The 139,266-nt window shown below is 39.8% G+C and overlaps 4 protein-coding genes and 1 long non-coding RNA gene across 13 annotated transcripts; 4 read left to right on the top strand and 1 right to left on the bottom strand.

Annotated features, from left to right (window-relative positions):
* The first annotated feature begins 19,106 nt into the window (after positions 1–19,106).
* htr1b (5-hydroxytryptamine (serotonin) receptor 1B) lies at positions 19,107–21,661 on the top strand. Its single transcript, XM_088303779.1, has one exon. The coding sequence runs from the start codon at positions 19,374–19,376 to the stop codon at positions 20,520–20,522; it is 1,149 nt and encodes a 382-aa protein (XP_088159905.1). The 5' UTR covers positions 19,107–19,373; the 3' UTR covers positions 20,523–21,661.
* An 18,382-nt stretch (positions 21,662–40,043) lies between these two features.
* Positions 40,044–68,557, top strand: impg1b (interphotoreceptor matrix proteoglycan 1b). 7 transcript variants are annotated; one of them, XM_088316378.1, is made up of 19 exons: positions 40,044–40,610; positions 47,649–47,867; positions 49,760–49,926; positions 50,463–50,491; positions 51,154–51,206; positions 51,292–51,338; positions 51,414–51,563; positions 52,663–52,721; positions 52,950–53,134; positions 53,213–53,344; positions 53,426–53,593; positions 53,661–54,976; positions 55,860–55,949; positions 60,683–60,902; positions 63,052–63,262; positions 64,736–64,921; positions 65,006–65,189; positions 67,151–67,234; positions 68,066–68,557. In XM_088316378.1, exons 1-19 carry the CDS (start codon positions 40,541–40,543, stop codon positions 68,147–68,149), a joined length of 3,654 nt encoding a protein of 1,217 aa, XP_088172504.1. In that variant the 5' UTR covers positions 40,044–40,540; the 3' UTR covers positions 68,150–68,557. The 7 variants fall into 7 exon arrangements, with proteins under 7 accessions (XP_088172504.1, XP_088172495.1, XP_088172478.1 ...); XM_088316369.1 differs by having other exon boundaries at positions 51,157–51,191; positions 53,213–53,593; XM_088316352.1 differs by having other exon boundaries at positions 51,157–51,206; positions 53,213–53,593.
* A 1,467-nt stretch (positions 68,558–70,024) lies between these two features.
* LOC148343162 (unconventional myosin-VI-like) lies at positions 70,025–112,876 on the bottom strand. Of its 2 annotated transcripts, XM_088316320.1 has the most exons (33): positions 112,643–112,876; positions 108,701–108,847; positions 106,405–106,474; positions 106,257–106,330; positions 105,452–105,581; positions 104,837–104,942; positions 104,652–104,707; positions 104,472–104,569; positions 104,224–104,388; positions 101,989–102,069; positions 100,422–100,602; positions 99,034–99,178; positions 97,668–97,825; positions 96,832–96,923; positions 96,464–96,536; positions 95,120–95,247; positions 93,735–93,830; positions 93,180–93,350; positions 91,522–91,560; positions 91,341–91,434; positions 90,577–90,707; positions 90,408–90,485; positions 90,193–90,322; positions 89,573–89,663; positions 88,330–88,480; positions 85,504–85,712; positions 85,338–85,416; positions 81,469–81,629; positions 81,274–81,324; positions 76,708–76,811; positions 74,924–75,058; positions 72,689–72,907; positions 70,025–70,644 (listed from the first exon to the last, which is right to left on the bottom strand). In XM_088316320.1, exons 2-33 carry the CDS (start codon positions 108,815–108,817, stop codon positions 70,445–70,447), a joined length of 3,813 nt encoding a protein of 1,270 aa, XP_088172446.1. In that variant the 5' UTR covers positions 108,818–108,847; positions 112,643–112,876; the 3' UTR covers positions 70,025–70,444. The 2 variants fall into 2 exon arrangements, with proteins under 2 accessions (XP_088172446.1, XP_088172456.1); XM_088316330.1 differs by lacking the exon at positions 81,274–81,324.
* Positions 112,877–115,014: 2,138 nt separating this feature from the next.
* colec11 (collectin sub-family member 11) lies at positions 115,015–118,842 on the top strand. 2 transcript variants are annotated; one of them, XM_088305678.1, is made up of 7 exons: positions 115,015–115,129; positions 115,657–115,810; positions 115,876–115,947; positions 116,637–116,708; positions 117,548–117,601; positions 117,688–117,783; positions 117,964–118,842. In XM_088305678.1, exons 2-7 carry the CDS (start codon positions 115,678–115,680, stop codon positions 118,353–118,355), a joined length of 819 nt encoding a protein of 272 aa, XP_088161804.1. In that variant the 5' UTR covers positions 115,015–115,129; positions 115,657–115,677; the 3' UTR covers positions 118,356–118,842. The 2 variants fall into 2 exon arrangements, with proteins under 2 accessions (XP_088161804.1, XP_088161803.1); XM_088305677.1 differs by having other exon boundaries at positions 117,946–118,842.
* A 13,387-nt stretch (positions 118,843–132,229) lies between these two features.
* Positions 132,230–139,110, top strand: LOC148343160 (uncharacterized). The gene is made up of 3 exons (XR_015844700.1): positions 132,230–132,320; positions 136,180–136,235; positions 138,991–139,110. It is a non-coding gene; the product is annotated as an uncharacterized LOC148343160 (long non-coding RNA).
* The last annotated feature ends 156 nt before the right edge of the window (positions 139,111–139,266 follow it).

The following is a 139,266-nucleotide window of genomic DNA, read 5'->3' as shown; positions in this document are numbered from 1 at the left end:
AATCCATATCCATCTGCCTTCAGACTTTGCAGCTACGAGATGACACTGTGCGGTCACAAATGAATTGTGTGATATTAAGCCAACAAACAACGTTAGCGACGGGAAGAACACAAACGGCAAGAGCGGGAGCTCAGCTGTCAGGGAGCGAAATGAAAAGCAATAAAAGTTGACAATATAATACTGCACACAGGAGGTGCGGAACAACGATAAGTGACAAGTGAAAACACTTGTGTGCAATCAAGTTGGCATGCATCGCTGCACCGAGAGCCTGTGCTTCAATTCTCCAACTAATCTCATTGGTAGTGAAAGACAAGAGTGATAAACTGAAGCACGTTTCCATATTTACATAGAAGAAAATGTGCTTGTCCTCAAGTCCCTCACTGCAGTTTTGTTTGTGCAATCACTTTCGATGCACCCTCTTGAGAATGTCAAATGCACGTCATTTAATATGTCATACACTCATTTTGTGATTTAAGTTAAACAAATTTGATGTGGTTAAATTGGCAGATAAAATCAGGTTCGCGTACTCGGTGTCCAGCGCCTCAGTCAAGACTCTGAAAATTAGTTAGAAATAGTCAGCAGGTTCAGGGGCGTAGCCAGAATTTTTTTTTTTTAGTGTGGTGGCCTGGGTGACGCAACATCTCCGTGCATGTGTGCGTGCGAGTGTGAAACATTATTTATTTGTCTAACTTTCATGAGATAAAATGCACATATAGCCAGAATAATGCTCATCACACTCAAAATCAAGCAGGAACAAGTTTAAGTAAAAATCAACGTGCTGCTGAGCTTAATTTACTAGGTCATGCCATTTTTTTTGCCTTTGCTTTATTTATTTATTTATTTTTTTACATAGTCTACTTAAATATGAAAGTTCCATTGTCACCAACGGCTAACACCATGCAGAAATCAACGGCTCATTCATTCAAATTTAAAAAGCACAATGACACCAAAAAAAAAAAATCTTAATTCATCACAAATGGAAACGTTGCTATTTTTTCTTAGGATTGTTAGGATTGCTGTACGTGAGCATTTTATTTAGAGTTTGCATTCAAATCAATTGTGTATTTATTTATTTAAAAATGAAGTTAATGTAATGAAATTCTGGCAGAGTATCAGTGGCCAAAGAATAGCGCATCCATGTGAAAATCGCAGAAGTATCACAGATATCAAAATGATCTCCTGGGTGTGGGGTGGCTAGAGAGTGACAAGGTTACCCTGTAGCTCCGCCCCTAAGCAGGTTCCAATTCTAAAAAAATTAATTTGGAAAATACACAAATTCATCTTTGAGCAACACAGTTTTATACACAAAATATGATGTCACTAAGAATAATATATTTTTTTTCTGATTGGTCAGTCCTACAGTGGTTTATTCCATGTTTGGCTTTGTTATAGGACAAATTAAGTAATTTGTTTCGCTGAGTGTTTACAATTTCTTTGCAACTCATCCGGCACCTGCATTTGTATTATGTTGACGACTGCACTTCCTTTGCTTTCTCACCTGCACTCCTTAAAATATTTTTATCCCCCCTAAGGTTTCAACCATGTGTGTCGCACCTGGTCCTGGTCTCTTTCTGCAATGTGATCTAATCTGATGCAATTCCACGCTTCTTAGATTGACATCACACAACCTTGAAGCTCGACTGCCATGTCTGATAACAATGTAATCCCAGCAGTTTGGGATATATTTTCTTTTCTATCTTGAAAATACAAAGATCAAAGAGTATTAGGGAGGCAGGCTAACTGTTAGCTTATCTTACTGATACTCAAAGGGTATCACGGGACACAAAAAAAATCACTGAGTACAGTTGAGTTTTAAGTTGACTACATTTTAGTTTAATCATTGTGTAAGAGCAGTTCTCTCTATATTAAAGTGTGGTGTTAATAATGATGTAATAACACATCTGTCTTATTTTCTTTTTAAAGAAAACTTTATCCTACTTTGCTACTGTATTTTTTCAACATTATTACTTTTAAAAGCGAGTATTTATAACGTATTTGGCAAAAAGAATAATGTCGGGCTCATCTGTTAACTAAATTGCGTTTGCAAACACGTGTCCTTGTCATGTACTGTATATTGTGGTGAACAGATTTGGCAAAAACATTTACATTCTTTAGGATTGTGTTACAAAAAAAACAGGGTTGGAAACGTTACCAAAGTAAAAGTAAAAAAGTACAAACTGAGGAATTGCAGAAGGATAAAGGAAAAAATATTTTTTACTGTCAGTTCCAAATAATACCTGTTTTGATAACTTGAAAACGTCCCTGCGCACAAAAAAGTTTCCTTCTTTTATTATCTTATATTGTGTCAGTGCTCGTACTCGAGCTCTCCTGAGACTTACATAGACGTCCTTGCCGCATGCATTATCCTTGCTGAGGAGACTTCCCAGATAACTACTTGACATAATCAAGAGGGTTGCTACCCACAGTGATTGGTGCGTGTGGTGTTGAATTTATGCACATCACGTCGCTTCTGGAGATGCTATGTTCAAAGCAATCTGTTTGGCAAATCTGTCATTCCATGCCATCTTCTCTTGCGAGTGGTTGTGATTTGTGAAAAGGACAGCAAAGTTCCAAGCGTCGTGAAATTTTCGAGCTGGGAGATGCCTCCGGGCTTGTCTGTCTGTGTGTCTTATGCGGGATCCACTCAATAACAGTTAGGAAGAGTACGAGGGAGATAATCCATCCCTGTCTTTCACCAAATTCCACAGGGCACTATGTACTGAGGTTGCCCTTCAAAATGATACTTCACTTATACCGATGTCAAAACGTTATTATGAAGATAGTTATCTTTGGAGGAACTCTAGAGCAGGGGTCTCAAACTCGCGGCCCGCGGGCCATTTGCGTCCCGCGGGATGATAGTTTGCGGCCCCCGCCTTTTTATGAAAGTTTAATGTTCGTGCGGCCCGCGAATTTGATATGACTGGCACTTTACAGTGTAGTCTGTAGTTATAAAGCTTTAATTACAGTGTAATTAAAGCTTTATAACTACAGAAGTAGGCCTACTCATCCCAGAACTATGGTTTATGCTTAGGATCTCTGCTATTTGACAAGATTTTGATTTGATTGACAGGAGACACATGCGCGAACAGGATGTGCAGTCTGACGGAGCTTTGCATCAGCACTAGCACAGACGGGACTAATTATAAAATGTAGGATTACCTGGTCACAGTGGATAAAATTGAACTGCGGATTATTGTTGGGCACATCTTCAGCTTTAAAACGAGGGTAGGATTGTAATTTCTTTTCGATGTTTTAGTAGGGGTTTTATTGATGAATGTTCCACTCATGTTCAGGACAATTCATGTTCAGAAGAAGATTAAAGAACTGTTAATACAGACATTTGACTCATTATTATTATTATTATTATTATTTATTACTGATTAATTTTCTTATTAATTCCTTATTTATTTTTAAATCTTATTTTGTGTTAAAAAATAAAAATAAAGACATTTGATAAGATTAGATTTTTTTTTTTTTTTCTTGCGGAAAACCTGATGCGGCCCAGCCTCACCCAGAGTCTGCCTCTAGTGGCCCCCAGGTAAATTTAGTTTGAGACCCCTGACTTAGAGGTCTGCATAATCTTTCACAGGGTGTCAAAAGCTTTCTGGGAGTCCAAGTTAGGTTGTAATGAGTTGTTCCACTCCAATCATGGGTCAAAATTGCTCCTCTTCCCTAAAGCTGATCTGTTCCTGTCTCTTTGGCGACAGTCATTCTGCTTAGGGAGAATCTACAGAAATCCTTGTATGGTATGTGATGACTCGCCATTCGTTTCACTTGAGTAGATTTACTTTCGGCAATCAGACCTTTGGCCCAGCCATCAAGTTTTCTGTTATTGTTTGCTTGCCTGGCACTTTTGACTTCTGTTGGCGTTGGTCTTGATGATGAGTATGTTATCGGCAGGTTAGAGTTTCGCAGGATGTTCAGGTTTGAGGCAGTGGAGAGTTTGACAAATGTGTGCTGTATCTATCTTAGTGCCTCCTCACTCTCTCTTAAGAGGTTGTTCCTATATCCTTGCTTTTACGGGAGCAGATAGGCTGCTCGTGCCATAGAAATGTCTGGTGATTTTGTATGCAGCACTCATATCGCCTCTCGCAGCCACCCCATTCGGTTTCTCAAGCTAGCATCTCAACAAAGGCCCTCTTGTCATCCGTTGCACTTTTTTTGACCGCCTTGGTCTTATTGGTTTCTTGGGTCTGTTTCTGGAGCTTCTGTGACTTGATGTTCAACATCGTGGCCATTTAGTTTTCTTTGTTCTATTTTCTGCTATTATTGGCTGAAACGTTGACATACTTGACTTTAATCATCAACATATCGCCTATTTTCATAGACAGAGGCATCTTCATTTTTGATACTCAAAATAGTATATTGGCACCATCTTGTTGCATTCTGCAATGGAACTACTATTAGAAATTTTATTCAGACAAAAATAGTGCTTTGAAGACAATCATAAACCTTTTGGGGTACGCCAATTATTGGTCCCTCGCCACAGTGAAATCACAACGTGTAAATTGCACTTTTAAACATTTGACTAATTGAACTTTCAATTCTCTTCAATTGCATATTTTGAATTCGATTGCATAGTTATTTACATTGAATAAGCTCCAATGAAAAGCTATTAAAAAAAGAAAAAAAGAGCTTTTACAAACAGAATGATGATCAGTTTTCTACGTCTATCATCGTGGCCGCAGATACCGAGAGTTGATTGTTTACCTTATCATAAGAGGTGCACAATATGAGAAACCTCTTGATATGATGCCCTGTTATTCTTCACCATGGCAACCACGTTAACAAGTCTTCTATTTTCAGTGAGTACCCTTCTGACAGTGTCACATATGCAATTCAATGCATAAGAAATGACCAGAGCAAAGGCAAGCTCGCTCACATATGGACGGCGATCCATGGGTGTTGTCAGAAGATGATGCACAGAGCACAGAGCCTCCTTTTACCCAGTAGGCAAGCTGTAGACACACATGGCAGCTTTGTCACCATGGAGACCTGCAGGCTTTAGTAACTCGTGGGTAAGGAGCCAAAGCCTATTGAGTGGGAGCCGTGCCACTGTGAAATACTGAGTGCACTAAAAAAAAAAAGTTGTCGTCCACTTCCTTCCTGCGCTAATACATCTTGACAAGCTTTGGACGCCTCCATCCATCCCTCTGAAAACACTTAGTGGAGATCAGTGCGTACGTGTGTGAGAGAGAGGCGCATTTACAGCGTCATTGAACACTAATGGCTACAAAATGCTGTAAAGGTCATCACGATGGAATGTGCATTTACAGATGCCGCTTAATGCATTTGAATATTGTAGAAAAGCTATTTTATTGCAGGCGTTCATTTAAAAATGTGAAACTTGCTCATACAGATTCATTGAACTCAAAGAAATAGTTTTTGGAAAGTTAATTGTTGACTTTTTGTGTGTGTGTGTGTGTTTTTTTTTTTTCATCAAAATTGTTAAGAAGGGAATCATTGCAGTTTTTCTCTAATAACAAGTGAATTTCTCAAAAGTACTTTTCACATTAACGTGTCACTTGTGCTCATCAAAAAGTAGTTTTCTCACTTTGTGGACCAATTTGCAAATGCTTTGGCACATCCATGCAAATGATTATGTGCAATCCTCGGCTGTTTCTGACATTAACAATTGCTCATGTCATGGTAATCAAAATGTATTATTGTCTCACATCCTGCAACATTTTGGCATTAATTCATCATACGGCTTTCCTAATTGCATGAAATAATGTATTCCAGGGTCAAATTGATGCCAAGTTTACGCTGTTTATGAGTTCTTGCAGATGCAACGTAACCAGAAATTGTGCCGAGGTTGGAGCATGCCATAGTCCATCATTAATCTTACAAATGTGAAAAAAAAGGATTCATAGTAAATCATAAAGCAAAAAAAAAAAATCAGGGCCCAACTTAATTTTTTTCCATTTCATTTTACAACGTATTTAAAATTGCTTGTGCCGCAAATTAGACCTGCTTCGATCTGCTCGAAGGCCTATTCAGCTTTCTGTCACCAAATTATCAGGTGTGCCGGGGGGGGGGGTGTAAAAAAACCCTCTGTAAATTTCCAAACAAGGGAAACTAGACTTGCCTGAGCACGAAAATTAAGATACGTCAGTTTTTCCCACGAGCATTGTGTACGAGAAAAGAGCTCTCACTGTCAACATCAATGCAAAATGACGCATATGTCAGTAATTCAGAAGTGATTCATATTCCAGATGCACCTCGTATATTTCATTTTTTACGTTATTGAATGCCACGCGAGTGTTAAAAAAAAGTAACCCCGAGGAAGTCATTAAAAATAATTAATGTTCTGCACATGCCCGAAGAAAGAAATATGAAACCAGACAACAGTGATGATGAAATTTTGTTCTGTCTAGTCTAGTTCTAAATCAGGGGTGGGCCAACTTTTTGATTGGTGGGCCACAATGACTTCTAAAATTTGAGAGAGGGGCCGGACCAGGCGCAAACGGATGGAGTGTTATGGTAACCTCACCTCATCGGAGAAAAAAAAAATACAATTTGACATGAAAATGAACAAAAGCGTTCCAACACACCAGAGTATTTAGAAAATAAAATATGAACGAGGTTTATTCATTTAATTTTTGGCGGGCCGGATTAAAACGTGTAACGGGCCGCATGTGGCCCCTGGGCCGTAGTTTGCCCACACCTGTTCTAAATCTATCTGTCTAGTTTCTGTTGTGTTTGCTGTTTTAAATGTCAATATACACTGAAAACCAAGTTAAAAACAATCTGCCACAATTGAAATAATCTAATCAAAAACCTTTTGTATATTTGCATCAATTTTCTAAAAAGGTCTCACAATGTTATAGGTATCTCGGTTTAATAATTCTTGTGTTACTCTGTGATTCCTTCCCCATACTTTGGAATGTGCATCTTCTTCCCTTCATCACTTTATCTTCTCAGTAAAAGTCACAAAAAGTGACCTTTGTTGACCTGTTTCTTCACATTTGGTGCTAAAGAGGCTGACACTTCATTTGCTGAATATTCAATTCAAAGCAAAGTGGTGAAGGTCAGGATTCTTGTCCCTTGGAGTTTGACCGTGTCTGAATTATTTTTAACTTGCTTTCCGCCAGAAAGCAATCGTCATGCAGAAATAAATGGAAAGACAGGCAGGAAATTCCAGTTTTAGTGACCCAAAATAGGCGCCACACTTATGGTGACTCATGGGGAGGCGGTCGTAAAGCGATGTTTACACTATATTCCTTGCTGCCACCGCAGCATGTTTTGCCAAAACGTAGTGCGCTGGAGCATTTGGCAATTTTTCAGCCGTCTGTATCCAAGTCTTGATTAGTTTTCTCACAATCTATCAATAAGTTGTGGGTCTTCTGTGTCCTAGAGACTCAAAGGCACATACGGTACAGCACCCGGCCTGCCATGGATGCCAGTACCAGTTCCCTCCCGGCCCGTCACGTCGTGAAGGAGTCACTCACATTTATCACATTCTGTCAAGGCTTCCTACTGATGAAAAATGGACCCCAGGCTGCTCCGGAGCATGTTTGTCGCCCCGTCAAACTCCAGCGAAGCTTCCCTGGAGGACCCGGTTCCAAAGTTGGTGTCATCATTTTGTCACATACTGTTGCTCATAAATGAATGTGAGTTTTAGTTTTCTGTCAACTCACTATTCACATACAGAAAAAGAAAATAAAAGCTCTCTCTCACACACACCCTCTCTCTCTCTCTCTTTCTCTCAGCGGGCATTTTGAGGTGAATTAAACACATGGCTTAGGTTTAGAAGAGCTGTCGGCACTTTCCTACATATGTAGCAGACCCTCCCAGACTGCGGCATGAACAAATGCGACAAAAAGTCAACTATCAGTGGTGTGAATATCAACGGTGTGAATATCAACCCTGCGCCGGGGACCAGGCAGCGTTAGGGGCTCGTGAAGGGGGGAAAAAAAACAGCAGTCCATAATTCCCCGCAGACCCCTAATTTTCTAACTATAATTGCTGGTGGCGGCTCAGTCACAGTGAGTGGCAGGGATGGGCGGAGGAAATTATCATTTGTCCAATCACCTGTCGGGCACGAGGAGTCTCGATGATTTGACGTAAAGCATGCAAAAAAAAGAAAGGCGTCGCGCTAGAATCGAGCGGCCCCTCGTCTGCTCAGGACTCTACAATTTGTCTCCTGATGCCACGACAAAAGTAATAGAAACGCATGACTCGTGTACTGCGGACCATTCCTCAGAGACAAAAGACAAGGAAAAAGACTTGTAAATTACTTTTCTGAGTATATGCCTGGAAGATGATCTACTGAAGTTTGAGTGCAGCTTCTTTTTGTTACGAAGGGGAATAAGTGGGATTTCAATCTATGGCAAAGTATGAGGTTGTAAAAAAAAAAGAATAGAAAGTATTGGAAATGTTTTGTGATATTGTTCATGTTTAAGATACAATATTAAAATTGGACAGCCTGCACAAATACATGGTGACAAAAGGCAATTCTCTCAAGTGGCTGTGCGTGTGTCAGCTTGCATGTGTGCATGGGCTTGTATTTTGGCAGGGGTCTGGGCACAAAAAAAAAATAAAAATTGCACCGGGGCCTATCACCATGATGTTGCGCCTCTGGCTACCATACGGCTTGCCAAGAGAACAGTGGCAAATCAGGACAAAACGCATACTAAATGCGGGAGAATGTAAAACAACATGAGAGGACAGTGAGATGCTGGGGAGAACATACTGAACGCGTCCTTTCCCCGCTGTGGACCACCTCCATGTTTTGATTACCCCGTTACATAGTCAGGATTAGTTGTGATCACCTCATTTGATGCGGTCAACAAGATTTGTCATCCGTGCCCTGGCACTTTAAACATCTCTCAGGGCATCCACGGCAATCACCGCCTGACATGTTTACCCATCACATCCCCCCCACGCTGTCTCACAACCACCCAGTTTTGTCCATGGTGGGCTAAAATGGGCCCGCCAGAAACAAAATGTAACCGCAACCTAAGTAGCAGCTGGCTGCTGCATTGAGGCTTGTAAACAATTAATCATCTGCTCCAGACGTCTGCACACAATTTTTCAAATGAAGCTTATGTGACATTAATCGCTAACATAAATGTATCTTACTTTACTTTCTCCCATGAGCAAGGCTGGGGACAATTTTCCCATTCCCGTCCATCGCCCACCGCCTGAAAGTCTCTTTAACTTGTTGCATCATTAAAAAAAAAAAGATAAATAAATAAATAAATAAAGACAGACTTGTTTTTCAAAGTCTTCTTTTTTTTTTAATCCCATTGCATCTGTGTATTTCAGGTGCACGATTGATGAAATAGATTATGTTAAATAAACCACGAAAAATCATTTTGTGAAACGACAGGATGAAGGAAGAAGACAACCACCGTCACGTCCGCCAATTCCTTTGTGCCACAAGAATAAATGGATGCAGGAACAGTGGCGGATAAAAGAAGATTTACCCCTCAGTAGATTATTTCGCAAATAATGAACGCAAATATCCATTTGACTGTGAAGCCGACAGTGTTTTACGCTCCAACATAAAATCAGCACCGCCACAGATTCAGTGCATGCTTAGTTTTTGGAAGCCAATTTCAAACTGCAATTCAACAGACTGTAAACTTTTTTTTCCCACTGTAATCACAATTTGATCATCTAACCCACGGGTGGGCAAACTTTTTCAATGGCGGGCCGCAATGGGTTCTAATTTAACAAAGTGGACAGACCAGGAGCAGATGGCTGGAGTATTTTAGTAAAAAAAAAACAAAAAAAACATTTAATTTGAATTAAAACTGAACAAAAGCATTACAACAATATAAATGTCTTTGAAAAAAAAGACAGTATGTAGAAAATAAAACATTAACAAGGTTTATTCATTTAATTTTTTTCAAATTTGGCGGGCCGGATTAAAACGTTTAACGGGCCGCATGTGGCCCCCGGGCCATAGTTTGCCCACGCCTGATTCAACCATCCATTTTCTCTCTTCCACTTATCTCAGCTCACTATGGACGAGATGCTGCCAAACCCCGGACTGCTCACGAATCAATCATGGGGCACATAGACAAACATTCCCATTCACATTCCAATTCTTGGCTTCAAAAGTTTGAGATGTGCTGACCAACGACCTCACATGTCAGGTGTAAATGTTAACCTTATTCTCACTTTCTTCCCCAGAACTGACGTGTGTTTCGCGCACGCCTGCAAATCCTGCGTCAGTGCCCTCGTGTGTGCCATCACACGAGGGCACACGTATGTCATCGGACGGAGACGTGCGAAATGTGACAGGCTATTCCTGCGGGAGGCTGTGAATCAAAGCGCTTCTCCCGTCGCTCGAATAATTGCGTCTAATTTCGCTCGTACCTCATAGCGACGTGTCATTTGCAATGTTTGGAGCCTGTGCCGCTGGGTAATCTCCTATTAATTGCTAAAAGGAAGCCATCTGTGATTCTGTGGTTGATTTCTGGGGATGTTCCGAGCCCAAAATGCATAATGCAACCAATTCTGGTTGATTGGCACAATGGTAACGGCGCGGCGTCACGGCCCCGGCTTTGACAAATCAATTTGCGTGCTTTTGCTTCTTTCTCTGCGAAGCGTGGCGAGCGTCCAGCTCATGGAAACAATCAGCAGTTGGTTTCCCATCTGACCATTCTGCTCCTAAATGGACTCCGACTTTTCCGCACGAGCCGTAACGGGCCCGACCGCAGTATCACGGCTCATTTCCAGTCTCGTATTCCCCAAAGGCGGATGAAGTTGTGCACCACGCTCGACTTTTGAGATGCATTGTGACCTTCCTATTATTGGATGGAAGCCACAAATAGTAACATAAGTGCAAAGGAACTGGTGACAGCCAGGCAGGGCCAGCAAGGCCTTCTCTGCCAGCCTAAACATACGACTTAAATTCTAATATTCGTTCCATGAAATGATCTGTACTGCTCATTTTGTATCCTTTTTCTTGGCTCCATCCTCTTAGTTCCATATTTCTGTGCTTAGGCTGAAGCCATGTCTAATATCTCACTATTGCTTTTGCATCTGTTGGCATCTTGATGCCACGCACTCATGTTGAAATGAGTATCGGAGCTTGATTAAGTTAGGTTGCTACCTACAGGCAACGACAAACCTTTTTGTGTGGGTGTCAATTACTTGAGTAATTTTTATATATGTTCGGTGAAACTCATGAATAGCAGGGCTTCGCCGTACTGTTGACCGATATAACTTAAACAATTTTAGCTTTGGGAGTGTTTCTTTAACCAAACAGATATCAAATTATAAATTAATTCTAAATTAGTCTCAAATAAAATGCATCACACACACACACACATATATATATATATGTATATATATATATATAAATTATGGTACTAATAGTTTCTATATTTGTGATGCAATAGTAATGTCTGCCAGGATGGCCGAGTGGTCTATGGCGCCGCGTTCAGGACCCAGTCTCCCCAGGAGGCCTGGGTTCGAATCTCGAATTTCCCCATTGTGGGACTAATAAAGGCAATATTATTATTATTATTATTATTATTATGTTATTACAATAGGAGGTGGATTGAGGCCCAGGTATTGAACACATATTGGGGCATCGTCTGAAAATTGGGGCAGGAGCGTTGCAAAAAGTGGCACACAGGCCCTTTTCGACTCCATGATCATCCCATCTGGAAAATTAGACCCCAACACTCCAAAAAAATTGTTCACTTCTAAAGCCGTTATCTTTCCTGTGACACACTTTACACAGGCAGATTGGCGGAGCGCAACGCGCCATATGCTACCGGACTGCACCGGGGCTGCACTGCACTGGGGCAGCTCCTGGAACTCAACACGTGGCCTACATTTAAGTCTGACATGGTTGCGATAATGCTTTATAGAGCGCTCACTCAAACACTTCTTAATATGGCAACCCAAGACGACTGTTAAACTCCAATAGTCAAAAGTCGACTCTTAATTGGTATTATGTGTGACTTATAATCAGTGGGCATCTGGACGAACAAGGGGGGGGGGGGGGGGGCAAAGGAGGGCCCGGGGGCCACATGGAGCCAACATCATTCTTTAATCCTGGCCATCAATTATTTTTAAGAATAATGTCATATTTGTTCCATTAATTTAGCTGTTTTCCTACACTTGTTTAAATAAAATGTATTTTTATCACATTTTTTAGCTCAAGTCATTCAGTAATTGTTGAATGGATTGATTGTATTCCAATTATATATAACATAAAATACAAAAACATTTTATTAATTTTGTTAAATCATTTGTGGATCAATACTAATTAAATGTGTATAAGTATATTCAAGTAAAAAAAACAAAAACATCAATATTATTTCAATAAAGTACTTTTCAAGCCAATTTTAACAAAACATTGTTTTACCAAATCTGCGAATGACCGAGCTCACAGGCGTCAAACTCTGGTCCTCGAGGACCGTTATCCTGCATGTTTTAAATGTTTCCCTCCTCCTACACACCTGATTCAAAAGATCAGGAGGGTTATCAGGCCCCTGTGGAGCTTGCTGATGAGGTGATCCTTTGAATCAGGTGTGCTGGCGGGGGGAAACATCTAAAACATACAAGATTCCCGCCCTCGAGGACCTGAGTTTGACACTTGTGACCACGCCCATTTGTGCATTTTAAACCGCAAATGCAGTCCTAAGGGACACAAACACTATGCTTTCTTTTCTCTTCAGTAATCACCACGGAAGTGTACCATGATGTCAAAGTTGCTCCATTAGATTGCAGAAGGCAAAATAAAACTGCGTATTCACCTGTTGTCGTTCATACACCAGAATAAGTCATGGCTTCCTGCAAGTAGATCAGCTTTTGTTTAGTCTTGTACTGTTAGTGACAAACTGCCTGCAACTTGCTGTGGCCCGCTGACAGCAACCACTTTTTTTTTTTTCTTCCCAGATCTTCCAAACCAAACACGGCTGACCTAGCAGCTCAGCGCGGTCACCTCCCCCGTGTCGTCTCATTATCGCTTGGACGAGGTGAAGATGTTTCCTGCGGGGGTGAGTTTTGGGGAGGTGGAGAGGGAGGCATGTGGCAACCAGGGGATCTGCCCTCATTTTGGATTTGCCCTATTTGGTACCCAGTCACTCGTGCTGTCCTTTGGCAACAAAATAGAAGATCACAAGACAATTCAAAGCTGCCCAATGAATTACTGAACATGTCAAATAAAGATTCAGACTCGATTAAGCTAAGACAATGAATACGATATATTTAAAAGGGACATATTAAAGAAATTGGATTTTCTAAACGAATTTCACTGTTGTGGCACCCCACTGGTGACATGTAAAATGAAACAACCAAGTCAGTCTTCTGGACTGCCTATTTCTGAAAATGTCTCCGAGTGAGTTGTTTTGAATTTGTAGAAAGCCGGTGTCAGTTTTCAAAGAAAAACTGACTGTAGTTTGTAGAGTAGGCTAATGTAGTGCAGAATGAGCGGCTCCTGTAAGGCGTTTGTGATAACGGGGCTGTGATGGGCCTCTATACTTGATTGCTCGGTGAAGGTGTTGACACAGTTGGGCGTTGGGTTGTTATTTGTGCCTGAATCTGCACACTAGTTTAAAAAAAAGTGTTGGAAATGTATTTGAAGTGGACGCCAAAATGCTTTTGTCCCCGACAGTCTGGTCTCCCCAAATGTAAGGAAAAGAGGCTTACCACATTCATCCACCTTGCATCGTCCCAGTCGTCAGGGAAACAAAAGCCATATTTGAGCTCGGCCCGGCAGTCGAGGTGACGAGGTGAGCAGACGCTCATTCGTTGTAGCCCTCTGAATCGTAATCAAATGGAATCGTGATGTGTCGAGATCTCCACCCTCTTGTGGAATCTCACTGAGTTTAAAAGCTATATTTATGACTCATTGTGATGTGAACCTGCAGAGAATCACAGTCTGACTGAATAAGCTCTTCATTTATTTTTGGTTCATCAAGTTCACTTTGTAGCAGACGCAATGTGCAGCTGCATAGAATGTGAACGATGCTCTAAAAACAGCCAGCTCAGGACTTCAAGAAAAAAAACATATGGACTAACCCATAAAAATATGCCGGGTGGCAGGAAAGGTCTCCCCAGACAATTTCTATCATGATACAATTTACACTGTGTTTGGCGGTTAATGGCTGATAGACGGGCATGGGAAAATCCATCAGGTAAGGCAGCACAATGCATCACCGTTGATTGACATTGTTCGAAAGACATCTTCTATCCATTTCCATTCATCCATCCAGCCATCCATTTTCTATATTGATTGTCCTGTTCAGGGTCGAGCTTTCGCTTTAGAATATCCCGGGTGACTTCAGGTGAAAAGCAGAATCCTCCCTGATCTGGTTGCCAGTCAATCTCAGGGAACAGATAAGCACAAATGACCATTTTCACTCACATTCACACCACGGCTGAATAAGAACTGAACCCATTCTGTTTCTTTATTATAGCTAAATAAATTCACTAAAATACCACATATTTTACACCAAATGTTGTCATTTTTAATAAGGCCCTGTGTTGCCGTTGAAGCACAACTTTGAATCTTTTACATGCTAATTGAGAAAATTCGTCCTCTGATTTCATCAACTTAGTTGCCAAGGCAAGCATCCACTCGAGCAGGACAGACAGTGTAACACTCACATTCACGCCACAAAATGTCGTATTATATCCCAGTGTTGTAGTTTTAGGTGAGAGTTTTTATCCAATCAGAATTCAGATAGCGTGTGTTGCCAGGCAGATTACATCGACCCAGTGGCACGGACAATTCGTCCGAGCCTTCAAAATCAACCGTGCAGGCGCCCGCTGTGCGAGTGAACGGGCTCTTTGAGTTGATAGACGGTTGCAATAGCCAATCAAATCACGAGTTGGTGACAGTGAGGCCTTTTCGCAGCCCTCACGTTGAATCAGAAGCTGACTGACGCATCTTGTTATTTGATACTCACTTGTCAGAGAGCAGTGCTATGCAGAATCAACAAATTCACACCAGACAGTCGATGGTTAGTAAATCGAAATAATCCTCTTGCTTTTTTTTTTTTTTTTTTTACCCACAATTTCCAAAGGAGGGAAAAGTGTGGATTTGATTGCAGATATACTTGCAAGGCCATTTTCATGATGGACCTTTCAGGAGAAGCTCGCTCTCGTGAGCCGTGGTCATCCAACACCTAGTAGTGCGTAAGTGTGTGTCTGTATATTATTTCTCCTGGCGTGATGTCATAAATGATGCGGGGTCGAACTAAATAGAACTTCACTGAAGGCCTTGGTGTGAAATGAACGGCACGCCACTGGTTAAGTACAGTGTGTGTGCGTGTGTGTGTATGAGTGTGTGCACATGTAAGAAGTCCTGTATGTTTCTCAACCTGGCTTCTTACCATCCCAGACGGTCAAAATGAGTCAAAACCACCATTTCAGCATTGTGACTAAATCATGGGACACTTTATCATTACAATGGGATACTTTCATCAATTGATCAAAAGTAAATTTTGTGGGAACAGCAAAATATTTGTCTGTTACAGCATGTCGAAAACAACGTCTTTAATAGCGTGATTGAATAACTTTGGTGTGGAAGAACTTGAACTCTGACAAGCCCGTTAAATGCTTTTAAGAGTTAGAACCAGTCCCGTCTTCGTCCAAGTAGCTGCAAATGGAAGACTGAATTTATTTCTTCCATTGTGTCTCAATACTTTTGTCCAGATGTCAAACTTGGAACGCTGGGAGAGAAGTCAGAGATCGGTGACCGTATGGTAATATTGCTCAGAAAAATCTCAAAGTGTTCTGGAGGTTTACAGGACTAAAAATAAGCTTTTCAGAGTCAGCGGGAGATAGGATAGATAGGATATGTAGTCTGCGACTGTGCTTTGCCCAAATGCGGCCAGAGATGAGGTAGAGATTACACACAGAGGCGTGTGGTGTCTGAGAAAATGTTGCTGCTGCAGCAGAATTGGGTCACACCCAAAGAATAACGACATAAAAAAATATATGATATGAGGACATCTTTGAATGCAAATGAAGTGTCATGCTAAGAGCTTTTGTGTAAATGTAGCATTTTATTTTAATCTGTATTTTTATGGGGAAAAAAAAGGCATGACACAGTGGGACATTGCATGTTTTTGCGTGTCGGAAGGTGTGAAAACCGAGAAAGTGGATGCCGTGATGGTGAGTGACTGCATTACGTGTCACATCCACGGCAGGTCGAGGACTACAATCATGAACTCACAGCGGGGTGCACCGACTGTTTCGCGACATAATACGGCACAAGGGAGCTCGCTCATAGGTGCTCAATGCAAATGATCTTTTGCAACCATGTCTTCAGCGTTCCCTGTTTTTGTCTGAGACTCTTATCATCTCATTGACATGCAAACCTAGCCCTCTTTCTTGTCATCGTTCTACACGAGCATCTATTTCCAACACACTTCCATTACCATATATTTCATTCTCAGCCATTCTGCCATCTGTCTGCTCATGGTAGCTCTGACTTTTCACCGTGTCTTTATAATGGCCTTCTGGAAGACAAAGAAGCATATATGGTAACTTGAAGCCTTCGCTAGAATCATATGATTCCCCCCCCAGCCAAGTAACAAAGGTTAACAGCGCTGATGATAACAACGAGAAAATAGGAAAAAGGAATCTAATCAATTGTATATCACACACTCCGATTGGGCTTATTTACAAAGTACATACTTTGTTAAATGGATTTGAGTCCACTTTTCAAAACTGTTGTCATCGTGCAACGACGAGTATTGCTGACGTCTATAGCTTGCGCACTTGACCTGCACAATACCGGATTGTGACGGGCCGTGCTTTTCACACGTAGGCCTTCAGTGAAGTCCTACTTAGTCGGACTTGAGTAAAAACCCCTCATATTAACATCATTTATGACACCACGGCTGAACAAATAATAGACAGACACACACTTATGCGCTACTGGGTGTCGGATGAACTCGCTTCTTTTGAACGGTCCGTACACGTTTACCTCCTTTGGCCATTGTGGTTTAAAAAAAGCAAGAATAGATTTTAGGATTTCGAACGCTTCCCAGGTACGAATTTCTGGTGTTTTGATTCCTTGTAGCGCTGCCCCCTCACTTTCAGCGTAAGGCCTTACTGTCATCAATTCGTGATTTGATTGGCCATCGCAAATGTCTAGAGCCCTTCACACACAGAACAGATGCCAGCACATCGTATCTGAAGGCCTCGGACGAATAGCGTGTGCTACTGGTGTTATGAAATCTGCCTGGCAACACAAGCTAGCTGAATTCTGATTGGATAAAAACTCTCACTTCAAAATACCACGCTAGGATATATGACCTTAATGTGAAGAATACTTCTCTCAGAAATATGATCATGATTCCTTGACTGCTTACTACTGTCAGATTGCTAATAAAATGAAAACAATGCAGATATGGATTGTTGTTTTTGTAAAGGACGACATATTTTGCATTGATTTTGGAATTGTACATACTCTATTAAGCAATGGCAATGTGATTATAATTTTATATCTGTTTGCGTAGAACCACATCTTCCCTTTTGCTGTGACCATGTATTTTTTGGCCTCGTTGACTATCCACTTGCGACGAAAAGAAAAACATTTTATTACCATTCTTTTTTTAATTAGCAGTTTGTTCCTATTATTTTTAGTCTTGAGCGTGAACCATCTTTGCGTAGTCTGTCTCCTATGTCGGTGTCCTGTTGCTGCCTTAAATAATTGTGGGTAATATCCATTCGTAATTTATAAAAGCGCAAAATAGGTGTTGCGCTGCTGTGGGAGCGAACAATAATTTCCCATTCAAAGATAATCACGCCAAACTAATATTTATTGAAAAAAAAAACTATGTGATTGAACCCCCCCCATATAAACTTCTTATATTAATGCAAGGCAAACCATAATAATAATAAACATTTAGGTGTCAATCAAAACTTTGACGACAGCCTTTTTAAAAAAGCTCCTGTGCAGGTATCCCCAATGTTTTGTCCACTCAGTATACACTACACATTGTCCTGTATGTGTGGACTATCTGAGTCAGTTGCCACATGGATGCTTTCCCTACAATCGGACAAACCATTGCCAGCCAGGCCCTCACATGGCAGCAGCAGCTTCACGCCGTGGTGTCGGTGAGCTATTACTAACATCAGCTCGAGCCGTTAAGGCACCAAAAGCCGCACAACTCAAATGCGTGAGCGAGCACCAGCTCCTAAATTCTCCGTGCATGTGAGGAAAAGGAAGAGCGAGCAGGGTGAGTCAAGGCTACAAGATGACAGCAGACATGCTTTATCATTGGATTTTACTCATAGCTTTATTATCATGGAGCAGATTTATATGATTATGTGTCGTGAGCAAGAATGAGTCTATTCGATAATTGCGCTGGTGGAGGTAATTAACACTACAAAAAATACAAAAGTGTCATTAAAAACATGTATTTCGGGAACCATTTTCACAATTCACAAATTGACGTTCTTGTTTTCTTGCAGCCCAATTTTAAGAGACGCTGGGAATTTTATTTTCTTGAAAACTGAGCTTCAGAGAGCTGCCATCCACACTTCCACGCATTCATTAACCAGACCCATTGACCAACTGGCTGACCAAACATTTATGCATATCCAAAACACATATTCAATCAAAACCCAGCCATCTTCCCACCCACCGGTCTACCCAAACGACCAACAGCAAAAAATCTGTCCAAGCAATCATGATTGCATCCATCCGTCCAAATATAAATCAAACACTCAGTTACTTAATCATGTCAACCCATCCATCCATCTGTCAGAGTAAGCAGTGAAGACTAGTTAAAATTTCAACAATGTCCCTTGAGCTCTGCTATCTGAGCATGAGCTCATTTAAAAACAAATATTTTTATCCACACCTCAGAGTTATTGTCTATCGCGGAAAAAAACAACAACACTGCAGACGATAAACCCAATTAAGCCATATCAACAGGTGGTATTCTTCCTCAATAATAAACATTTTAATGGTTCAAAATGATTCACAAGGCACTATAATGCTCCATTAAAGCATTTAGTAACGTGCATACCTTCCACGACATGTGAAGCATCCCAGGTGAGAAACGATCCAGGGGCACTATGACCCAGCAAACAGTCTGGCCCATCATGGAGACATCAGTTGATGTCACAGACTGTATAAAAAGCAGCACTTTGAGGCTCGCCTCGTCAGTCATCCTCTGCGGGGGTCCAAGGAGGCGCGTGTCTGGAGAACTTTTCACCTTCCATGCGGATTATGTCCCTGGCACGTTGGAGCGGCAGCACATCATCACTGTGCGTAGTCACGATGATGAGTGGTGAATTTATGTCCCCGCGGGGAGTGGATTACAAGTGAAAAGAAGAATTATTCGTGTCATGGCGTTAAGGAGGTTATTTTCTTTGAATTTCCCCCCCGAAGTGTGAGGCGGGGGACAGAATATGAGCCAAGAGTGACTCGAGAAGTGATGGAGGGTGCCGGTCAAGTGGAGCCCACCCAGCTGCCGGTGAACGCCTCCAACATTAGCGAGCCCGAAGATGCGTCTGAGGCGGGCTGGAGCGCGCACAGCCTCGCCTACCAGATCAGCCTGGCGTCGCTCCTTTCCACAATCACGTTGGCCACCAGCCTGTCCAACGCCTTCGTCATTGCCACCATTTCCCAGTCCAAGAAGCTCCAGACACCCGCCAATTTCCTCATCGCCTCATTGGCCGTCACCGACTTGCTGGTGTCAATCCTTGTCATGCCCGTGTGCGTCCTCTACACGGTCATCCACGAGTGGACGCTAGGCCAAGTGGTGTGCGACGTGTGGCTGTCGTCGGACATCACCTGCTGCACGGCGTCCATCCTCCACCTGTGCGTCATCGCCCTGGACCGCTACTGGGCCATCACGGACGCGGTGGAGTACTCCAAAAAGCGCACGCCGGGGCGCGCGGCCGGCATGGTGGCCACCGCCTGGGTTATCGCCATCTCCATCTCGCTGCCGCCGCTCTTTTGGAGGCAGGTGAAGGCGGACGAGTTGACCAGTTGCAGCGTCAACACGGACCACATCTTCTACACCATCTACTCCACCTTCGGCGCCTTTTACATCCCCACCCTGTTGCTCATCGTCCTTTACGGGCGCATCTACGTGGAGGCGCGCAAACGCATCCTCAAGCAGTCCCCCAAGAAGAAAAAGAAAGCGGCGGGCAAGAGGCTCACCTCGGCGTATTTGGCCACGGGTTCCCCCGGCTCCAACGCCTCCACCAGCCCCTTGCAGGGCGGCAGGCACGACGCGCCGTCCAGCGACACCAACTCGTCCACCAGCGACAACCAGGTGAAGGTGACTCTGTCGGACGCGGCTCTGGAGAAGAAGCGCATCTCGGCGGCGAGGGAAAGGAAGGCCACCAAGACGCTGGGCATCATTCTGGGCGCGTACATTGTGTGCTGGTTGCCCTTCTTCATCTACACGCTCGTGATGGCCACATGCGAAGCCTGCGTCATCCCCGAGCTTTTTGACTTCTTTACCTGGCTCGGCTACCTGAACTCGCTCATCAACCCCATCATATACACCATGTCCAACGAGGACTTCAAGAAAGCTTTCCACAAACTGGTTCGTTTCAGATGCTGCAGAGGGTGATCCTTTCGATGTTTTTTTTTCATTCTATCGAATGTGAATAAGCGGATGCCATAATTAACAGTTCAAAGCCATGGCGCGTGGATATGAGGAAAAAGAGATTTCTATAAGAGGAAATCCACGGATTACTTTATTGTGTTGGATATGACATAAATGGAGTAACGTACAGAGGAAACGTAGATTTAATAATAAATGATACAGAAAAAAAAGCGATGGACATGCAGGGTGGATGTTGTTGTCATGCATAAAAATAGACCAAAAAGGCCAAATTCATGAACAATCTAATAGATCTGAATAAAAAAATGTCTGCCTTACAAGAAGAGAATAATGCTCACTTTCATTAGTATTAAGTTAAAAAATATTTTATTTAATGTATTTTTTTCAAATATGTATATTTTTATTCGATTTTTTTAATTTATAAAATGCATTATTATTTATTGTAATGTTTTAATCCTTTATTGTTGAATTCTATTTCCACTTAATGTGTTGCTTTTATTTATTACTGAAGAAAGCAGTCCAAATATTAGAAACACATCAATGACCTCAATAATACACATTTTCGTAAAATAAAAAAAAAGGAGTTTTCTTATTATTTTTAAAAAGGCAGAATTTTTAATATCCATCTTCTATTGGATCCCATTAAATCAGGGGTGGGAAACCTAGGACTCGTGGGCCATTCGTTGCCCGCCAGATCACTCCATCCGATCTGCCATGTGATTCTACAAACAAATAAAGCCCGAAGAGAAACTGTCCATATGAATAACCTTGAAACATTTGACCCTCAAATGTTCAAGATACGTAATAATAAACATTTGGACAGATGTGTCAAACTACATAGTCATTGAATTGGTCCAATGGGAAGAAGGTTCTCCACCCCTGCATTCGATAGTGCGGTGTATCCTCATCGTAAACTTGTCTCAAGCTTTGCACAGTGAATCAAATATGTGTTCGTGCGTGTATTTTCAGATCACTTTTGATATCATGCTTCTTATATTTTCAAATGTCACAAAGATAAGCTGCTATAGGTGTGTGTCTCCAACGTGATGTTTGACCTCCACAAACACACTCACACACGCACACACATCCACACGCACACACAAGGATTAATCTCTTTCCTCTCAGAGATGCTGTGCAATAAAGACAAGTATTTCAAATATTTCTTTGGCATTCCATGAGTTGTTGTGGGGGCGCACATCATGTCCGAGTTAGCGCCACTGACTGAATTTTACTTTATATTGACGTTGTAATGCGTTGTGGTTAATGGGGCAAATTCCCATGTGATGTCCTCCTGGCACATTAAACTTTGCAGATCCACTCAGTAGCTTGTGGTTTTCACAACCTTGTACTCCAAGGTATAGTAGATGCAATGATAGCTTACATCACCCTGGTAGGAAAGGCTGTTCACGATGCCAACATACACACGCACGCAAACACCTATTTGACTGGAGGCCAGGCTTTGCTGCTTGAAACATTTCATTGCGTGTAAGTGGGTGGCGCTTGCGCAGCAAAATGTGTTAGTGAGTCTGAAAAAGGTGACATATAAGGACCTGTGCCGTGACGTAAGTAAAAGTGTGTGAAAAGTGTGTTAAAGTACAGAAGATGGCCACTAGGGTTCCAAATAAAAAGTGAGTCAAACGTTAAACACACTTAAACACAAAATTTCTGAAATTTGTGGTATTTTAGGACATGAAAGATTTTTGGATTGGGAGCATCCTGGGGATCTCTAGATTGCTGTAGATGGCGTAGAAAAATGAGGACTCGAAAAATGTCCCCATTTTTCTTCGAGTCCTCAGATTGAAGGTGTGTTATCATAAAAATGTCCTGATATATCAGCAAAACAAGAGCACATTCACAGAGGCACACACACACACACACACACACAGGGAGGCACACAGGCGAGACGCGTGGGACTGTTGTTGAATTTTTATAAGGTTCAACACGCATTAACGGTGCACGTGGACAATGAGCCGACAGATGTTCCTTAACACCATTTTATGGGATTTCCTTCGAGCTCACACATATGTGCACTCTATTACTGGATGGGATACACAAGAAACGTTTTAATGGTCAGATTATTAATTCATGCTCAGATAAAGCCATATGAGTAGCAAACAAACAAGTACAACCTAAATGTTCATCTCATTATTGTGGACATACAACCTTATGTCACACAAAAGGTTTTGTGTTTGAAATGTGAATTGAATATAAAAGTGAGTAGAGACATATTATGAATGGACTGTCTGACACCTGACAAGCACTATGTTTTCCATTATGTCAGCAATTAGAAAACAATTCCTGATGAAAATCGAAAAATACTTAAAGGTTAAAAAATTGGCCAGGCACCCGGTGGTACCCCGTTTCATAGGGAGGTTGTGGTGCCCCTGCGGCCCCCCTTCTAGTTCTGCCAGTGGTGATATCTGCAACGTGTATGCGAGCACCATGAAGACCGTAAAAGCATGGATTCTATTTTCACTCATGTAGTTTGGCTTTCCTATGGAGGATTGTGAAATACATACAAATATATAAATATTCCTTCATCATATTAATTAAAAAAATATATATTTACAGATGTAATATAGCATAAAACTATTATTTAATTTCTGTAAAGAAGGCATTTGGTGAGAATCAATGTTTGTAGCAGACTCTTGTGGACACAAAAGCAAATTTTTCAATGATTTACTTAGAAATTGCAGAATAAGTTATAGCTCACCTGCAACCTGAGTTCGAATATGTGGTACAGAAAACTGACGGACTGAAAAAAAGAAAAGCTGACTCTATACAATGTGTTGTCATCTGTATATTCTTTTTTAAATGTTTCTATTTCCGCCTGCGAGAACGTATCTTGAAACACACACAAGAGGGTGCTTGCGTTTGCTTACTGTAATCTAAAACTCAGCAGGTCAAACCCCGCACATGAATGCAAACTTCAGTTCGTCGGACCCGACTCAGCGAGTTCAAATGAGCAAGGTGAGGGTTGAAGATTGGGGTTGCATTGGTTGCTCATGTGTTGGGCTAAGACATTTCAGCGTTATCATTTATTGCATATGAAGATTGTACATCTGGATAATATTATAGCAAAAATCCCAAAAGGTGACGCTCAGTATTTGCTTTTGCGGCGGGCCAGATGTGTCCTCAGAGCCTTGACTTTGACACTTGTTCATGCTATACCCACAATGGCGCTAGGACACAAATGCCAAGGAGTTACCGAGACCCCTCATCTCGGACAAACTGCCAGGAGCCCAGAAACATGCCTCATCTGCCGAAGCCAAAGCGCTCATGCACACCCCAATGGGCAAGTCGGGCTTCAAGCCACGGCAACCCGATACTAGTGGGGAGACCCACCGCCCGTGTAATTAGTGTGCTTTCCATCCGGTCACACGTATCAAGTCCCAGATTGGCAGATATGACCTTCAGAAATCTTCCTGTGAGTACCCCATAAAAAGGTTTATGTGCATGACGAATGAAAGCATTAAAATTGGGGTAGTAGTCCCAGAGGGGATGTGCCTCATGAAGGCCCCTAGAAAGAGAAGAACAGGCTGAGGCGCTCCCCTTTTGCATCTTTGCACTGCAGTGCTGCACTTACCTTACTGCACTGCCTGCTGCCTCTATTTATTGATTTAGTTCGCGATTCAGCAACATTTTTATACAGACACTACTTTTACACCGTGGTTAGAAGTTTTGCGGTCCTGTTATGTTGTTTTGAAATGCTTTTCGATGTTATCCATTTGTCTCTTGATTGTTTTGTGTCAACAGGCTGATGAGAACTGAACAAAATTTCATTGTGCAATGTCCAATGACCATAGTCTTTCTTTTTCTCAATTTTTGCTCCTACACTACAACCTCAACAATCACTACCTCAAGCTCACCTAATAAACATCGAACAAAACCTAAAACTTAAAAAAAAAAATATTAGTTTTAAAATGACATTGTAGGTAGTGGGAAGGGTGTAAAAAACAGAAAAAGGCAGGTCGTTTGAGTTTCCAGGCAACAGTCATTCAAGTTGTATGAGACATCATATTGCTACTGCACACTCACGTCAACATAATACGCCCTAAAAAATACATTCAATCGCAATGATTAAGAATGAAACAGCTGCGTGACAGCTTTGCAAAACACATTTTTATAGGTGTAAAGCCATGAGCGATGCCATAAATAAAATAATGAGCCAACTAACTCTGTCTATTTAGTGGATATTAATATGAAATGGAGCCTTACCTCCGTGACACATGAGAGTCCTATGAATCGATTTGAAACAAACAAGCAAACTTAATCCAGCCAACCTTACTATTCCTATTCATTATTGTCTACAAAAAAAACTGCCAGACATTAAATAAAGGTGACAATTACACCACACAGCTTCTGCAAATGCTTAAAAAAAAATAAAAATAAAAAAATAAAATAAATAAGTACGTACATATATATATATATATATATATATATATATATATATATATATATATATATATATATATATAAACAGCTGAGCTGCTAATAACCATGGGAGAAGAAACTTTGTGTTATGGCGGTATTCTGTAACTTAGGTATTAATTCTTACCTTGCAATCAGGCAAATTACAAATCACACACATTTTTCAGAAATAGGCTCGATAAAGATTTACAATCTTTTTTAATTTCACTCTTGATGGGTGGGCATGCGCTCTATACCAAACTATACTAATACAATTCAAAAGTAAAATTTCCATCCTCCGTCCTATTTCAAATCCTTAATGTCATAGCAATGTTAGTGTGTATTTTGGGGTGGAAGTTATTCAATGGCTTCTATTTAACAAACACGTCAGATCTGATTTTGCATATCCAAAGAATTCCTCCTATGGCTTGTGCAATGTCATCTGCGTCCCCTGCAAACAAGCCCTCTGTTGACACGGCACGATTGCGTCTCTAGAGCAAATACATTAATTACAGTGCGTTCTCCCTATTAGCCCAACACGCTGCCTTGCTGCTTTGCATGGACTGAAGGACGCCGCTGATGCTAACGGCCAGTGAGGCACAACACGTGGATAATTGAGCCATAAACTATGTCCCAGCTCAATGCAGTTTTGGTTAACAGTTTTATCGTTTTACCCGATGGAAGCAGCGGAAAGGCCTGGTGGCATTCATCAGCAGAAATTGGAAACACGCGGGCCCATCTGCTATAAATAAATTACCCCATCAAGGTGAGAACAATTGACCTTGACATGCGGTGGAATAAGTCAGCAGGTTATCTATTAGGCGGAGCAAGGAGGTAAGAAGATTGAACCATTTAGAGTTGTCAAACTAACTTTATCTCGTCAATCTCATCATTTAACCGCACTGGATTCAATCCGTCCAAACTGTTGCACTTTTTCTCGTGATTGATCAACTCATTTGCTCACTTAGACTCATTTTGCTTGGGAAATGAATCATAATTAAAGGATAATTGAGATCAATATGTATTGTCAGCCGTCTCTTTGGCAGGAGCTAGCATGTAAGATGGATAACAGTCACAATGCACACTTTATCTTATTAATAATCATGTGTACGCTGTGCACGCATCAATGCACACGCATGCTCCAAGGTGCTTTTACGAGACCCTCACGTAAACACTACTTGTCGCCCAGGAAGCCGATATATGTTCCTCTGCCTGTTCGAATCACATGATTGGACACGCTGTATGTGGCTTTTTCTAAAGGATTGTGGTTGTAAAGCAAAAAAAAGAAAAAAAAAAAAAATTTCCAGTTTCATTGACCCACTTGACAGGCTGCTGCTCGTGTTTCCGTTCATGGAAGCGCCCATACCGCAGTTCAAGGAGCTCACAGCCGAAATGTATCACCGTTAATGGCTACTCACGCGCCTAAAGGCCCCATGCTGCAAAATTACTTACTTGGAGATGTGTGGCATAGTGGTGAGGAGCCATAATGGCCACCTTGAGAGGTTGGAGCAGCATTCTGCCAGGCTACATTGCTCACACACAACTCGGGTTGTAAGTTATAATATCCATTCATGTTTTTTGTTGCTAATAAAATCACAAAAACACATTTAATTTAATGTCATTCAAATCTGTTTTGTTGTATTTTGTTTTTTTAGAAAAAGGCTGTAACATACTTTATTTTGTGTTTTATTGTGAAGATACTACATAAGATTATTTTCTTTACAATCGATATAATGATCATTAATATTTCATTTGAATATTTCATTTTATTTATTACAAGTAATACAATATATGTGGCCAGACACTACTCACAAAAAGGTGAGGATTTTTGGCTTTGTGGTGAAAAATCAGGATGAACCTGGAATGTCTAAAATACAATCCTTGGGCTTGCTGCAAAGTGATGCAGCAAATTGAAATGAGAGAACGATCATGAAAAAAGTTACAGTTAGCGGCTCTTCAAATGCGTAAAAACAGCAAACAACAACAAAAGTGCCGACCTTTGTATCATGTTTTAATGCTTCACATAATGTGCACTTTATTGTTTATTTTTTTTTATGAACCAAAAAAACATGGCGTGATTGTCAAGAAAAAAGAGGATGTCCATCAAGAGAGGGAGTAGGTAATAGTAAAGGAGAGCGCGAGGATATTAAGAGAGGTTGTTGGTCATCATCGATTACGCCATTCACTGATTGTAAAGTACAAATATAGTTGAGTAATATTGTTTTCTTGACGGATATTTTAAAAAGCTCAGTTTCGTATGTGGTCTGTTTTTTATTCATTTTGTTATCTTGTGGGTTTAATATTAGCATAATGTGACTGAGGCAGTTAGCTTCAGCTAGCGTCAAGAGTCTGATGTAACGAAGAGAAGCCAATCATTTTCAGCCTTGAATAACAAACTGAAAGTACTGCAATTTTTTTTGGGTTGTCTTTCATCTGTGCGGCCAGTCGCAGCCCGGTCCAAAATGGTCCACGGACCAGTACCGGGCCGCGTCCTGTTGGTTGGGGACCCCTGTCCTGGAACATAAAGATTGAAGCCTTTCAGATTAATTGTCAGGTGTCGTCTTTGTTTCATGATGTCAAAATAAATGAACATCATTCAATTAATTTACAAGCGTACTTAAAATGTCATTTGTCTGTGTTTTGACTGACGTCATTTTCCTGCTGCGTCACTCTGTCCTTTCTCCGTTGGCTTTTGCCGCGAGTCGAAAATAAGCCCGCTGTTAGTTCAGCGGGACATTCAGGGAGCAGAAAAAATATATTAGAGACAAACTAAACAATGAGCTGTCTTGTTCTTTTCTGCCACTGAATGCAGCCCCACTTAAGGGTCAAGCTCACAGTTTCATTCCAAGCTGCTTTAAAATGCGGAGTGTGGACTCTCTACGCAACACAGAAGACAGCGCGTCGAGAACAAAGCTCCGGCTTGCCCTTTCTCACACAATGCAGAATAGATTTGGATTTAGATGCTGGAAGTTAAAGCGAGGTTAGAACAGTGTGGAAAACTTCTGAGTGGGTCAGCGTTGTCCGCATGTACCTGCCGCACATTCTTGCTATGCGCTACTTCCGAGTAGGTACTATTCGCGCTTGCGTTGGCGTCTTTGGGGAAAGATCAAAAGAAAACATCACACTTGGTGGAAAGTCTGAAGGAATATCAATGAGGACTTTCCCTGCACCTTGAGGCTCCATTTACATATTGTCTATTAACCTTTTGATATTAAGCATGAGAAGGTGCATTGAGACGGAAACTCGACGAGCGTGTTTGTAATTTCTCAATTTCACATTCAATAACAACACCAAATGTCACAGCGGCTATTAGCATGAAATTTGCCTGACGCGGGCCTAATTCGGCGCTCTCCTCATCGGCCTCCGAGCCTCCAGCTCGTTGTCGACGCGCATTTTCCGGGCCGCCCGCTGATGTCAGATGTTTTGACACGGGTTTGGTATTTGGAACAGCTTCAGGGGGCGTTTTACCTACGACGCACTCCATTTACCCTTCATCATCCGCGACGTCAAAATTGTTCAGCAACGTCAAGTGCTGTTTTCTTTGATCCAAAAACACATTGTTTCCTCCTCCTGGATTCTCAGGTCACATGTTTTCTTTGTACCTTCTATCATAGTTACTTTTTCAAGGTTCACTTCATGTCTGCTTTGCTTTTTAGAAACTGGTTGTCATGGTTACGTTGAAACACGCGCTCACGGTACGACAAAGCAATCAAGACTCGGCGAATAGGGGGGAGGAATTATTTGATAGATCCACGCAAGGCGGGTGAGTCCGAAAACGGCTGTTAATAGCATCAAAGAATGATCACGTTCTATTATGTGACAAAGTCATCACTGAAAGTTGGTTGCGGATCAGAAGTGACAGGTGAGCATGCACGACATGGACAAAAGTAGTGGGGCACGCTGCTTTCTACACGCAGACAAAGCACCAAGGTCAAATTCAACCTGTTCAAGTTGTTCTCCTTCAAAATAAATGTTCCTTTGGAAATACAGTAAAGTGGATTCATCCATTCCAGTGTTAATCAAAGTGAAAGAAACAACACTGACTTTGTTGAATAGTCAGACACTTTTCTATATTGCGTGATGTTATATTTACGCTTCTACGGTTATCATCACAGTCAAAATTAAGAAAACAAATCACACATGCTGTTGTATTGCGTTGAACCACGTTTTTTTTTTTTTTGGGGGGGTGGGGGGACTTTGGTTAATTTAATAGTTGTGATAAATCACGTACCATGTCCTTTTTTGTTAGTGGGAAATTATATGACATCTTGAGAACCTCCTGTTCTGCCTTCCTGCTTCCATGCACTTAGGTCCCAACCATGCAAAACCGTGACAAGCGTGTGTTCCAGTTAAGTTTTAGTCAACAGTGGGTGCTTGCTATTTGTTGAGAATAAGAACTGAGCAGAACGCGAATAACAAAAATCAGTGAATGAATCATGAATTTCGACAATGGAGTCTAGTGGTCTCCAACTATGGTCCATGGCCCAGTACAGGCCTGTGGGCCACTTGGTACCACTACACATACTAAATAAATAAATAAATCGATAAATTAAAAAAAATAATATACATATATATATATATATGTATTATTGTACGCTATCAATCTGGTAGTAAACATCGAGATAGACTTCAGCTGACCTCCCGTGACGCTGAAAAAGGATAATAGAAGTATAGAATATGGCTGAATAGACACAAGATACACAAACCCATAGGTAAGTTGTTAACGCAGTGTGGAATGTGGACAACAACCCTGGATTCTTCGCATGGCATGTTGTTATGTGCCGTTCTACGAAATTGTATTTGATTCTGTGAAATGGCATGTCTCAGTGGTGCCGATGCACATCTTCACTATGTAATCACGTTCACCTTTGATGCGCTGCCACTTACTTTGACCTCTTCCTCAGTTTCCCCAGCCATGCGTTCCCACTCCATTCTATTACATTCTACATCCTCTCCCCCGCGTTGATGTGTCTGCCTCCCTTTCACGACGTCCTGCTTCTCCACTTTTCACTCCTCTGTTCGCCCATTGTCCTTCACTTGTTTCTTATCGCCGCCGCACACATCAGCTTTGCTTTACTCCCTGATCCTGCTTGATGAAATGAACCCTGCCCGCTGGGGATATTACACACAGGATAGCACGATTCATGGCTCCATCTTCTCTCCACCTGCACACCTCCACCTCCTCCACCACCTGCTCTTTGGATAAAATGCTGAAATCCCTCCAGGGCCGGGACGTGAGCGTTTCATCCACCTGTGGTCTGTATTATAAGCAGCGCTGGATATGATTCCTCATGTGAGCCCCGTTTCAGACTCCCATGTGACGCCTTGGGCCACTTATTTCCTCATCATAACGCATCTCGTCACTGAAGCGTCTTAATCAGACCTTTTTCAGGAGGAATTTCCCCGGTGTCACAATTAATGTCATCTCCGCGATGACAGCTTCAATATTTAATCTTATCTTTCTGCTCATTGTGTCTCCCATCAGGTTATCTTGACGTGTGCTCGCATGTTGCTTTGCTCAATAAGGGTGACATAGATTAAATCGAACATCTATCAAGTTGATGCTGTTTTGATTCGATTTGGTTTTGGAGGCTCTGTGTTTTTTCAATGCAGCACACGCTCAAAGTACGTTGTGTTGACATCATTGTCCATCTGTCTTAATATTAGTTGCCAGGCAAACCAATTCCCCAGTAGTACATCCAAATGTATGCCAGCCACGCCAACTGACTGCGTCATTCCAAACTCGCCCCTTGTCAGAGGTCAACTTCTGTTAACACGGGGTGTACACATAACGATAATTAGGCCTAATTTGAATATTCTTTTGTCTCTTCCAAGTCAGCAAAGACACGACTGTCAGATGTCCAAAAACTGTGATGGATTTTAGTTTTTTTTTTTTTTGTGATGAATTTTAGCACAGTGGACGACTGGTTAGCACGATGGCCTCACAGTGCAGAGGTGTGTCACGTTCTGTTGTCAACTAGTGTCTGAAAATGTGACCAATCACCGCCAAAAATCATAAACACGTTCCTACCCCCATCCACTTTAATCTGTGAAAATAATAATAATAAAGAAAAACAATCAGCGTCAACTTTTGGGATTCTATTAACATTAATTATGAGCTTCTATAAGGAAAAAAAAATCACCTGAACAAAATAAAAAAAAATTTGTGTTGATCGTTTTCAATTTTTTCAGGTTGAATAATGAAATAAATGTTTGGCTGAACGAGGCAACTCAGATTTCTGACGAGGCTAAAGCACCCATTAGCCTCGGTGTAGCTCAGCTTTATGCTGCTGCTAACGCAACCAATAAGGACACACACACTCACACACACATGATCTGTTTTGCTAAAACTGGTGGCACTGAGTAACAATGCAATCACATAATAACATGCAGGCTCACAACAGAGAGCACCTCCTGTTAGGGAGGGGCTGCCAGCTGCGTTATTGACCGTTATCATCCTGATTTTACGCGCTACGGGGGGGACGATCCAGCGATGAATGTTTTTACTCAAGCATAGTTTTTGAATTTCTATTTGTTTGCATTAAATACTCAAAGGCAAATTCAGTGTATTGGAATTTCTTTTGGATACAACATGAAACATCACATGAATGGGGAATTCCGTCGTGGATACTTTATTTTCCTGATGAGGAAAAAAAGTTCCAGTCAAGCCTATGATATTCTGCCTAGCAACAAGCACAAATGTGTCACCGCGGAAAAACAATTTCATAAATTATTGATTTGGCCACATTGCTTGGTCTTCATGCTCACAGTGTGGAAAATGGATTGATGGATGTTTATGATATTTTTAATGACTCACTTAAAATATCTGTTGCTTATGCAATGAAAAGATGTGATCCCCCCCCACAGCAACAAAGAAATAATGTCTGTGGAGGATAATAGACAGCATCTAATATTGTCATGTGTGCTTATTTTCATCATTTCTAACCATAAACTCTGAATTATAAAAAAAATTGGGGGAAATGTCATCTCTGTCTAATATCAAATCTACTCCAATACAAGTGAAAGATACAATACAGAGCTACCACAAAACATTTCAGATTTGCATGTTTCCAAGTTTTTGTTTGACCAAAGGTTCAGAAAAAAAAAAAATCATAAGCAAATTTATGTGGATCCTTTTTTGGAAAGACGTCAGACTTCCACCCTCGGTACATCTGTCCCAAAAAAAAAAAAAAAAAAAAGGAGAACCTTAAGCAAGTCCCTCAATCCACTTTTGCTTTCTTGTGGCCTTCCAGGAGAGAAGCAGGCCAGCAGAAGCATTTAGACGTCATTTAATTGCCTCCCACTTCCTGATGGTTATCCATTGATACATGCTGCCACTTTTGATGCTTATCATCCACTTAACAGGCTGCCTTTCCGGCCCAGACCTTACCACTTGGGGTCCGATTAATCAAACAGCTACTACTCTTATGAGCAGATCTTCATCACAGATTACGGAGGATTAGTACAATCCTCACGTGAAAAGTAAAGCAGCAGAGGTGTTGATGTTAGCACTGTAATGCCGACTCTCATTGGTGCAGGCGCCACGGTGAATAGAGGAGCACGTCGACTATCGTGGCAATGTAAGAACGGAACCACTCTCACCTTCTGAAAATTGGACAGTCGTAACCTCACTGCAAAGCTATGATGCTTTCTTGTTACAAAGACAAACCGACATTTTGTAAACAATTATGTTTATGTTTGTTCCATCACTGCAGTATACGATTTTTATATCTTTTATAAGACTTCCAAAGGAAAAAAAACAAAACAATATAACATTTCAGGCAAATGTTGCAATCTAGAATAGTAGTAGGATCTTATCTTATTTGAGAAAAAGTGTTTTTATTAGAGATGAGTTGCGAAATGAAACAAAAAAAGTCAAAACATTTAGATTAGAATTATATTACTTATTTGTTTATTTTTCAGAGAACAAATTATATTGTCTTAAGATGTAAAAAAAAGTAGATCTTACAAAAGTGTATGATAAGAAAGAAGAAAATTCATATTTTGACTGAATAAGAGTGTTGTTTTATATTTGTATACATAAAAACTGATAAACTTACAGAAAAAGTTATTATAATATTCAGGTCCTGCAAAAATGGCATAATGTTTTTAGAAAACAAGTTTCTTTGTAGAGGAAAAAAAGCAATTTTGGAGTAAGAAGTTCTAATTTTAAAAAAATTATTGAAATTTTTCATTAAGAAAAAAAAAATAATAGAAAAACTGAGAGTGAAATAACTTAATTGTTTTTCTAGAAGAGGTGACTTCTTGACACATCTTCCAAGGGTAATGTAATATTAACAAGTGAATGTTAAAACAAAAACAACAATATTAATAATGAATAATATCATTAAAACGAAATAATAACATAACACACAAAATAAAATAACAAATGCCGGGGCAGAAGATTGCAGCGCCCAAGATGCTCCAGTGAAAGGTTGGGAACAATATGAAAATAGTCTCGAACTCTAAACTTCAGAATGATGAGGTAGGCGCCATTGTGCCACAAAGATAAATGAAATCAAATTGAATTAAATGAGTACTTCCAGTCCAACATTTCCACATTGTGACTACAACAACAAATAAATAAAAGGAGATCAATCACACAAACTACCCTCAAAGCGCCCAAAGGCGCGCCACCATTACTCTTCCCTGACTACCATGTGTCTCAATTGTTCTCAGAGTGGAGGAATGCTTGCAATAAGTATTGTACATTGCAGTCTAAAGACAAAGTTCTCCTTTGGGTTAAATAAAGTAAAACAAATGGAATAAAATCCCAATGCAAAGCTACAGATGAGGGATGTAAGCACTTGGAGGACAATAGCGCATGGAGGCATTTGCAGCAGTCAAATAAGTCCTCGTGACAGATGGCAAGTGCTCCTTTCCCCCCTGCTGCATAATTTAAAGTGACCTCTGTAATTGCTCTATGATTCAAGCTATCATCCGCATGAGAAGGTCAGGCTTGTCGCCATCAAATGGTGGTTGAGAGTCACACACGGACCCGTTGATGGTGGTTAGGCGTAATGAATGCGCTCCAACTGCGTTGTGTTATGCAAAGTTGACAATCACAAACCGCGACGCAGGTCGACTGTCACGTTTGCACGTGAAGTCCGCGGGGGAGTCGATATTGTTAATCCTCATCTTTGACTTGATCTTGACTCTGACCCTAATCCTTACAGATGAGAGTCACTTTCATGCACTTGATGCGCACGCTACACTAACAGGGCGACGCGTCGACGTCCGCGCGTGCACGTAACCGCGTTCATGACGCGCACAGTTTGCCTACACAGTGTCGTTAAAAATGTGCTGCAGTTTCACTCCAAGTCGCGGGGTGTCGCTATGGCTTATATTGGCTAAGACACCACCGGATAGTGTTTCCTCTACATTTTATGGCCAATTCCCGTAGCTGTATAACTTTGCGAAGCAAGGAACAAAGAGACAACAGGTTCAAAATGTCTCTTGAAGTCTTCATTCCTGATTTGATTTAAGATAATATTATGTTTAACAGAAGCGTGTTTTCACTTTTTTATAACTTCAAAAAATGTCCCTTGTTGTATGTTTTCGTTTTTTTTTTAGCCTATTTGTACCTGACGCTTGGTTGTAACCATATGTGGTGCTTTATTTGTTTGTATTTAAGATTTGTTGAACCATGGTAAATTAAAAACAATGGCGACATCATATAGATGCACATATTTGCACATCTCCACAGCCTCTCTTCAACTTGATCCAAATATATATATATATATATATATACCATGTGAATTTAATTTTTGTCCAGCACTTGAAATGGGCATTAATTCAACTTAAATAAATTTTTTATTGTCGTTGTTATACCTTATTAGGCGTCATCGCAGAATGTGAGATGACGGGCCAATCATGAGAGAGAATACGACCAGGGAGGAAACAAAGTTTAATGTGCAAGCATTTGGACATCAACACAATGGATTTGAAAAACAGAAATTAGAGACATCTTTGGTCGTAGATGTGTTTGCTCTCAGGGAAACAGTATGACATGTATGCAGGATATTTGTTTAGTGATTCTAAATCCATTTCCTTGGAATTCGTAAAAAAAATAATAAAAATAATCCAACACAGTAATTACTGGTATTAATTGTCGAAACAAATTGCCCCCAATACGCAGCCTGAATCCCCTGTCACAGGCTTTTATGAGATGGGCATTCTCAATGTCGTAGTATGGTAGTAAGGACCACTTTGAATTCATGCAGTCATTCATCGTGTATGTGAGGCATGTGGTGGGCACCGCGTGGCAGGTGTACCCAAATTGAAAAATGTTTTCCTTCAATATGTGTCTAGTTTGGGTCAGCGGGTGTAAACCGGGATCCGTCACCATGCCAACGATACACATCCAGAAGCAAATGCTTCATACAGCATGTTACTGGGTCACTGAGTTCATCGCCACTTTTGCTGACATTTTGCCAGGTGGAGGAGTGTAGATTGCACAAAAATGGCACGGTCTGACTTCACTGTTAAACAAAAAACGGCGAGTGAAAATCGACCATTCAAAGAAGAATGGACTGAAAAATTTGCATTCCTTCTCCCTCCAACCAGCAGATGATCAATGTGTTTGATATTCTGGGACACTAGAGCTGTGAAAATTTCCAATTTGGAACGGCATTACGAGCCGAAGCATAGCAATTTTGAAGACACAATTATTGCAAATTCAGAGGTAAGAAAGAGACTCAAACGATATTGCCCCACGTCAGGTTCGTATCTCATTTGTCACACGACAGCAAAAAGCAATAGCGTGCTCACTTGGAGCAGCATGGACTTTTCTCAGATGCTGATGCAATCAAACAACGCATGACTGATGTGACGTACACAATGGTTGAGGGCAAACCAAAAGAGAAAATGACAGCACTCCCACTCCCCAACTCTGATTCCACAGCAACCAGACACAGTGAAGTATTGACTGCTGATCTATTTAAGCAGCTGTGTGATGGAATAAAGAATGCAGAGTGCATTTCCCAAGCTTTGGATGAGTCCACGGACACCACTGATAATGCTCCGTTGATGGGGTTAGGGTTGAGGTTTTATCATGAGTCCAAAGATTCCAAATCATTATTGTGTGTGACGAATTGATGGTTGTTCCACTGAACAGTCGTTTCGGATTCCTTGATGCTGTGTTTAGTCCTTGTTTGAGAAAACGTTCCTGCCCCAAAGCAGCCACAGCAAAGAGTGGTGCCGTTATTTTGTCTGTCCACTTCCACTGACTTGTCACTCCATAATGTCAAGCGGCTGTTATTATATTTGCGATTGGATGACCGAGTGTGTGTTGGTAGAGATTCCGCCTCCTGCATTCTGATGCGGAAGTTTGGTTGAGCAAACAACGCTGTTTTTTTTTTTTTTTTTTAACGCAATTACCAACTAACAGTTGCCTCAAATAACGAAAATAATACATATCAAAGATACCACAGTATTTTGCCCTGAAAATAAATCATTAAAAAAAGACTTCTTTTTCACATTACAAAAACTGGCAAACAGAGAGGTTTTCCACGGTTCGATTCCAGAAATCCACAATTTGCAGGGGTCCACTGTACTGTGATTATTCCTCTAATACAAATGACAGCTAATTCTGCTTTAATAATTTGTTTCAACACAATGACAATATTTAGAATATATGAAGAATGTTGAACCGCTTCTCAACCGTAACATGTAACCTTGATATTTATTGTTCGGATTTTGTGTTTGCCAAATTTAAACTGCATTCTTAAAGTTGGCAAGGCTCCCTTAGCTTTTTAGCTTCTTCTTTGGTAAAGATTAATGTGAAAGGCTACCAGTTTTATACCATTGTTATTATTATTAGCGGTAATACATTTATTTCTGCAAAGAGACTGATCATGTTCATGATTTCAAATGATCTCCTCTACAACTTTCTTAGAAAGTCAAAATGTCCCATATTACCTGTTTGTTAAAACAGGCGTGACCCTTGGTGGTCTTAACTGCGTCTGTGGGCACCACATTGGTGACCACTGGCATAATTTAAAGAAAAAATATTGTTTTGCTGCAAAATGATGTGGAAAAAAATACGATTACAAATTAGAAACAGAAAATTTTTCAAATTAATTAGATACAATTAATTTGTTATGAAAGCAACTGAATCTGGTGAATAAGTTTTTTTCTGAGCAATTTTTTGCAAAAATGAAAATAAAATCAGCATGAGGGTCTGCAAAGTACAATGTATTAGTGTATTTTTTCTTCATACATTAGATAAATAATATAAATGATTTAGACATTTTGTACACATATAAAAGGTGCCCAAGATATAATAGCATGATGCAGATTAATAAGAACAATAATATCATGCTGTTTTTTTGTTTAATCGCCACATTATTAATAATCTGCATGAAAATAAAAATTAACAGATTTTAACATTAAAATATTTTAATATATTTTCATTGACTCAATGTTCGTCGTGAAAGCTAAAATAAAGCTGCAAAATTTGAAAAAGAGACATTCACAAAAGAGCAGGAGTAAATCATTTATACAGTTTTGTAAATTACTGCATTGAGTTTTTAGTTTTTGTCTTCCTTGTATTTTTAAGGCTACTCTATGGGTGAAGTAGTGGCAAGCACTTTTCTCTCACGTTCCAAATATTTTTTTTTCTGTTATATTCAAACTGAATAAGAAAAACACACACATTACGTTAATTAAATAATTAAATTATTCTAAATCTTTCTTACGTGTGAAAGTGAGTGTAGATGATTGTTTGTCTGTACGCGAGGCCCATGTGCTCTGTGATTGGCTGGTGAGCAAGTTTCCGCCTCACCTGCGACTTTATTGAGGACAAGCTCTATAGAAATTAAACATATCCAAATTTACGACTAACACAATAAAAGATGCCCATACACACACACACACACACATGCGGCATACCAACAATTAAATATTGCTTCTCAATATAATGTGTTGCGCCTCAGCACACGCTGCTTCCAAATTGAGATTAGTGTGTCAGAAAAGTGCCAGGAGGGATTAGGCTGCTCTTGAAGAGGTTTATTTACAGCAGCAATTTGTTAGCAACTAACATGAGCGGCTAATCCCCTTCACAGGAGGAGATGAGGGCGGAGACTCGCCACACGGAGACTTCCCGCCCTGATACGCCCCGACGACAGGCGAGGCCGCGTGCCAACACGTTTGTGTCACGCTGCCAAAGCGATGACGACTACACAATGTTGTTGGTTGTTTTGCTTGAGACATACCAAAAACCTAAACATGGTAACTTGTCCTGATGTACGAAAGATTTTATTTCTCTATTTATTTGTTTGAACTGAAAAGTGATATAAACGTGTAGATTGGGGAGTCCCACTGAGTTGGAATTTATCTGGAATGCTTCATTGTAAAACACGGTGATTGGGAGGAGGCAGTCACAGAGCGAGTCAACGACCCTGGCTAAAATGTGTTTGTCGTTTTAGAGGGCATGGACAGAAGGAAGTAAAAGGACAGCTAAAAAGAAATCGCAAAAGAAAAGACACGAACAACTTCCTGCAGAAAATAAAACAAAACACACACAGTAAAAAACCACAATAGAAATTACCTGCGAACATATTATTTGAAAGTTAACAGACAAAAAGCATTTAAAGGAACGAGTAACGCCGTGAATATTCGGCACAGGGCCTATATGTTTACTTAATTAAATAGTGTCAATTTCACACAAAACTCGAAAAATTAAGCAAAATAAAACAAATGGGATGGAACGAGCCCAGGAGTGAAATTTGCAGTCATGATTTCAATAATTTTGACTTGGAAGATAAAGTATTTTCATTGGTGTTTGGAAGAAAATGGATTACACGAACAACAAACCATGGCCACCTTGCTCCAGAACCGCAGTCGTTGTGCTGCTGAACCGTTCCTCAGGCTTGACGATTGTTGGAAACCTCCTTGCACGGAACCATTGTCTTGGTACCAGGGCTTTGGATCGTTGGCAGTCTGGTAGCAGTTAGCGTCTAGACCAGGCGTGGGCAAACTACGGCTCGGGGGCCACTAGCGGCCCGTTAAACGTTTTAATCCGGCCCGCCGAACTTGAAAAAAATTAAATAAACCTTGTTAATGTTTTATTTTCTTAATACTGTGTTTTTTCAAAGCCATATATATTGTTGTAATGCTTTTGTTAATTTTCATTTAAATGTATTTTTTTTCTCCGAAGAGGTGAGTTTACCAAAACACTCCATCCATCTGCTCCTGGTCCAGCCCCTCTGTCAAATTTTAGAACCATTTACTAATTTAGCGTTTAGTCTCTTTTAGTGAGCACTTAAGAAGAGGCTGATGGTTGTGAGATTTTCTAATGTTGAAATACGCACAACTAGAGATGTCCATATTAAATTTAATTTCTGATTGAGCGCCGTTTTTGGAAATTATAAGTGACAAATGTCCAGTGATTTCGATTGTGTCCCATTCCTCCGCTGATGTCACATCAAAATAAGTCCATATTGCAGACGAAACAGAGGCTTTTCAGGCGTAGTTTCCTAATTTCTCCAAAACAAAAAGATTAAATCTAAATTGCTTGCTCGTTTCATTGTACCAATCAACTATACAGCGTTTGTAAAAGGAAAAATAATCACTTGAGATAAACAATGATCCCAAAACTATTATGGGTAACAACAACTGGCAGTTGTTTTATGGGCATGAGATAGAGAGAAGAGGACGGCACAAAGCAATGACAAAACAGTAATAACAACCACAACACCTGCTAGGCAAACACAGACAAAGGAGACAATTTATAGCAATTAAAGAAGCAAACAATAGCTACCTTACCTGCTATGAATTTAAATTTAGAGGAGAGATACCTAAATAAAAGAGACCATGCACAGAAAGCATCACCACCGCTAGAAGCCTGCTTGGTTTGAGAGGGGATAGAAAAGAGACAGCAAAAAGCAGGAATAGGCAACAACAGAAATGAAGAAATGTCTCACGGCGAGTCACTGGAATGATTTGTTTACATCTGCTTGAAATTGACATCAACCTGCAGAAGTTGCAGCATGCATTACCTCCTTGCTCACACGGCCTCCCAAGCCACACGTTTGGTTGTGCAAGGATTGACACGAAAGCTCATTGTGTGCGTGCATAAATAAGAGGCCTTCTGTCCCACTTCACTCCTCATTTTGTCTCAGCAGGACCAGGGGAACAGGCCGGGCCGGGCCGGGCCAGAGCGCAGTGGGCGGCACCATCGCGCAGGTTCTTTGAAAGTGGCCTAAACGTGTGCTCAGCTGACAGGGTTCGTTCGTGTCCAGAAGGCGGCTAACAGGATGAGGCCGGGCGGCCACGTGGCGGATTACGAGCCGCGAGAAGAAGGTAAAGAGATTAGACCCTAAACAGAATCTGCTGTCTTAACCTCATCACTGTTGCCACTCTGACGGGAAGTGGCCCGAGCTCGAGCTGGGATTCCGAGCGTGTCCCACCCGGTCGCTCCTCGTCCCCACCCCCCCCCTTCGCTCCCTCTGATCGTCCATCCATGCAGCCGCCTCTCCCGTCCACTGGGATCCCACCGAGGCACCCGGGAACTTAGACAACAACTTCAACGGCACTGATGAGGACACTTGAACACACGCTACAAGCGAAGACATCCTGGACATCCTATAGCCCACCTTGGAAATTAACCCACCATGCTTTTTAAATTGGGACTATTCTTCTTCATTTGGTGTCCGATGGGCCTCCAAGCAAGTCAAGTTGAAGGTAGGACAGCGCCAGAGAGGACGTTTGCTTGTTTTTGGCAGGAGGGCGACCACATTAAGTACCGACCGTATATCAAAACGTTCAGACTTTTAGCTTGTGAAAGGTAGGAATACATCTTCAGAAGTTTCACATTTGGGATCCACTGCATGACTGGTAATTTATCATCCTGATTTTCCAGCAAAGACCACTTTAAATTGAGCAGTTTTATTGCCGTTGGTAACTTCAAATTGAGCGTGAGGTGGCACAAGCAGTAAATCAGCGAAGAAAGCTCATGGAGATTTGAAGATAAGAATGAAAGATAAAAAGGAGACATAAAATGTTATGAAAGAAAATTACTTTATAGTAGTAATAAGGAAATAAGGAAAATTATCCTGTAATACATTATGATTAAAAAAAAAAAAGATTTCTTTCTTACTATGCAATGCAATCTGGTTCTTATTGCAGCTGCAGCAATGTAGAACTTTAACGCGTCGAACTGAGAGCTGTTTTTCTTCTATAGTACCGAGTCAATACCATTATGAAGTGCCTCTGGTGTCCTCATCAGACTCACTCAGTCATCCTGAAAATGTAGCGGAATAATGAAACTCCATAAGCGGCCAAACATTGCCGCACATTACAGTACAATGATAAGAATTTGAAATGTTTTTCCTTCATTTTACAACCTTTTTGTCTTTGGATGTACATTTTGCTGGCATGTTCCTCACACAGTTCTGCTAAATTATTATTAGATACTAATTTTAAGTTTTATTAGATTTTTTTCCCCCTAATTGTATTGAGCATTTTGTATTGTATGTAAGTCTCCACCCTGTCATTATGTAATAACTGCCAATTTAACACACATTGTCATGTTTTTAGTGGCATTAGGACCAGCATTTTGTCTTTCTTCAACTGAGGCTGAAACAGTGGAGGCTAGCAGAATCATGTTTTGAAATTGTCATCACATTTAGTATGTCGTTGGCTGTTATCCATGTCCATTCTGTCAAAATTAAATATCAATCGAGTTAAAAAAAAGATAATAATAAAAAAAAAATTCAAAATCTAACTGTAAATTTGTAAACATCACACCGTCAACTTGTATAAGGAAACACGTTGCTCATAAAACGCTAACATCGGCCCAACATATCCACAATCAGCAAGTTAGCAAGCTCACATTGTTTGCTGTTTGCATGTACATTGTCTGCTTGGGGTGAGTTCACAGAAAAAGTTTGACCAATATGCATTTGTAACATGTTAGAAAATCTAAACTTTTTAGGGAGTTGAAATGGAAACGTGTTAAAGGCACTTTATGGTTCTGTTATTACATAATTACCTGAATATGTTTTTACAATTATTATCATTAGTAGCAGTAATGATAGCAATGGAACTTAATCAAATATTTTCTCATTTTAGCTTTGAAGTAACATTTTTAACAATTTTAAAAGTACCGTACTTCTTATTTTTCTTAAATAACAAAAGTAATAAAATAAAATTAAAAATGTCGGTTAAATCACTCACATACACTTACCAGCACATGGTAAAAAAAAAGAACTGATGAAATACAGACAAAAATAATAAATTATTCAAAAGAACAGGCATATATAAAAAAGATTTCTTCTACGGTTTATTTGTATGAATTACAGAAGTGCATATTATATAATAAATGTCTTACTATATTAATCTACTAAACAGTGCCAATCAAAACGGAGCAGAGCAGAAGGCAGAACCTCAGATACTGAAAGTGAGCAGGTGTACCTAATGTTGTGGTCAGTGGTACTTTCAAGCACGCTGAAAGGCCCACACCACGGAACCAAATGAGGAACTTTTTATTAGATGCACAAAAGATAGTAGAAGCGCACACGTGTTCTCCATGAACAAAACAGGTGGCTGTGTGTGCGTGGAAAATATAATGTGAGAACGTCTGCTGTCTTGATCGGTGTGATGTGCCCGCTTGAGCTCATTACGCCGAAGGAAACAAAAGCCATTCTGTTCACGGCGTCACAGGACGCTAATCTTTTCTGGCTCGTAACTCTGGCGGGGCGGCCTCCTGCGCCTGCGTCGGCCATTAGGGCCTCTCGTCCCGCCTCCCTTCTCTCATCCCCGTGCCAGTGCATGTGCACAATAAAACAACCCCCCCCCCAAAAAAAATACCCTCATACGAAGGAAGTTTTATCAAAAATCATGCGGGGCCACCTGTAAGGCTTGGAAGCCTCATCAGGTTGCCTGAGAGCCAAAAAACAGGGAATATCTTTTTGGAAGATTTAATCTATATATTATTTTCATTACATTTTTTAATGCTCTGGAGAACCTATGGAGATTCGAACCCCAATCCCTTCAAATCAGTGAGGCAGACTTGCAAACCACTAGCTCACCATGCTGCTCATTCGAAAGAAAAATACTTCAATAAACGTGCAATTCAGGTTTAACATTTGTGACAAATGAATACAAGCCAGACAACGGAGGGATGTTTCAACAAAGATTTGCACCCCTGATATGACATTGGGACCAACGTACAAACCACAACCACGCTGTGCTGCCTGTTAAAAAATGGTTCAAATCTGAAATTGGATACAATTTGAAGAAAAAAAAACCGTCATTAATAATAGGTTATAATATTGAAAGGGGGAATGTCTACAACAATAAATGTTTGATTTCAATTACTCCCCCTTCCTTCAAGCACAAAAATATGACTGACCTCTTGCCCTCCCCCTGACATTGATTAGTTGCATATTCTCAGTTGGAAGGCATTTTATATTTGGATTTGTGAGAGTGTATTTTTGCAAGGCCAAGTAATCATATTTCTCCATTCCCCTTTCACATATGATGTCAAGGGTATCTCGCGATACAAGACATTGTGGGCATGCACAGCAAAGACATGAACAAAAGAAAAGTTGAAAGAAGAGGCATAATAGGCGTCACAAAAGTTTTGTTCATTTGCGGTTCATTCCCTCACACGGCGTGTCAGAGGTGCTCTATTCACTCTCTCAACCCGCGCCGCTGCTCTTTAACGCGGAAGCCTGAATGACGTGCTTTGGAGTGTCAATCCTCAAGGCTGACGTAGGAGGTAAACAACAAACATCCTTTCTCTCAAAGTCACATTCTGAACATTTAACATTTTTATCTCTTTATCAGATTCCCTTTTCACTGTTGAATTAGCAGTGTGTGGCGTGAAAAACACTGTGACCTTGTGTCCATCATCACCTCACGTCATTTCAGCAATGCTGTGAATGTTCACACAATGAGCATGCAGTAAAAAATAAATATCGTTTGAATGCAACCAGAAAGCAAAGAAAAACAAACAAATACAAAAACATCACACATTGAAATTTCTGCTGACTTCTTTATATATTTCCAAGAATGTGCAGGAAAAACTGAAGTAGTGCCTCTGATAAATGCACACAATGAAGACCAATAGAGGGTGTTTTCACCTCTCACCCAAAGTCAGTTGGTCTAGGCAACCCAAATAAGGATAAGCCCTATAGGAAGTGCAAGGATGACTTAAATCACTGGGCAACACACACACAAAAAAAATAACGCGAAATCACATTTTCATGCCCGCAGACTAACTGTGGGCTTGGGTAGCGTTTTTTTTTTTCCTAGACGGATGCCGATAGAAGCGGGCTTTTACGCCGTTGTGGGAGAGGACGCAGCTGGCTTGTATGCCATCCAATGGAAGCGGCTCTGCTCATTCTTTGTAAATTCAGCGCAGAAAGAGGTGCGCGGTCTACTTACTGATCATCAAGTACATTTAAAAGGAATTGCCACTGTTTTCATATATATGAATGAAATATGATTCCATTCACCACACACGTCCTTAGAGGTCAGAATTGCTCAAATCCACCAAAATCGCGTGGCACCACCTTCTTTTAGCTGGTCTAAATTCTAGTTTATTTTCTGTCACCAAATTTTCAGGAGCGCCGGCACAAGGAATGAAAAACGCCTCGGCCCACCAGAACGCTCAGAGCGGCACAATACTGTCTGCCAAATTCGCAAACACGGTAAACTAGACTAGCCCCGGACTAAAATGAAGATTCGCCTGCTTTTACGCCGAGCGCGTGTGGCCTTAATGATGCACCATCTCATGCGCGTCATTTTGACATCCTCAGCAGTTAATTAACCAGGTTAAAATTGAAAAATAAGCAAATTTTAAATAATTGATTGGAGGATCAAAATGTTGCTGTATGTATGAGGGCATAGGGAAAGCGTTTTGTTACAGCTCCCGGTGTTGTGAAATGCGCTATATAAATAAAATTGTCATGTAATGTAATCATAACTAAAAAAAAAACAAATCTCCACAGGATTTTGTGATTCTAATCGCTACTGCCACCTGTGGCCGAAAAAGGAAATTGCACACTCTTTGTTTCACACATCTGTGTCATGGGTTTCTTCATTTTTTTTTTTTGCCTTGCTCTGAGAAACTGTGGTTGTCTTGGGTGTGCGGGAAGCTCTTCTGAGCAGATGTAGAACACATTCCAGGGAAATAAATACAATACAATACAATTGTATTTACTTCATAGCACATTTCACAACAGGTGGAGCTGTGACAAAGCGCTTTCCATATGCCGTCATATAAATTAGCAGGTGATGAGAACACAAATTAAAACACATAAACACAATTACAATAGATACCAGAATATTAGCAGAACAGCGACAGCTAAGGAATAAACATGCGTCTCCAAACGGGTTTTAAAAATGGATAAATGTAAATGAAATAAAAAATAAATAAAAGCTATGAGACAATGACGAGAATGTGCATGACGTCGCATTCGTAGAATGAGCGTGGGAAATTCGAACTTGATTCCAGTCTGAAAATTATTTTCCAGAGGTTTACGAGAATACCCATTGTGAACAGCTGAAGTGTTAATCTGCTATTTATGAGAAGTGTGTTAGATGTGTGTAAATGGTCAAATGGAAAGGCTCTATTGTAAAGACATTTTGGGGCAAAATCCTGCAGAGTGCAAATTTAATTAACAGCAGGCCTAGTTATCTAATTTGAGTGACATGAGTAAAAATGTAACATTATTTTTCTGTCTCTCAAAAACACATACCACCGCATACTGTATGTTGAAACACAAAAACAAACAAACAATCACATAAGCATAAAACATTTTCATACTGTTAATAGTAAGACATTAAAAGAATCAATCTGAACTTTAAATACAAGTGACTAGTGGTATTTGTTCAACCACATATCGGGTTATTCCTCCGAGGTGTGTACAATATAATTTCAAAGCGAGTTTTGTGAAGAAGGCCATTAAAACAACAAAGCAACTGTTTATCTCAGATGTTTGCACAAACAACACAACCTGAGTGCTCGTTGCTGCACGCTGTTTGTTCACCGTCTGCACGAATCCATCTCCCTTGCCAGAATCGAAAGAGGATCACGTTGCGGAATTGATCTCTCGTTTTGTTTTTCTCCCCAAAAACAACAAAAGAACAACAACGGGAAAAAATGTGGAGTTTTCTTTAAGATTGATAGATAATCCAGAGGAGGTCCGTTTGTTATTTGGGTCTGATGACTTCCCGTCTGTGTTTGGGGGCTCATAAATCCTGGCTTATTGTCTTAAGGAGCCCTCTGAGGGTTGCCACCTGGCATCACAATGCTGGCTTTTCTTCTCAAACAGCTCTGATGCAATACCGACGACTGGCGCACTGGCTTGCATAACAGCGTCGAATTAGCTTCTGCTCGTACTCGCCGTCCGAGATGAGGTCTCCTGCACGTGGGCAGCGCGTCGCACCTCGTCCGTGCCCACGTGGCCGCTCGTGTTGGAGTTATGTCATATTTGTTGATTTTCCTCATCTTATTTTGGGCTCTTGTGATGTAATCTGTATGCAGTCGACAGGGCACTCCAGTGACATTTGACATTCAATATCATGATGGACATGTAAACTGGCCAGTTAGGAATGGATGAGTTAACCCAGACGTGGGCAAACTATGGCCCGGGGGCCGCCGAACTTGAAAAAAATTAAACGAATAAACCTTGTTAATGTTTTCTTTTCTAAATACCGAGGTGTGTCAAAGGCAGATATTTCGTAATGATTTTGTTCACTTTCATTTAAAATTAAATGTATTTTGTTTTCCTCCGATGAGGTGAGGTTACCAAATTGGAATCCGAATCCGAATCAGTTTCTTCGCCATTTGTGTAATTGAAAATTAGAAATGACTCGTAACATTGAAACAAAATACAGTGCACAGCAATAAAATTTAGCTGGAGAAAACAAGCCCGCTTTGTGGAGAAGACAGAAAATCACAGCATAAAAGGATACATTCTCGCACAGAATAAAACACCCAACACCCTACAAAGAAAAGGAGAAATGGTCCAAGATACAGTGCCAGACAATGGGCACATTATTTTCATGTCATTTCATTTCATTTTCAGTTATTCAGGCTGGACACAGCACAGTGGAAGACACTCCGCAACAGGAGATGTGGAACATTTCATAGAATGGAAACGTTTGCCTGAAGGCAAAAGAACAAATACCCAAAAAAGGCTGCCGACAGGATGACCTGCAGGCTAAATTACAATAGTTACTTTACAAAAGGGACACTGATGTGTCGGTGTTCTGATTCTTTACAGTTAAGATAGCAAACCACACAAGGATTGGACAGGATGCTGTCAGTAACACATCAATTTATGAATTTTTTGGTTACCTCACCTCATCTGAGAAAAAAATAAATAAATAAAAGTGAACAAAATCATTACAATAAAATCTTTGACACACCACAGTGTTTAGAAAATAAAACATGAACAAGGTTTATTCATTTCATTTTTTTCAAGTTCGGCGGGCCAGATCAAAACGTTTAACGAGCCGCATGTGGCCCCCGGGCCGTAGTTTGCCCACACCTGGCGTAATGCGACCAAGACAATTAGAATCTTCACATGCATCAACTGCAAGTTATTATGAATTGCAGGGTGGGGGATTATGTTGAAAAATAATAAAAGATCAGAATTCTATCTGCCTCTTGTCTTGTTTAGGCTGGAGTCCTCTCTGTGAAAAGTGCTATACAGGTGTCAAGAAAATATATGATATAGAGTGACTATAAATGAGTTCTGCTTGCAGACATCCAACATCACGGTATCTCCGGACTCCGGGATGTGAGGTACCGGCACTTTTTTGAAGCTTCCAGAATGACGAAATATAACAGTAATAAAGCGAGAGCTGGCGAGGATGGACATCGGAGGAAGAGGTCGACCATTCTCACCACTGGTGTCAAAGTATGTCCCCATGAGACCATGAAAGCTGTCATCGGCAGCCATCGAGCGTACTACAAGCTCCGAGGTAAATGTGCTTATGCTTGCTTTTTTTTCTTTTTTTTTTAACTTGAAGGGCATCTCACTCACATGCTCAAATGCATTTTTTTGTTTTAAATATAATAATAAACTATATGTTTATATTTTGAAAATGATGTTGTTTATCTTTGTCATGGAAATGTGTATTTTCCGCTTTTGGTCAGTGACAGCTTTCATTGGTGGCACTTTGAGCCACCAATCATCTTGCAGATTGCCCTCCTCAGATGTGTCCCTGCCCTTTTGTGATCTCGTTTAGTTTCAAGAAAGGCCCTTCCATAAGTCTGCCTTGTCTTTTAGTGCAATCCTTGTCGACTAAATGTGCTTGCACCTTTCACAGAACAATTGAAAAAAACGTTCTTTTATTTCAGAAGAATACGCATTGTCAGCTGCACCGTTGCGCCTGTCAGATCTGTTTGTTCCCTCCATCACGATTCCAATACAAATACCTGCTCGATTTGCTTTAGTGGACTAAAGAAAGTAGGGAGGACGGGTGGGAGAGGAATATGACAAATAATTGATCTGTCACTAATCATATGAGCAAAAGTATATATCTTTTTGCGCAAAGACACAAACAAAGTCTTGATATTCGGCATTTGTATGCAAATGGTGTCAGTCCGAAAAATAGATTTGGTTTGGTTCAAGCAGCCACCTTGGCTGTTACAATACATCAGTTAATAATTTGCATGACTCAAATGAGTCTTTTAAAAAAAAGAAGCAAGATGACTTTGGTGTCGCGGACGTAATCGCAGCGTGCAGAAATTAATTTGCCAGAGAATAAAGATGATGTTGGACACTTTGGACCTTGCAGGGACAAGAAGATTCCGTTGTGTTTGGGATATTTATATTCATAAAGATATGCAAATGTGGCCGATTAAAAAACCTGAACAAGTTGACCTTTATTGAATTGGACCAACTACACTTTGTATTTTATTTATTTCCATTATCGTACTATATTTGGAATTGTTCTCTAACGCTATTAGAAGGCGATCTAATCTGCACTGTGGATTAACATAATTACATTGATGAATATATGAATAATTATCAGAATGGAATAATTAATTTAAAGTAATTAATTCCACCTTACCTCAAATAATGTATGTGTTCTTGCACATCATTTTTCTGCGCTCCAATTTCCATGTAAAGAAACCTGTAAGAATCTATGACAGCATTTCATAAGTACACATTTACAGATAATATTAAATGTCAATAAAGGGTAGAAAAAAGACCTGAGCAATTACAAAGCCCAACTTTGATGAAGTTGGGACTTTGTGTACAATGATTTGCAAATCCCTTTTACGTTATATTCAATTGAATACATTGCAAAGACATGATATTTAGGACTCTATATTTGTGCCCAGCGCAAGTTTAAGGCAAAACACAGTCTAATTGTGCACTTGGGTGAGGTTATGTATCTTTTGGTATTTTCAATTAGTAATACGTGCAGTTAAAAATGGGCGGTTTGCGCCATTGTGGGTGTGACAAAATGTTCCAAAAAGCAAAGGCAAAAAAATAAAATAAAATAACTGGGAAATCACTGCTCATGTGATGTGCACAAGCTGAGCCGTGATTGGTCATCACCTGACCCCTGAGTACATGTGATGTCATTTTCAGTCGACATCAAGTGGCAAAATACGTTTTAAAGGTGTTCATTGTGCAAGGAAAAAATAATGATGTCATAAAATTCATTAAAGACAAAATATTAGCTTTTTACTACTGAAAATTGTAAAGTATTCTTTTAAAATGAAACACCTGTTTGGAACATGTTACAAGAAACAGATGGATGTCATTTTTGGGCGAGGTTCACCACTTTGTGTTTGCTTTTTCCACCAACTGCATTTGGCAATGAAATAACACAAAATTGCATCTTTTTTTCCCCATAAGTTTGTCAGGAAGCCATTTGGGAGGCCTTTCGCATTTTCCTGGACAGGGTGCCAAACACAGAGGAGTACCAATTGTGGGTTTATACCTGCCAACATGATAACCTCTGTATGGACGACCTGGCTCGCAACTTCAGTAGTTCTCAGGAGCATCTGGACATGGTGGCCCAAGTGAGTGCTGCTTTGCTTGCATTTAAGTCTTCTCCTGGTAGTAAATTGACAAAAGGATAATACTATTCAGTCAAATTTCACAATTTTCCATTAACTCATACAATCCCAGCCGTTTTCATGAGAGCAAACAACTCAATCATAGCGTTTTCTTCTGGATTTAGACTGATTTTGAAGGCATACAGGATATTGTTCTAAAGATAAAAACATGGGGCAAAAAAATAAAAATGCAAAGACGTATAAATACGTCTTCGGGAGTCAGGGACTACAGTTTTGAAAATGTATATATACGTCTTATGGAGTGAATGAGTTAAAAAAAACATTACAACAAAATGCAATTATGAAACAAACAAACAAAAACAATTCTTAAAGATTAAATGCAAATGTATTAAACTTCAAAGTTAAATACAACTGAATTGTAGTTGTGGGGGATTTTTCTTGCATATCATTACAGGGGGCCTGCGTACAATTTGTGCTACACACACTACACTTTTAGAATCACAGATCAAATGATGATATATATATTTTTTTACTTTCAGAGAGTGGCTGAACAGGCTGAACTTGAAGGGTAGGTGCAAACTCATCTTTTGCGTGTATTTCTTTGTGACATTTCCTTTCACGTTACTTTTGTATTTCAGTATGTACATTGCCCAAGTTAGATCCAGATTTGCATTTTTAGTTCAGTTTCACTGATGTTATAGGAATGTTGTTGTTTATATTTCGACTGATTCATTTATAGCAGACAATTTCGTTTTAGGTTAATTTTTTTACCTGACATGTTTCGGCGAGACTTTCGCCTTCGCCAGAGTGTCCAAAGGCGAAAGTCTCGCCGAAACATGTCAGGTAAAAAAATTAACCTGAAACGAAATTGTCTGCTATAAATGAATCAGTCGAAATATAAATAATAATAATAAGACAAAAGGAACTCAATACAAATACTAAAATAATGTTGTTGGTTGTGTCACTAAATGCTTTGTCCCTTAACCCATAAATTGCAATACTTCATTTATTACAGCCCAATATACATTTTATAATGAAAGGGAAAATGTGGTGTTCATTTTGACTGAGGTTTAATATATATATATATATATATATATATATATATATATATATATATATATATATATATATATATGTGTATTTATATATATAGATTTTTTTTAATATAGGACTCCTTTTATGAAACTAAAGAGTAGCAAGTCATGTTCTAATGGTTGATGTTTCATTTAGCAGCGTTGTAATGGAAACACCGGAACCGGGAGTGGAATGTGAGTTAAAAACAAGTGAGCTCATGACCTTCCAATACAATATGTGTTTAACAGTGAATGACTAACTGTATGCTAACTTGCATATTTACTTTGGTCTCAGGCACCTGGACACCCCCGGTCATTCTCATTCCAACAGAAGATGACGTGGTATTGAATAAAACACAGTTGCAGCTTCTTTTGAATTAACATGTTTACTGTGGCTAACCATTCTGTCTATGCCAGATAAAAGAAGAGCCAAATATGATAAAAGAGAGCTATGCGGAGTACATTGTGGAGTTCAATGCGACCATTGTGGAGCCATCGTACATCGAGCTGCTGCATGACCCCCAGGCGGCTGACGCTGATGACATCACTGGAGAAATAACGGACAAGGTAGGATGAGTTGCATTCTTCAAATACACAGAATTGTCCCAACAATGAAGCCGTTGCAGTCTGACCTATAGGAATATAAAATCTTCAAGGCTGTATTGGCCTTGCTTTGTAGACTTGCAGCAACTTTATGACCTGGACTGAATCCAAGTGGCTCTTTTCCCTCACAGCCACGTTGGCTTGGCGGAGTGTGTCCACTTTACTTTTGGCCCAAACGAAGTCATGAATCAATGTCCACCGGGGGTCCTATAGCTTACAAGCCAGAAGGTTAGGTGTCGAGCTAATTAGGTGTATAAGTACTCCAGTGTCACCTCATACTCTCCATGGTTCGGGAAGGGTACCATCTTTGACATGATTTATTCCCCTATCAACTCAAATTTTCAGCCTTTGGCAGTGCAGCAACTTCTAGTGGACTGGAAACTCATTGCTGTATTTGGGCCACACATTTCTTGGCAAGCTCGGCTTTGCTATGGAAATGGAAGTAATCAAGTAGAGGCACTGACGCGGGAGTGATAGTTCCATGCTGGGAGTTTAGATTTGGGAAGGCAGTAGTGGAGTCAGATTATTGATATTTTTGAAGAGATGTGTTTTTTAGGGTTGGGTTATTTAGAGTTGCAGGTGTTTTCTGGGTTGTAAAAGTGGAGGAAGTCTGAGTTTTTGGGAAGCAAAATTGGGATTTTACGGAAGTACAATCCAATAAGTACTTTAGTTCTCACAGGGAGAGCAACATTCCTTGTTTGTATTTAACTGCTCCCTGAGGATAAATTGGCAGAATCAATATCCTATAGAAATGCTCTAAAATTGGGTTGAAGCGGCGTCTAAAATGTAATTGAAACAGGTGAAGCTGCAGGTTTTACTACTGGGACCGGGTGACCACCAATTCTGAGTGAGAAGGTATCAGGAGTGGTTTAGCATATAGTCGAAGATCCGAAGAGGACCAAGAACCAAAGCTTAAAAAATACTTTGCGTAACTTGGGTTCAGATGTGCAGTCATGGAAATGAAGTTAATGCCGTGTAAGAGATTAATTTAAAGTCAGATTAAACATGATATTTTATGTTTAAGGGATTGTATTTGAGTCCATGCTTCTTCTTCTTTCGTTAGATGCTTCATGCTCTTAAAAAAATTCCAGGATTCAAAGAAATTCGCATGTTGGGATTCAGGTAAGTTTACTGTGTGTGTGTGTTTAAGTAAGTTAAATAGTATGATAATTACATTGTAATAACCAATGGTGAGTAAAACATCTCAATACATAGAACACAATTGTTGCACACAATATTTGTTCCCTGAATAACATTTCTGAGGTGAATTTGTTGTCAGTGTAGCTCCTAGTGCATAAACAGACGGTCTCATTCATGCAGCTTCGTGACTTGACTTGTTGTTTACATCAGCTCAGAGGATGCGATTCTGAATTATGCTGTGGTCTTTGATGGAGACATTGAACTCAGTGATGACCCAGAGCCTCCAGATGGCCAGACAAATGTGGATGATCCTAAACTGCGGCACATGATTGTGAAAGCCTTACAAAAGGAGCCATCGCTACCACTGGACATCCAGAATCTGATCTTTGAAGCTGGTGAGCACAATTTTCACGCTATTCAAGCAGAGCTGCTGAAGAGAAAGTAGAATTGATTTTTCGTGTGTCTCTTCTCAGTAACCACAGCTTACCCAGATGCAGCACTCAGCATGTACACCACTGGGAGCGGGGATGTCATCAAGGTCATTGAAGAGGACACCACCCCAAAGTTGTTCCCCACTCTGGCAGCGACAGAAAACACATTTGAAAGTACTGAAATTCATCGTCAAACACACACCTCCGTGCCATCCATACTGACCACCCTCCCAGAGTCCACCTCTGCACCCACAGCCGCAGATGAGGTGCCAGTGGCAGCAGCAGTGGAGGATGCATCCGGAGGTGATCCTTCGGGAGAGATGAGTGACGTCATCACTCCCGCTACAACAACAGAGGCCATCCTAGAACAGGGACAAGAGGCGGAGGTCACGGAAACAAGTCCAATGAATGCTAACGGTGGAGGTGAGGCTATAAATGTATAATTTCTCGAACGGTAAATATGATCTGAAGGTTATTTTTCTTTTGCAAGAACCTGAAGGAGAAGACACAGAAGAGAATGATTACGTAACCTCGTTACCACCAGATTCCAATCCTGAAATAGTGATCATCGATGAAGCTCACCTTTCCGGCACAGAATCTGCAGTGTTCATTCACGAGGATGCGATCATAGGCATGGAAGCACAGCCAGACATGCCACCTGTACCGTCAACTGCAGACAAAGCTGATGCCATTGAGGTCACCAATGAAGTAACAAGAGTTGTCGCCACCAAAGCCCCTATCGACGTTGCTAGTATAGCCAACAGCGACTCTTCCAATGAAGTCTCCCTCGAAATACTCAGCAAAATCTTTAATGAATCTCCCAGTGAGGCCTCCAGCAAAATTTCCAATGAAGTCTCAAGTGAAATTCCCAGCGAGGTCCCTACCAAGTTCTTCCATAAAGACCCTAGTGATGCTCCTAGTGATGCCCCCAGCGAGCCCCCAATGGAAGTCCACAGTGATGTGCCCAACCAGGTTTCTAGTGAAGCTTCCAGTGACCTCACCACCAATGTCCCCACTGAAGTCTCTAGTGAGGCCTCCAGGGAAGTTCACAACTCAGTCTCTGTTGAAGTAACCCGTGATACTCCCAACGACGTCACCTACAATGTGCCCAGTGAAGCCGCCAGTAAAGTCCCCAGTACAGTCTCGAGTGAATCATACAGCAAAGTCCCCATTGAGGCCCTTGGGAGGCCCCAAGTCGAAGTCTCCAACGATGTCTCAACTGAAGCTGGCAGCAAAATCTTCAGTGAGCCCCCAAGTGAAGCTGCCCACCCAGTGCCCAGTGAAGAGCCCAGCATTGTCCCCACTGAAGCCCCCAATGAAGTCGCCAGTGACGGTTCCGTCGAGGCCCCCAGCGAAGTCCCAAGTCCAGTCCCCACGGAAGCCCTCAGCATTGTCTCCAGTGAACTATCCAGTGAGACCCCTGGCGAATCCCCCAGCGAACCCCCTGAAAGAGATGGAGTTGATTCAAGTGGAGAACACAGCGGAGTGATTCCAGCCTCGGTGGACCTCCCTTCAGAAAACTCCAACATCCAGGATGATGTGGAGTCCAAACAGGGCGGGTTGGAAGTGACCGAGGCTCTGGAAGAGGACAGCAGTAGTGTTCGATACCCTTCAGAAGCTGATGAGCGGTCCACAGCTGCCCCAGCCTCAAGACAAGCCAGCACTCCCGTGATGGCCGCGGTGCAGCAGAGCAGAGAGTTAGTGGTTTTCTTTAGCTTGAGGGTGACAAACATGATGTTTTCTGACGACCTGTTCAACAAGACCTCCCCAGAATATAAATCACTGGAGAACACCTTTCTCGAGCTGGTAGGTACACAAGCTTTTGTGCTGGATGTAATGTTGATGCACGCTACCTTTTGGTACTTTGTTTTATGAGCTCAGCGGTATGATGAAAATGTTATTTGACAAGGTCATTGGCGCTAAATACGGACTTTGTGAGGCTGCACTTTGTAGCAAGCCTTATCCTCACAGCTGCCAATTGAACCAAACACATCGTAAGAGATTTTTATTTTTTTTCCTTAAATTATATTTTTTATAAAAGTTGAAAAGTTTGATATGGTGTTAAGAAAAAGCCAAATTTCTAAAAGTGTGCTGTTGTTAGCAAATAGTAACGACAGTACTGAGCATTGTACCTTATCAGTGAGTTAGGAGAGTAAACTGCACAAAACTCATTTTCAAGTCATTTTTTTTCTTTGTCTTTTTATTTTTTTTAACTTGGTGGCTGCCCCTACAGTTGTTACATGTATTTACTTTTTTTACTGAGTTGAACTGTAAATTGACTTTGACAATCATTTATTTGCTAACTGACAAAGACACGGGCCAAAGCTAAAAGACAAAAAAGAAGCCAAGCGAATGAATGTATGTGCTAAACACTAACAAAACTTACATAAACATTGTGTGATTATGTCAGCATGCATACCAAAAGTTTATGCGAGTACTGCACACACCTTTAGACAGTGACTTTAATGACTTGCGCTGAATAGAGCCGTGACCCGGATGGTCCCGAATATGTTCGACGACTACGCCATGTGATTTGGGGTCGCTTCTGTTTTGTCTTCTCATTTCAAGCCTGCGTTGCAGCCCAATGACTTTCAAGCTGTTATTTTAAGGTCAACGATGACTTAGTTTGAGTCAAGTGACAAAAAAAAGAGGAATGAAAAAGTTCTTCCAATAATTCTGTTTCACTCAGACTCAACACTCTGGGCCCAGAAAGCCGCCAAATCCTGGAGCATCCAGTAAATCTGGGCCTAGGAGACAGACAACTTTAGCCTCCATACCGGTATTTTTCTTCCATATTGGAACTCACGTGTGACATCTCAGAGAGAGCACAAACCTTTCTACCTAACCACTTCCTAATTCATCTTTCCTAACGCAGTATGACGAATTGAAGGCACACTAACACAATTTTCATCCTAGACTTCACTGTAGCTGCCTTTATAGTTAGCTTTGGGTCATCCTGAGTGTTTTGCCTTAATTCCGTCTTCAGCATTTAGAAACTTGTTTGATTAAATGTGTCCGTCTATGTTTAACGGGCTGTGAGGGAAACGTTACTCACATTGAAAAAATAAAATCACCACTAATGCTAATTAATTAGCATGCCACATTGTGATTTGTTTGAACCCCTGTAAAAATAAGAAACATGCTGATCTATTTTTTTTTTAATTCATTTTTTTTACACTCCAAACCTATAGGGGGCAGCACACATTTTCTTGTATGACAAAATAAAACGAGAACTAAATTTGTCCCAAAGTAGACTTTTGAAAAATAACTATTTTTTAAAGACTATGAATACAAATATATCAATAAATTTAATTAGCTGTGCTAGCTTTTTAGGCTAAACATACTGTAGTTAACCCATTTTTCATTCCTCTGCAAAATCGAATAAGAAGACTTTCTTTATATTCTTAAAGCACAATCTCGTATGCAATAAAGCTGCATTTTTGCTTTGGCATAAAAAGTGCAGTACATTTTCATGTATTTATTTATTTTTGTGAGTAAAACTTGGACATGGATGTGTTGGGGCCTTATCAATATTACTATAAGGACAATTTACTAAGATTGCATACAGATAGTAATACACTGTAATTAGTGGACAACTTAAATAATGGAAATATTCTGCTTTAATTGTTAGAAATATAATCTTTTATGACTAAATTGTCTTCAAATAATTCCTAATAATACAACAACCATTTTCAAATGATGGAAAAATATGAGGCATTGGCTCATCCAACACTAGACGTCAAAGTACCACAATAGACACTGCAAATCTCTCCATATTATCTTGCACTTATTTTTTTGAAATGTCATTACATCGATCTGCATCCACGTCTGCAGAGGAGTAAATAGATCAATAGCACTAATAACTCAAATACAGTATCAATAACGAATAGTTGGTACTGTAAAAAAACATGTTGGTGCTTGAATTTCAGAACTATGAAATCCTCATAATAACAATATAAACAGTTGCATACAAAATATGATTATAGGAGAGAAGGTGGCCATTTTTCATTTGTTTTGGGGTGCTACAGGTGTGTTGTTTGTTGTTGTTTGGGGTTGCAAAGCGGCCCACACACTGTAGTCTGAATCATGAGACCTTGGTCTGCCTTAGTCATTGTGGAGGTTGGTCATTTGTGTAAGCTAAGAAGCTTTCCGTTATTCAGGTCAGTTCCTGCCCTACACACATTCACACACATGCTATTAAAGGTTGCAAGCCGCTTTGCGCCATGTGTGGGCATCGGCATGCACGGTGACACACTCTACCCCGCGTGTGCTTCTTTAGATATGAAGGCAAACAAAATGTAAGTTCTCATGTGAATAAAAAGTACAAGTGAACATTTGTTACTGGTTGAGGTTTTGTTGAGTCACTCTTGTGGGTGAACATTCTGGATCTACTGTAGCAACTAAACAGCACACTAGCAAGCGTCACCCTCAAAGGGCCAACATAATCCACTTTCTTTGGATTGGGAAATATTTCTCCCGCAGTAAAAAAAATAAAAATAATGAAAATCATCTAACCAATGAGCTTAAAAGTTTTAATTCAATAATTCAATAAAATCCAAGTGTGAAAGGTTAATGAAAAAGTGAGCCGTTGCCCCTCATCATCATGACTCATTTTGGTCATTTTCAAGTGTAATAATAAATGAAGTTAATATTGGTATGATGGGACTCTCACTTTTTGACGTTCTCACCTGTTAGACAGGAGTAAAATGAAGTTATCCACTGTTAATAGTAAAACAATAAAACACTTGCTTTTCATCTTAGCCAGTATTATAGTAACAATGTAACTAATAAACTGTTAAGTATAATGACAAGGAATTTAACTTTGTGAGTTGTGTTGCTCCATCCACAAGTGTAAAAATGTTAACCACGGCTAAATGTAAAGCAAAAAAATAAATAAATAAAATAATCTCTTAATTGATGGAGATGCAATGAAAGGGCATCTCACTGTTTAATGTTGCCATCAAACAAGTAAAGAAGTTCATCTAAGTAAAGGAAGTAGTACTGTGAAAATGAAAGTTCAACACGCTTCTAGAACCAGTTTTTGTCATTTTTTACATTTCTAGATTTCACAGTGTTCAATATAGGGCTGAAAGCACCCTAACTTGCCAATACAATACAAGCAATCCAAAAACTGGTTCATGAAGCATCTTAAAGCTTCATTTTACCATTTATAAGACGTTAATTAAAAAATTTTTATAATACTCACACTGTTAATAGTGCGGAAATGACTTCAGGATGTCTCCAAGAGAAAAATGATTGCTAGAAAAGAGCTTCATTGTTTCTGTTTGACCCCACACTTGAGCTCCAAGTGGACACAGATGGTGGAGAGTTTATCCATTGGACAACTATTTGTACACTTCATAGTAAAATAAAAATAGCTCATAAATAGAATTAGTACAAAATTTTAAGACACAATAGCAAAATATAAGAACAGTTAAACTCAGGACAGCAAGATGTTACCGGCGCCGTTTCACTTCCTGCATTTTCCTTTATTCTATTCTTACATCAATTGATAGCAAAATCTGAAGACAGATTTGAAGCTTTTCTTTCGCCTTCAAAATTCAGCCAATGCTCAAATCGTATGTCTTCAGGTGCGTTTGACTTCCAAGGTTCCTCCGTTTGAGGGATTTACTGTTTTGCCAAGTTGAGCAAACATAACACACGTAACATGTAGGAGTCGTTTTTTAGCCCGAGGCGAGCCTGCAGGCTGCTGAGCTTATTACGTCTCAATAGACTGTCAGTTTACTTTTAGCTTTTCGCTGAAATGAACAGACCCCGTTGACAATGTTAATTTGTATTTCAAACCTTTCCTCGTCTGTCCGACATCACATTATCAAATTTCAATGGAAAATGTTAAGTATTCATTAACAACTGAGGACAAAAAAAAAAAAAAATGCCTCTCCATCTCCAATCTTTAATGGTTGCCCAAACAAAGGTTTGTGCAGTTCTCCTCATCATTCCTTGTATATAACTTCCTGGAAGCACAAACAAAAAATGTGGTCCGACGTTTGAGATGGTAAGTATTTACAGCCTTTAATCAATAATAGTCCATTAGACTAGTCTTTTAAATGGGCTATTTTGAAAAAAAAAATAATAATTTGAATGTGACATAAAAGAGCCCATTTAAATGGTTTTGCCCGACCTCAATTAGTAAAGCTGCACACCTGCTGTTTGTCATGTATACGTTCGTATACGTGACAAATGCCTTTTCGTTGTTGTTGTTGAACTCCTCCGTTGTTGTACTCCCGTACCTACTGGTTTGTGAAGCAACCACTAAAAACTGGACATGGAGGTTGGAATTACTCATGGACAATGATGCACCTTTGGAAAAGCGGGTTCCTATTCGTTGTGACGTTTGGCCTTGTGACACCAGAGAAGGGATGTTTCACTGGGAACCAGTAGATACAATTAGTAGTAGTTTCTCCTGCCTAGATGGGCCGCGGCTGTTGTGAGGTTTTGCGATAAAACGACCACTTTGACCCTCTGCGAGTGAGGCCGCCAAGGCACTGATTGGTCTCTAATCCATTGTTCACGGATCATTTGACATCAACGCTTGGAGTCGAACGGTCGGGAATGGAGGATAACAATCTTGCCGTTCCTGCCGGAGAATGTTCGCCAAAGGGAAGTGGCTGTCACTAACGTGTCGGCCGTCGAGATGTGAAGTAACCCCATCAGAGGCCAGCTCCTTTAAGTCCTTCTTATCTCTCGCTCCGCAGCCCGTCCAGTTAAGGCCTAATCTCCTCCGCTTGGTGTTTGCCTTCTTCTGCAGCACGACATGAAGCGTCTGGGGGGGATGGGTGGGCGTGCGATCGATGCCCATTGATGCGGGGCTATTACTTGAGCCGGTTGACTTTCTGCTACGCTAAATATCGGCAACACTATCCGTCTCTATGTTCTTACTCGTATTAAATAAAAGCGGAATTTGTGGTCTACGGTTTATGCGCGTTCGCTTCGTGTTGCCATGGCATGCGAGGCCTTGATCGTTATGCTCGTCTTTTGCTAAGCGGTTGATCCCTTCTCCCTCTCTATATTGCGTGACTACAATTAGCACGTTCTGTGCCACCATCTTAACGCAAACTCTAATTTTGCCTCTCGATCTTATTAAGCAGAGTGCCGTCATGGCGGGATTTCATGCTCGCATTAGAAATTTAACTACAAACTATTCATAGTGATCGCACAGTAAAATGTGACCTGATTAGTTTCTGGATCGGATGACGCAGTGCCGACCTCAACAGCAAAACGATTCAAAGTAGATCCTGTCGCTGTGCTCTTCTTCTGAGGGCGGACGTAGATGTTGAGTGTGTCTCGTCTTCCCAGGATCAAGACACCATTGCTACTTGCTATGAGCTTACCTTCAAAATGTCATTTCACAGCCCCTGTTTCAGTTCTTCTCAAGTACTAACCAAGCTTATAACCACATAGAAAGCAAAAAAAAAAAAATCTAATCATGCTCATACTTCTGTCAGGACAAACTCATCAAAATGAATTTGCCTCTCCCCCCACTCCCTGCAGCTTTTACCCTACCTTGAGTCTAATCTGACGGGATTCAAGCAACTGGAAATCCTCAACTTTCGCAACGGCAGCGTGGTGGTGAACAGCAGGCTGAAACTGGACAAGGAGGTGCCGTACAACGTGACCGAGGCAGTGCACTGCGTGCTCGAAGACTTCTGTAGCGCCGCGTCCAAGCGGCTCGACATTGAGATTGATAGCCGCTCCCTGGAGATAGAACAAGGTGAGGTGTCCTTGCTGATCGAATCTCGGCGACACTCCCTGAAAATAAGTTTTTATTGCTTTCTCTGTCCTTTTAATCGTGCAACCACAAAAAGTAGTGCGGAAAAGCCTCAAAGCACTCCGTTGCATCTCGATGTTGAAATGTGAGAAATTAGTTTAGTTGCATGAAGGCACTGCCACATTTTTTTTCAGTCAATGATCTGCGATGTGAATGCAGTTGCATCATGGGCATGTCCACCCAATTTTGTGTGGGCCTGTAAAACTGGTTTCTGAAGCAAATTTATTCTCATTTTCATTGGACCCTGACTGAGTGAGTGTGGCAGGTTATGTTTGCATTATTGCCAAGTTACACACAGTTGCAAAAAAATGAGATTTCAGGCAAAAAAGGCAATTCTTTAGTTTGAGGAATCAGGATAAACAATGATTTTACACTGCTTGGTGCTCGGGACACTTTCTCAACGCATGATAAGGCAATACCAGGACGTCCTTGTCACGTACCGGTTTATCTATGATCTTGTTCTTTCTGTGATCTAGCAAAAAAAAAAAAAAAAAAGTCCAATTTTGCATATGAATGCTGAGCGAGACGGTCATCAAACTGACATGCCGAAGAATGAAATGAATCAATGCAGATATTGTTCGACTGGACACTTAGTAGACACATTAAAGCACGTTTTGGGCAATTATCTTGTCTATGATCTCAAACAACAGTATACAGCGCTTCAGTAAAATGGTCAATTTGTACGATGGAAATAGATTATTGAAGCAAGAAAAAAAAAAAGATGAGGTTTGGCAATTGTGATAGCTCATGGCATAGCATGCAAATATGGAATATGAGTGCATTGGCTAGGGGGGTTGGGGGCGCGGGAGCATTGCCCACCCCTTGAAGTATAATTGGACCCTCAGGTGGCAGGTCAGATAATTATTTCTTTAATTAATTCATTAACTCATTCACTATCAGCCGAGTGAAAAAAATGGATCTTTGACGTATTTATCCGTCAATGGCAGTGAGTGAGTTATTTATGTATTTAATTAATTATTTCATGGTCTCGCGTTCCAGTGTTTCATGAATGAATTTTATTTGTCACACTCGCCCATAAAAGATTGTTGGGCAGGTCCTAACACCTGATTGGTTGGGCTGCTCATCAAGTCAGGGCAAATCAATTGCAGAATTATGGATTGATGCCAACTGAGTGTCTTGTGAAAATACTCAGATTAAGTGAGTGGCGCTATTCACCGCTTCATTGGTTTGAATACTCAAGCAAAACAACCAAATAAAAGCCTCGGCCGATCAATCAAGGGAGCTCATGAAAATCCTCCATCGTCGTAGCCGCCATGTTTGCAACCACTTCAGGTCAAAGCAATGGCTTAGACAAGATTTGAGTTTGTCAGCGTTTAGCTCCGCCCACTAAGTTTGATGGGCGAGTTTGACAGATAAAATTAATTCATGAAACGCTGCAATGCGGGATCATGAAATCAATAAATACATAAATAATTAATTAAATACATAATTAATTAAATACAGAAATAATTATATAGCTTTTTTTTTTTTTTACAATCTGCAATTTTTTTTGTACATTTAATTCCACATTAAATTCATAAATGCAACATTTTACAAATTAATGACAATTTTAATTCCATATTTCAGGGTGTATTTATTTATTTAATTTTGGCAGTGTCCGTCCTCCATACATGAAGGCCCGAGCCGAGATTAGAATCCTAAAAATCACAATTGAGAGGCAGCTGTGCTATCATATGTGCGTTTGGTGTTCTGATTGAGAAAAGTTCCAGCTCTCACGTTCCGTTCTTGTATTGACTTCGTATCCGATGGCGCGGTCATGAATAATAATACAGAATTTATGGAGCTTGACTCGTTCTTCTCTAATGAAGTTTAGTGAGTTGTGGTCTCAAGTCGTATGCTTATTCATGCCACAAGGTCAAAGTCCCCAGTCGTCTCTCCTCCTCACACCGTAGTATAAACGTGATGCATCTTGTTTGCACGCACGAACTCCCGACTGTATATCTTATTAAAAGTCGCCGCTCCGCCGCTCATCGATCAAAGCGCCCTTTAATTTCGCCTCTGAACCTAAAGATGGTGGTTGGCTAGGCACGCGGCACTCATGGTAATGTCGCTCTCCTGCTTTTTGCCGCAGCTGACGAAGCGGACCCATGCAAGTTCCTGGCCTGTAATGAGTTTTCGCGCTGTGTGGAGAACAGTTGGAACAACGAGGCTGAGTGTTTGTGCGACCCGGGTTACAGTGCTGTGGATGGCCTTCCTTGTCAGAGCGCATGCGACCTGCAGCCAGACTACTGTCTCAACGGAGGCCTGTGTGAAATCATACCTGGCCATGGAGCCACATGCAGGTACAGTTCTTGCGGCGGTTGGGGCTTGTTCAAGAAATCGATCCAGGAACTAAAAATTCAATCTAAATATAGTCGATATAGACTCACCAAATCTGACGTCAACGTTCACTTTTATTAAGACTTCCCGTGTCACTGTGTTTTTACTTGGCACAAATGCCAAAAACAGGAAAAAAACAAGATCTTAAATCTTTTCTGCTTAAATAAATTAAAATGTTCAGACTAACATTATGGCAAGGCAAGGAAGCGTTATTTAAAGTACCAGTCAAGTGTTTGGAAACGCCTTTGAATTCAAATGGCATCAAACGCATTAAAAGGTCAAGAAATTGATGATTTGAATATCATTCCTGATCATAAAGCATCATCCACATCATAAAGGTGACTGAGAACATACCAAGGTTTGCATCGCTGTTATCTGGGCAAAGGAAATTCTAAAAGATTTTGATTCAATTATTTTTTTTTTTATCAAATAATTCCATCAGTATTTTAGAATTTTAGACATTCGGGTGATACCAAAGTTTTAACTGAAGACATGGTTCACACACATAAAGGCAGCATTTACTACTAAAATAACTAAAAGAATCAAAATATTATTTTAGAAACAATGAATATGGAGATACTCTTGTCTAAAAGACCATAATCACAGATGTTTTTTTCCAACCTGGATTTAAAAGCATTTACACTCTGGGCTGACTGCACTTCTGTTGGCAGCTTATTCCATTTGTGTGCAGCGTTACAGCTAAATGCTGATGCACCATGTTTGCTTTGACCTTAAGGCTCTTCTAAATGAACCGAGTGTGCTGACCTACTTTTAAGAACCGTTTCTAGTCCATCAGCAATTCTTTAATGTATTCAGGATCTGAGACATTGAGTGATTTATAGACCAGTAGGATCGTTTTAAAATCAATTCTCCAGCTGACTGGGAGCCAGTGTAAATCCTGAAAAACAAACTAATCGGGGAGGAGGCAGTAAGTGCCAATGTCACATTCAGCACAGGCTGCTTTTTCTTTTCTTCTAATACATATTTTATACAGTATACATTACAGACTAGTGATTGAGTATTTCTGACTTCCAGTTCCCACTGACTCTCTATTCCTGTTCCTGCACAGCATCGTCAGCCATTAGTTTGCCAATCAAACAGCATGTTTGAACCCTACTCTGTCTAGCAACAAGTGACTGTGTCAACGACAGAAACAGAAACAAGATTCTTCGCCTCCTTCGTCTTTAAAAATGAATTGATGTTGTTCTTCCGTGACAAATTATGCCCATTTGTGTTGTTTTCACTTTGACTTTGGAGGAAAATTGGAATTAAATACATATTTCCCGAGACTTTAGCCCACTGTTGTTGCTCCAACATTTGCTCTTCTCATAAGCATGGCAGTAGGGTAGCATTTTCACCAAGATAACGACAAAACATTCATGAAGTGCTTTGTTGTATATGTGCACTAGCTAACCTAGATAATTTCCATGTTCCAGATGCCCTGTGGGCAAATACTGGCACTACCATGGGGAACGCTGCAGCGAGCTGGTGTCTTTACCACTCGACCCGTCGCTAATTATAACCTGCCTCGTGGGGAGCCTCTGCCTCGTTTGCGCCATCATCGGCATTCTGGTGTTCATTAACAAAAAGTGCTCGACGGCGAGGAAGGCGGTGACTTTGGTGTAAGTCGGAAACGCTTCAGCTTCGTTATTGTTGTAATGTGAGACTTTTTAAAAATGTCTTTCCATCCCCGCCATCCCTACTAGGCACAGCCTCGCTCCCTATGCCTTTGAAAATACTTTGAGGGTCAACCCAGTGTATGAGAATGACGATGGCATCTTAAGCCAAGTGTCCACACTGCCGTGTCCCTCCAGTTCGGCCTCATCACACTCTCAACATTCCGAGCAGGAACTGTATGCCTCGGTTGAAAACATACATCTCAGTATTGAGGTACACATTGCTGAGTGGCACGAGCACTCGGACTAACAACCACGCTACTAACCGCTCTAGTAGCCGACTCACTGCTCTTACACGCTTTCAGTCATCTGTGACATCAGAACTTCTGACTTCCCAATTGGGATCGGGTTAGAAACTGTTTTTCCCATAGGGAATAATGGAAATAGAAATAATCCATTTGAGGGTCAGGCTGCGGAAAAAATGCAATGAAAAAGGACAGCGGTTGATTTTTTTTTTTAAAAAGTCACAAAATTTAAAATGAACAAACCGAAATAAGCTTATTGCTAAAAGGCGTTTATCACTTCAATGTTAACATTTGATGCTCAGTTGTTTTTCAGATGATGATGATTTTAAAGCCATAAAAAGACACAAGTCAATTGGTAAGAGGTGCTAACTGTCAAAACATACTTAGCTTATGCAATTGGAAAAAAAATTGCTCATATTACTGCACACGTTTTTTTAGACCCGCATTCAAGCAGACGAGAATGCTACGTGATATTTTTTTTCCCGCCATAAATTCTACTTTGACAAATGACAAACGTGTGACGAGTACAGGAAGAGGAATCTGAGCAATTAAGTTGATGTTCGTGTAGTTGCTATGGTGAATTAAGCACATCCGTTTTGTTTAGTACAGTGCCGTTTGGCGGGAGGCCATCTCGCCGCAAGTCATGCATGACAGTGGTTCGTTTATGAAAGCCACAAGTCACAGATCAAACATTAATCATTAACTTTAATCACTAAAAGGCGCTAATTGTTTTTTTTATTTCTTTACTTTCAATCTGTAAATCATGTCTAATACAAAACAGTGTTTCAATTTCAATATTGGTGTTCCTAAATATCACTGGTTTGCGCCCAACTTCCTGCTTCTGGTGGGGATGCCAATTTTTTTTCTTTTTTTTTTTTTTGATTATGTGAAGGCACAAACTACCAAGTGAATATTTACTTGGCAAGTCGTCAGTGTGCGCCACTAAATTTTGTACTTGCACCCCTCAAATTTCAGGTTATGAGACCCAAAAATGGTTGTAGGTTTAAATGAATTTTGCGCGTCTGTGTGGCTGGCAAACATACCGTTAGGACACAAACGTAATTGAAATATGAAATTGAAATATCCAAGTAATTGAAACATCAGAATAATTATAGAAGCAAAAATGATGGTCATTGTTAAAAACCCTAATCGTTCAAATATGCTTTAATTCTTTTTTTTTTAATGCTCACTGAACTGATTTCTGTTATCTTATTGTGGATTAGGTGTTGCAGAAAAGGCACATAAGATTTTTATACTACTACAACTATAACAATAAAAAAACAATTTGTAATACAGTAATATATTTATTAATATTTAAGAATTAAGTATTTCAGGAGCAGGTGCATTTTTTTCGGTAACATCATTCTATAAATAACCAGAGCTGGACACTTGACCCTTTTTGCCAGTCAGTCCCCCGCTATCTCAGTACCCATCCGGCCTCGACCCTTCATAAAAATTGTCATTGGTCAAACTTAAAAAAATACAAAACAAAAAAAACGTCTAATAAATATCTAAATAACGTGATGTGCCAGGAAAAGGTAAAGGCATTTTTATTATGGTAAATGGACGCATTGCCATCCCTAATTAACATTTGCTTTTAAGTATATTTTGGAAGCAATCCTAATTTTGAGATTCTGCTGCGCTTGTGTCAACTGTTTAAGAACACTGAGGACACAAAACACCAATGAGGCTCCCGACAATGTCGCAAAACTTCTAAATCTGCTGTGCAAAACCCTCGGAAGATGACAGCTGCTACGTAGTTTTAGCTGTAGGTCAAAATGCTTGTTGTACTGTAGCGCTCGTCACTTTTTATTTACACTCCATCTGCTTACGTGCTCTCCAGGCACCTCTGCTGGCATGAGAAATTAATGAAGCGTGTTGTAAACACAGCGGGTGTCCACTTTGTGGGCGTGTGTGTGTCTTTCCTTAGATCCCCAGACAACTCTACACCACAAGATCCGAAAAGTTAGTGTCGGAGCTGGTGGACTTCCATCAATGCATCCCGCACAATGAGGTGAGAAAAACAAACGTTGTCAAATAACACCTGGGGGATAGTAGAGTAGGAGTGGCAATGAGATGGGATTCATGATTAAAAAATGCTTCACTCCCTTCAGGTTAAATATGCACTTTATCTTCAAGTATGACTGTAAATCTTTTATCACGTTTGCATGAAAGATTGTACAGCTCTGTGACGCATGCAGAGGAAAATGTGTGCATGGGATGAACCCTGTGACTCCCAATAATATCCCTAAAAATCTTTGCGCATTAGAAATCTGCTCAGGAACAATGACAAATTGTCTTCAGAGCTTCCTGCAGGTTCTTAACATGATTAATGTCTGGTATTTTGCTGGGCCACTCCAGGGCAATTTTAGCCTGGCTTGGATATTATTCTACCCCATCAACCTGACTTAAAAAAAATATGGGAGATTGTTGTCACATGTAGGGCACAGCCAACACCTGCCAGAAATTCCTGCAGCTCCTTAAATGCTGCTATGGGGATCCTCAGATGAGTTTCGCGGGGAAGTCCAGTTCTCAGTCACATTATAGTGTTCCAAGCTATATCTAACACCTTGGAAATTCCTTTGTTTCTTAATTCTTCTGACTGATACCTTTTAAGAATGAGATCCCTCAGATGCTATGGAATATCTCGGCGGGCCATACGGCTTTTGGAAATGGAAATGTCAGGAAAATCCCAGGACAACAGCGGAACTTTGTCTGGGGTTAATCAGAGGGTGTGCATCGTGCACAGTTCCGCTGAATGTGGAAACACTTTTGAAATGATGGCATTTCAAAAGGAGTGTGCTGACCTCTTTTTATCTATTGTATCTCTTCTTGCTTCTCTCAGACGTGGCGACTGCCAAATGAATACAGAGCGTGTTTTCTTCTGTGGACATCAGACAGCGAAGGCGGTGAGGCCACCGTGGTGTGATGGCGCGGCGGCGTCCCGGGGCCTCAGTTGCCACGGCAACAAACCGAGCGAAGGATCTATGCTTAACTGTATCTTTGATGACGCCTCCCCCCCCCCCTCCCAAAAGCCTCCTTAGAGTGTTAGGTCATGAATTGTTCATAGTGATGAATGTGTCTTGCTAGACAGAGCGCTATGGATATTCCAATGTGTGCGGATTGACGTTATTTTCATGTGGAATCCAATATTTATTACACATAATGAATGGTAGGAAAATTGCCTGTATGGCTGTTCTTTCCTCACAATGAGGTATTTATTATTTACAAAGTGACACACTTGGTGATATTTCACTTTAGACATTCTTTTTATGCGCCATTGTCGCCCCCAAAATAAGAGAATGAATGTATTCGTTGATATTTTAATAAAGAAAAAAAAAAAGGCTTAGGTGTGCTGTAAGTTCTTCAAAGCGTCTCTAAGTCTGATCATTCATCTTTGAAGATGAGTTTTTTTTGGTACATATTTACTATTAAAATAAACAATAAAATGTTTTCGCATTAAACGTATTTTGTTTTTTGTGGCAGCTGAAAGCGTCATAATAATAATTGATATTGGGTGCACGGTCCACTGAAACAAATAAACGCCACTTTTTAAAAATATTTGTGCTCACAGACGCCATGCCTCAAATCATCAAGAGGTTGTATCATCGAGTTAAAGATCTCACCTCAATTAAAATCCCACTTGATCTCCATCTGAAAAATAGTGAGAGGCCATGCTTCAAATATTTGCATCATTTACTATTAAGGGAAAATATTTTTGCAGAGGCAATGCATTAAATATGTTTGCAGGGTGGGTCGTTAATGAATACCTTACCTCAACTAGATGAATCCTATATTTCCTATCAAAAAAATATTTCGTCAGACACCGTGCTTCAAATGATCACAGGTGGTCACTGTTAGGAGACACCTACTTTTAGGAAAAACATCCACATCCACTTAGGCACACCTCAAATAAGTGCTGCATGTCTCACATAGTAAAACAAATAAAAGCTCTTCTAAAAAATAAATACAATAAAAAAATTACCCCCTCAGGATTTTTTTACCACAAAAAATTACATTTCCGCTAACAGATGCTATACTTATATCATCGAGTGTGTTGGCCACTGAGGCAAATAAATGCCTCAATTAAAAAAAAAATCTCAAGCGATACAAAAATTGTGACAGATGCATTGCATCAAATAATCAATAGGGATTTCTCCCAATGAAGAAAAAAAATACACTAAAAAATGCCATACGTGAAATAATTAGCCATGTTGTCTCCTTAAACAAGTACATGGCTCGCCTCATATAATTAACCACTTTTTTGGATTCATTAAATGAATACAGCCATGCCTCAAATAATTGTGATTCACAGAATCAAACACATTAAATAAACACATTCTTTCCTATCGGGATTTTAATTCTCCAATCACAGATGCCTTCCCTCGTATAACTGCAGGAAGGCAACAATTCTCCTTTGATGAATAACCAGACAACACACATTTGGAAATACATTAATTGAGACAAATGACAGTTCCGATGAGATCATTTGCTGTGTTTATCTTGTCCAGGCCCACTAAACGTGCAAGTTGAACAACAAATGCCTGCAGTGAACCTTTAATCTGACTTTAACGCCGCTGATCACCTTGTGTGCGTGCGAGCCTCGGATGAACATCAGCCACACATTTGCCTTCGTTTAAAATTATCTGTACGTTAATCTCGTTTGTCGCAATGCTCATTAGGACGTCAAGTCCATTTAGGACTTGCTTGCGCGTAACTGCTGCACCACTCACGATTCTTCACACTTTGACTTTAATGAGCTCAAGTGCTACAGGACGAAGAATAAAACGTACAATGACGGGTATAGGGTTAATATATTTTATTCTCTATGATGTTGCAGTGCAAATACAAACAGAACACATAGAGGAAAGATGTGTAAGCCTTTTGAAAGAAGAAAATAAAACACGGCAAACGTGAAAAGCAAAAGGTCCTTCTTCATATCAAATAGGCATCAATAAAAAAAAAAAAGACTGAGAACGTAGAATTCTGTTTTAAGCTTCAAGAAACAACAAAAGACGCTCACACACTTGATTAAAATGACAATTAATGCACCGTTCGTTAAGGTCTCAGGTTGGACTTTTTTGGTGAGGTGCAATTTTAAGGCCTCTTTATGGGGAGGGGTGAACACAACATCTACAAACAACACAGCATGAAAGGAGACTCGTAAGATTGCATCATCTATCACATCCCGCTTGTCTTCTGACACGTGTGGCCTTGCACAAGTTCACTTGAGGAGATTCTGCAGCATGGCGGTGGCGTACGTGGGCCTCGCCTGCTTGTTCTCGATGGCTTTCTTCAGGTAATGGATTCCGTCGCAGCGCTCCCAGATTTCTTCAAACTGCCTGGGCAGGATCTCGGCACCCCTCTTCCTGGTCAGACCGGTTTCTTCCAGACTCAGCTCGCACATTTCCATGTCATCTTTCCCTGAGGCGGGAGACAGTTCCACATGGAGAAAATTGCGATTCCCTCAACATGTTAAGCGTGAAGATGAACGTCAGTGAAATGTGAAAGAAAGAAAGGAATTGAAGGCCGCGGTAATGGAGTATAACAGAAAATCATCACAATCCCAAAATATCATTTTAGACTTGATGCCATGGCCTCTTCGCTGCATCTCTGTCTATCCTCTCAACTTTGATCTTTCGGCAGTAAAATCCAATATTCTAGAACCAATATGTGGTTGGAGGAACTGGATCGTAAACAAGCCAAACATGCCGTTAAACTGATTCGAAATGCATTGACTTACAGCTTTCATTTGCAGTAAAAATAAGTGAAAAAATGTTAAGTGGTTTTTGATGCATAATCGCTCAAATATGAATTTAAGACACACAAAAAACCTCCTCAGCTGATAATTTACATGTGTAGGGGAATTACAAAACATTTCCTTAATTGACCATGAAGAAAAAAAAAATCGTTCTTTTCTGGAACTGATATTTTTGCATTTTACTGTATGTCGTATGCTACTGAATCAAAAAATACTCCGTGAAGTATGTTTTTCTACACAGCTCTTTAGAGAATTTTAAAATATTTTTTTTGGAAACAATGAAATTATGAATATTTTGACGAAAATGGTGTTCTGTATCAACAAAACCTCTGCTCGGCACAACCAAATAATTCAAGACACAATAACAATCACTTCCATAACGCGATAACGATCAATTAATTAACTAATGTATTATTATGTCTATCCCTTGTTCACTTAAGAATGAAAATGTGTATTTTCTTGTCGCTCTACCATTTGAACCTTATTTTGAAAGTATGTCAGAAAATGTTCCAGACTGGTGTCACAAAAGATCTTTTTTCAAATCCAAACTATAAAGTTTCTTCTAAAAGTATTCTCCCGGGATTCGCCACAACGCCGTTGTCACAGCCATCTAGATATCATCCAAACATTCAAAACATTGAGCATGGGACAGACGGAAATTTACACAGACTCAGGTTTGGTGAGTAGGGTGGCTGCGCCAGTACACTGATGTTCTTCCTGGCCAGGAACTGTCAGATGCTCAGAGCATTGTGAGCAGGCACGAGGTCATGGTGAAGCTGCCATAAGTTTTCTTGACTCAAATATCGCCTCTTCTCACGCACTGAACAAAGAAGGAGGAGGATTTCTTTTTAAACGTTCTGGTTGATCGCTGGTCGTATGAACAAGGGTTTGCAGTGAATGATGGCCGTGACGTTGAAAAATATGGTCAATGTGATTTTTTTTTTTTTTTTTTGTCAAACTATCATGCTTTTTTTCAGCACGGGCTACGTCAAACTCTTCTACTGAAGGTTCTGGTGTGAAAATCCATGACTCATCACCGATGATGACTCTCCCTAACAAGTCTTATTGGTCTCATCATCACTCACTGCTCAATGCTTGACATATATGTACAAAAAAAAAAAAAAAAAGCAAAAAGCAAAAAAGCGTTCCATGGTGGCAGAGAGCCGAGATCACAGTTAGATACTCCGAGGCAATCACATTGAAGGGGAAAAAGTTGTAGTTTGGGTTTGAAATACATTTTGTGACACCTGTCCTGGAACTTCTCTGACACACCTCATAGTCTTTTCATTTCTGGGCAAGCAATAATAAAAAAAAAAAAAAAAAAAAAAAAAAGGTAGGACATAGACGTTAAATTAAATGTCACAACCAAAAAACAAATGTTGCATTTTTCAGTGTATATTTACTTCCCTCGCAACATGTCCATCTACAACTCGAAGATGTTGCGGAGCGATGCATTATTTACATAGGTCATAGAAAAAGTAGGAGAACATTTTAAAGTTACATACAGTTTTGGGTTTACCTGTTAGGACAAGTAGTGGTGCCCATTGGCATTGGCGTTTCCTTCCAAAGAGGCCAACTACTGACCTGTCATGCATATTTAGCTTCAGTGGTCTGTTTGAATTGACATCTTTTCCCTGTTTTTTCTTCCGTTGTACATGAAACTTTGTAAAAGCTCAAACTGCTTTTTTCATTACATCCTAGACTCACCTGCCACCAACACAATGGGCCGCTTGTCCGGGTGGAGCTCCATCTGGCGGGCGATCCACGGCCCATCAAAGTGGGCGTACCACCAGCCCTTCTTCTTATTCTGCGGGTCCTTGTACTGGTCGGCGGGACGGATAAAAGGGATGCGGAAGTAGCGTTGCTGCCGGTTCATCGCCACTTCCTGGTGCTGGGCCATCATGGTGGGGGCGGGGTTCTGTTGTGCTGGTGAGGGAGCATAGAGTTGGATTTTATAGAAAATTCTGAACTTGACAAGCAAGATTGAAAACTTTTTCCATATTTAATCACCCTTAGGCTAAATTATGTTCATAATTGTGCAGCATTGATGGTTGAATGCTTTAAAATATGTACAATATGAATTATAGTTTAGGAAATGTATGCCTTGAATGTGAAATATTTTTTACATTGAAGCAGGTGTCGGCGCACCTCACGGGGCTTCATTTCAGTCAGAGGCAAAGGCAACATCAAGTCGGTGCTCTTCTCTTTTCACCAGTTTTAGTAAATGTTTAAATATTGTGCTGATTATGCATCGTAACTGGTTTTATTTAGTTTGGGTTCTACTTCTCATTTTTGTTTCTGATAGCTCTCTGTGAGAAAAGAGACTTTGATTTGGAACTCCACTGACTAGTGTTGTCTGTTTGAGTCCATCCGTCCATGATGTTTGACAAGCGTGACTGAGTGAAGATGTCGACTGAAAGACGTTAAGCAATTCAGTCTAGACAGCTGCCATATGTTCGTCATTAAAAGGTAGAGTGTTGTAATGTGTGCTTCGTTTAATATTAATTGGTGGTTAATTTCATTTTATACTTGTGTCACAGTTATTGTCTAAAAAAAATGGAAGTGGAACATTAATAATCCCCCATATGTTCATACCAAAATTAAGAGAGTTTTAATCTTTTCTAACACAGTAATAGACTGGCTAATAGTTAATTGACAATAATAATATAATAATAATAAACCAATACTGTTAAAACAGGTTTTATGATGCTGACAACACTGGGAAACAAAATTAAAAAAAAATGTTGAGTAGGATTTCTATGCTGATTAAAAATAAAATTGGCATACTGATTCCGAAATTTCTGTCAGTTTTTTTGGTTTTAGCACATCAAGTTCTTTCTTTACACTTCTTACTCTCTACTAATTAGCTGCAGTAAAAATCCCTGATTATGATTGGATCTATACAGCTCTGCGGCAACTAGTTTGTGCAGTCAGAATTGAGATCGTGGGGTGAGAGGTGTGTGCAGCTCCCAATAGGTGAGCGCTGTCAATGTCTGCAAACAGAAAGCTATCATCGTAGGAATTAAGACGGTTAGTGTTGGCCTTTCTTTTGACATTGTAACTGTGGGCATATCATTTTTTATTTTACGCAGTCATTTTTTTGTTTTTTTTTCAGGGCTTGTAACTATGCTGTCTTATTTATTTAAAGACATACACATTTAATTCAGATTTTACAGTGACCCTATTGCTCAAAAACTATACATGATAGACGAAAACTGAGTGCAATTTGGGATTTCGCACCCCAAAGAAAATTTTAAAATAAACTTTCAGAAATAACTCAACAACATTTTTGTACCCCAGTGTAATTTGGGAAAAAAAAAAAATGTAAAAGTACAAATTTAAAAATTTTGCTTCAAAAGTTAACTAAATCTAGCTTCAGAGATTGGCACATCATATTTTATACAAATTAACTAAAACATTTCTTGGTCTCCAGAGAGTTGATAATCTAGATATGAGGAAATGTGTTGTCTTTTTAGAGGGCAACTAGCATGAAAGGGTTCAACATGTCCCCATTCCTTATCAACGTCAACAATCCCATTTTCATTTCGTAAAATGCCAAAAATGCAGATCAGCAGTATGCTTTCATGCATGGAAACAATATGTGTGTGTGTGTGTGTGTGTGTGTGTGTGGGGCACAAAGCAAAGCAGTGAGCTGTCACGTTAGCGTCTGCTGAACCTGACAAAGCATGACCGGCAGTTACTTGTTAATTAGAATAAATATTTTTCAGCACATAGGACGTGGCTGCATTTTCTGGCTGCTGTATTTTGTCGACTGATTGAATTTTACCAAGCACAGGCATCTTATTTCCAGGCAGGTCATTAATCCCTGCCAATGAATGTGAGGGACAGGAAAGAGGCGGAAAAAAAATAAACAAAATTATGCTCATGAGGTATGCAAATGCATCGGAATGAGAATGGACAGAATCATTTCCGAAAACTAACCATAGTCAGTGACAGATTTCGGGGCCCTCTGATCGCTTCCGTCGTCATTGCGTTTCTTATTCTTGGACTTCCACGCGTGATAGACCTTGAGGCGCCGGTGGAACTCTTCTCTGCAGGCTGCCAACAGATCAATGTCTATAAAACAAAACATGGCATCAGTTTTCAAATTGTGCACTATTTCTTGGTGTACGGATAAATGCGGCTACCAGTTTCATATACACTTCTGAAAAAACAAAATTGCTCAAAATACTTATTACCATGTTATTAATAAATCTTGATATTCATCTATGCAGAGATCATTATGATGATTATCAACAATCATTTAATCATTGTTATGATATTGGGAGTCCAATTATTTACTGTGCACTTTTGGGCCACCTCGAGTTTTATTGTTGTGATGACCCTTTCCACAAGAATCACTTTGAACGAGTTAAACGGCAATTAAAAAGATGTGGTTTGCCAGCAGAATTATACAAATTTTGTGGTGGTATTTTGCATGTGCCACGAATCAAGCGCTTAATTTTAGTGGGCATCTGGGTAAATGAGGGAATACAGGAATATATTTATTTATTATGATTCTTTTTCATTTTTTTTGGCATCAATGGAACAGTTCACCCTGCAGAATCAAGTTAGTCATCCTCCATAAACCAGACGAGAGCCTGCCAACTAACAAACAGATGGACAAATGAACATAAACATGAAGTTTGTTAACAGTTAACGGGTCTGCAGTCCACTGAGTGATATTTTAGTTCAACATGGTCATTAAAGAATTGCTAATGCAGCAAATGCAACGGGGCGGCTAATCAATCGGTAATGGAGTTTTGCACAGTACTGTATTATGTACCATAAAGTTTGTTGAATGGTTCAGTCCAATCCAACATCAACTGTGAAATAACTTTTTGAACGTCACTCTGAGGGAGGAAAAAAGTCTGACTTTGTCTGACCTAAGTTGAGCTCTGATTTTTTTTTACAAATTCATTACATTTAAATGTGATGGAGATGAAAGTCCCATTTACTTCACAGAAAAAAAAAAAAAGAGAGATTTTAATGGACAGTGGTATGGATGACTAAAAAAAGGTTTTCTTTGTTAAATTTGTAAAAATAAAAAATGGGCGATTTGGGTGAAAATTGACTTTCGAGCTTAGGAAAGATGTGTCATCATCATTGAACAGGAATATCCGTGGAATGAAACCTGTACTAAAAATACCGGTCGATAAATCCAAAACTGCAATTTGAACAGCTCATTGGTGGAGGGAATCAACTCTTGAGGAGTTGGAGGAGAAAATATCAGGCTCAAATTAATTGGCCTTCAAAACCTGATTCATGTCAGCAGTAGTTTACATTAAATGGTTTTCACAGATTATCCAGATGTCCTTGGGATCCCACAGGAAGTACGCGAGTTGCTTGACTTAACAGTGTCCGCTCAAAAGACATAAGCCAGGCAGCCAGAGGAAAATGTTCCAATCCTCGTGCTGACTGAGTAGAAGTTGGCTCAGAGTGAATTGGAAGGGCAGAGGTCCGTCATCTTCTATAATGGCGATGACTTCCTTTCTGTGCACTTTCCCCCCCCCAAAAAAAAAGCCGGCCTAATGAGCAGCAGCAGCTGTGGGAGCACCCACTGATCCGTCTTTTTATTTGATGGGCACAAAATCTCATATGTCCGCATGCTTCGTACAGCTGCGGGCTCAGCTTTTTTGGCAACCTCTTTGGCTACTTTGTAGAAATGAGAGAATTCCACAAAAGTGCAAATGACACACATAAACAAGCGAGCTGGGTTTCCTCACCACAGGAAGTGTTGATGACATCTCGCAGCTCAGCGTACTTCCACTTGCTGAGGTCGTACTTTTTCACGCCAGCAGCGGCTTTGGTTGCCTGCACCTGAGGGCCCCTGTGGGTGAAGAGTAGACCAGGTAATGATGAGTGCGTGTGACGCATACAGAAGGAAACAATGACACTGCACAAAAGAGAATGCCATCAGGCAGTTACCAGGGGCGTCACTAGGTTTTATGGACAGAGTGGGTTTGCACAGGATGAGAGCGAGCGCAGTTTGATAAGCAGCTAACGGACACTGATAATACAAAGTTTAAAGTCCACATGGGATTTGTTGTGCAATTTCAGTTTTTTTAACACAATACCCTAACACAGGAAGTATTGCATGCGTACAGCATTAACCTCACACAAAAAAAAGGTTGTTCCAGTGTTGTCACAAAGTAAGCCAAGTGCATCATTTTCAATTAAGAAAAAAAAAAAAAAGAGAAAAGTTTCCCTTTGAGGAGTTAATAATGTAACGAATTCACAGCTGCAATTGCTACTTGGCGGGAGGACGCATCATAGAATGCCGTCTGTTTTTAAGGGTGGCATATCGGTCTAATAGCCTACTCTGTTGTGAGTCAGAGCACAGATGCTAATGTCAGGACTTTGGCTCGCGACGCACTTTTGAAGTCGCAAAGATTACATGACTTTTGTAGTCTTCAAAATATCTGGGACAGGCTAATTTGCTTCTCTTTTTCTCTTGGGTCTATCCACTTTCTAATCATTACTTTGCCAAATTACATTTCATGTAAAATAAATCTTACATGACGCACCTCGCCCGAAATGATATTTCATATGATATCAATATTGATTTGGATATGATTCCTCGACTGTCTGCTTCACAAATGGCTTTATCTGTAAAATCCTTTCCACTCGCATTTCTAGCGCTTAAAGATTAACTCATGTCCTGATTCCTCTAGTTCAATATGGATGGAGGAGGGATTATTATTTTTGATGTTGTTATTAATATTCACTGATGACAATCACAAGTGAATGAGCTCAGCTCCTGTTTGATGGTGTCAATTTATGCATTGAGTTCACGCTCTAACGTCATGTAAACAGCAAGGAGATTCACGATGCATTTCAAACTACTGAAAAGTGTCAAGCTAGTTAGTAGTAGCCGGAGCTCCCTGATTGTTACTACCAGCAATGATGAAGACATCCTTCATGTTCTTTTTTTCTCTCGTTCAGGCTTTTAATCATCTGTTTGCAAGCCATATAAATCTGATGCATCATTAGTGTTGGGGAGCAGTGCAAGCAAGGCCACAGGGAATTCATGGATTGGATCTCCAGTAAATAAGGACGGTCTTCCTCACCCAGACAAGAAGCCCTGGATGCAGAGCGCAGTTCAAGGTGTGGGGTGGACGTGAATGTTTGATTGGGCCCACATGGATTGTCGACCTCTAAGCTCTTTTTTTCACTTTTTTTGGTTGAACTATTTCCTTGAATTTTAATGGTATGCCTTCTTATAACGTTACACTTATCATTTCATTTAACATTGAATATTACAAATTATCGATTAACCAAAACCCAAATACAAACGAACAAACAGGAAGTGTGCCCTCTAGTGGGGTCACGTGGCACTGCAGCCAGCCCACTCATTTCTAAGTGCAGGACATCTTTTGACCTTTCGAACACATTGGTCAAGACACTCAGAATGAACATCAGTTTCAGCATTTTCCTGGCCCATAAACACACATGACAAGCCGCTGTGGCTCGACACCACACCTCGACCACTTCTGTCAAACAGTTCAGTTAGCTCGGTGATTGAGGGTTGAGAGTTTGTAATTTTTGATGTTCAATAAACCACCAAGGAAATAATCATTAAAAAAAAAAGGAGGCGCTTAGAATCTGTCTGGGCGGAGTCAAAGGTTCAGAACCACCCCACGTTGAGCCACGCCTCAAAATGTTCATCCAGGGTTTTGGTAGCTCAAACAATTTAGGCAGCTGGCTAGGGTAAACCCCTTTCTTTCTCAGCAGCACTTAGAAACAGTAATCCATGCGTTTGTTACATCTCAGCTAGATTACTCTAATGGACTTTATTTTGGAGTCAGCCAGTCCTTCAAGCGTCACCAGTTGGTCCAAAATACTGCTGCTTGCCACCGAACCAGAGTTTGGGAGGAGGAGCACATAATGCCAACTCTGGCCTTTCTTTACTGGCTCCCAGTGCATTTTAGAGTTCATTTTACTTGTGCTGACACTGAATGAGTTAAATACACCTGCCACGTGCCTCAGGACTGCGGTCCAAAAAACTAAACTGCAAGTTTTTATCTGTTTAATGTTTCTAATCCTTTCTCGTCCCAGACTCTTTCAGAACCCTTCACCGACAGTCTCTTTATTCATTGGCCACGTTCCAGAAGCCGGCAGGAGGGCAGCTTCCCTGTGCCTGCAGTCGATGAAGTTATAAAGACTGCCCGCAAAGTGTGAGCTAATGTCTCATGTGTTAGCCAAGACACACATTTTACGCGTGCTTAATTCATTTCTTGCTTGCTTTGGTCTACATTTGCTTCAACAATGGATTCCTCATAATGGGTCCTATAAAAAAAAATAAAATAAAAAAAATAAAATAAAAGGTTGCTTCTCACGGGATTCAATCCACATCACCAGCTCACCAGTGGGAGGGCTATGCAGCACTCCCCCCCCCCGACCTTGGTTGCTCACTGTTTCAGTGTGTTTACAATCAGCTTGACAACAACGTACATCAGCAGGCATTCAGTTCCCGAGTTTAATTTATGAATCAAACAGGCGGTGCAGTCCTTCAGACAGTTAACAGCACGTCTGAGCACGCATCCCCATGCCGTCCTGCAGAGTTGTGGCGGCTAATTCAATAATACTGAGGAATTAAGTCCTCTATTTACAGCTGCTAACGTCTACGAAAGGAGGATGCCTCATCTAATCATCTAGATTACCATTTATAATTGATGCTGACTAAAACAATGAAGCAGAGTGAGAAGCATCATTGGAAGAGTATGATAAGGAGGATTTTGCAGGCAGGAAAAGAAAAAGCCTTGGGAGTGAAGCGATGGGCTGTTGCTAATAGTAAATGGTTGGTTGGAGCAACAAGGGAGCAGACAGTGTCCAAAATGCTTATTTTGGTCAATTACAATACAAGACTACACCAGTAAGGATGAAAAGCGGGTCTATGTGGACTGCATGCATAAATAATTGTGCTTCAGCTTTGTGTGCTGCATATGCAGGCACATGCATTGGCAGATTTGTGGGTTGACTATTTCTGTGCTTAGCTTATTGGTATGGAGCAGTGGCTTGTACCAATGGGAAACTACGTGACCAAGCGAGGTGAATGAGAGTCACACGTTCTTTGTTTTGTTTTTTTTTACTTAATTTTTCATATGATAGGAGACTGAAGGCAGCAAGAAAACATAACACGATGGCAAAGTGGACAGTGAGGAGTGTATACTGCAGCTTACTTAAAATAAGGATTAAGAAATATCTATTTTGGTCATTACGAGCCATGTATAATTATGACAATAATATAATGTAATTATTATTTTTTTATAATAAAAAAATTATGATATGAAGATAGATTTTTATTGACACCTTTCAAAGGGATCCAAGAATATTTCACAGTAACTTATATTATCTTAATAGCACCTTGCTAGCAGAGGAGTCGCGCTATTGTTGGCCACCAGCTGATAAGCGGCCATCTTGACACCAAACCGCTGCATGATGGATGATTTAAGCAGAATTTGGCCAAAAAGGGGAGACTCCTTGTGGGGTTAAAACAGGAGAAAGTAGGGTGGCGACTTTATCGAGACAATCTAAGGACGGAAAAAAAAATTGTACCATATAATAGTTCCGTATCGCTGAGTTGGTATTTTTACAGGTTGCAAAGCAGCGACTTACTCGTCAGCTTCCTGACACTAACTCAAAAGTTTACGACTCAGCGATGGTGAATTTTCTCAACAGTAGATGAGTGACTAGTAGTGGTTTAATGTACGTCACTCATACTGTTGTCTACTAAAGAAATATACCTAGTAAAAGCAAGGTTTAGCAATTGAAAAGCTTCAAAAGTGAGTATGTATAGGTTTTCTCTTGAAAAGGGAATGTTTCGCTGTTGCTGGGTCGCAACAGTAGAAAAAAAAAAGAACACCTTTTTGAATGTAATCAACGCCAATTCATGCAGAATTAAGATGCAAATCAATCGTTATAAAAGAATGAAACTGGCTCTCATATCGAGTAGTTACAATCCATCTTCAGACGAACTGACGCCTAAACATCAATGTGTGAGCCAAACAACAAACTGAGCAAACCCGGAGAGTAAATAGTATGCTGTGCGCCTTTGATCAAACGCAAATATCCTCGGCAGAGACACAACCACTGATTCTTACTAATCAAAAACTCTATTGTTGCATTTAATGTGTGATTGTGGGGTTGGTGGAATGAAACAAGAGCTTTGCTTTGCACATCTACTCAAAGCAGTTCAGAGATGGATGGGACATTGATTGGGGTTATGGTACTAACGTGAGAAAATAAGTGAGGGACCTTTACACAACTACACTGTTGTCCTAAGTTCTTACATGGCTCTGGCTGAGGATGCGGAAATAGGAAGATCCGAAAAAGCCTCATCACTATGACAAGACACAGTAATAGGAGAAAAGTAGTTACTTGCATGAAAAAAATCCAGACAGAAGGTTTAATACTGCTGTTGATGTGTGTCTATTCATTTCATTGTGAGATGAATGCAACCATGTGCATTTTTTCCTTTCTAATACCTGCGCAGACTGGGGTCCAGCTGACCATCTTCTGTGATCAGCTCGGCCTCACTCTGAGCAATCCTCATGGCGAGCTCCCTGTCACGTCTCTCCTGCTCCAGCATGGCGGTCCGCTGGACTTGCTCCTCACGCTCCAGAGCAAACTGGATTTCAAGCTCCGCCTGAAAAAAATCACACGCACACACAGGCACACAAACAATGTTGGCTTAATACTGATGGTCTCCTCTTTGCCAGAATCTATATAACAATTAAAACTCGGCAGTCTGCTCGAGCCTGATTAAAGCTATTAATCCACTATTAAGAAAGCTTTATTGGTCGCGTGTCTAGACAAAAACAGCTATGCAATTTGAGAGCGCTTTCACAACAATAGTTTTCTCCAGATGGATTGACTGGCCGGGGTCTTCATTAAGGTCTTCAATGCTTCATTGTCCCAGTCGATCATCACAACATGCCTGACGTCGGCTAAAGTTGTCCTGCTGCCCAAAAAGACCACCAGCAGCAGCAGCAGCAGCCTCAAATACTGACCAGTTGGTCTGACATCAATTCAAATTCAAATCAAACAGGTCCCATGTTAATCATATGATGTCTCCCATCTTAATTCAGCTTACGTCAGTTTGCCTCCAGAACTTACATACCGACGCAGTATTCCATTTTCACAGCACTCCACATAGATGTAAGATAATTAGGATAATATTTTTTTTAATGTTTTTGTTTGGTGGTGTGCTGTGGTACTTTTTTTTTTTTTTTTTGTAAAATTGTAAAATGGGTGCCTTGGCTTAATTAACATTGGGAAACTCCACTGTACACACTGCACATGCGAGAATCAAGTCAGCACCCACTCAGGCGGCCCTTTTTTAAGTTAGCAACAGATACAAAAAATTAAGGTAAAATCCCGTGAATGACAAACATTCTTTTTGTTTTATCCCAAATCAAGGGCGGTTATTATACAGGCGCCTCATTAAGAAACAAACATTGTTCACATTGTTTAGATGTTTACCAGTCCCTCGGCAGTACCTAAGGGTTGTAAAATAAATAAATACATAAATAAATAAATAGAATCAATGATTTGTAGCGTATTTCACACACATGATTCAATATGCTTCATGTCCCGTAAGTTAAACATTTGAAAGCAGAAATATAAAGAAATTTAAAAGCAAATTAAGGAAATTAAAAAAAGCTTACAAAAATTACTAAAAGTCATACAGAGCAAGAATAATTGTTTCAGAAACATGATTTTTAAAAATGTGCTGAAACACCGTAATTATAGATATGGGGTAAAAAAGCTTTGTTTTTAACCCGGATTTAAAAGCATTTATATTTTATTGATATGTTTTGAATTAATATTATCCACACTGATATTGTAGAGAACCAGCAAACCAATTATACACAAATACAGGTGGGGAAAATGCTTTTTTAAGGCTTTTTTTTTTTTTTTTTTTTGGGTTGTGGCGGCCATATTATACACATGTGCATGTCATTCACGTGATATTAGGGCGGATGTTATTTCACCGGAGAGCTATGAAACAGGCCCACATGTATAAAATCACCGAAAAATTCAGGATGATAGATTACATTGAAGTGTGATACATTTCTGTCATTTCTACAACCATTGATAAAGTCCTCGTTGGGTCATTTCCTTTAAGAAGCTTTAAATATGAATAACCTTCCAGCCAATAATGCATTATTCATACTGGTGGATGGTCAAATCAGCAGCTGTGACACACGACTAGAGTGAAACATGGGCTGATCTGAGTGTTGAGTTGTTCTACAGTCACAGAGCACAAGAACAAATTTTATGGTTCCCAACAAAGTTGAGTGTGGCCCTCGGAAGACCTATTCCACAGGTTTTGTAATACTAAAGCGGACCTAAATCACAAAGCCTCTCTCTCGGAACTTCCCTAATGACACCACAACACAAAGATTTAAGTACTGCAGGGGCCAAGATATCATGACGTGAGTCCTTGATGCAGCAGAAAATAAATATGAGTCAAGTAACTTTTTTGCACAGCCTTGGACAGACTGCTTGTTGTAAAGTTTGGTGTCAAAGTTGGTTGGAAAAAAAAAAAAAATCAGACTGCGGTTGTAAGAGTGTGCATACAGAGACAAATTCTTTCAATATGACGATTAAAATTTAAGGGGTAAATCTTGAGTAAAGATGCAAGATGGATGGATTTAACAAATACCACATGGGAGGGGTAGAGCAGATAAAAGGTAAAGTAGTTAGTCGTCATAAGTAGCTCAGCTTATGTTCATGTCTGTGTATTGGTCAAAACTACAAGACTGCACAGATTTTATTTTCTGTATCTGAAAGAGGCTTTCGCGCTTTGTCAGTGGAAGAAACAAAATCGATCACTCCGATAATTGAGTTGAAGCGGCATGTTTTGTTTCGTTTTTTTTTTTCTCCCCCCGAGGATGTAGCAATTCAATGAGCAGATCTGCACGTCTGCTTGTAAAATCACTTGTTTCTATGTTCAACTCCGAGCGTAAAACTCAGTGATGCATGACATTTTGGATATGAATGGTTGCTGTAGGTTTCAAGAAATGTACTAAAATGTGGAAGACACCCTGAAAGGCTACATTTTCTATCAACTTTGACGCTGTGGTATGAATGTCCAAAGCAAAAAAAAATACATTTTAATTTTGTCAGTTATTCGGAAAACCTTCCATTAGTTGAAAAGTTTCATCCAAAATTTTCCACAAAGTTTCTAGATGTGCGTTTCGTAAAATGACTGATGTTTTATACTGTGTAAAAAAAAAACAAAAAAAAAAACTACAGCATATTAAACATTGTGTAGGCAGTAGGTTGTGTACTTTCGTCAGCAATTGTTTTTGAGGTGTGGGTGATTTAATTTCAGTCTTTTTTCAGTGTGATCAGTGTAGTTTATGGACAGTTTTGAATTCCAATTTAAAATAGAAGACTTGGAGTGGAAGATTTGTTGCAAAAGCTCTGATGTGCTGTCAAGAAAAGAAAATGAGAGAAACGTTTTTCGCTTTTTACACAAAACATCATTTCTTATTAGGCTACTAATGTGACTGTATAAGATATAATGCTTCACCATATACCGTGTTCAAACAGTTTTTTTTTTAATGTGTATGTTTTCTGCAAGGTTTATGTCATGCTTCCTCTGGGTAAACTGCAGCGTGTATTGTAGTCCAAATAAAAAGCTACGAGAGTAAAGGGACTCAACCCAATACAGTAAATGTGTTGCATGGAACAGTATAAAGTCAGCCAGAATTCCCCGGTACATTCTTTATTTAATGTAATTTTAAACTTTAGTCATTATGGTCGGCCAAGTGGAAATTCAATTAGTGATTTTATTTTAGTTGCAAATCACATGGAAAAATGTGATTGGCTGAATGCAGTGAAAGATGAGCGTGATGGGTGACTAACCACCTGACCTGTGTTTGAGGGCACGCTTTCCTCAAGTCCTTGACAGTGTGTAAGATGTAGAATAGCTGGTCTCTTACAACTACAGTAGTTGTTGAGTACAAACCAATTCTTACATATGAGCGATTGTTGCCACAGCATTGGGAAGAAAGTCATCAGAAAGGATAGATAATGCATACATTTGCTGGGTTGATATTTTTTTCCAGGACACTGAGGTTAAACGTTGTTAAAATTTTCTGAATGGATGATACTATTTTCAAGTAAGCTGCAGATCAACTGGCTTGAAATCCTGTGTGAATGAGAAGTAGAGTTGACTGGGTTTAAGTATCTTTTCTTGGAAGTGGAGTAGGTAAAAGTGGTCTTCTAAAAAGAGGAATGCAGGCCAGACAAATTATGTTCTTTGGCTCAAACAGTTTTTGGGCGCTTTTCTTCAGTTGTTAATATAAAACAGACAAATATAACAAATGAGAGCTTCCCAAACCTGCAGAACCTTCTCTTCTTCCTCTCTCTTTTTTCTATCCTCCTCTTCTTGTTTTCGCTTTAGCTCCATCTCTGATTTCCTAAAATAAGTTCAAACAGATTCAGACCAAATCCTAAACACAGTTGCAAAATATTTGCTAATAATCTTTCCCCTTGTTGCCACATACAGTCTTCGTTCCTCTTCCTCTTGCTCACGTCGTTGCTCTTCCATCTCCCGCCGCTTCCTCTCTTTCTCCATCTCCTCCTCAATGCGCTTCAGCCTCTCTGATTCTTCCTCCTGCTGTTTCTTCTTCTGCATGGAGGACAGTAGCTGCTCTGAGCGTTTCACCAACACCTGGTACTCGGTGTCAATCTCCTTCCGGTTCATTATTGAATTCTGTTGGAGGGGAGATGACATCACAAGAAAGAATAGTGAGATAGCTGACAGGATATAGCTGTCTTGTAGTTGAGTTCAGTTACAATCAATTTTAATGGTGGTGCTCTGCTTGCTTGGTTCACCTGGACAAATGTGAACAACTGAACACTATTATTTGAACTGTGGTACTCAAAAGGGCTCAATTTTCACATGAATGATTTGCGGCGTAACCGCATAAAAGGCGGCTTAGACCTGGTGTTGGTAATTTCACGGATGAGCGCAGGCCGGAGGATTTGAGAAAGGGAAGTATGAACCGTTGCCGGAGTGATCACAGCTGACATCAATTATGGCAAACCAAAGCTCCGCTCATTCCTTTTAAGTGATGCCCACTGTTCACATATTTATGAATTAAATCCATCTGAGATCCATTACACATGTCCGTGCAGTATTTATATGAATTGTACCTTAGCTCGAGTTTATGCCTCTAAATTGCCCCTCTGCAAATGTGCTACCTAGCGAAATGGAGTCAGTTTGAAAATGTGGTCTAAGGGTGCTTACAACTGAAATTGTGTACGATTCACATCGGCTCAAGTGTGACTGTACGCGGACCATGGAAATGGAACAGTAAAAAATGAACAATAGAACAAATACACAGAACACACAAAGCGGTATAACTATCATGATAAGAGAAGGAACCACATATATCAATTTACGTGTGTGGAAGAACTCCGGCTGCATTTTAAAGAGGACATTATTGTGAATTGACGGTTATTTGGTGTCAATGGAGTGTTTGACCACCCATGAACTCTGTAATTACGGTACAAAAACAAGTAAATTTTTTTGTAAAGCATCCATTTCTGAAAATGAGCCATTCAGAATGTTGGCCAATTGTGTAGTTGATGGATAGACAGTGATGACTCGGAGGGTCAACATGCAAAAAAGCACTTCTGTGATGTGAGGTGGACATTTTGTGTTTGTCAAGCTTGCTTGTGGTTCTCGTTGACATTTTAATGATTGATTGCACTTGCGGCAGTGTTCAATGAGCACCGACGTAGCGACATAATCCCTCCATTTCTCTCCAGGCATGACCACTCAAACCAATAATAACCCAACTTTTATGTTAGAGTAATGGTTGCATTGAGTGTAAATCAATTAATCATGCCAAGAAAATTAAACGCTTGAATGCTACGTACATAGCAACATAAATTAAAAGACATACGATTAGAATGACACATTTACCTTTTTTCCCCATTATAAAAGATTTTTTTTCTTTTTTTATCCATGCAAAAAAATCTGGCATAAGCTCTTTGAAAATGGAGACAGATAGTTGCACACATAAACAAACCCAGTCATCAAAACATAACCTTTTCAGAGGTTATAACATTGAATTTTTTTTTTAAACATAAAAGTTTGCTCCAACTTTGAATAACTTTTAGTGACGGTATGACCTTTGTGTGGTGCCAACATTTTGAACTACAGCAACAAAAATAATAAAAATAATAATGATTACAAAAAAAAAAAAAAGACTGACTGACTGTCTACTGGACTTGTCACACAATTAATGAGTGCAGTAGAGGTCAGTAAAGTGTGCAGTATCATTAGAGTGAGTCACTAACAGGAACACAAAGATGGGAGGTGACAAGGTCTTGTCCCCAAAGTATGGATGCCTGAATGACAGGCATTGGCATCCCATGAATTATTCACTCAGCGACAGAGTGCTCAGAGCACTGTGAGTGTTGTTATTGGGCTGCTAATAGGCTAACGGAAGAATACGGCAGTCGAGAGGCTGACTGAGATGAAGCGGAGGATAGGAAGGGTCAGGAATCACCGCCGTGTCACTGTCAGCCAGGACGCCTCAGGCATCATCACCTCTCATTTATTGTAGCTGCTAATGGTGCGCGAAGAGCAACAGTTTGAAGAAAAGCAACACTTGTGGGGGCGTCGCACTGAATTGGATGCAGATTGGCTAGTGATTTGCTATTCTTGGAAGCACCAATAAAAGTTGTGCTTATTGCACGGGGTGGACTGGGATTTTGCTAATCAAGTTTGATCATTTAAGGAACAGCCATATTAAATGGCATTATTGAAGAGAGGATTTCATCCTCATGGGCTGATTGAAAATATTGATCGAGAGAGGAAACTCTTTTGGCAAAGAAGACTTCTGTGAATATAAGTGTAAACATAAAGGGGTTTATATTCGTAGAAAACTGGATTTTGGTGCCAACGATACACATGTTTGGGATTTTGGTTGATGTCTCTGCTACATGATGAGCCTTCTGGCGTACAGAGGGTCTTTGGTTGGCGGCGAATCAAGTCAGCTGTGTTCACACCCACAACGGCGCAAAACAACATTTTTTTCAATTCATAAAGATTCACCCGCTTGATGGGTCAGCGAAAAACTTAGTCTCACCTGCTCCTGTGCAGATTTAAACCGCACCTCGTGCCTGCACTGTACACTAAACTTGAGCCTATACAGTTTAACACTTACACCTGAAGCAAACGCTAAACAAAATGGTTCATGCATAACTCAATGATGACATAAGCAGCTTTACAGTCACTATTGAAAGGTCAGTCTTTACAATTGGACAATAATCCTTGGATGCCGTGAGAAGGGATGACAATGTTTGTGATGACTCACCTTTATCTTGGCTGACAGAGAGTCTATGCAGGTTGCCAGCTCCTGCACCTGCTTGGCCATCTCCTGCTTGCCCTCTTTCAGCCCACTGACGACCTCGTTGAAACGTTCCATGTGCTTCTTCAGGTTTGTTACCTTTACCATACCATCGATGCTATAGTGACATAAAACCACATTTTTGGAATGGATGCTGTGACCTGCTTCTTAAAGTAGAACACCACCAAAAAAGAAGTGCATTGATTTTTTTGTGTATTTTTTTTTTTTTGTTTTTGTTTAGAAGAGCAAAGTAAACACAATGAGAAGTTGAGACTGCTGTGTCAATGTTTTTATGCTCGTCCCATTAATACTAAACAGGAGCCGACTGGTGATACAGTAATTATTTACAGGTGCCCGGAACCAGGCGTACCGAATAACCTTGTGTAATTGGCCACATGCTGCTTCACCAAGTCTAAAGACAAATCAGACTAATAACAGATTATTGTCTGATCATGCAGCAGTCTGTTCTAGTTAATTCCCATTACAGAGCAAAATAGACATCGACCCACTGTTTCCAAGTGGGACTTCATTCAACACCTCAAAATAATAACTTTGATTGTGTTTTGCTTTTTCTTTAGCTTTTTGTGAATTTTTTTTCTTTCCTCCGATGAAGCAATCTCAACAAGAAACAAACCCTGAGCTGTAGTCAGATTTGTTTCAAATAAGGTCAGGGTTTTATTGACCTTTTTACATTGTGTCACAAGAATGGGACACTCATTTTTGCATTACGCCTTTCCTGTTGAAGTTGGGGATTATTAATTTATTTACAAATTTAGTTGCTTACCAGTGAATAGCACGTGTCTCCAAATTTGTTAAGAATGTTAAAATGTTGCATGTACAGTTAATAATGTGTCAATTAGAAACCAGAATGGGTTATTTCTATTTTCAATATTTACATATGAAAACCTGATTTTATAGCATCCAAAAATCTGTTGGTGACTAGATTGTGGATTTTAGCGTGATTTTTGGATTTTAGAGGCTCCACGTTATATTATTAAATTATACTCTAATTTATTATTAATGATAATAATAATAATAATTGTTATTATTATTATTATTATTATTTTATTTCAACTTGTCTGAAGGGAACTGGCCTCGTAAAAATGTCATAGCTCTGTCTTACAGCCGTGTGGTTCTGCTCAGCATACGACAATAAACATTGTGAGTCTTGAATTACTCAGGTGAGTAGAACATGGAGTGCGAGACTCACCGTGGCTTGTGCTTCCGCTTACATAACCACATGCGCACCGTCTTCTGAATCTTAATGCACGCCAAAGCCCTGTAGCTCATCTTGTTCCTGACTGGTGACAACGGAAAACGAGAATCATTTAGAAAACATTTGGAACCTGAGCAAAAATACGCTATCACATAGAAATCTGATATCATCACACGTGTTGTAATGGAATTCATCACACAGGCCCCTAAAAGCATATCATAACCCTGTGGGAAATCCGATATTTCTTCCACACAGACAAAAAGAAAACCCGAAAATAAATGGCTACTAAAATACAATAGAGTACTTGTATGGTCTATTATGCAGGAAGTGCCTCATCAAGCAGGCAATTTTCCTCCATGATTTAATTGAATGCTTTCAAAACAAAGAGCAGAATGCATGCTGTTAAATAGTAGGACTCCACAAGCAAGTACAGCATCAAGTTGCAGTGCTGAATGCTTTGAGGTTACAATTTCAAATTGCTTGAAGCTCCTTTCCACATCACAAATAAATTCAAAGGTATGAAGTATGACTATAGTAACGCCATCGAATATGTAGCCATATACAGTCTTGTGACACGTGCGTAGGAGATGTTACGTGTGGTCAACTAGACGCACGTTTGATCACAGACAGGCTACACCACTGGACCTTCTTCCAACGGCTGCACACCAGCCACTTGTTGACTTTCTTCAACAGCTCTGCCAGGTGGTCAGGATCCGACTTCAAGATCTGGTCAAACTCAGCAAACTGAGAACACACAATCAACACTTACTTTTAACTGGGCTATTTTAGGGCATATTTTGTTTTGCAGGACATCATCTTTTTCCGATACCTTTCCAGGGCGGAAGAACACTCTGGTCAACCCGAATTTAAAGTCATTGTCATTCAGTCCCAGCGCTTTGAACAAAGCCTGCAGAACAACATATACAAAAGAGTTGACATTGAAATAGTGGTCAAGAAGAGAGCATCACAGCAGTGAGGGAAAATAATTAGTAGTGCACCTTGCAGAAGAGTCGCGGATTCAGTCGTGTAAGCTTATCGGGCATGTACTGTTTATACATGTTATAAAGCTCGTGGAAAGGGGCTCTGGAGGGGAACCCACCCTGCATCAGGTCGAGCACGGACACCATTCCTGAGTTCAAAAAGAAAAACAACAAAAAACATCTTGATACACAATAGGCTAAAAGAATTGCCACATGATGATCTGACAAATACAAACTAAAAAAACAGTAGTGATTCATTTTATGGTGTTATCTGCACCAGATTGAGTTTTTATTTATTTTGCATTTTTTCTATGTTATGCTTTAATTTCTGATTGATTTTCAAATATTTTAAGAGAAAGACTTTTAAGGATTTGGTTTATCCTCATATCGCTGGCTTCAATTCTGGGGCCTTTAGCATCGATTCATGTGTTGAGCAATCTGCTTGCCATCTATCCAGACCTTTTACATAGTGTATTTCATTGTTACATAATGAGTCTTAAATTAATTGAAACTCTTTCACAAACATTTTCCACCCAAAACAATTTTTTTTATTTGGCTGATTAATTTCTTGTCAAATGTTCCTGCTGTTTATATGCTTGCCTGACAATGACAATTGTTGCCTTTATGCAGTCTTTTGTTCCAATGAGTAAATTTGTCTGCACCCTTTTGGCAATTAAATGATTTATAGAATCAATTTGGGCTGTTTATTAAAGTCCATCTGATTACGCAGAGCAGCACAGCAGTCAGGACTATACTAGCAGACAGACTTAAAAACATGTTACCCGAGCACTGCAGCTGTGAGAGAATGAGAGCGCCTTCAAAGTGGTGGCTGACCATTTTCAGGTTGGGTTTGACACAGCGGATAAAACTGGAGCCCTGCGCACAAAGAGGGCCATTAAAATCATAGATTTGCCAGGAAAAGTTTGGATTTGTGTGTACGATACCATGGTGATTGTAACTCACAGTGCTGCGAAGCTTTTCCAGCAGTAAGTTGAGCTGCATCTGCGAACAGAAGCGGACAAGGACTCATATGTAAGTTTTAGTTTGAGGAGTGTGAGCTGGCCACATAAGATGTGGGCACCACACATCGCCTGCAACACTCTCTGGCCACCAGCACCTTATTGAACGGCATTATCTTTGTGCGAGAGTCCGTGTCTGGTGCATTAGTGATGAAAGCCCTGCAGCAGTCTCAGTAGTGATAAAGTCTGTTGGAAAACACAGCGCGTATTTTGTACCTGACTGGGGGGCGTGGGGGGGGGGGGGGGGGCAGACTTCTTGAAACAAACAGAAGATGTGAACACTGTGTGCTTGTGGTTCAATAAACACTCTTTTGTGAGTGTCTCATTTCAGGTGTTTGTTTCCGGCTTTCTTTTCAGTTTTGCCATCACAGCGCCGTAATAACTGAAGCTGACTTCACTCAGCTTTATTCTCTCCCAAAGAAAAGAGGCTGAAATTTTCTAGAAATCAAAAGTATACTTGTCTGAGAAGAATGTGGGAGTGGGGGGGGCTATTCAGGGTAGGAAAATAAAACATAGTGGAACCTCTAAAATCAAACACAATGCTGTGTCTAAATACAGTGGAACCACATAATGGACTAATAGAGGGGAGGGGTCATCCATTAAAGATTATTGTCCGTTAATTCTAAGAACTTCATTTCGGGGCCGACAAAACACCTAAGACTAAGAAAAAAAAATTGTTGAGTACTATTTCTGTGGCATAAAAACTCCCAGTAGATTCACGAATTATTGTAAATAAATAGAAAAAACCTCTAAGATGTTTGAACATGTGTAAATTGTATTCCAAACATTCCACACTTGTATTTGAGGCGGTGAAAATAGCATGCAGGTGGGCATGCTTATGTTAGTGCACCACGTTCCGATTGAATACCATTTGAGAAGGGCTTTAAAAACAACAAATGTACATCGTACTGAAAATAACATGTTCGAGAGATCTGTACACATACGACACGGATAGCTCACTTCATTCCAGAAACATGAATGTTGTGAACCACGATCATTAGAGAGACATTAACAATTATGCGTTCAACTAAATACTATTCGCATTAGCTTCTACTTCACAACATTTATTTGTTAATGTAATGGAGGTTAAAGGAATTGTGCTCAAGTTACTGAGCAAATAGAACGTGCCTCAATTGTAATATGTTCCAATGTATTTACTTCCACAGAATTAATCTGAGTCACATCATTACATATTAACATCATTAACCTTTAAACAAAAAAATACAAAAAAAAATCATCCATTTCACCTTGGGAATCATTTTAAACTTGCCTAAACCTTTGGTCACCAAAAGAATTCCCAACTAAAATCCCACAAAATATCCATATTCATTACAAATGACATATCCAACAAGAGATTCAGATCATTTTTACCATTTGGAATTAAAAACACCTACCACTTTAATTCACCTTACGAGCGATTTCAAGATGCCAAAAATTTCCACATCCCACAAAAAAATTCATTCCACATGCGTCCATATTTTTTCACTCAGCATTCACATGCAATTTCTGGAGAACTTTCAAACGTCTAGTATTCTGATAGAATTTATCAATAACACGAGGAGCTAGTCAAGGTAGTGTGACAAACTCTGGGGCCTTTCTGACCTTGAATTTATTTCCAACGCTGATGAAGCTGAGTTTTCCCGCCTTGTGTTTGGAGTCCTTGTTAGTCGTGGAGGTCTCAAAAAGCTCTCGAACAAAGTTGTCTTTAGATTCACACACCAAGCTCTCCAAGGACATGTGGAGGGCGTCATTGTTCTTCTCGACAAATCGAGTCTGTTAGCACAAACACACACACAGTCAGTCGTTGACCTTCCGGAAAGAATTGCTACACATGGAGGAAATAAAGCAGCATCTAGTGCTGTCCATCAATAAACACAGGTGACATAAATTACATTGATAATAACTTTCTTACAATAGCCATTTATGCCAAAAAGACAGATGATCTTTTAAGGAGGTCGAGGCTAAAATGAGAAGCTGCAGATTTGACACCCATTTAGAACCCGCGGTAATATTTCATCAACAACTGCAATCTGCATAACTCATAGTTAATTTTCCATTGTAGTTTTCACTGACGCTGTCGTCACTCTATAACGCAGCGCTTGTATTATTTATGATGGCAACACTGCTCCATATATTAGAGAATGTGGGACAAATTACCGTTTCATAGCAGACGGCTCCAGCAAAGTGCCTGACGATAAAGCCTTCATCATCCCGGAGATTCCGATGAATAGCCAGTTTGGACTTCCGAGGAACCTGAGAGACATAGCAAGAGAAAGGCATCAACGTTTATGTATTGACAGTGGTGAACCACAAATGTAATGACAAGAATTATCCATCATCGTCTATGCAGAAGAAAATTGTTTATCAACTGTATGCTGCTACAATATTGATTTTTGAAGCCTTTTTTGGTTCAATGCAGTTGGACTGAAATCAGACAAGCATTTTTTTTTTTAAAAAGGGTAATTTGCATTCGTTTGGCTGCTTGGCAGCTTGCATGAATCATGTTGTCTCGCGCATGTATTACAAGGTCCACTTGAAGTGCACAAACATACATCTATGTATTTATCCAATACGTCCCGGTTTTATAAGAGAAGCTGCTTAATTGGTACTTGTAAAAGTGGAGCACATTTGGCTTGACTCAGGTAGGGCAGGTTGCCTTTCAAACCGCAGGTTGTTGCTTAGATCTCTGAGAAAGCTATCAAGCCCCAAGACGTTTCCTCCATGGCAACATATGCCACCATTATTATTCAGTGTGTGAATGAGGTGACATTAAAAGTGCTCCACGTACCTTGAAGGCAGAAAAGCAGTAGAAAAGTGAAGCCCATTTCCGAGGCGATGAACCATATTTGGTATTAAAAATTGACCCTTTAAGACTATATGGCATAGAATGGCATGATTTCTCCTAGACAATTAATGATAATGAAAAATTCACAATAAAATATTTTAATGATATGTCACTACAGTGATGGAATATATTCCTTTACAAAGTGAAGGAGCATTTATTCACTGCGGAACGGTCCAAGATTCTATTGAGGGTAAGGCCATTATTTGAAATAATGAGCAATTTTTAGAGACATGAAAATGGTAAGCATGGCTGGCATAACGTAGTTGTGTATTTTATACTACGGGAATGTCTGACTAGTAAAACTTTTCAATTCTTTTGAAAGATGGTTTTAGTTTCGAGGACAGTATTCATCTACACATTTTCTGCCCACGAGTATCTTTACCTTCTTTTTAAGTGGGTATGTGAACGAGTTTCTTATAAAAGTTGAACAGGTGTCAAGGATACAATACAAAAGAATTCTAGGCGATATCTGAGGCAAGCGAGAGCAACAAAGAGAGACAGAGGCAAGGATTAAGTGTGCGCGTCAGTCACGTAACTGCTGTAGCACAGAGACCGAGCAAAAGTGACCACAAACATGAAACTAACTTCAGAATCTGTCACTCAGCCCACATAAAGGCAGAGAATAATGGTTGAAGACGACAGACGAGTGTGTGCGTGCATTGCATGGGGTGGGGTGGGGGGGGGCGAGATGTCGAACCGTGAGTCTGAAGTGGTCTTTATGCTTGCTGTGAACAGCCAGAGCAAAGTGTTGGTCGCTGGGCTGGGGAAGACGGTTCTCTTCATCCAGAATGTCCAGAACGCCCACCAGTTTTGCTTCAACGAGGTCTGCGAATGGATAAAGACTTATCCCAATGGCGAAATCCTGAGTCGCTACAAAATGCAATGAATCCTGTAACATTTATTAGAAATGCCCACTCTATGTGAATATTCAAAGCTTAAAACGTGGTCATCAGGATGCTCATTCAGTCTCATGGCTGAATTATTCATATGACATGCTGTGTTTGGAATATAATCCAATAGCCAAGGACCTCCCAGAAAAATTTGCATGAACAAGCACCTGTGCATGAATCCTGAAGACAGATGAGTGAATTAGTGCGCAGCCCAAATGGTCATTTGCAAGTCATAAATGTTATTCATGGCTGTCAGTTAACCTCGCACCTGAATAATCACAGCCTTTGAAATACAAATCAAAATGCTTCACCCTGATATGCCGACTACTTCGTCCTATTAATTCCGGGGTTTATTTGACATGTGGGACAACAAGAAACAAGATTGTATCATTTCTCCCGCCTGCACTAAATAATCCACAAAAGCCACAAAGATTCATTACATGGCCTCCAGTCAGACTTCTCCGATAATGAGAAATACGCACTTTTGTAGCAGGGACGGTTCCACTTTTGCCATGCTGACAGACATCAAAGCAAGAGAAATGCTCTAAATGAACCCTACGTGGGCGAACTCAAGTCATACTTTAAGCATCCTTAGTACTGTGGTGTGCGGGGTTGGAATGTGGGCTCTCCAGACAATACTCTGTCCGTACGTTGTAGTTTGCATGTCTTATCCCTCAAAGGCATACCTTCATCTTAATAGTGTCCCAGAGTGGCTTGTTTTAACGTCAGAAGACCATGAAAGGTAAAGATATATGGTTAGAGTAATGCGCTTAATCCTATAAGCATGACTGTGATTCATGGCATTTAAAAAAAAAACAGCACTGCTCCTGGCCGGATTATGTGGACCCTTGCTGAAAATCACAACCGGGAGAATGCATTGTTACTCTAATATTGACATACAATTTGTGGATATTGGGTCACTGAGAGGATAAATAAATAATAGCACACCGCCATGACAAAATTGAAAGTGTGAACATAATTGATTATGAACTGTGACTAGTTTATACATGAACATATAATAGATTCTAAAATAAATTCTTTCAATTTCTGTTAGACGGCGATGACGACAGTGACCGTGGTTACAACAGCTATTATTTAAATATACTGTAGTTCTTTTGTGGATTGTCTTTGTCGTATGAATGTGAACCTACCAATGCAGTCCTGGTTGTCAACATAATGCACTTCGTTCACTCCCAGTCCTTCCTTTTGATAAAGCTCTTGTTCCTGCACAAAAAGTGGACCGAAATGAATATTAGAAATTGTTGAGAGTGCCTAAAGTAACTTAAAAACTGTACTCCTTTAACTGGAACACTTAGGAGAAAATAACATTAAGAGATCACAGGAGAGAAACAAGTCTCATCACATCCCCTGGGAAATTAGCATTCTAATTTTGTCGGGAACACAGGGTGACAAATACAGTACAGGAAAGATGTCATCCGCAGTGTCCTGCTGCACTTAACGAGTAAATAAGTTGACAGGGAAGGTTTCGGAGGATGACTAAAACATGCTGCTTATTTACCTCCTTCAGGATGCGCTCATTGAAGAACTGCTGTAATTTCTCATTGCAGTAATTGATGCAGAACTGCTCAAAGCTGTTGTGCTCAAAGTACTCTGAGAAAAAGAAATACCACAGCGTGAATAAGTTTATGTTTGAATATTAATGTGGATGCATTTTCTTGCATTTTAAAAGACTATCTACACGATGTAATTAATTGGATAAAAACAAAAAAACAGGGAACACAGAGTTCCCGTATGATAATGAATTCTAAACAACAAAGTAAAGTGGCTCCCCCAAAGGACTTTGAGATTTAAGATTAACTCGTTGGCTTTTGGGAGTTTTATGCGACGTTACCACAGAGGGATACTGGTGACGGCAAAGGGGACAAAATGTAATCACACTGATAACAGAACCAGAAATGGAACTTAGAGCGGGATAGCAAGGTGCCTGGCTTCTTCGTATAAAATGCCACCAAATATAAAACACCTTTCTACTCCCGCTTGATTATGTATCAGTCTCGTGTCTGCAATGTGTTAGTAGTTTAAAACCATTTTAGGTTAATTATACTGAGGTTAAATTATTTTTATGCCTGTATAACAGTGAGGAATGCTAAAGTATTGCATATATTGCTGCCAGTAGAGTTAATGAAGGTTTTATGATCGGGACAGTTCTATTCCCTTTACATTATTTCCTGTGGGAAATTTGTATTGAAATTAGAAGCTTTGGGAAGTCAACCATGTGTCACGGAATAGACTGTGTTCATCTTTGAAGGATCCATTGGACTAAAAAAAAAAAACTAAAATAAAAACGGCCATTTGGAAGAAGTACTCAATGTTTATTTGACAGAGTATATTTACCAAAGCCAGCTATGTCCAGCACCCCGATGAAGTTTGAGGAGGACTTGAAAGGGAAACACTGGTTCACTCGTTTGACCACATGATCGAAGAGGCGGCTGTACACCGCCTTGGCAAGGGCATCGCGGGCGTTGTTAGCTTGTTCCACCTTTAGAGGCACCCTATAGGGGCACATGGTATGGGATGACAGACAGCCGAGGTGTGGGACATCCTGCTTTCGAGGAAGCAATATTTTGGTATTAGCCTCATTTTTTTTTTTTGTGGTTGTTATCGCTTTAGGTGTTTTTGTATAAAGCAGCCCCATTCTGAGTCAAATTTCTTCGCCAAAGATTAATGGGAAATGCAGTGTGAACCTTGACTTCCTCTTGACTTTCTACTGGCATTTTTTTTTTTAAATTCATTATTTATAAAGATTGACTATGAGGACAAAGTGCACACCCATAGTGACCCAGAGTTCAACTTGGATATTCCAGCTGGGAAAACTGGGGTAATTTAATATTAATATATGTGCCTTTTAGCAATCATGGATCTTTTTACATTTTCCCACTCTTTTATATTCCAAACATTCCGCCCTCCGTAAAAAAAAAAAAAAAATGTAAAAAAGAAATGGGCACCCTGCCAATCGTTCATTTTCTCCATTTTGTTTTAAATGCTGCTGGTTGTATAAAATTCTTCCGATGTTAGAGAGATCTGACAAGCATTTTTATCCATGGCAATGTTTCACATCCCCTCTGGAGAGAGACTCAGCCATGAGTGATACAATAACAGCATCCACAGCTTTATGCTGCAGTCAAACTCCCCAAGGCAGCGTGAATCGGTCTGGGCCTTTATGACAAAGGCAAGCCACGCCTCCCTCCTCCATAGAGTGGGGGCCTTTTTTTTTTTTGGGTCTGGTGTTGAATCCACACTTGCCTGCTTCCTCGGATACCTGCTGCATTATTCATATGGGGGAAACACTTCCAGGCCAGGCCAGCATCTGGCCCTCTTCAAATATTAATCGACCAAGCCTGGTCTGATCACTCAAACACCATATCGCCACTGCATATACATGGGAGCAATGTACTATGGCCTGTATTCTGCACTGATACATGTGATACACGGATAATATACAAAAAGCAAGACTTCTACAGCAGTATGCAATATTTGTGTTTTATGAGTACTTGTGCACTTATATACTGTACATATGACAAACTCACAGAGTATTATTCATGGAACAGATTCAATCTTTTGTCATTGCTTAAAAGCATTTAAGAGAAAAAAAAACTAAACCATCTACTTCTTTCACGAATTCACCATTCTTTCTAACTTTTATTGGCTTTATAATGGCCTTACTGCCTCAAGCAGAAGACCACAATGCGTCAGTTCTTACTTGATAACTGTTCCTTTAGCGCCCCCTGCTGTCGTGAGCATGACCCTTGTAGTGAGGCTGACCTTCAAATCATCCTGATCCAGACCCAGCAGATTGGCGCAATACTCCAGAGTCTGTCTGGATTGATTCTTCAGAACGCAGCCCCCTATACGATATGGACAAACACACCAATTTTAATATAAAATCATCTAAATATGTTCTAACTTTGTTTAATCCTCACAGTGGATTTGATGGAACTCTAAACAAATATCTATGTAAACATAATTAATATAAAATAAATCAATAACATTTAAATGAATAAAAATCACATTACATTTTCCCATGCCAACAAGACAACAAAGTGAGATAAAAGATACATTTTATTTCAATTGACGAAATAATTAAAACTGAACATCTGTTAAACTATATATTTAAATATAAATTAACAACATCAACAAAATACAATTTAAATTAATAAAAATATAAAAATATATATAAATATGTAAAAATTACCAAACATAAATTATGACTAAATGAAATGTCAATTGAAAAATTAATAAACAGGGTATTTGCAGGTTTAAAGAAACTATATTTAAACCAATATTTTGTCATTCATTTTTTTTTAAGAACGTTTGTGGTATTTTCATAGATGGTACGACCAGTGCGGCGGCACGACGGCCTCACAGTTCAGAGGTGCGGGGTTTGATACTGGCTCTGCCCTTCTGGTGTGGCGATTGCATGTTCTCCCAAGCCTACGTGGGTTTCCCTCGGGTACTCCGGTTTCCTCCCACATTCCAAATGCATAGTAGTTTGATTGGGCGCTATAAATTGTCCCTAGGTATGATAGTTATCATGGATGGTTGCTTATCTTTGTGTGCCCTGCGATTGGCTGGCAACCATTCCAGCACGCCCGAGACCCTTGTGAGGAGAAGCGGCTCAGACAATGGAATAATGGATGGTATGACCAGTATATAGTTTGAAACTATTTCACAGTAACTGCAGCGGCCTGTATGTAGCAGTTATTCATGTAAACCACATGATCTATGAGTAACAACATGAAACATTGAGCCAATCATGCAAAAAAACAAGCCTAATCTCTGAACTGAGTCCCGACATAGTATACTATAAGTTCATTTTTTTGAGAGGATCTCATGACTCCGTACAGCAACACGAGCATAAAACTGGTAACAGTGTTATCAGCAAAAAAAATAACATGAGTTATCAGTCACTGTGGTAACATACGATGCCTTCGGCACTATGATGTCATTTTCAGTCGACAGCAAGTGGAAACTGGTGGAGTTTGCTGCTTAATTCATATTTGACTACGATTAGACTAAGCACATAAGACATATCATTGCAACATTGGGGATATTTTATGATTTAATAAGAAATTAACTCATCTGTCGAACCTGAGCTACTTCCGGTTTCCTCAAAATCAATGTTGCCGAGGTGCAGAACGCCAGCAACCACTCTGAACAGGTCCAGCTTCTCGGCGTCATCCAGACCAATCTTCTTCATGGCCACGCACATCCTATTGAAGTCGCCCTGGTCGTCGAGAAGAGGGTCCTTCAGAGCGCCCAGTTGAACATGCTGCAGACAGATGTGCGAGACAAACTAATTTAGATGATAAATTTCCCCATTGTGGGACTAATAAAGGACATCTTATCTTATCTTATCTTAAAGGGGTCTTATATTTCAATGTTCTCTTCAGCAGACTGCATCCAAAAGAAAAATAGCACACGGCAAACACACTCCTTCCAGATGAACATACCACGCTGAGCTTACAAATCATGCAAAAATAAATGAAAGAAGAAGCAAGCAGTAATGTAATCACAGAATTCAAATTAACAAAGTCTGCTCGACAAGGACTTCATTGTTAAGTACCCTGACGAACAAAAGTTGCATATTTACATTTTGCTAAATTGAAAATGCAAAAATACCATCCGGCATGCAATTCTTCATATCTGCAGTATGTCTCAGAAAAAATAAAACAGATAATAATTATTAATAATCAGAAATGAATTTTAAAAAGACATCACCTTATTGTCCTTTATATCACAAACATGATGCAGGATTGAGAAATAAATAATTAGCCAACTTAATTAGCAATACATTTGAGACAAGATGTTACATCATCGATATTGTTCAAATAAAGAGGTGAGGAATAATAGCGCACATCGAGTCTAACATTAACCTGTGGAGCATAAAGAGATGGCCATTTGACTTCAGGACTTTGATCGACGTCAGGGAAAATTAATAATTGATCGTCACGTCGGTCTTCTTTTGACAGCAAAAAAAAAAAAAAAAGAGGAGACTTGATCAAAGTGCACCTGCTGATTGCATGCAAGTATTGCCATGTGGCCTCAATTTCTTCAAGACGCTATGAAGCCAACAATTTATTCCACACAGAATTCAACATGATCAGTTATGCCTATTTTCATCAATAGTTATTATTAAGAATGGAATATTTCTTTGCTTATTATTTTGCCATAAAATGTAAGTCGCTTTGTCATGAAATAAAATGCAGCACCTGGATTTACTGATGGGGAGCAATATGCTGAGCCACACTTTAGTATTTTCAATTGTTTCAAGATATTTGGTTCCACGTCTCCTCCAGGCTTCAAGTCAACATAAGCAAGTGTTCCCGCCTGTGCTGCACGTCCTTTATCAAATACAAATACATATGTAAAAACTTATGTTTGCTCAAAGATAAAGATAAAGATGTCCTTTATTAGTCCCACAATGGGGAAATTTGAAGTGTTACAGCAAATTTCCCCATTGTGGGACTAATAAAGGACATCTTTATCTTTATCTTTATCTTTGAGCAAACATAAGTTTTTACAGTTGCTGCTGATATTGTGCCCTCAGCATTCGGCGTTTTCTCATCGTTGTTGGTAAAACAAGTCAGAGAGGAGAGCAGACATTTTTTTTTTTTTGGCAAAGTGAATACACATAAGCATTCAGAATTGACTTTACCTCGGGACTCTTGCGGTTCTGCATGATTTGCTTATCGGAGTTTGTGCTGGCAAAGTATCTGGTGCAGCCTCGGTTCAAATACTGCAACGTAGAAAGAAAATCATTGCAAACATTCCAACACAATTATCGGTGCTTAATTAAATCTCAACTTAGCATGAGTGCATTTCACCCTTGTGGGAACACCTGAGGGAGATATTCCTATCGATTGTCACCAAGTGAAAGATGTTCTCTCGTGTCTGTTAATATTGCCTCTCACAGTTGACTGGAAGGCAATCGTATGAAGTAATTGCCTCTGTTGATGTTGCTGTCACCTTGGGACTTGATTTAATGACAAATATCTAAACTAAGAGAATTAGTTTGCTTTCTGCTGTTGCTCTTGTTATTTTAGCATGCAGAAGGACAAGTTGAGGCTGGGATGAGCATGTTTAATATGGTTTATTGTGTATACACCCCCGGAGCTGAACATTGCATCCATCAATCCTTTATCAAATAATATTCAATTTGAAAAAAAAAATAATAATCTTTTCATTCAAGTTAAGAAGGCTTGGATTTAGGAAACAACTGTATGAAGACATCACAGGGTGTATAGCATTAGCAGTAGCACCTCTGCCTCACAGTGAAGAGGTTCTGAGTTTTAATCTCATTTTAGAACCTTGTGTGTGGAATTTGCATGTTCTCCACGCGTTTTTTTCTGCATGGTATTCCAGCTTCCACCTGTACCTCATCCCGAATGTTAGCTGTGCTAGGCTCCAATGGACACAAGCAGAATATAAAAAGGATGGATGAATGAAGATATCAGAAAATTAAAATGCCCCGAGATTATTATTCAATCGACCTAGAAGAACCAGTGCACGTGAAAGCAGGCTAATTGACTCAACTCATGAAATCATTGCATACTTATCAAACATTAGCTTAAGTGCTACACCATACCAGTTCCAGATAGGAAAAAAATTGGTACTGCTGCCTCATGTATAATGCTCCTTAGTATAATATCTTGATACGTGTGCGCATATATTTTTATAATCCTATTTAAATATTGTGTATCCTGTATGTCTGTGTCTGGACTGAGTCTGTAATAAACCAATTTAATTCAAATCATAGAATGTACCACTCTGACATCTAGTGGACATTCATTGAATTGACGCTCTACCTTCAATGCATTTCAAACGAGTTAGCGTGTACATCAACAACAAGGAGTATTAGGGCCACGATGAAAAGGAAAAAAAAAAATACTTCAAAGAGAATTTTAGAATAAAGTTGTAACTACACAAAAACATACGCACTTTTATATTTGTAAGAATAATAATAATTCATCCAGTTTCTCTCGCATTTGTCCTCATTAAAGGGGAAGTCAACGCCCAAATTTATTGACAATAATATGTTCTATGCGCCTTCACAAGTCGAAACACAGCATTCAGATTAATGTTGCGTTTGTGGAATATGAGTTAAGCAACAAAATCCACAGTTTTTTTATCTATCTCCTAGGGAGGCCATTTTGTCACTTTCTGTCGACTGAAAATGACATCACAGTTGCTCAGGGCTCACCTGTTGAAGCTGAGCTCTGAGCAACTGTGATGTCATTTTATGCATCTGACTTTAGGCAAGAGGCGGTGTTCAATGAACATTTTTTGATGTGGGAAGAAACTTAAAGCACTCTTTAAGAACAGGGAGAACACGAAAATGCCACACGGAGATGTCACAATATTGGACTCAAATGCTTTGATTGTGAGTATGTACGAATGCGCTAAGCACTAGGTAAAAATGTGTTGTATGCAGGCCCACTAGTCCAAAAATGTCATTCTGATTAATATGAGCAGTAAAATCTACCCATTTTTAGCCATCTCCGGGGGTAGCCATTTTGTCACTTCTGTCGACTGAAAATTACATCACAGTTGCTTAGGGCTCAGGTAACGACCAATCACAGCTCACCTGGTTCTTGAAGCTTTGCCATGATTGGAATAAAACCGGTGGATTTTAAGGTTTAACTCGTATTCCACAAACGCAATAATAATCAGAATGCCGTGTTTCGACTAGTGAAGGCGCATAGAAAATGTTATTGCAAATCATCTTTGAGGGTTGACTTTCCCTTTAAGCTATATTACGAGAAAAAGAGGAGACATTAACAATACTGATAGTGTTTTTTTTCTTTTCATAATTTTATCTTATCATTGATGTGAACCTTATATTATGAAGTGACATCATCTTAATGCTAATCTAACAAGTGAATACACTAACTCTGAAGCTGTCTGGTGAGTCCAGGTGCAGTTTCTTCTTGATGTCCTCAGATGCTCCGGCGCAAAGCCTGTAGAAGATGTGGTAGTTCCTCTCGTCGTTACTTTGCATGCAAATCCTCGACTTCTCCAGCAAATAATGGGAGACAAATCCACCCACAACAGAATTCTGGCGACATGGGAGGAAAACCATGCAGATTGAATTGTCTCTCCACACACATAATAGAAGTCTGAGCAAGAAGAGCTCATCACCTTCTCATTGAAATGGATTTCAACAAACTTCCCAAAGCGACTGCTGTTATTATTGCGGACTGTTTTGGCGTTTCCAAATGCCTCCAAGAGAGGATTTGCTGAAGGGGGAAGAAGAACATACTTTACGGGTCAACATCATAATGGCATTCTGGAGCGCAATGAGTTCTTTGTTCATTTTACCTTCAACAATTCTCTCATCAATATCTTGACCACTTCCATAGGTTGTGGTCAGATATCTACAGGAAGGAGATGAAGTTACGGTGACAATAATTAATTAATATAATATACAGTACACTATTCATTGTAAATTAAAGTCTGAGCGAAGGTATTGAAGGACAAAATGTCTCTTTTGATTAAGATCATACCTGAGAACAAACTTGGTGTTTTCAGTTTTGCCAGCACCCGATTCACCAGAAACGATGATGGATTGACTCATTTTTAGAACCTTCATGTCTCTGTAGGTTTTGTCAGCTAAATCGAGGGAGAAAAACACACCAGGCAATTAGCTTTCTGTGCCGATAAAAGCATAAGTGCGACAATTAGCAAATGAATGGTCGGGTAATTACCGGACTCATTTGTGTGGCCTATTAATAATATCTCCATAAACCAACATCAGGTTCTCTTTGCACTTCAAAAGTATCTTGCTTAGAATGTGACTAAATAATTAAATTGGAATCTCCACTTTCTTTGATTAAGAAGTCTATTCAAGGCTCAAATTGCGACTATCATAACACCTTTGGAAGAGCCATATGGTCAAGAACATGTTAATCTTCTAACAGATGTGCAGTGTATATATAATAAGTGTCTTCATATTACCAACTGTTTGATAAAATTAATGTGTGTAAAGTAGTTTATATTTTATTAATTGTACTGCTCATATTATAATGACCGTCCTTATTTTTTATTTTATGTTGCAGCGAGAATGAATGAATGTGATACCTATTTTTTCCCTTTTTTTTTTTAAATGTGTGAACTCTCACCAATTGCATAGACATGGGGGGGCCGAGTCCCCAAAGACTTCCCCTGGTATGACTTGATGGCTTCAAGGCCGTAGAGTTTGGGGATGTCGTAGTAAGGGTTGACAGCTATCAATATATTGGCCACATAAGTCTGTAAAAGAAAGAATAAAAGGCAGATTAGTGGGGCCCAAACATAAATTCTAGGATCTTTGTGCGACCAAGCTGTTAGAGAAACCTTCTTGCCTTTCTTTTCCCATTTAGCAGCTGGCCCTCATTTGCTAAGTGAGTGACTGGGATCAGTATACTGTTTGACAGTCACTCTGTCAACCACAGCTAAGCGTCCTTTCCTCTTTACCAACAGGCACTTTCTCCCCTTGGTGAACGATAGGAATGCCTCTTCTAAGTCTGCCTTCTAATCTGCGACACTCTTGTAATGCAAAAGCTGTGAGCAAAAGTGGCATGCATACAAGGGCAGTTACAATTGAATATTTTTACAATCAATTATTCTATCGATTATGCTATCGATTAATGTCTGAAGACATTTTTGTTTTCAATTTAAGTGTACGTCCAAAACAACCGATAGGGATTACCGTAAACACAAAAAGAAAATCAGTCTGCTTTCATGAAGAACTACAGAAATCAGAGAATAATTACTGTTGAAACGAGAATTTAGATCATGCAAAGTTAAACAACGGCTCTAAACGATTAGTAAATTACTAAAACACTTAACATTTTGATAACCTAATAAACGCCAATTCTTTTTTTTAATTTTGACTCCTGTAATGCGTACACTCCAATGAAGTGTTAAAGCGGATGGAAGACATACGTAAATCTGTTCCTTAGTGTATCGCACTTTGACGTTGTTGAGCAGAGTGGCTTCATTCAAATACATGAGGGAGCCTGAAAAGACAAAACGAATGATGTGATGATCTGTAAAACAATAGGTCGTGATCTCAACACTGACTTTAACTTACAGTTGTCCTCAACATGTTTGTTGACGTCGTCTTCTGCTGGAAACACTTGACTCATCGGCGCAAGGAACGTCTGCAGTGGGATGAATATAATAATTGATTAATTAAGAGTTAAAAATTCAGTCAATCATGCTGAAATCATGACCGATGAATCATGTCTTGCAGAAGAATTGAAAACTCGTTTGTTATTCCCCAAAACAAAAATTATGCAACAACAAAGTGGACGGCGCACATGGCAATAAAAGTCCTAAAATATCTGTGTACATTAATTACAACATCAAGAAATTAAACTAAAGAATGAACACTAAACTATTAATGATCTCATCTCCGTTAACTTACAAAGTTATGGACTTTAAATTAATTAATTTACTTTTAACTTAAATATTTAAAAAATACAATAATTATATTATTAATAAACCCAAACTTGTGACCTGCGGGATTCCCGAAAAAATGTTAGCTTCTATTTTGCGTACCACAAAGTATTATCCCTCCCTCCCAGAGCGTGGTCGCTGCCACATTTGGACTGTCCTTTTGTTAACAAGTGCAAAAAAACTTTGAAAGTTCCACTGCAATCAATTAATTAATGATGGTTGATCTCCAGCAAGAAAGACGCGTAATGTCAGTCTTGTTTGCTTTATGAATAAGAATAATTCCTCTTAAGTTCTTCGAGTAGCTAATGACAATACCCAATGTTCATTAGAGTTCCGGAAAATGGAGCAAAATTAAACCTCATCAAAATCCAAGCAAAGCACAAATAATCATGAATCATTCATCATGCTTTAATATCACAGTAATGGCATCTGGAGGAATGTGATATTCTCCCTCTATTGTGAAGCGTTAATGAAAACGAACTCAATAGAAGAAGCCAGCTGTGAGAGAAACAAGGGCAGACATGGCATGATGATGAATAATTTGGTGTGAAGTGCAACAGGATCTGAACACCTGACTGACTGAGCGAGCAAATGATGGCTGTGCTCGGTGCTGGTCCAGTGGGAACCAATAAGATTGATGCATTATTAAAATAAGAAAGATTCCAAATATAACAATTACAGAAACGGAGTAAATGCGCTAGTATTCCATCTGGACGTGATTTATAGGCTTAAAACTTAAAAATGGAAGCTGTAACCGTTAATAAACGTGATAGCATAGCATTTGTAACAGATTATTTCAAATTAAACCAATCATATCACAGATTGTATTGGACCTTCAAGGCAACACTGTAACGAAATAATCAGACCCAGCAACATAATTGCAGCGGAACAACAAACGAAGGTTACCTTCGTGTTCCCGTTTATACACTGCACTGATGCACAGTTTATTATCGCAAAACAGACTGGAAGCACAAACACAAATACAATTTGAGTACTCATTGTACTAATTTGGCCACAGTAAAAACCACATGACAGATGTCTGACCAATAAATGTGACAAAGAAGCAGCATCCAGGCCGATGGTTGTGTGCTCAGCTCAGCCACTAATGAGCTCAGCAGTACAATAAAGAGAAAGTGAGAGAGAGAAAAAAAAAACACTCAATGGGCTTTTGATTCCCTCACTGAATGGGACGCTACAGCAAAAACTGATGAGCAACTTCACAACCATTCCAAGTGAGGCTTAATTCAATGCATTCCAGCTGAGTGCCGCTGTCATTAAAGAAACAAGTCATTTCAGTGATGACAGAGCCATTCAGCGGGATTCCCGCTTCAAGATTACGCAGTCAGTCAGGCAAAAATTGGGGTTGCTTATTACCAGTGCAACACCGTTACTTGTAGGGTCAAACTGTTTTGACTACAATTATTAAGATTGTGAATGGAGAATGGCGAAATTTAAAAACCCAATTGTTGGCTGTTCCTTCGATCAAGCCAATAAAATTACTACACTGGCACCATCTTGTGGAATATCGCTGCAGTTGTTGTTGAGATTCATTCACTGATAGTGTTTTTTGACTCTGCGTTTGAGATGTCCTGTTTTGTTTAATGCTGCCGTAAACATGCGAGACACGTGACGGCTCAGGTGTAACAGGTGGCCTCTTATTGTCTAATGAGCTGCTCGCTTATAGGCAACACTATCAGACACCTGCTGCCTCCGCTTTACTTATTCATGCCCATGCAAATGTGCTCTCTCTCGTGTTTCTTGTACTACACATGGTTTTGTTGTTGATAGTTTAGTCGGACTGAAATGTGGTTATTTGGCTAAAAAAATGTATTGTACTTATTCACTGTTGAACGGGTCCCATTGCGATTAACAATCATCCCATCGCATGTATTCCTGTTTTTTTTTGTGTGTTTGCAACGATGACCCACCTTGCCCTTCTGGCTCAGCGGTTCTATGGTGAGCGAGTCGGCTCCGATGTCCACGATGGTGCCCAGCTGGAACCCGTCTGTGGGGTGGGGGGCCCACACTGGCTTCGCATCCTCCATGGCTTAGCTGTGGTCAGCACAGCCTGGTAACTGAATGCGAGGACACAATAACACACACTATTATTACGATCAATACTTCTCTGGCTCTGTACTAATTCTAATAAGTGGAACATAAATAATGTAAGAACATGTTAAATTGACAAAATTGACCAATTCTACCATTGAAACTTAAATCGAAATCAACTTGCACACTTGAGTACAATGACAATAAAGGGATTTCTGATTTCTGATTTCTCATTTTACATCATGCTGTACCTTTGGAGAAAGCAAATTATTTAAAACAGAATCAATAGCTCCTCTGATTGCAGCCAAATAGTGCATTAATTGCGACAAGAAAGGATTAATAAATAATTCCGTTGACCAAATTCTTAATTAACATTGTATTCACTAATATAACCGTGATTGAAATATTTTGCAGGGTCATAAGTGGGGGCGTTTCAATTAATCGAAGTTCAATTACGATTATTACACTCAACAATTACAAAATTGGCATTTAACATTGTTAAAATAGTACTCATTTTACAAAAATAAAAAGATAGTACTCATTTACTTGAGTTCAAAATGTAAAAATTTGAGCGTTCTATTGAATTCTTTTTTTAAGTTTGTAACAGTTCAATAGAAATTCATAAGTGTATAGCAAGTAAACTCCAATGCACTGTTTCTTTATAGAACAAAACCATACACAAATTTATCCATTTGCCCCCTTTTTTATTTTAAGATAAAATAAATTAGATGTGTCTGAATGTTGTCTCCATTCATACATTTTTTTCTGTTTGGTACGAAAAAAATCATTTGAATAATTGTGATTTCAATTTGTACTGTATATTTTTTTTCCATTATCGAGCATACGTCTTTACGTGCCAAAGAAAATGCAAAAAACATTTGATACTGACCTAAAAATATAACCAACTAAATAAATACGGTCTTCAATGAGCCTTAATTGTTGAAACATTTAATAATTTTTAGTTAACTGGCAGCATACACAACCTCATTTTTTTCTCAGGCATCATAATAAGGTTACAAAAGCACTTACACGTACGTGGCTTTGTTGTAATGGAGATGTCAATATAGTACAGTGAAGATTATCGAAAACAAATGAGGCACTTCCTTCTCCTCCCTTGATTCCAAATATCGATTGTGACCACTTCCGAGTTAAGAAAAAAAAAATGCTCTGAAGGCATTTTTGTGCTGAAGACTGAACACAACGAAAGCATTTATTGCCAGTCCGACTCTACCTGGACAAAACACTTAGGCTATTTCTTTGCTTTTCCAAAGCCTTCTATTACAATTGCCACACAAGCTAAAGTCAAGTGGCATTCGGGAGAGACTTGTACTCGACCAGCTACCACTCGCAGGATCTCTCCATGAACCTGATGCTTCTTTATGTTAAGCACCTTGATTTAAAGCTTTGCTTAAGTTGTCTACAATATCGCACTACAGACTTCTCTACTACTCTTAGCTTGATGCATTATTATATGAAATTCAGTAACACAACAGTTGAACCCAGAATAGATTACACTCGACTACATGGCAAAGGTCTAAGCGGCCGCGCTGTTGGTATGAAAGCTTGACATCAACGTCATTAACAGCTCTCGAGCGTTAATCCTAAAACAACTATATCACCGTTAAGACCTGACGTTTATGCTCCAATATCCAATTAGGCGAGAGACTGCGGTCAAATGTCAAAGGCGATCGGTGTCGGAAAGTGCTGACAAAGCCTTCAAACTGAAATTAATTCAGTCGGTTAACTGACTCAGCAGATTTGTTGTGAACAGTAACTTGTCATCTATGTACCTATTATTTTTCGTTCTTTATTAAGGACATACAGTACTCTCAATCACAGAAAAGCCACATTTATCTAAACCTCTCTTTCGGATGTACTGCACATATCCCAAATTAATGTAGTCATTATGTGGCCAGCAGAGTTGCTTTTGATTCTGTCTCAACTAGCTTTCTGTTTGTTTAACCTATATTAAGATTCAGAAAAGTCATTCCCAACGTTACAGATCACACACTCAGGTGGTTACGATTTCACTGACCTCCACAACCTCATATTTGTATCAAGAAGTGACAAGCCAGCAGAGTCAACAGAACTACAGTGAAGGTCAGTGACGCTAAACAAATTTTCTCTAAAACAGAGATTACAAGTAGATGAGGGAAATTGATCACAATATTATCAGAATATCTTTATCTTAACCCAGACATGCAGTATAAGCAAGGGCAAAAACCAAAAGTATGACGGTTGTGTAACAGAACAGGATAAGATAACCGTTTTCTTCCCTGCGTTATCTTCAACCTTCCAAAGTTAGATCAAGGTTGAAGTCGTTCAGATTTTCCCACAGTTGTCTACATTAAATGGTCAACTCAATCATGAAGCAATATGTGTTTATTTGGCATAGGGTGTTTTTTTTTTTTTTTTCAAAAGTTGCTGTAAAGGTAGCAAGAGACGCTGCTGTGTTTTTACTTCCATGGAGCCTTACATCACATAGTTTCTATTGGTGTCTTGTTTAATTCTTCGTTGCTATCAATAATGCAGTGAAAACTGAGTCAGAATTAATCGTCTCCTACTTAAGTTGTCACAATTGACAGATGTGGGAAGCAAGCGAAGTTTATTCCATTTCAGTCATTTGCACTTGCGGCACGGCTGTAACACCATGCCGATGTGTATTTTGTTTGGGATGTGTTTTATTAATGTGTGTGTGTGTGTTTAAGAAAAGAACAACAGATTTGAGTGTTGGATGCTAAAGAACGGGATAACAAAACAAAACTGTACTGTACTACTTGAGTATGAAATGTGGCAGTAGCTACCCAGCACCTGATACATTTTTACAGAAGTGAAAAAAGGGGGCATCTATTTGGGGTGAATTATTGATTCATTTATGTAGCAATAAATTGAGGTAATTTGGCGATCAAGGCATCAACGTTTGATTACATCATGGTACATGATGCTATGTGATCACAGCAGGGCAGTTGGTTTTGTCATGTAACATGCCACATTAAAAGGAGGCTGTCAAACAATGTGGTACAGTATACAGCTTTAAGGAGGGCCTTATCCTAAAGGTGGCATCTTGAATCAAATGCGTTGGTGCTCTGCACATGCCTTAAATCCTATTAGTATCTGACCCTAATCCAGACAATGGAGGCAAGAGGGGGGGGGGGGGGGTGCTTAAAAACCTAACAAATAAAAAGTCAAGTGATTATTTGAGTAAATGCAAACCAGTGGGTCATGTCTGGTGCTGTGATGCAGAGTGGGAAATATGTCAATGGATATAGTGCCTGACAGGAACACACAATCTTGTTTCCTGCCTCCTGCTTCCTGTTCCCTGCTGGGCATAGGCACAGGGAAAATGAATCAGGATGAAAAAAAAAGCGTGCTCGCAGGTTGTGCTTTTATGGGGAGCACAGCTTTAAAATAGAGTAGAATAGAGAGTCAATGCAAGACAATACAGGAGATTACAAAATTTAATCCAGGCACACTTGTGAACACTATCTCATGAATAAAGGTATGGCACTTGTAGAATACATCAGTGAACAGGGTCGCAAAACACTGACTTTATTGTGGCAAAGTTGAGGGCACCCCTCCCTCTTTCCATAAGCCCCTCAAATCTCTAGCAGCACCCCTGCGTCGCTCTGACGTCATCATAGTTCAAAAGTAGTAGTTTACGTCATGCGGTCACTGTCTATGCCAGACGAAAAGATTAATTCATTTAATTTGGCTAATTTGTTGTTTTTATTTGACCAGTCATGACATAATTTTTTTAATTCGGGTAAGTTAATTTAAAACAATTAGTGAAGTAACCGAGTTTAGATACAACTGTAGCCTACCTGTTGCTGTGACTCTCCTCCAAATGGTGCAATCGTCAATTTGCGGCGTGTATCCTATAAATAGCGGAATTTAGGTTTGTGGGGTGCTGGTGACGCTCATCCAAACATAAAAGAGTTGAGTGCCGCCGGTGTTTCTCGCAGGGCCCCCCCCACAACTGACCGAGTGCGACCTGAAGACTCAATGGATGTCAGACAGGCAGTAGAGCAAAGAGGAGGAGAGATAGCTCGCGGTCACGATGCGTTTACGTGCAACTGGGATTATCGTGTCTGGTAGAAATATTCCACTGGGACATTGATAGCAACGACACTGTTGCTGCAAAATTAAATTAGCTTTAGAATTAACGTAATTTTTTTTTCTACTAGAATAGAAGTTTCACTTGATTTGTCTCCTTAGTTATTGTTTCGTTTTTGTCTTTGAGCAAGGGACAGCGCAATGCACGAAAACAACTACAACACAACACGCTCTATACATGAGTGCAATGCATTCTATTGACTGTTGCTGCTGTATAATGAAGAACTTTGGAATTAATTAACTGGGGAATTTATGAGTTTTCCCTTCCTTTATATTGGCATAGTGGTACAGTCAACATTGTGTCTTCGCCCTTCGGCCAGATTTATGACTTAATTTACACCAGTCGCTTGCAGTCGGGGCCCTGAAGCACGGATTTACTTCCTTATTACGGTGCATTCGTGGAAGGTGGGAATTTTTCCCATGTCCGATTAGGAAAAGTGCACTGGAACGCCCTTTTGACGTGGGAGGATCGGATGACCGAGTCGGCTTCAATCAGACGTCACTAAGCACTCAAAAATCACGATCTCCAGGGTTATTTACCGATATTAATCTGTCTTTATTAATGTCTGATCGTCATTTTGTGGCGGGTTACATTCAAGCAACATTATGGACATTTGTTTAAAAGTGTATTCAAAACTTAAATATCAACACAGAGCCACCACCACACATGACTCTTTTGTGCCAACATTTGTATGTGCCATGTACGCGTAATTTAGCAGATACACTTTAAACCGATTAAATAATAATCTCATCCTTAAAACGGGAGCTGGGAGCAATATTGAAGCACAATTGCAGTAAAAAGACTGCAAATGTTGCCTTGAGAGTCATGAATTCTTTATTGGTGTGTCACCCAAAACCTTTAGGAGGATTTTTCAAGGAGACACTCAATCTACCTTTGAAAGCCACTGCTGGGTTTGTGGATCTAATTCGGATATGTGATACCCCACGTTTTCGACCGTATCCCATTACTGCCTCTGGACAACAGCATGGAGGCACTAGATGAATATTTTTATTTTTTAATTCCACATTGAATGTTGTAAAATAGTATCAGAACTAATTTAGTCATACAAATTCAGAAGCAGATTTTTTTCTGGTTATATTTGATATATAGTTTTAAAATTTTTTTTATCATACCAATCATGAACTGCAATATTAGAATGTATGTTAGTTACTTGCGGTTTATCAATGCTTTGAAGACAATATTTATTGTTTTGGGACACACTTTAGTTGGACAATACCTCCATCAAGTGGACAAACTCATCTGTGGTGCGAGACCCATAGTTGTCCCAAAAAGTGCATATTCTTCATTCAATATGTCAACCCAAAATCTTAATAGTTTTAGAGGATGCCATCTCATCTCATGTGTTTATAGACATGTAAGTATTTATACAGTGCTTAACAAATGTATTACATCACCTGCCAGGGCCGCTGTGGCATAAACCGTTAATTGGATTGTGGCCTAATACACTGCAGCTGATTTTGTATAATTAAGTAAAATATACACCCAACCATATGAAATAATACCAAAGAGCTCACAAATGAAAGTTAGTAACATGGCACCAGGCCTAGTGCAGTAGTTGTGTTGTGATGGTCAGTGATGGGCAACTGGCGGGCTTGGCTAGATTATTTGTGTGAAATATACAAATGTCAAGTCAGAAGCCTGGTTATCAGAGACACTATCAGCCAAGAAGGATTTCCACCTTTCCATTCCTCTTGTGCTGTTGCCTGAGCTTGTTAAAGCAAAGAAACCTGAATTTCTTAAGAACCGTTCTATGAAAATGGCTTGAGTATTTGTTGATGCTAATAGTTAAAGAAAAAAAAAAAAAGAAAAATGTTTAATACGGTTTCTTTGTCTTTGGTCTTGTGGTCTTTCCACCATTTAAGTTGCCCAATCCTAAATGAAGTAGTTGAAAGTACTGTTAAATGCATGATATCCTGAAAAAAATGCACTTTTTGGTTTGAGGTTCAGTGACCATCAGTCACCTCCCACCCCACACTCTTCTTTGTCAATCACTCAGCAACTTTCCCAGCCAATTATCTGCACAGCCCGGCGTTATCTGTGTTTATGAATGTCCAATCCCCAACATTCCTCGAAGCTTGTGTTAGAAACTTGTTCACATCTTTTTTAAACTGACCAATTCTCTGCCAAGCTGCTTGTACGCTCTACTTGAGACTGGAGAAAACTACATCTTCAGGTGAGCTGTGTGATCTTAAAATGCTCAACAATTATAGTAGCTACTAAGAAAGTTTGAATATTTCTTTTTAGATTTTTGATAATTTCTGGACAATATATTTAATAGTTTATTTTCTGAATGGATTTGAGAATTTTGGAATGTGCTATTTTTGCAAGACTACTTTTATTATTATAATTATTATATTTCATTCTGAAATGTACTATCAACCAATTATATCATTATTGTATTATTTTTACAAATAAAAGGTTAAATTGTAATAGTAGAATAATTGTGAGCGCCTACTATTAAATCTATACGATACAAAATCATTTAGTTGTGATGCGTTGTTTTTCTGCTGGTGGTGTTTCCTCTAATTTCTTCATTATATAAACTGAGTATTTTTGTTGCCATAAAGCCAGATTGTATTGGGATTTTATGATGCATAATCTCAATGATTTAATTGCATTATCACAGCATATAATTTCCGATTTATTAGAATTGTGATGTTTTCTCTTTAAGTGACTAATTTATACTTTCCACCTTTACAGCCTACTACATAGTTTACGACTATGAAAGAACAAAAGCACATACAATCATTCCTTGTCATGTATGTGGTGACTTTATTGACATTAAATATATCACAAGGACAACACCTGGCAGAGGAGACTTGCACTGTTCAGCTCCTTGTCCCTGGCCTCAAAGGTAAGGTGTTCAAGAATCCTCCGCACATTTCAGTTTACTTCTGATTGGGTCATTTTTCTCGAAAGGAGAACCGGGGGAGAAAGGACCAAAGGGAGCCCCAGGGAGACCAGGAAGAGTGGGACCACCGGGGGAAATTGGTATAATTTTGCCCATTCTATTCTATTCTCATTGTAAGAAATATATATTTTAGTCGTTTCATCACACACACGGGCACGCACACACATTGCTGGGCTAAGGATCGCATTGCTTGGCTTGTTGATGTGCTGTGTGTCAAGCTAATCAGAGCTGGTCAAGTGTTTACATTTGGATGAGAAATGACTCGCACAATCCAAAGCAGGAGACGTGTTTACTGAAGGCTTTAATGAGAAGTGGACCGTGTTCAAGCTCATTACACACATACAAAATTTGATTGTTTTTCTTCCATTCCAGGTATGAATGGACATCTGTGGTGCATAAAAAAAAGAGATGTGATATACTGTATTGCGGCAACAGTGCCTGACGAGTGCATGTAAAAACCGGGTACTTGGTTTCCTTCCCCATTCCAAAAGCATGCAAGTTATATTAATCAAAGAGTCTAAATTGTCCTGAGATGTGAATGTGAGTGAGAATAGTTGTTTATGTGTCCTGCGCTTGGTGTCCAGCCCAGGTAATACTCCACCTCTCGTCTGACCTTTGAAGGCAGCTGGGATAGGCTCCAGCACACGCGCAACCCTAACGAGCAATGAACATAAGAAGTATAGAAGATGGATGACTGGATCCACTGTGGATGGCTGGAGATATTTTTTGTAATAAATGACTACATACTCCTATCATCCATACTTTTCAGGTCAGCCTGGGCTTAAAGGACACAAAGGCATTATAGGACATTATGGAAAAGTGGGACCAAGTGGAATGAAAGGTTAGTATAAGTTTTTTGTCAACCCTCCAGGAAGCGTTCCCATGAAAATGAATGGAAATTGAAATCATCATCGAAGGTTTTCGCTCTGTGGATTATGTTGTAAGTCACATTTATAAGTCTTAATGATCAAACAAGTGCTAAAACAAGTTTGACGCTATAACACTAAACGTAAAGATACTCAGCCTTTGAATATGACTTGCTGTGGAAAAGGCATCATACTTAATGTGGCGCACCTTTTAAAAACTTTAACTGTCGTCGAATAAAATAAATAATAAAATAAGTTCCACACTCAGCAGTAAAAGTTAAGAAAAATTGTGTATTATACATTAATACGAAACAGAGCTACTACTCGCCGACTTTCTTTCATTTTGTTCTTCATTAATATTGATTTATTACTACTTTAGCCATACTTAACGGCACACTCAGGCGTAGTGGCTAGGTTTACATGGACACATTTATTCGGATTACATGCCTGATCGGAATAAAAATGCTTCATGTACACACCCCGATAGGACTATTCGGACCCAATCAAGCCCATTCCGATGACAAATTTATTCTGAATGAGGGGATTCGTTGATATTGATTGATAATCCAATCAGCGCATGAAAACTTCTACAATATTTTATCCCCGGAAGCAAGTAGAAGCAGAGCGAGAGAAACACATGATGGGCGCCAAACTGAACTGGGATATTTGCAGCTCCATTAAGAAGTATTACCTCAATGTAACAACGCAAACGGGAAAATATGGGAAATAACGCTGAGATTTAAAAGTACAAATGAACAAAGCGTCCCACTACTTGAGAAGGACTGCTGTAGACTTAGTTGACATATTTTCACAGGCATAAAAGGAGACATGGGGGATTCAGGACCAAGAGGCCCAGATGGAGAGCCAGGTATCTCCTAGTAACTGCTATAGGATTGAGTTTTTGAAACCATGTTTTTTTAAATTTCGATAATAAACTATAAATGGACTCATTAGGTATCCCATGTGAGTGCTCGCCAATAAGAAAAATGATTGGCGAAATGGACATCCTTGTGGCCCAGCTATCGTCTGAACTGAAGTTCATCAAAAATGGTAACATTTTTAAATTCTGTGTTTGTGTTTGTGAGTGTGTATGGCACATAGTGTATATCCTAAATGCTTGCTGAAATATTCCACTTAAAGCACCTCAAAGACATGCAAATGCAGGCCATGTCAAATGTGAAATTTATAGAAATACAAGTGCTCATTTTTCAGCACTGCCCTCCCCCGCAGCTGTCGCTGGCATAAAAGAGACAGACAGTAAGGTGTATCTGCTGGTGAAGGAGGAGAAACGTTACACCGATGCCGAGCGCTATTGCCAGATGAGGGGAGGGCACCTGGCCATGCCCAAGGATGAAGGCGCCAACACAGCCTTGGCGGTCTACATCACGGAAGCGGGTCTAGGCAGAGTCTACATCGGCATCCACGACCTGGATGTGGAAGGAGTGTTCACCTACGTGGACCGCTCTCCCATGTCCACCTTCAGTAAATGGAGAAAAGGGGAGCCCAATAATGCGTATGACGATGAGGACTGTGCTGAGATGGTGGCCTCTGGAGAGTGGACTGATGTTGCGTGTCACCCAACTATGTATTTTGTATGTGAATTTGACAAGGACACTGTCTGAGATTTGATTAGTGATAAAATGATGCAAAACTATCACTTTTTGATAATACTTTGGATACACTTAGAAGGGTACAAATAGATTATAGAACTTGATATTTGATCGTTTTTTAACACATGGTTGATGTTTTTTCTCATAGGCAACTAAGGAAATAGAAATAATCTGTTCCAATGTCAAAGTAGTTTAAAGTTATTATTTAGTAGTTTGTCAATGCACAATTACTATTTATTTACACTTTTTCACGAATAGGAACTAACAGTCCTAGAAATAATTGGTTCCAGGGTGAGATCATCCCCATAATAAAATCCTTCAAAACTGTACAGAAAATGTTCTAACATTTAAACATTCTTGACTCTCATAAAAGTGTAAAAATAAGTTATCTATTTCTTATTTAAACATAACATGAGGTGACAAACAGTTAGAAAGTGTTGAAATATGTCGCTGTTAATAATGAAACCTAAAAACAATAAAACGCAAGTCCTGACCCGGATGAGAATCATGTATGCTCCTTTAAAATGAATGAATGAATATCTGCGTGTATGGATATTTTGATTCCTTATTCCTGGAGAAAATTTAAATCCCTGCAACTTTTATATTTTAGAGAAAGTGCGAGAGTTTACATTTCATTGTTACGTCAACGACAAGGTCAATTTATAAGTCAAAAGGTGAAGTTACTAAAATATGCATCAATCTACTAGATTATTGCAGATTTGGAATCCTTGTTAAATTCTCTTTCCAACAATACCTTATTTTGTGAAGATTGACCCAGTAGTTCCTGAGCTATAAGCGTTCAAAGGAAGGTGGCCACGCCCCTTTTTGACAAAGCTGTCCAAATGCGGCGGGTTGCCTGATTAACAATGACATAATTTAATTGACTATGACAAAATGTTCATCACATGATGGTTGACTACAAAAAAATCTCATCGCTCAACCCTGTACCTCTAACACAATTAAGTAATTAAATTAACGAACTATTGAATGTTGCCCCTTAAAAGCTTTACTGCACTTAACACTGGGGTGGTAATAGTGGCCACACTTTTACTGTGCATGGATTTATTATTTTTTTTAATTCACAAGAGACTAAAACAATAATAACAAATTAATGATACACAGTTTGACAGTGTAATGATTGCAGATTGAGAAAAACAAGAAGTCACACACTTTGTAGGGTGTGTGGCATTTCCTGCTTTCAAGGATCTTATGTTTAGTTGTGTCATTAATAATAATTTCTCATCTTTGCATCTCTGGCTGCTGCTTCTGTTGTTTTTTTTTTTTAGAGTGGATGTCCCTGCTGAGGTATCCTACTGACCCCTCTAAGAAAAAATGTATTTGAATATGCATGACGCAGTCTGAATAAAGCACAGCATCGCTCCCTTAAGAAATGAATAATTAATGCTGAGATGAATTATGCATTTAATTGACCAAGAACGGTTTGACACAAACTAATTAGGAACCATTGTTTGTGCAAGCGCCTGCCACCTTTGTACTATACTGTATATACTATGCAACAATGTATAAACTGAGTGACAAAAACAATTAGCCAATGAAAGTGACCATGTACAGAATTGTATTTATTATTAGTCAATCATCTATTTATGAAAATAGTCAGAGTTTCCTTTCAAATTTTTGCATCAAATTTATGTTGAAATGAATACGCGTACACAGAGATGATTTGACTTTGTAAACTGGTTGCGTTTAAAGGAACCATACAAAATAACACTAACTGATTAATCCACATTCGGTAATTTATTGACAATTATTAATTATCATAAAATCAATATCATAATATAAATTTCATTATGCAACACTTTCTGTCAATAAATCTCCGCTAGTGTTTAAATGTTCACTTCTAAAACAGCCCTAGAAAATCATAATGTCCCATCACTGATATGCTATTTTTAGAACAGGTCGGCGGGCTCCTCATCTAGTCATTTGGTGCCACTTGGTGCCCACGGGCCACATGTTGCTTACCACTCGAATGAAGCAAAAGTCACACTTTCTGTCTGCTTCAAGATAAGCAAAGTAGACTGACAAAAAATATAAACGCAACAATTTAGTTTTTGTTCCCATGTTTCATTTACTGAACTCCAAAATCTCAAATATTGTTCACCCATTTGTCTAAACCTGTGAGAGTGAGCATTCTCTCTTTGAGCTCCATCATCTAACCACTCTTTGCCTCACAAAATGTAACACAGTTCTTCACATAGAATTGATCAGGTTTGCCCACTTCAACGGCTGTGTGATGTTGCTGGCAGAAACACGCTGTTATGCCAGCCCAGGCCATCCCAAACGTGCTCAATGAGTCACATGTTCGGTCAGTACTGTCCATGTGAACAGATCCTTTGGACATGAGGCTGTCATTATCAGGCTTCAACATGAGTTGGTGGTCGTGGATGACTGGCACGCAAATGGGCTTCGTATCTCTGTGCATTTAAAATGCCATCTGCCTGTATAGTGATAAACGGGATTCAGAGAGCACCTCTCCAAAATGCCAGACTCAATTGAATGTGAGCAATTTGCCCATTCAAGTTGATCATGACAATGAACTGCAGTCAGGTCAACACCTGGAAGAGGATGCTGAGCATGCAGATGAGATACCATTAGATGGTTACTTTAAGTGTTACGGCCCTGGGCTAGGGCCCACGTACAAGGCCACGCCCTTGTTGTATTGCAGTAACTCTTGCACCCTTTCGTTTGTAAAGTCAATGGACTTGTGCCTCATCACTGGCCTGATTTCCTGCTCGTTCCCCATTGCTGGACTGCTTTCCCACTCGTTCCCCGTTGGTGGACTTCGTTCCTGCTCGTTCCCCATTGGTGGACTTCGTTCCTGCTCGTTACTCATGGACGTCCCAATCAACGAGCTCCACCTGTGCAGCTGGGACCAATAAAAGGACCTCGGTCAGGGCGGCTGGAACTTTAGAGTTCAGTTCGCCTCGCTTGCGCTCGTGGTGTCTCTTGGTTGGACTTTTGTGAATTTTCGAGACACTTGCTTTTGTTACTGGTACACATTTGTGAACTTGGGTTAATACTGTTTGGTTGAGATCATTTGTTTGAACCCTACCTCTTTTCTTTACTAAAAATAAATTGTAAACTCTCTCCACACCATTTAACAGCTTGGTTTATGTTACTTCCCTCCTTCCCTAGCAGAGCCGGTCGTAACAAAAGTATGTGCCAAATGGTCCCGTCTTGGTACGATGACAGACATCCGGTTTGGAAGACGAGATGTTATTTGTCAGGTGTGGGCAAACTATGGCCTGGGGGCCATATGTGGCCCGTTAAACGTTTTAATCCGGCCTGCCGAACTTGAAAAAATTAAATGGATAAACCTTTTTAATGTTTTATTTTCTAAATACTGTGTTTTTCAAAGACATATATTCTTGTAATGTTTTTGTTCACTTTCATTTAAAAATAAATGTATTTTTTTTTCTCCAATGAGGTGAGGTGACCAAAACACTCCATCCATCTGCTCCTGGTCCGGCCCCTCTGTCAAATTTTAGAACCCAATGTGGCCCGCCAACCAAAAAGTTTGACCACCTCTGGTATAGATTCTGATCATTACTACACACTTTAAGTGCAATAAGTACAAACTAGTCATTTTTTCCCTTTGTCACATTTTGAAAATCAGTGATTTTAAAGTTGGTACATGTGTACCCCAATTCCAGTTTAAAACCCTCAAAGGTCATAATGATTAGACAACATGCACAATGCCCATGTTGTTTGGTTTAAAATGTGTATTTTGATGTACACGATTACTCATGAATACAAAATTAGACGTGACGCAAGTAGTTTTTAAAAACTTGAGAAAGAACTGTCCCCTTACGAATCCTCTTTAGTGTCCTTGCATTATTAAATTTTCTGTCATGTTTGTACACATCCTGGTATATTGTCATTGTGAAGAAAATGGCAAATCAAATCAAAATCGCAATCTATGTCAGAAAAATCGCAATACGAATTTTTCCTAAAATCAGTCAGCCATAATTTCCTCACCATTTCAATTAACTTTTCCCCAAGTGCGGGATGTATTGTTCGAGTACAATTGGCTACGAAACGCCACTATCATCCATCACTGTCTGCAGAAGCCACTGAGTTACCATTTGGTTCCACTTTGATGGTGAGGCAGGTTGGCCCAGTTGATCAAGAGCAGCAGAACTCATGCACAGATCATTTGCACCAGGAGCACAACTTGTCACAATGAAAAACCAAAACATAAGAAACATACATTCATATTGTGATTAACTCGACAGTTTTGAATTCATATGCGAAGTGCATGGCGTGGAGAAGGCGAGAACATGCATACTAGGCAGATTGGGTTGTCGTCCGACGTGTGATAATTCTAACCATGAAAGATGACTATGCTGTGGCACATGCCAATTTTTCACATGGAGAAAAATGAGCCGTGCATCAATTGACGCCTTTTATATTCATGCACAGTATATGTAGCTGATATTTGAAATACTGTACATGCATCTTATGAAAACATTTTGGATGCTTTTCCTGAGTTCATCACTGTTTCTCAACATTTAGCCAGAACACCCATTTTACATCAGAAAAACCTCACGGCACACCACCATACATAAAAAAACAAAAAACAAAGAATGAAATAATATTGATCTTGTCTCAGTTTTCTCGCAAATGTGCTTAGTGTGAAATTTGTGCCCGTTTAGTTGAACACAAAGCTGATATTCACACAGGAATTAAGCCATTACTTTTTCTGTTGTATGAATTGAAACAGGAACACAGCTTTATTGTATCCCCTACAACACATAGGAAGAGTGTCCAATTGTTCTTTTTGCCACAATTCATCACTGGCAAAAATAGATTAAAATAGATATCTGTATTTCATATAATGATAAATCTAACTGTGCTGGCACCCTGGTTGGGAATCACTGACTTAATTAAGGATACACATGTTCAATATTGAATGCTGGACATCCAGACGGGGAAAAAATGGATTAGTGCCAAATTTTTCTTTTAGCAGATCATTTGAGTTAGGTGTGCTGGAGGAAACATGGAAGACATCCAGGGTGGTGGCCCTCAAGAACTGGAGGATGAATTATATTAGCATAGCATTGTTCTATAAATCATGATAAATATTTTAAAAAAGTTCTTAAACGAAAATATTTTGTTGAATTTTCAAGTATTTCACTGAGAGTTCAGTTGTGTGCAAAAAACAACAACAAAAAAATGGTTGAACTTTCCTATTATACCACTAGGTGGAGACAGAGACAACGGTATGGCTGTGGTGGTTTGCCCCCACCAGGCTGAGTCCGAGCCGAACTCATCAAGCATACATGATGGTGGCACATTTGAATCCCCTCAATGCTCCCTTATGAATATCTGTAAACATGATGTGACCACTTAACAAGACCCTTTGAGGTGGCTAAAAAGATTCCGGCCCGCCCTGTCTTGATTTGTCACCTGTTAAGTCGTCCATTAACTGGGTCATCGTCATCATTAATTTCAGTTTGACCTCGCCAAGCAACAGCAGTCTGCTTACAAATGCCCATAAAAAGATGCTTTCAAATGTGCCCACATCACACGTGTTAAATTTAACCTTGCCTGCAGCGTGTGAGAAATTTGTGTGAGCTGCACAGGCGCTGAATCCCTGAATTGGACATCTGCAGCAGAGCCATTACGTGACTGCTCGGTGCAATGATGACATCATCCAGCACACAATGTTCCTTTTGGTCTTACAATGCTGAGTTAGCTGTTCCCTTGAATGCCTAAATTAAGGATATTTTGATAAAGCTTTTTGGCGTCAGTTTTTATCCTTAATCTTACAATGCTGACCTAAAGGATTACAGTACAACGCAGGTGCATAACTCACTGCAAAAAGTTCACTGGGAGTTTTAAGTTAAAAATTAATCCCATCTTTCAGTCTGGTGGAGAATTGGCCTGCCATCCGGTCACTGAGCATTACGGTTAATTAGAAATAGGGGCTAAGTCCATGATGTGTTTCTGATAAACAGTGATAAGTACTGGACAGCATTAGCTAAACTGCTTCTCTTTGCTGATTAAAACGAGTTACGGCGGAACTTGAAATATTGTGCATCATAAATTGTAAGAATGAAGAGCGGCTTGCCAAATGTTTCTTCAGAATCGTGCATCATATTTTACTGCCTTATATCAGGTGAATAGAAAATATGAACAAATGAGAATTACACTGCAAATCATAAACAAGATTGAGTAATGAAACACTGAATCACTGGACAATCTGATGAGCTAACCAACATAAAAATGATCATTTATAAAGATAAGTAAATGGGCAGTTAGTCAAGTCAAAGCATTGACCTAACCAAAGTGCGGAAAATGTAACATAATCTCAATTGGCCCGACTTTCAATTGAACTTTTTATTGCCTTTTAACAAAATAGAATATCTGTCCATCCATCCATGTTGTGTGGGCCATGTCCTCATCGGGGTCGGGTAACTGGAGCCTGTACCAGCTGACTTTAGGCTAGAGTTTAAATCAAACAGTATATTCAAATAAAAGTCTTAATAATACCTCATGTAGAAATATTATGAGTTGTAGGTCACTGATTGTCTGATGGTATATTTGCCTGACTTTGATGCAGGCCATGTAGGTTCTGCTACCACACTATGATAGCGTGAATGTAACATATTTTTCAGACTATAAACCGCTCCGGAGTCAACGCACCTCAAGTTGACGGCTTCTAACTATAGCAAAGTTGTTCATTCGTTGCCATGACTTCTGCTATATTCTTTTGGTGGTTGCCAAATACTTTTGGAGCACGAGCACCACCTTCTGGCCGCCGTCGGGAAAGCACCGTAAATATTTGCCACATGCCAAAAGAAAGTCAACAGGATAAGGGAACAGGGATTTGGGGGGCCAGTCCGAGCTCTAATTTTCTTATACACAAATTGTAGCTGAGAATAAGTTGGAAGGACCAGCCAAACATATGGGGAAAAAAAGTGTGACTTATGGTGCAAAAGACGCGGTAATTTTGAATGGCTCTCTATATGTTTGTATGAGTTCCCTGCGTTGTCATGGTTTTCCGTCTTCTTCGCACAATTAAAAAAGATACAATATTTTGCGTTTTTCAGTTAATTTCTACAGATTTAAATCACAAGTATATATAAAATTCAGTCACTTGTAGGTCTCAGAAAGTGGATGTGTACAGGCAAAGTCGTACTGCGGAGAAAATAAATTCAAAATATATTTTAGAATATCAAATAAAATGCTGGAGTGGCTTAACTGGGGCCACACATTCTTCGGCAGCTGTGATTTCACCTATGCGCTGTTTTTCTTTTGGAACCTCCTGTTATTGACTGCAAAAATTCACTTATCAACTTACCAATCAATTATAATGCCTAAGTGCATGATAAAATGATAATATTGATTTGGCGCCATCTGGTGGCACTTTGGACTCATGAATGTATGTTGAAGTGTGCTGAGGAGTATCAATTATACATCTATAGGCAAAAGCAAAAAATAAAAATAATTAAAAGTTTAGGGTTAGTGTCAAATTCTCACAGATTTTCATGATTTGCTGCAGGGCTTGATCCCCAATCCTGCGAATCGAAACTTCCCGTACAGGTGAGAGTTTAACAGAAATTACAATTCTTTATATGGTCGATTCTTCACCTCCTAGCATGTGTGTAAAAAAGCACCTAGAAACGATGAGTAAATCTCCCCACAGCGGTCGATTTCACCACTATTGCGAAACAGCTTCCACAGGGACGGAAGGTGAGGGGAATACTAGTCGCGCCCTGTGGAAAACTACACCCCCTGCTGCTGCCAGTGCGTCTTCTCCCTAAGGAGCATCGGGCCAAGGAGTGGCTCCTGCTGATACCGCAGCTTGCATGCTAGCTGGAGGCGGCTGGGCCCGCTTGGTCTGGACCTCCAGCGCCCCAACTCACTCACCGTCTCCAGGCCTCTAAGCTATCATATCACAGTGTCCTCTCGTTGACTCCTCTCCTGTGACGCTAGAGAGGACTACCGATTACTTACAACGCAGTCCACCCCTCCACTATCTCCAGTGTTGCGCTCTTTCTCCCTCATGCTTGAGGCCGCCTAATACACACAGCCATGCGCTCCCACGGGATATCGTACAGTAGATGTAGATGACCTCAGCTTCTCCACTGCTCGTGTTTCCTGACGGCTGCCACTTGTACTGTAATCTCATCCTGTCCCATGCAAAGAACAACTAGTAATAATAAGTGGTAGAAGTTTTGATGTTGTCAGACTGATATTTGCATCATATATGTTTCATTAAGTCGCCACGGTGGCCGACTGGTTAGAAGGATGCCCTCACATGTCTGAGGTGCAGGGTTCGGTCCCCGGCTTACAGCCTTCCTGTGTGGAACTTGCATGTTCTCCCCGTGGCTGTGTGGGTTTTTTCCGGGTAATCCGGTTTCCTGCACATTCCAAAGACATGCATGGCAATTTGATTGAATACTCTAAGTTGTTCCAAGGTATGAGTGTGAGCGTGGATGGTTGTTTCTCTTTGTGTTCCCTGCGATTGACTGGCAACCAGTTCAGGGTGTACCCCGCCTACTGCCCGAAGACAGCTGGGATTGGTTCCAGCACCCCCACGACCCTCTTGAGGAGAGGCGGCTTAGAGAATGGATGGATGGCTGTTTCATAAGGGCAGCACTATGAAGAAGTGGTTGTGTCACATTCAAGAGGTCCCAGGTTAGGTTTGGGGATTTCTATTTAAACTCATTTCAATGTTACAGCAGTTCTATGGTTTGTGGAGTCAACTCTAATGCAATTGAATTCATACATTTGTATTTTTTTAAATAACTCATTTTATGTATTTTTTGGTAAAGTACTGACATAATTGTAGCATTCCTAAGAATTAGATAAAGATAAAGATTAAGATGTACTTCAATAGTCCCACATTGGGAACATTTGCAGTGTTACTTCCACTGTACATTTCCGAATTGAGCCACACACATGGAAAACAGGAGTTGTCTTCTTAGTTCAATCCATGCAAAAAAGATGAGAGGATGTACAAAGAAACTTATAGACTGCAGCAAATAAAGTCTTCTGACTAACATGACAGCTGCCGTACACATGACTCATGGAACTGCTTTGCGTTCACAATTGTTTACAGCGGCTTGGATAATGGATAGATGGATGGACTTTGAACAAAATGTACGAAAATAACCTTGGATGAAAAGCCTCATGCTTCCACTGCAGGTCTAATGGAGAATACATTATTATCCAATCACATGTATTTTGTCCTCATTAGTGTGGACCCTATCCGGGTTGTCTGCGGGGAAGATTCGTGCCACTCCCATGTTTGGTCAACTGCCAGTGAAAGACCACGAATATCCACAAACAACCATACACACTCACATTCAAACAGACGGATAATTTAGAGTCTTCAATGAACATGAGGTACATATTTTTGGGATGTAGGAGGAAGACCAGAACCGACATTTTGTACCCTAAACCCCATAACTGCGAGGAAGACATGCTTGCAAAATTCCATTCCAGAGAAAAATATACACAATTGCATCACAAGAACCATGGAGGGTAATTCAGTCAAAAATGGTTTAGTACTCCACTGGTGGGCCAGTCACAATTACACAGACGTTTCCCAAGCCACTACACTCGTGATGGGAAAATGAAGCTTCATGAACCATTTATGATTTTACGCCTCTAGATGGCGGTCTCGGTTTAAAGATGAAGGCTAGTGCAAAGGAAATTCATAAAATGTTCACTGCATCGTTAAACCAAGAGTGTCATCAAGAAGGACTCAAAAATGATCACAAGTGCTTCCTGAAGCTTCATATACCCATCCCAAATGTAAACACGTAGAGCAGATTGTTGAATTTCGTTTGGCTTGTCAAGGTGTATTTTGAGTTCTCTCTTGAATTGAGGTGAAGAAATTGAATTCGTTCTCTTGTACCGCAGTGACAGTGCCACTTGCTCTTCTCCTCTTTCATCTCGTCTGCTTGTGGACACAGCCGAGCATGCAAGCGTGAACTCCATTTCAACCCATCCTTTTCGTCAACGCGCCAAGCAAACTTCACTCCCTTGTTTTTATCCCCCCCCCCCCCGCTCCCCACCTCTCGGCCCACCGGCGGCTGCACGGAATTCCAAAGAATATCAACAGCGTGTACATTAAAGAGAGCAAACAAGTGAGTAGTGACAATGCTGCCTTTCCCCCAGACTCCGTGTTAGTGAGCTTGCGAACACTCACTGCCACAAGTGCAGTCTGGTGGAAGCTCGAGATCACTACGGCAGACTACTCCATGCCCCCGCTGCCTCCCGAGCCTGCACAGGGACGGCAGGGTGTTTAAAAAAAAAAAGAAAAAAAAAGAGCGATGCGGCTGCACAGACACATTAAGTCTGTGTGTGCTTCTCATTCTCTGTAAGGCAGCTCACCTTTCTACCTACAAGAGAGAGGATGAGGAGAAAATTGCCTTTTCAGGGAAGCTTTAATTCAGATGTGTGTCTTGCTGTCTGAACATCACTCTGAATCCCAAGCACCTCTTCCTTGCAAAGTGAGTCCCGAGCCTCCTTTTCTCCCCTCCTCTTCATCAATACGCCACCGCTGTCTCCTTCCTTAAAGCTTGTTTGGATTTTCATTGTTTGATCTGCCTTGATAAATAAGACAAATGCAGTTAGAAATTCATAGCTGCCCCTCCACTCCCCCTTGCTTCATCAATAAATGATTAGTTTGCCACACTCCCCGGTGATTGATAGGTTGTGCACATAAGGATGTATTGGAAGCAGATGAATTCGATAGAGTCGCAGTCACGGGGGAACTACAAAGTGCATGAAAAATGGAGGTCAGTGGGGAATGTTAAAAAGAGTGTTGGAACAAGTTGTGTTTTGTCTTTTTTCCCCCCTATTATCAGCAGCTTGTCAATAATGAATCATAGTGAACTAGAAGAAAACACTTTATGTCGCAGTCTGTCGTTGTCTTCAATTTGTTTGAGCTGAGGTCCTTGGCAACACAGCCAGTTAAGAAAGACACTGCCAGGAATAAATGATGGATAGGAGTAAACAACTGTTTCACAATCAGTACTCTGATCATGCCTCGGCAGGAGGAAAGTAGATTGTTACTCATCTTAGTCATCTCTTTTTAGATTCATTCTCCTACCATGCTGATTTTGATTTTTATTAGGTAGAACTGTCTTTTCAGTAACAAATAACACAATATGAGGATCTTACGAATATAAACAGTGTCAACAGCTCGGTCACACACTGTTCTGAAATACATAGTACAGTTATACTATACTTTGTCTTGTTCTTATTATTCATTGGTGTGAATGTATTTTTTTTTCTGTCTATATTAGCTCTGCGACTAGCTGGGAGACCAGTTCAAGGTGTACCCTGCCAATCGCCCAGAGTCAGCTGGAATTTGCCCCAACTCACCCACGAACCTATTAAGGAGAAGCGCTACCGAAAATAGATAGATCATCATCAGTATGTGTACACCCTGCTGCCAATATATAAGATATAGTTTCTGACACTTGCACCACAACCCCACTCACGTTCACATTTCAAGAGACCCAATAAGCAGTATTGGGTGATTATTTGCATTGTGGCATGACAATTTACACACTTTGTACTGGTATTATTAGTTAACTATTCATTGCCTGTTTTTGTCTCTCAGTATGAAATCTTGTAATTTTCTATCCTTATTTAATATTATTACTTAGCTGCATTAAAAGGAAAATAGTATGAAAGATATTAGACACAGTTCTCAATATGGCTCAGTACTGTGCGTGGCGTTGCAGAAACAGAAATAGACTTGCTGGGGTCGGCGCAATGGCATTGGCAGGTGAACCACAAGATCTCCCCTTGCGGATTATGTAGTCGGCTGCACATGTAAGGTGGGCGATTAGAGACTGCCTTGCACCCATGACTGTGCATCCATGTTTGGTTTTATCTAATCAGAATCAGAATTCGACATAATAATAATAATAATTATACATATATATATATATATATATATATATAAATATATATATATATATATATATATATATATATATATATATATATACTATTAAAACCCTGAACCCAAACGTTTAGCGAAAAATAGTTGGTCTACCAAATTCACAAACTCGCTAAATTGCCCGGCGCAAAAATGGCAGTTCAAGCATTTCTCCGCGGAGCACAGTCTACTTCTTGTTACCAAATTATCAGGAGTATTGAGGGGCGCTGCAGCTCTGTGTGCTGGAACACATCACGGTTCCAAACACGCTAGATTAGTCGTTCCCCGGGACCGTCATGATGATGCGCCTGTTTTTACGCTGCACGCACAAGCACCTGCCCACCAAAATAGAGCCCCTCGGAATCTCAAATGAGACATATTATTTGCATGTGCAATATATGTGATATGGAACGCCGATTTAACATATGTATTAATGAGGGTCAGATGTGTTTTTATTTCAGAACACATATTTGAAGACCATTCTTCTCAGCCAATGCAGTACGCTTTAAACTCCAAACAGAACATGCCCCCCTGCTGTTTGGGATGTGAACACTGAATATTAATAACCAGAAGAAGACTTCAAACACTGTCGAGCAAGCTTAAATCATACATGAAATCAATCAGGCCATTTTGTTGAATATTTATCCAGCAAGCCTTGTTAGTTAACTTGTGCGGAAGGGAAAAACAAAACACAAAACATAATCCTCTGATGTGGGAATGAAAATGGCAATCAGTTCGGAATCATGCTGACTAAAGGTCATTAAACCGTCATATCACAAGGCATTCATGGGGCTGATCATGGGGCAATTTTCCGGTATAACATTCACATAGGCCAATTATTAATAGTCAGTATTGATGTATTTGTTTGCCTAAAAATATTGTTGTGAAATTGATTTGTGCATGCATTGCTACCACTAATAACACGTATTACACACTGACTTATTTGTAGTTACGAAAATATTTGGATTAGGTTAATATACTTCGCATTTTAAGTAAAACAACTGACATTCTTCTCCTTGATGATTTTGTTGTTCCCTCTGCAGCATTTTGTCTGAAATGTGATGCTGGTGTAGCACATGTCCTACCAGAGATTTTATTTTCCGATCTTGGGTCTGGTTACAAGTCAAAATCACCTTTAAATGTGTGAATCTGGATTTTTTTTTTCTTAATAAGGCAATTATGCTGAAAATAAAACTCAGAACTGATGATAAAACCCCTCAAAAATAAATAAAATAAAATAAAATAAAATAAAATAAAATAAAATAAAATAAAATAAAATAAAATAAAATAAAATAAAATAAAATAAAATAAAATAAAATAAAATAAAAATGACAAAAACCCACTTATCGGTTACCACATTGCATACACCAATAGTATCGCCTGGTCCTCATTATGTTGGTTTGCTGGAGAGAATCTCAGGTAATTTAGTGTGAGAGACACAATGGACTGGACTCCAGCCAATCATGGGGCACATCTAAACAAACCACCATTCACATTCATACCATGGATAATTAAGACTTAATAAATTTAATGTTTTACGTTTTACAGTCAGAAAAACTTAATGAGACCATAATAACGACAGGTATCCTGAAAATGGCCGGATGAAAAAAAACCTCCAATTTTATGATGGAAATAGAAAGTAGTTTGACACTGGAATGGACACTTTATATTCCACATCTGACCAGTGTCAGAACATAGTGTGTTCAATTTTAGAGGTTCCACTTTTCATTTGATTAGACTGCTGCATCCATATTAAACTAAATCTAAACTAAAAATGTCTGTCCAAGCACTTGCCTCAAGACCGACCTGTCACTGTCAAGAGCCAACACCAAAGTGAAAGTTCATGCTGGCCGGGCCAGGCCATGGCATTCCTTGGTCCTCTTTTTTTGTCCCCGGCACCAGACTAAATAAATAAAGTGACTCGACAGCGGCATTGATATCTGGCGAAGTTGAAGGAGGAAATGGAAAAGGAGAAGACAGGAGGCCAGTGAGGGATTGAGGGGGAGCGAGCATGCAGAAGAACGAGGCGGAGGCTGCCAGCTGATGAGGTAATTGTGATTAATCACTTTTCTCAGAGGGCAGCATGTCGAGCGTGCCAAACAAAAGGAAAGAGACGGAGGGAGTGCTGGTGTTGCAGTTAAAAGTGCTCCCGCACCTCAGGTGAAAGGTTTGTAGTCAAGACATCTTTATAGACCTTTGATTTGACATTCAGAGATAAGGAAATGACGCATTACATTTCAGAAACATAGTCGGACATGACACTCAATTGTTTTCATTATCTTGTCAATAGAGGCTACATAAAGTTGCATTCCTTCTGTTTCCGCACATCTAATTTATCATTACGGTTGAAACTCTGAATTGGAAAAAAAAAAACGGTTATTTTTGCTTGCTTTTGGCTCACAGTAAACCTTTAGTAAATGCACATTGGTTGTTATCTGTACCATTTTTACATGAATGTGTCAAAAGTACGTAAAATAAAGTAAAACTACTCACTTATAATAAAGAAGGCGCATTTGCTGGTAAGATTTCCTGAACATTTTATGACAATTCATAAGCCATTATGTCTTTTATTGTTCTGTAATTGACTGGCAACCAGTCGAGCTTGTAGTCCGCCTAACACCCAAAGTCAGCGGGCGTAGGCTCCAGCTCACCCTTTAACACTTGTGAGGATAAACACTATCAAAAAAGGAAGCATGGATGGAAATTTATCAGAACAGGCTTCTACCTGTCCCTAAACAGGAGAAGCAATCTAGAAAATCGGTTTATGTAAAAAAAAAAAAAAAAATGGCTATTTTACAGAGCATCCATTTTCTTCATCTTTCTACGATCTATGGTTATCGTCACAATTTTCATCTTCGCCATCACCGCTCGTTTTAGATGCTCACTGAGCTGAATTGTTGCATGTGTCGAATCAAATACGAACTTTATTGAGCTTTATAAAAATCCAACAAAAAATGTTTGTTAAATGGAAGCACATCAGGAGAGTGTTTGGCACATCTTCCTCACTGTTCTGAGTTTCTGAGTTTGAATCTTGGCTCCAGTTTTGCTGTGTGCAGTTTGCATGTTCTCACCATGCTTGCATTTCATTTCTGGCTTCCCGGCATTGGATCTCATTAGTGACGGCATACCTTACAAAGTGTACGCCAAGTGCTTATATGTTCAGTAAGTAGCCACGTTTCCTTGTTTATGGTTTTCTTTCAAGAGTATGTCAAAAGAAAACAGCCAACCTCGCAATTACAGTCAACACAAATCCCATATTATTATTTTGTTGTGTGCCCATAACTGGCTTAATGTTAACTGAAGAAATTAAAGACAGCATCACGTAGTAAACACAATGTTGCTCCACTCTTGTGTCCTGTGAGAGCACTGCATCAAGCTTTAAAATCACTTGTGTTATGTGTGTTTATGATCGTAGAAGGCCGTTTTCTCTGTGTGTAGCCCATAATAGAAGTGTGTGCTTTGTTTTTTGTTGTTGTACATTTGCAGTGATAAAGTGCAGCCAAGCTTTCCTCCCGATCCAGACGCCTTTGCATGGACGTGTGCCTCGTTGAAATTACACTCATTTAAATACACTTATTTCACTCTGATAATCCTCGAGGGACAGCAATATGAGGCAGCCTAACGTGGAAATGAATGCGCACAACAGTTGGCTGATATTACCATTCCCGGCAATTTCGTTCGCCTTTGAAATGAGAAGATATTGAGTCTTATTTAAGCAATCAATAACCTTGAACATTCCATTTTAATGAAAACTATAATTCCAAGCGGTGGCAATTACACCGCGGGGGAATGTTTTGGTGTGGCGAAGATTTTGCTACCGTATGCACTTTTGTAATAAAGATATTCGTATCGGGATAATTATTGACTTCTGGGGGGCAGTTATGACCCTGGCTAAGGACCCCATCAATATCTTCGTTCATTACTTATTGCTTTAAGTCCTACATGAATGTTGCCCATTCAGATTGGCTGTGGAATAACATACTGCACATATCACACTCTCTTCCTGACAGGGAACTCATTTCAGAATATGCTCCAAGAGTACAGCTGTAATGTTTCTCACCATTTCCTTAGCTTTTTTTCAATTTATTAGATTTTTTTATTTTGGGATCCCGCCGCAGAAAGTTACCATGACAAACAGGATACGTATGACAACTACCTGGGACATAAGGGCAGCATTGTGAGGAAAGGGAAATGTGTATGTCCTGGCTGCTCAGTAGAGCGTGGTGATGTAAAAAAAAATAATAATAATAATAAAGAAGAACAACAGAGCTATATTTAATTTTGGTATGAAGGAGATGTAATCTCCCGCCGAAATTTATGGTTTTAATCAGGATTTACAAGCAGTATTTTCCAATGGTTAACTTCTTTTTACACTTGTATGCCCACTCAGAATGTCAAAAACGCATGAAATAGGAAGTTGACATTCTTTCAGCCAGCTTCACTTCACCCTCATTTTATTTTCACTCATCTGGCACGTATTATCAAAGAGTGAGACAATTTTCTTTTTTAAGTATTACTACACAGCAGAAAAAATGTTGTTACATTTTATTGCAGTTAAGACTATTAGAATATGATAAATAACTTTCTCCTTTTTTTTCCCCCTCCTTTGAGACCAAACAGCAAGGCCGTCTTTTGGTCAGCGGCCCCACCATGAAAAGAGCGTTGTGAATATTAAAGAGTGCTAACTGTGACGCCGTGACTCGTCGACTTGAGATTGAAAACACATTCCCTCCTCCTGTTTGTGAAATTCCCCCGCACGTCTGTAGCATACACTAGATATTGATGATCACATCCAATTACATAATTACAATTTCAGCAGAAGCTTTAAATGATTCATCACATTTAATTCAAAACTGTATGTCCAAACGCGATGCATTTTGCACTGTGTGTGTGTGTGTGTGTGATATTGACCTGTATGTTGGTGGCCAAATAACGAATAATGCAACTCAGCATTCGGGACTTGCTGCCAAGTGGAGCTGTCCAGTGAGAGCCAACGCGGACAATCCGGTTGGTCACATTCGTCAAAGCTTTTCTTATATTCACTTGACTGCCTTTTGTTGGACTTTTTTCAAGCTTTTTTTCTTGTGTTAAGAAACTGATTGATTCAGTGACTGCTGTGGCAGTTGTGTGTGCCTGTGCGGTGTGTGTTTTTCCTCCATGTCACATCCTTTGAGAAAATATATCGGGGCAGACTTGATCATTTGTTTTGATTTAACAATATTGGCTGATTTATCAAGCAGTCAGCCAAGCATTTTTTCTTAATTAATATTGTTAGAAATGCCAATTCCACCGGGGACGCCTTGATCAATCGTCTTCCTTTCCTTAAGAATTTGGTGATAAAAAAATCAAACCGCTATTGACCACCCCATTGATCCGTTCTGTTCCCTCTCCAAAGCGAGTCACATCCATTTGTCTCTGAGCTCTTTCCTGTTCGCCTATTCCCCAAAGCTCACGTTGGCCATTGCAGAGGCCCTCATCTCGGCATGCAAGGTCAACTATAATCAAGTGGAGACAATGTCACTCGCATTTCCACAGACAGCACAAGACGGCTCCTCTGGGTTTTAAGGGCCGACTGCATTATACCGTTCAATTACTGCTCATTAGACAGTGTACAGCCATTAATCAGGCCGAGATGTTCTGCAGGTCCTCAGTGGGGAATGGGGAAATTCATTCCATCTTCCAGCTGAGAGACGAGCTGCTCTCTCAGTTTTCCGGTGAACTTCTCCACTTCTTCAGAATTGAAAGAAAAGTGGGCTTTGTCGGAGATTTACTGCATATGTGCGGGAGTATTACGAGTGTGATATATCTCTAAAAAGAGGAGGTAGTTGACAGATTTACTGATTAAAGCTGCATATGCATTGGATATGACTAGATGATGATATGGAAAAACTGATTTATTTCTTCCAGGAAGCTGGAGAGTGCGAGGTGTCATCTCACGGAGGCCCACCCTCGCCTTTTCAAGGGTAGGTGCATCAAAGCGTAAAGCCAGGCTGTAGCTCACAAGTGGCGCCCCCTCCCCTAGTGCAGCATCTAGCGCGCCCATAAAGAGGCCGCTAATACACCCTGCATTAGCAGATACTCCCTCGCATTGCATGTCACAACCACAAGCACCTTTCAACATCTGGAGCAGCTTTAGCACCTATGCTTTACGGGCACCATCTGCTTGAAAGGGTTTTCCCGTTTAATCTCAGATGACTTACTTTAGTGTTAAAGGCACCTGCGTGTCAAGGTGTGCCACTCTTTATATTTCTCATGCATCTTGTAATTTGAACAGCCTATCTGCAACCTATTTGTTGTGACTTTGAGCAAGAGAACACATACGATACGCCATCGGTCACTTTAGTTCGTACAGAAATGGAGCTGTAGATTACTTTTGTTTGTTTTACAATTGCATTTAGATTTATCTTGTCTAATGATCAATTAATTTCCATTGATTGTATTTGCCATCTGTCCTCACAAGGGTGATGGTGGAGCTTTTGGCAGGGAGGTGGGATACACCCTGGATTGGTTGCTAAGCAATCGAAAGGCGCGTAATCCTCCAGACAAACAATTATTCACATCTATGGACAATTTAAAGTCTTCAAGCCATCTACCATGAGTAAAAATCATTATCATGCTAATGTGTTCCTCTTTGGCTAGCTAGTTGTGTGCTAGCATACCACTGGTTAGCGTAATTTTAATGTTGGGAAAATACAACTTCAAGATGCTTCATTAAGCAGTTGTTGTATTTTTTTACTCCTCTAGATGGCACTGTTTATTTAAAGAAATGTCAAGTCACGTGATTCCAGCCCTATGTTGAACATAGGGCGCCATCTAGAGGAGTGAAATGTAATAACTGGTTCATGAAGCATCTTGAAGCTTCATTTTCCCATCACTACATGTTTTATCCGTTCTTGTCAGAAATAATGAATAAAAGGCACGATTAGTACATTTTGGTGTTGAATTGTCTCTCCAGTCACTCGCTAAGCGCAAAAAGACACATATCCATTGGCTGTACGGAATGGGATTTGAATACATCTGGGTGGTTATCAAGGCTGTCCTTCATTCAGAGGCATGCACTTCATTGCAAAATGAAGTGATAGCGCTGCATTCTTCACCATAACAAGAGGTTCCCAACCTTAACTGTTATCATTCAAATACATGTGCTTTCAAGAATATGCGCACCTGTCTAACACACCACATTCACCGACATTATTTCCTCCCATTCTCTGTCGATTATTTCCATGCTGATGGGAGCAGAGATCTGATTCGCCGCAGTTATAGTCAGTATTCTGCTACAGATTACCAATACTTACTCGATTGGGAGGGCGGGGGTTGGGGGTGGGATTTGAAATGAATCTCAGCACACTAACTGCTTTCAGAGAGTAGACAGGCATACAGTATTCATTTCTCTGTCTCTATTGCATTGTTGTCACTGTTTAGAAATGATTCTGCATCATTCATACCAGCCCTCTTGCTGGTGTATGTGCAGATGACATCAATTAAAAGCATTAGTCAAACCTTCAGTTGGAAGTGTGTGGTGCAAATACCAGGGCTAGTTTTTCCTCATAAGTGGAAAAGGATGAACATTGGTAATAATTAAATGACTACATTTTGTTCAGATTTTTGCACTAAAATTAGGGCTGTCAGAATTAAAGCGTTAACTCAGGTGATTAATCCAATTTTCTTTTAACTCAGTTAAATATTTTAACTCAATTAACTCAGTTTGATTTACTTAAAAAATAATTAGCATACTTTGCAAATATTGCGCCATATTAGCTGTATTAGCACGCCTCAGAACAAAACATCGGGTTCAAGTTACCACTGGGCCTTGCAAACCAACACTGCTGGAGTGTGGCGCTTAGTGGGCAGTTTTGAGAAATGATTTGAAGAAAAATGCCTGTAAAGATGTCTCCATTTAGATTGTATTCAAGAATCAAAGAAAGCTATTAGAACAGTCTTTGAATTAAATATACTTCATATTTGGTGATTTTGCATCAATTCCAAGATATTATTCAAGTAAATATCTGTTACAAGCTTTGCAAAAAATAGTAGTTGCAAAATGTGATAAATCGCAATTAATCATGGATTTTTTTTGGGGTGATTAATTAGTTAAAAAAATAATCACTTGACAGCACTATCTAAAATGAAAAAAACAAACAAACACGTAAACAAGAGTACAAGTGATAAATGGCATGCCAAAAATGATGGTTCTGCACGTATATCAGCTTTAAGGTCATGAGTCAGTTCCCATTCGGTACATAAATGCTGCAGTTCCCAACCTTTTTCCAAGTACTGCAAGTTTTTTTTCTCTCCCAGCTCTCCTGAACAAAACCTGTGGTGGTCCTCATCTGTTCTTGTGTAGCAGTACATGTATTTTTGTAGAGAACTTTCAGGCTCAAAGCAGGGGTCCTCAATCCTGTTCCATGAGGGCCGGAGTTATGCCTGTTTTCATTTGAATCAGGTGTGTTGCAGCAGGGAAAGATGGAAAACAGGCAGGACACCGGCCCTCGAGGAACATGTTTGAAGAGCCCTGGGTTAAAGCATAATAATAATTTTTATTAATTAATTTGAATTTTGTGTTAATTTAATATAGTAGCATTTTGGATTTAAGTTAATTTGTGCATTAATAAATATAAAGAAAATAATTGTTATTATAGTAAAATTTTTTATTTTATTGTAGTTTATTGTTGTCATGATCCGTTCTGTCATGCCATGTTATTTGTTTTGTTTTCTCAGCTGAGTGGGGGCGTTCCCTCCAGCACCCGTTCCTGGTTCATGTCGTCATGGCTGGAGAGACGCGCCACCAGCCGCACACCTGACTCTCGTCAACCCATTGATTATACCACTACATAAGCCTCCTACGCTGACTACTCAGCGTCGGAATATTCTCCTGCATCGCTCACGTTCATGATCCCAAGTATTGAATTGCCCTGCTTTTGCATTTTGTATTTTTGTGTTTCCCCGTTTTCAGCTAAGGCTCTGCTCGTTTTTGTTCTCGTTCGCTCTCATTGG

This window comes from Idiotropiscis lumnitzeri, chromosome 1 (assembly GCF_059441095.1).
Source record: "Idiotropiscis lumnitzeri isolate Australia: NSW breed Sydney's pygmy pipehorse chromosome 1, RoL_Ilum_1.0, whole genome shotgun sequence".
NCBI lineage: Eukaryota > Metazoa > Chordata > Actinopteri > Syngnathiformes > Syngnathidae > Idiotropiscis > Idiotropiscis lumnitzeri.
This window is presented reverse-complemented; position numbering and strand designations above follow the sequence as displayed.

What these genes read in the sequence shown, in the direction of transcription:
- htr1b (XM_088303779.1), top strand. Translation starts at nt 19,374, where the DNA reads ATGGAGGGTGCCGGTCAAGTGGAGCCCACCCAGCTGCCGGTGAACGCC.
- impg1b (XM_088316344.1), top strand. Translation starts at nt 40,541, where the DNA reads ATGCTTTTTAAATTGGGACTATTCTTCTTCATTTGGTGTCCGATGGGC. An exon ending in GAATCTGATCTTTGAAGCTG is followed by an intron (nt 53,135 to 53,212) that starts GTGAGCACAATT and finishes GTCTCTTCTCAG; the next exon opens with TAACCACAGCTTACCCAGAT. An exon ending in AGAACACCTTTCTCGAGCTG is followed by an intron (nt 54,977 to 55,859) that starts GTAGGTACACAA and finishes TGTTTCACTCAG; the next exon opens with ACTCAACACTCTGGGCCCAG.
- LOC148343162 (XM_088316320.1), bottom strand. Translation starts at nt 108,817, where the DNA reads ATGGAGGATGCGAAGCCAGTGTGGGCCCCCCACCCCACAGACGGGTTC. An exon ending in GCTGGACATAGCTGGCTTTG is followed by an intron (nt 96,924 to 97,667) that starts GTAAATATACTC and finishes TCTTTTTCTCAG; the next exon opens with AGTACTTTGAGCACAACAGC. An exon ending in GAGGAAGAGGAACGAAGACT is followed by an intron (nt 85,417 to 85,503) that starts GTATGTGGCAAC and finishes AACTTATTTTAG; the next exon opens with GAAATCAGAGATGGAGCTAA.
- colec11 (XM_088305677.1), top strand. Translation starts at nt 115,678, where the DNA reads ATGAAAGAACAAAAGCACATACAATCATTCCTTGTCATGTATGTGGTG. An exon ending in GGGACCACCGGGGGAAATTG is followed by an intron (nt 115,948 to 116,636) that starts GTATAATTTTGC and finishes CATACTTTTCAG; the next exon opens with GTCAGCCTGGGCTTAAAGGA. An exon ending in AGGCCCAGATGGAGAGCCAG is followed by an intron (nt 117,602 to 117,687) that starts GTATCTCCTAGT and finishes TGGACTCATTAG; the next exon opens with GTATCCCATGTGAGTGCTCG.